Below are 131,749 nucleotides of genomic sequence, written 5' to 3'. Positions count from 1 at the left end.
TACTACCATTGTGTCCCTGACCAAGACGCTTAACCCTAAGTTGCTCCAGGGGGACTGTCCCTGTAACTTCTGATTGTAAGTCGCTCTGGATAAATGCTGTAAATGTAAATATGGATGGATCCTTTTCAGAGTGTTTTGAGTATGAACTTTAAGTCAGGCCTTAACATTTATCAAGATAGTGGTATAAAACGAGTGTGAATGAAAAGTACATCCCTTTCCTCTTTCATGCTGTTTATAATACTTTTAGAGCTTGTATACAATAAAATTCCCAAAAGGCATTAATAACCACACATCTGGGCTCAATTGACCCTACACACTCGACACCATTCCCCATTCACATCCACAGCCAAACTGGTCAAGCTGGAGAATGTTGGAGGCAGCAGAACGTTCTCCATGGCATCTCCAGACTCTGTCCCGTCTGTCACGTCTCAGTGTGAACCGTCATGCAAACTGCGCTTTACAACGCTTGATACTGTCTCACTCATCAGGTCGTGGAGAAGCTCAATCTGAGTAATGGTCCATTATGAGTAAATAGTCCTTTTGCCTGTGGCTGAACAGATCCATGCACAGAATTTGCCATGACCTGGTGGGCAGGTCTTGTGAAAGCAGGGTCCCCTCCTATGTGACTTGAGTGTATCAGCTTGAGAATTTCAGTGTGTTGCTTTATTTTTTCCAGGCGCTTGTTGCTCACATTCAGGTAGGCCGCCTGCTCCTGTTGCAGGGAGCAAATTGCATGTGTCTTGTATGTCGTTCTACTGCCCACGCATTCGGCAGCAGCTCTGTTGAGCGTGTCACTGATGAACATCTCAGGGCCAGGTTTGTACACAACTCTGCAGAGTCATGAACATGCACTGAAGCCTCTTGGGTGTGCTGAGCAGCGGTTTGCTGACACTCCTTCTCGATCTGTGCATAGTTTTTTCTGCTGTTGTAAGAGCTCTTGAAGCAAATGCGACTGACTGGCCCTCCTGCATAAGACAGCATCCAAGGCAGTCCGACTGGCATTGCATTGGATTGTAATTGGCTTAGTCACATCATAGTACCTCTGGACAGGCATATTTGTCACCAGAGACTTCAGCTCGTGAACCGCTGCCTCATGTTTGGGTAGCCAGTGCCAGGGAGTGTCCTTGACCAGCAGATGGCGCAATGGCTCGCAGATGCTTGTTAGATGTGGCATGAATTTGGCTAGATAGTTTGCAAATCCGATGAGGCGCTGCACACCTTTAGCATCTGTTGGTTTGGGTATGTCCATGATGGCCCTGACATTCTCTGGGTCGGGCTTCAGCCCAGCAGCAGAGAGACTATGACCATGAAATTGGACCTCTGCAACTCTACAACACTCCAACAACACTCTCTGTTTGCCTCCTCCGGCTCCACAACAATGAGCCCCGACTGGTGGCTGGAGGGATATTTGCATTGCGTTGGCCTGTGCGTAGATTGGCTGGCAGTTGACGAGGGAATCAGTGGGCAGAACCATAATCCCAATCTCCGCCCAGCAGACAGCCTAAAAGGGAAATACGAACAAATACAGAGCACCCCAAACCATTCTACGGCCCAAAGGATGTAACATACTGCCACATCGAATGGCATCTTGAGCCACCATTTCCTCCCCTTCTGACACCATGTTAGTCTGTGAGGGTGGATGAATGATGACAGATGGGGGTATGAGGTTCAGTTATGAAAATCCAACGGGGCCCCAAAAACATGAAATACACACACAGGTCAACATCATGCTAAGAACTGATAGACGATAACCTCGATCTACCTAGACTCGATCTACCTTAGAGGTTCACTAGAAGCAAATTGCGGAAACGGAGGAGAGAATATCCACGTTGGATTGGAGCAACAGGTCCGTAACTAAACTGAGCACATTGACAACTTAAAGAACAGAGGCAGAAGAAAGAACCTACAGATACCCCCGAGGGCGCGGAGGGAGAAAACCCGACAATGTTTTTTTAAACTAAATTGGGTCGAATTAAATTGGAGAGAGTGCACTGTGCCCTAGCACCTGTACCCTCAGCCTCTCAGAAACCTGAGCCATCCTGGTAAGATTCCACAAGATAAGCAATGTTTGATAAATGCTTTGTGGGATATGGGGAGATAGAATCAACCAGTGAAATACGGCAACTCTACAGTGCTGATCTTTCAAGATTATTCTGCAGCTGTTCTTCGCAAACGCAAGAGATTCGATGAAGTAAAGAAGCCTCTGAAGTCCATCGGTGCTACCTACATGCAAATCTGCCCAAATCTCGCTGTGTCACCTTCTATGGCTCAAGGCATATCTTTAGCTACCCTTTCACTGTGGAGCAGTTCATTGACTCACTGTAGGTGGCTCCGGGAGACAGTTTCTGAGTGCCCAAAATTGTCCTCCTTCCCCTCCCTTTTATTCTGATCTGATCTCCAGGTGAAATTGTTAAAAATCGATTACTTTAAGAGTCGAAAATGAATTTCATAATCAATTTGTTGTGTCGCGCGACGCATAGACAATTGATTATTAAAAATCCTATTCGTTAAGCACAGTCACACTCGAGAGAGTGAACACACTCAATCTCTCTCGTGCACTGATGCCTGCAGACACTATGCCTGCAAAAATGTGTGCGTCTGCGAGTGAGTGCATAGGGGTGGCCTAGCTGTTAAGAAAGCGGCCCCGTAATCACAAGGTGCCACTGAGGTGCCACTGAGCAAAGCACCGTCCCCACACACTGCTCCCCGGGTGCCTGTAATGGCTCCCCACTGCTCACCAAGGGTGATGGGTTAAAAGCATAGGACACACCTCATTGTGTGCACCATGTGCTGTGCTGCAGTGTATCACTATGACAATCACTTCACTTTCATCTTTACTTTACTTTACTTTATTTTACTTTATTTTATTTCATCTACAGTGTAGTATAAGAGAACAAGTTCTGACATTCTGTTTTTGCAGCTCAGGTGGCAAAGTCTATATATTTGGCAGATGTAAAGCATACATGTGTATGTTTTTTGTGTTAGTCCATTCTTATTTTATTTTATTATTATAAAAGCTCAAGGAGCAACATGTCTGTGCTTTTTCTAAAGATTTTAGTTCTGTTTTTAAATAAAGGCTTGGAAATAAATGCTTTCTTTAAAAATAATTTAATCCAATGGTAATCCAATTCATTGATTAATAAAAAACAAATGGACAGATTAATCGAGTATTAAAATAATCATTAGTAGCATCCCTAATCTCAACCACTAGATGACAGTAGTATGTAACCGTGTATAGTAACTGTGAAATTGACAGTGATCAAGCAGAGAGAAGAAATTAGAAGAGCATTAGAAGCTCACATTCAAAAACAATACAATTATTGTTAAATGTTACAACCTCTGTCAATTAAGGAACATTATGGCCACAATTGTTTTTAACGAGTCATGTTTTGTATGTTGAACAGTTTATGCATTTGCGATTGATTAGAAAAAGGCGTAGTGATGTTTTTATGTTATCCAGTTTATGCATAATGCATATAATATATAAGATGAATGGTAAGCTGGCTAATGCTAAGATGGCTAATGTTTGGAAATTTCCCGAATGTCTGGAGATCGCGTTCAGATATCTCGCTCAGTGTGACAGTTTTCGTCATACATGCATCTAAAAAAACGTCTCCTCATTGTTGGTGATGAGCCCCACCACTGCGAACTTGATTTGATGGTGCGCAGTATTGTTGCCGTTTTTGTCTGGTTGAGAAAGATGATTTCCAAATAGAATTCAGTGAAGACAGTCCAAAAATAGTCTTGAGAATTAAAGAAATGCATGAATCACACTGTCAGCTAATTTCTGCAAAACCAACCTTGCCTTGTGTGTTTAGTGTTAAAAAGACCTCCCTGTTAAACTTGTTGCAGTATTTTCATACTTCTGAAAATTTCTCTGTAGGGTGTTGCTCAGTATGAGATGAAATTACTATTGCAATTATGGCTTTACAGAACGCAACAACAAACCCACTGCTGTGAATTTGTCAGAAGGCTCAAATGGGGCCACATGCCAAGTACAAGTGGTGAACATTGGTAAAATAGTAAACATTGTGTTTTCACCAGTGCTCTACTATGATACTACAATCTACTTAAAACATTTGATAGAAGAGCATCACAGACTCTTTAAGCAGCTATTTCCTTCAAAGAGATTGTTGCCAAAACACCATTTCATTATACCCTACCCTCATTACATTCTAAGCATTGGTCCAATACTTCATAGCTGGTGTATGCAATATGAAGGAAAACATAATTTTTTCAAAAACCAATTAAAAAGTTTTAAAAACATTACTGACATTTTAGCTACTAAACATCAGAATCAAGAGCTATTTAACATGAATAGATGGGATCTTGGTCCAGGAAGATTGGTGTCAGTGGATGTGATAGAAGGAGGCAGAAAGGTAGCAAATTTACTACCTGCTTATACTAACTTTACGCATGTCAGATGGGTAAAATACCAGGCGTTTATGTTTCGCCCAGGTCTAGTAATATGTGGGAAGGTTGAGCTTGAAATGCTACAGTTTTATCAGATATCATCGATTATTAAAGATGATATTGTGCTTTTGGTTACTTTTCTAATTCCATTTAAGTTTTTCCTTGCTGTATTTCATTTAACATGTAATTCAGTATTGACTAGAGGATGATGGGTTCCCCTTGCTGAGTCTAGGTTCCTCTCAAGCTTTTCTTCCTATTAGAAGGAGCTTTTTCCTTGCCACTGTTGCCCCTGGCTTGCTCACCTTGGGCCTTGTTCTATTTGTTAAGCACTTTGTGACATGTACATTGTAAAAAGCGTCATCTAAATAAAGATTGATTAATTAATTAAAGTATGAAACATTTTGTTTTTGTTGTCTTCAGATGCGTTTCACATACGTACATTTGACAGGCCTGCTGTGTTGATGTGTATTGTTGTATGCCAAGAGGGGTTTTAACAGCTGTGTATGTGCGCACTCCCTTCATACAGAAATTCATTCAGGCCAACAGTCACTTTAAATTAAAAAATGTTTTCAGATCCAGATAAAACATGAACCAAATAAAGTGCACCAAGGCACAGGTTATTGCTTAATTGCAATGCTAAATGTGCATTCAATAAACCCGATTTTTATGACCAGATCTACACATTTTCAGCCGCTGGGGATGCATGTGATAGTGTATTTCTTCACTATAGTGTCCGAAGTCCTGGTAAATGGGGACGGTTGCATCAGGAAGGGCATCCAATGTAAAACCAAATCAGTTGTAGAGAGCAAGACCAGATGATCTGCTGTTGCAACCTCCAAAGGGAGCAGTCAGAGGAAGAAGACTAACCATTTTCCTAATATTTCAGTGTCAGTATATCATAAGCATTAATGTGGGGGAAAAGACGAGATGAGATCATTTCACCCATATCACTCTTGAAATGATTGTTGCAGGCAAGAGTCTATCCTTATAAACTGATTCTGTGTCTGAGCAGTCATTATGGGCCATATATGCAGTCACATCATGGCTAGCACAGGGCCATCATTCTGCTTTTCGCTGGAGACAGGTATGTGTAAATACCAATCCAGACCAGAAGTGTGTGGACCTTTAACTTGATAAATCAACAGATTAGAATAGAGGAGAGGCTAAAGAGAGTTTGTTATGGTGCATCAGTTTCACCTCAGGCTGAACACAGGCTCCATTGTCTGGCTTTCCCTGGGCTACCAGCCCTCATTGTTCTTAAGGGAACTCAATCTGAACCTGCTACACCTAACACCCAATCTTTACATTCTGCTGCATGGTGTGTGAACTGTGAGCCAAATAAGTTACGGAATAATACGCAGTCTGGTCTGTAGGATGTCATATAAAGTAAGACATCAACCTTAGACCTGCAACCGACATGTAAACAAGCAGATGACGATGACGGGTCAAAATGGAGGAGCAGTTATGGTCATCTTTGTTTAAAAACATCTTTTCTGTTCTACTCTAAAATAGCTCTTCCATGGTAGCTCTTTGAGTTTACAGTCTATAATGTTGCAGCTTTAAAGCTGTATGGAGCTCAGGTTCCATCGTCTAGGCATGTAACACACACTGTAATGACATTTAAAACTGACACTGAACACACTTACCTAAATATACACACATTCTAGATGCCCCTGGTAGCCTTATTTTTGTTTTATGATCACATTAAGATTATTATTAACCATTCTATAACATTAAAAAATAGGACATTTATTAAGTTGACAGAAAAGTGCAGTTGCCCCAAATTCGTACCAAGACACATTAAATAAGATCCATAACACTGTTTTTTTATAAAATGCTTTTTGTATAAGAGCACAAGACAAAAAAAAAACATCCTCCCCCTCAAAGAAATATCAGGCCCTAAATTCACATACTGATTTAATAACCTCAATGACTACTTTTGTTTAAAAATACATGATTGTAGAAAAGAGAACAAATGGTGGACATCACAGCGCACTCATTATATTTTTATGAATTACATAAAATGAAATCTTACAGTCTTGAGGCTTTATTTTAGTTGAACCCTCAGTCCTCATAAATGACATATTATCCAGTTTTGAGGAAAATGTTGACTTGAAAACTTTGCACTTCAAATTCACCTTAGAATGGAACAGATGTTTATATATGTCATTAACATGATTATCTAACCTACTACAGAACACAAAAATGGAGTGTAAGTTATTGTGCAAATAATCCTTAAGTTGCGAACCTTTCTTCCAGAAATAAGTTATTGACTAAGTTAACTAAAATATGAACCTCAATAAATATATGCTACATCTGACTCACCGTTTATTCTCTTTACAAATAAATAAACGTCAAATAAACTTCTCACCACTAAATATGAAGTGTACTGCATTTACTGTGAAGGTAGTTCAGTTCCTAAAGCTGCAACCCCAGTGATAGACCACAATATGATGATATGATGCTCTGGACAAAACACAACAACAAAAAAAAAGGCTCAGAACTTCTGTATTCAGTAGACAGATACCAGCCTGAAATGTATTAGCTAGAAAGGTTTAAACTGAATAAACCAGGATTAACATGATAAGCCACCAAATAACAACTCAGTGACCAAACCCAGTTGGCAGACTTCTGAGGAGAATTGACTGGTTTGTTTAGGCAATTTTCATGAGGTGAACCCCAGTCAGGAGCATCTCGGGCAAAGGAAGCATGCAGGCTTCGAGTCAGGCTTCTTGAATTTTCCAGGCAGAAGTAACTTCAGAGGTTTCACATAATATAAGGATGCTCAGTTCATTTGTGCTCAACACATAGAAACTATAAGAATTAATATTTACACCAGAATCGCTGGGGAAGAGAACTGCTTTCATTTTCACAGTGGAGAACACTTCCTTCCTTCCATTGATAGGGCTTTAGTAGATTGTTTCATTTATGTGATCACTTATGTGATGCACAAAACTAAAAAGCAGGAGCAGGAACGATGGTTGGCATGTAAAGCAACCTGGGCATCAGAACCAAAACCATCTCAGTGGGTGTCTCTCCAGCTTTTACAGAGCAGGTGAACGGTAAAATCGAAACAAAACCGAGAGAATGTACACTACCCTCAATATTCAATTTCTAGTAAACTACAGACAATCCTAGTTTCCTATGAAGAAAACCTCCTGTGAGGTCAATCAAGTTCAACTCTACAGATTTTACTCTTACATGTTTGCCTTCCATGTCAATTTAAAAAAAATGTAAAATATATTGGAGGTCTTCATAAACATGATCTTCTGGAAAAAGAGAAGGTATGGTAAACTGGCATTATCTCCTTAGTAACGTCAGCTGGGCAGTTTCAAGAAAAAGCCTATAGGTACCAACTCTGGCCTTGACATGCTGGCTTAGGAAACTTGTGTCCTTGCAGACACATGCCACACTGGTCCATACTGAACAGCACACCTTTTTTTTAAACAATAAAAAAAATATTCACCTACGTGATTAACTACATTCTCAAGTAATCAAAGGACGCCCCCTTCCCCCCACACACACACTTTGCTAAGGAGGGGGAAAAACATGACTGGAGTACCATAAAATGGTAATGCTACCCATATTCAAAATGCAGGCCCATGGAAAAAATATTACACCCCCACTTTCCCCTTCTGACCAAAGACAGAGAATTTGTCCACAGGAGCTGATCAGTAGCATGTGCCACACGGACATCCCCAACTCAGACAACATACTGGCCAGAGCTGTAGTTTGTTGTGTAGGTCTGCCGACTGTACTGGAAATGGTCACTCAGCACGTTACTCCGCCCGTACTGAAAGTCTGAGCCTTGAGGGAAAGGCACCGAACCATTAGACTGGGCTTTATCCTGTCCCATGTGGTCAAATGACACTATGTCTTCCTTAGAAACTGGCAGCAACTTCTTCTTGGCTTCCTGGTTTGCATCATATTTCGCCTGTGAAAGAGACAACAATGGAATCACAGCGAACATGGCTCATGGTTAAAAGTCAAACTACGTTACACTTTTTATCACATTGCTCACCTTGTTGTACAGAAAGACGCCCAAAATGGCAGTCAGCATTCCAAGCATGTTTGAGGAAGTTACAGGATTCCTCAGCATTAGCAGCGAGATGCTGATAACCATGATCCGTTTGGTGGCGTTGGCCACCGCGTAGCTCAGTGGACTCACTAGGTTCAGTACACTGAAAGCGATCACGTTCTGTGCAAAGTTACAGAAGCCACTGATCACTAGCAGAATGAGGGTCACAGGCCAGGTAGCTGCGCTTGCCTGTGGAAAGCAGAAAAAGGAAAGTGAAGCAGTTATGACAGACAGAGGAAAAAACACCTCATAAAACAGAGCACAGGAATATAGAATGAGTCTGAACAATAGGCATCCAGGTATGAACAGTTTTTCTGCATGGTCCTGTGAATGTTTCTTTTTCCTTATATGGGAGTAATGATTTTGCAGTAGATAAAAATCATTAACCGATCAACATATTCAGTTCCTCTTGCTTAACTGGATATTTGCTGCATCAATAACCAGTCAAATTCAATCATTGTTTTTTTCTCACCATTTCCCCATCCACCAAAAATGAGGATAGATCTATCAGCACCCAAGTTGGCAACATGAACAGAACAGCGTTGAAGCCTAGAATATTGAGAAGTCGGAGATGATGTATTCTTGTGTCACGCAACACCTGTAGAAATACAAAAAGAAGAGAAGCTGTGCACGTCAAGAAAACACGTTAAATATTGTTAATGAGATACAACTACTTTAAATCAACATCCTGATAGATTTTTGTAGAATTACAAAAAGATATTTTCAGATAGAAGGAACTAATAAAAGAGCATTGAAACAAGCTGTTGACAAAAAGCTGTAAAAAGAAACATCATGCAACAAATTTTAGTTTCTTACTTTTTTGGAGAAAATATTTTGTAGAGAAAAGCAGAGAGTGGCAGCCAACGCACTGAGCAGACCCATCATGTCAAAGGACAGCTCAGTAACTGTGGCTAAGAGCACACCACCGATGATCGGTATGAGAGACACATACACCTGCAAAACAAGCAACTGTGTAAAGTGCCATTTGTTGATTAAGGTTAAGATCATTAAAAATATTCTGGCCAGAGAGTTAATGGTCAAAACTGTCCATATGACAACACTCCAGGGATTTGGTGCAAGGATGCCTACCTTGGTGGTTTGTTTCTCCTTCATTATGATTCGTGATAACAGCACAACCCAGATTGGCATTGTGGCTTTTACTGTGAGAGGAAGAGAAAAAATAATGTATATATTCTCTTTGTTCACACATTCCATGCAGATTTGTTATGTCACCCCAGCAACTCCAATTAATTAATCTATAAATGTTACTTGCCTGGTCAGATTTGGCATTTTGACTGGCTAAGACGAATTCCAGGAGCATGAAAAGTGACACTTTGACAGACCTCTTTATCAATATCATTCTGCCTTATTACATAAACTCAGGCTCCTGATTAGAGCATTTTATACCTTTACAAGAACTGCACAGTAAACCTGACAGCATTAAACAGGTTGCCCACTCCTCAGCTATGTGCTAAGCCTGGGGCTAGTTAGCAAGGAATTACATAATGAAACAAGATAGTAGCACTGTACCTTTTTGTTTGAGTGTATGATGTTTAATTATGTTTGTGCATGTGACACATTGATAGGTCAAAATAATCCAGAATAAGAATATTCAGAAATGTTTAGAAAAGAAAGTTCTGGGTGACAGAATCTTTTCCAGTCCGATTGTGAAATGTACTGAATGTACTAATACATCCTACCAGGGGCTCTAAAGGAACTTGACTGCGCTTTTCTAAAAATCATAGGGGTGGCACAAGAGGAGGGAACGTTGATTCTGATACCTCTATGACGACAAGCACAAATCCAAACCTCAGCATTATCACTGCTGTGCTGTGTTTTCTATCATAAGGCCCTTGGTCAAATGTTAAGAGCTTTAAGAAAAGGAGGATACAGAAGACTGATGTAAAAAGTTATCTATCTATTGATATCATGTATCACACAGTTTTGGCCAAGACGTTAACACAGGGGGTTCTATTAGATCAACGCATAAAACGAATATTTAAAAACTGGGAGGGTCACTCTATAGTCAATCGTGATGCACGCGATATATCAACGATCAGTTCTCGGTTAATTTAACTCAATTAAAAGTCGTCGCGTCGGTGTCATGTCCTCTGGTCTAAATCAGGCGGCAGCTGTTTCCAATTGGCCTCGTCAGTGAAGGGCGCCTGGGCAGGTTCAGGTGGACCCGCAGATTCCTCCTGATGCTCACCTGTATGGGCGTAGGACACAGGTACTTTCCAGATACTGAAGTGGGCCGACACGGACGCAAAGTACTTCCCGAAGGCGAGCGGGAGGATGAACCATTTGTAAAATCTTGCCGGGACGTCGGTTTTCGGAACACCCCATGCCCGAAGCAGCGGCGGCAGGAAGATGACGATGGAGATGATGTGGAAAAGCGACACCGTGACCGGGTACGGAAAGCCGTTCAGAATGATTTTGTTCACCACGTTTCCCCCTGAGCTGACCGTGTACCAGCAAAGACACAGCAGCGCGATTCGGATCCCCTCCTTCACGGGCGGACGCTCCACCGCGGCCATCTTCGCACACAGGCGCCGGCAGAGGCTGCTGGGTCAGGAGACGTGGAGCGGCTACGTCTACAGATACGACGTCACAACAATAGGGGCGCGTTCAGGAGGACTGGCGCAACGCAGCGCTTTCAGCATGATAAATACCACCAAATACTTGCCCGATTTTTAGAATCCTCAGCAGCATTTCTGACGGCGGGAGGAAATGGGGACACTCATGTATTAGGCGCGCGCATTTATATATAAGAAGCTTGCCACTTTCATTGTTAAACAATAAACTCAAACGCTCAGTAATATAAAACCCTATACAGATTTTACAAGGTAAAACCTTAAGGACTGGAGACGCATTGTGAATATAATATGTGAATATAATCTGGAACTGGATGTTCTACAATTATATAAGTAGATCTACCTTAGAAATAAATTATGTGTAACCAAGCATAATTTTGTTATTGTAAACACATTCATTATTAATTTAATAATGCAAAATTTGCATAAATGTTTTGGAAGTTTGGACTAGAAAATGGAGTAGGAGTTGATTCTTTTGCCTTGACCCTTTTAGACACTTGAGGGCAGCAGAGAAGTAACATTTGCTTGAAAAAAGTACTGTTACATATGTTACAGTTATGTATTTTTTTTGTTACGCTATCATAACATAAAAACACTCATTGTGAACATTTTATAACCACATTTTAATCATAGTCCATAAAAAAATTAAGTATTTTTTTTCCTACCTCAACTCTGTTAATACAAAATTTCACATCTGTACTTTCTCTTAAATTGTTTTTCTTCTTGATAGTAATGTTATTATTATTATCACTAGTAGTACACCACCAATTGCTTTAAATCACTTCTATAGGAATAGTAACAAGTGTATTTCCAGCAAAGAAACAATTTGTTTATTACTTTTGCCTCACAGTACCAGCTACCTGCATTGGCATCAGCTACTATTTGAAATTAATTTGTTTCACAAAAAGAGATTAATGATTAGATATTTCTAAAAAATCTTTTTGCAGATTTTTCCCCTGTAAAGAAAGGCAATACTTGAACAGAACGATCACATTGGTGGAATGGAATGTAGCCAAACATACAAGCAAACACAAAAGTTGTGCAAAACTGCACATTTATAGAGAACAATTCAAATAAATAGATGCATAAGAGAGTTCAATTTTCTGTGCCACAAAAAAAATAAGATAAGAATAGGCATAGTAACCCTTCTGAAAAAACAAGTCCTGGTGTACAGAAAATGGGCTTTTCCTCATTTAGGCATAAAAATGGCAGCTCAGTCTAGGCAAACATATGGCAAAATGACCAGCTGGCCATGCTCATCCCCATGGGGGTCTAACAATATTGGTTGTGTCCAGTCATACCAGTTGTCCTTTGTGTCATAACAGCCATTGACCCCAGCCCAGTGCTCCGAGTGAATCCTGTGGAGGTCCCCTGGTGTCACTTCCCGAGTTACCCCCGGCCGGTCCATGACAGGGATGTCTGGAAGCAGAATGTGCATTTTCCTGGTCTCCCTGATATGCTGGTCCTCATTTTTCAAGTACTCAGACATGAAGAAGTGTGCTCCTGGCATCCGGGCCCCACATGATGTGAGCACATTGCTCTGGCGATCCAGGTATGACTGAATGATTTCATTCCTCGACAGCTCTTTCCAGTTGGTCTGCTGGAAAGGACTGGGCCCAGGGTTCTGCTGGAGCTCCTTCTCAGTGATCTTGGGTTCAAGGGTCAACCCAGGCAACTCATCCCTATGCTGTGGTTCCTTTTGCATGAAGGGCTTTATTTGCCCAGTCATAGGGTCAAACGTGAGTCTACGGCCTTTTAACTTTATTGGTTTTGTATGGTCCTCGGTAGCTGAGCCTACCAGGCTAACAGTGTAGTCCCTAGGCCTGTATTTCTTCCTTTTCCTATCCATCCTGCTCACTGATATGTCACTATCAGTCTTACTCCCCTCGCTCAGAGCAGTGTGTCCTGGTAGTGATTTTAAGGCTGTTAAGAGTGTAAGAGTGTCACACCTGGATCCCAATATGCCATTGGAGCACTGGGTGGAGAGATCCGCCTCAGTCAGGGTGTATAAACCTCGAACAGGGGGGCTCACAGACTGTTGACACATTAAGCTGGACCTGTCCAGCGACGACAGGAACTTAGGTGGACTGGAAATGGGTTCATTCTCTTCAGAAGATGACGACAATTCATGGCTTTTAATTCTCAGACTCTGAAAGGAAGAATGGGGACTTTTAGTATGGTGCAACCCTTTGGTTGACAGAACAAAATCTTGTTTCGGAAGCTGCTGCAACATAGTGGTCTTCAGATGAGATGAATTGTTAGGCAGTTTGGCAAGTGCAGGAGAGCTTGGGTGGGGTCTGACTGCATTAATGGGAATTTTACTAGGCCTGTCATGGTCTAGGTAGTCTGCAGAGTCCAGAGGATAGGAACTGTTGTTAAAAATGTCAGGAAAAGTGTCTAGACTTCTACCATTTGTCGGTGGAGTTTCCTGGTCATAGTATGGCATTTTGGAGACTTTGGAAGCTAAAAGCAGCCCATCCCTCAGCTCACCCTTGTGTTTTCTGTGCGTTGGCATTTCAACATTGGGAGAGTAACAGTTTTTGAAGTTGCTCCTGCTCTTCAGTTCACCAGAAGCCAGTATGACTGCAGGAGCAGTCGCGTCCGGTCTGTATTGGCCATCATTGGCTCCAAGTGGCTCGTTTTGTGCAGGTTCTATTAGCTTCTGCCAATTTTTCAGAAGCTTTTTGGCTCGTTTGGCAAGATCTTCATCCTTTGTTTTTTTCCTGACATCATTTATCAATTTCCCAAGTCTTGTTACCTGGAAACCAGCATGGACTAGACATTATTATTTTCATTGTTCTGTTTTTATTAAAACAAAACAAAAAAGCATAATATGCTTAATGGACACAAATGCCTACCTCCAAAGCTTCTTTGGTAATGGGATATTTTTCCAAGGCGGTGATCACTTCCAAGACAGCTACCATATTATGGATCTGCTGGAAGAAAATAAAAAGTATTTTGAAAGTGAACTTTGGCAGAGAGAAAGGTTGAATGTGAATGCTAACATCAACAATGCTAATGCAAGTTATAGGTGTCATGATGAAAATTGTTGTCACAAAGTCTTGTTGAAAAGTGATCACAGGTTCAAGCAGAGTGACTTAGGAAAAAAGTGACTGGATGTCAAGAGGGGATCATACTGTGTGAAGATATAAGTGTGAATAAACATTGTGGTTGTGACACTGTTTTGAAAAGTGGTCTTATATGAAAAGAATGTGGGGAAAATAGGTGGGGAAAATGTAATTTTGTGTTATGGAGGTGGTGTTAAATGTTACAGTAAGATTTAGAGATTGGTTTAAAAGTCATGTTTTTTTAACATGTGAACATGTGCTCTGAATTCTACTATATAATGTCACAATCACACTGAAGGCTTCAGTAGGTGTATAACACTATGTAAGAGGATGTGGTTTTATGAAGCAACATAACCATAACAAGAATAAACATTAATGCAACAAAGTGCATGGGCCAGATAAATGTGTGAAGTTATGTGGATTTGTGGATGTATGTTGAAAGAAGGAGTTGCGTATAGGAAAAAAAAGTTGAAATAATAATAATAAAAAGAAATAAGAGAACACCACATTGGCTTTTCAAGCCAAAGTAACAAATAACATGTGACATTCCAGTTGGCTACACTGAGACATAGAGCAAAGTTTGAATTGATTTTCAAATTGATGTGTGTTGAATCAATGAGCACCTGGGTTACACACGAAACTTCAGTTTGACCACTGAAACAGAACTGTTTCAGATTGCAGTTGCATACATGTAAACTAGATGCAAATGTCACTCCCAGTTTCACTCCTATGAATCACTGGCCATGCATATGGGCATTTTGGGTCAGAAAAAACAACAACAACAACAAAAAAAACAGCCAGTTCAGAAAGTAGCACATGGCAGATTAACATGATTTAAATAAGTGTTTCTCAATCATGCTCCTGGAGAACAACCTGCCAGAAATGATTAGGCCACTAAGAAACCCCTCCACCTAATGAAGGTCATGTGGGAGTGAAAACCTTCTCCAGATAAGTATTGACAAAGTTGACCAAGATATTTATCAGGGTCCTTAAAATTGAAATTCTAATTTTCTGTCACAAATAAACTTACTGACTAACATCCTATATTATAATCATAATTTCTGGAAGCTGGTTAGAACAACTTCTCACTTTACAAACACCCACCACAATACACAATCTTAAAAAATACCCATAATTAAATATAGTATTAATTAACTAGATAAGAAGCAAACCGCCTCATGAGTGGATAAATGCACGAGGACAACCTGGTGACACATATTCATCTGGCATTTATTAGCTCTTCAAAATGTTTTTCATTTCGAACTGTGATCCAGCTGCTCCTAGTTCTCCTTCACTCGCTACACAGAAATGAAGTTTCCACTGTGGTCTACTTCACCTCACGTTGCCACCAAAAGCTGACGTCCCCCAGCCAGCTGCCCCACGGCACCTCACCAGAACGGCACCTCACCTCACACATGTACAACTAACGAGCTCGTTCACTCTCCGCCCATACGAGCCCAGAAAGACGCTCACGTTGCTCTGGTTGTCGACGGCCTGCAGCAGCCTGTCCCGCATCTGCTGCGGCGTGGCGCCGGCCGCTGTCATCACCCGGCGGTGGCGTGGATCGGAAGCTGGCGGGGATTGGAGACGGGCTGCAGAGCCACGGGCCTTACGGCAGATGCAGTCGGGAGTTCTGCCCCATTCCTCTGGTCCTCTCGCTCGGCGGTTTTATTGTGCATCCGCGTGCGTGATCATGACTAAAATCTCCCGAGAGAACCGACACAACGGACCAGAGCCTGCCTCATGCCTACAGCGACGCGCGGACCTGCTCGATGGTGTTGTCGAAAAACGTATTCAGCATGCATGCTGGGAAATGCGTGACGTCTACACGTCACACGTAGATGGTTGGACGTCGTTACGTAAACAACCCGATGTACGTGAAGTGACGTTTGCTCGAAGCTCTTAAAGAAAAATTGTCCAATTTACGCGCAGCCAAAAAAAAAATGTTCTTGCTCAAGTGCTTGATGCTCTGAAAGGATGAGAAGTGACCCACTATGTAATCAGTGCGGAGACATTGTCTTGAATGCAAGAGGTAGTATTTGGAACTCAACACATGCAGAGTAAACCACTTAACCTTTGAGGGTTCTTGGGAGGGTCCGAGCTGACACCAACTGCTGTTTGGCAGACAGTTGTGAGCTCCATCTCCCTCCCTTGTTTTAAAAGCATGTTAGAACAACACCAATCAACAACAGATTTGATCATGGGGTCTTCTCACACCCCCACTCTCTATTCACGGGCTGGAGGCTGGAGGCTGAGAGAAAGAGCTGGCCACCCGGTTTGCTCCATTGTCATGGCTTACAAACAAGCAAAGCATTGCAGATGCTGGATGCGGGGTCACTACTGGTACCCAAGGTACAGAGGGTCACAGCTGGGAGCAGATCCTTCTCCTAAAGAGCTCCACAGTTGTGGAACAGCTTGCCGGTCAGTGTTTGGGACTCAGACTGAGTCTCAGTGTTTAAATCTGAACTGAAAACACATCTATAGAGAAAACCTCTGGCCTTCTGTTAAAGTCCCAGACACAGTGTCAATGATTAAGTCCACTTTATCACACAGCCACCCTGTTAAGAACAGACAGTGTTAAATTCTAGTTAGGCTGTCCTAGTTAGGGTACCGGGCCACTGTATCACCAATATACCACTATAACCACATATTTCAGTATCAGTCGGACAATACCACCGTCTGCTGCTTCTGTTTGAATCAAGCGCACAGACTACTGGCAGACTCCAGTGGAGAGTTCAGCAGATAAATCCTGGTTCCTGCCAACTGCTAAATTAGCATGAAATGAACCAGAGGGTTACCACAGCCACCACCACCGTTACAACTAAAGCTTCAGGGATTTTCAAATGGACAAGTAGCATCATAACGTATTGTACACCATGACACTGGACTACATTTTGGACTTCTCCACCTCTACAACTCTAGGTCTTTTTCTCTTATTGGACAATGACAACCCCTGCACTGACACCACTTGCAGGCTCACTCTACCCTGTTTTTTTTGTGTGGAGTTTTTCCTTGTGCACAGAAGGATCAAGTGTGGGGGGTATCAATTGTAGGGCCTGTCAAAGCCCATTGAGACATTCTGTATGTAATTTTGGGCTATATAAGAAATAAATGTTGCCAACACAACCAAGTTTGTGGATGACGACATTTCCGTGAATGCCCCCTCACTTCTATAGGCCTCTCTCCTCCTCGCCACACTCACAGACACACAGTCTGGACCAGATGAACATGTCCTGTATGATTAGTAATACATTATTTACTGTGACCTGTACAGATGTTGGTTGATGTTTTTCTGCCGTTTCTTATTTTGTTTCTTTAAGCAGATTACTGAAGCAGGTTGCCAGTGTTTGTTCTCTATCCTCCTTCTTCTCCTTGACTTTCTCCACAACTTATCTTTTCTCTCTCTTTCTGTCCCCCAGTCTTGTCTGTTGCGATTGTAGTAGGTTTAATTAAAAAAATTTAAATAAAAAAAAAAGAGGCCATGATGACAGCACAGATACACATACACACTTTCATGTGTCATCTGTGTTATTAACACGCCAAAAAAAAAAGAGGATGAACTGAAGAGCCTGTGTAGCCTTCAGTGGAAGCAGTGGAGAATTGCATTACTCGTATTTAGAGAGCAGACAACTAACTATCGGAGTAGCATCGGTTGTAATAAACAGCTTGATTTGCCCGATGTTGTACAAGGGGTACTGCATGACATTGTGAGGGGAGATCTTTGTCTACTAAAAGTCCAAGACAGTGGCAGTTTTTGGCCACCATGGGTATTGGCAATTGTTTTTTTTGCACGAACATACTCATGCCAACACATTTTTGCAATGTTTCTTGACTTTTTCTTTATATTTGTTGTTACGTCCCTGGACGTATGCTCCCACGTGTTCTGTGTGTCTGGCTGTGTTTTTGTGTCCTGTCTCTTTTAGGTTGACTTCGTGGGAGGAGTTGAGGCCTACCAGCTCCATCTGCCATTGGTCACCTCCACCTATATAAAGAAACTTCAGCTGGTGTTCGGGAGGTCCCCAGGGTCTGCTAGGCCCTTATGCTTTTGGGAGGTCCCCAGGGTCCACGAAGATCTGCATGCAGCTCCGTCTGGGATCTCATTCGTGTTTCTTGTTCCTTTGTGTGATAGACCCTTTGTTTTTAGCCTGTTAGCCTGTCATGTGCTGTTTTTGGTAACTTGTATGTGTTTTAGTTATCCCTGCTGTTATCCCATCCCTTCCTTTAGGCTGTTTTGATGTTGGTTAGCTGTTCTGAGTCCGCTGTCTTATTGAACCTGTTAGCACACTGTAAATAAAAGCACTGTTTGTATTGTTTGTTTGGTTGCATGTGTAACAGTGGACCTCCTCCTCTCCACACCCTTGTTGCGTTTCTGAGACCCCTAGACTTAGGAACGTGACATTGTAAAGAACATTGATTTGCCATTGTCTGATGGACTATACACTGTATTAAAAAACACTTAAATATTAGATGTAACCATATTGTATTTCATTAAGAGGGGTGAATAGAACAGTTAGTATATTTATTTGGTGTAAGAAACTGAATATGTTCTAGTGTCTCTGATCAGTGTATCAGTAATGTCAGAATTAAAAGACCTTAACACACAGACATTTCAAAAGTTGATTTATTCATACACAAACAAGCTTAAGAAGGTCACACCTAGTATAATAGATGAATCTGATGTAAGAACATGTCTGGAGAAATTGGCATAGGTCTAGCAACCCCTCTATGGTGAGACATGTGTTCAGCACTGGGCAAATGGTAAAGATATGTGATTTCTAAAAGAGTATATCTAAGATATTTACATGTGCACATCTTCCATCTTAGACCACCAAGGTTTATATGCGTTTTTTTTAAAAGATATACATTTTCCTCAAGCAATCCATTGTCTTTCAGGAAGATAAACTCTCAGGAACCAAACAACCTGAAATATCATTATACAAAATGTTAATAACTATAAAAGTTCATATTCACATCATTAAGTAAATTTTTAACTGTTGCTAAATGGTTGGAATGTTTGTTTAAAAGAACTTACAAAATCATGCAAAGCATCATGAAAATGTTCCATAAGGCAATGAATATCCTGAAGTACCTCAAGCTCAAAAGAAACTCTCGGATGTTTTCTCCTGGAAAGACAAATAATTAGACAATGCTGTGGGAAATTAATGAAAATATCATTATGATTGAAAATTCTAGTCAGAATACAATAAATTACTTATGAAACTAATACAATAAACAGTAATACACATTAATATGAGTTATTAAAAATTAAGATTGTACATTTGTCACCAAATGTTTTTCACAAAGTTTGTTTTTAGATCTTATTGTCAGTTGTTTCTGTGGTGTATTGAAGTATAAATTACAAGCATTTCATAAATTTAAAAGGCTTTTATTGACAATTACATCAAGTTTATGCAAAGGGTCAATATTTACAGTGTTGGCCCCCTTTTTCCCCACAAGTCCTCAGCCATTTGCCCTGGCATGCTGTCAATCAATTTCTTGGCCGTTTCTTGAGGATTGACCACAAGTTCTAAATTGGATTGTTCCCCGAGCCACTTAGTTATTACTTTGGCCTTATGGCACAGTGCTCAATCATGCTGAAAAAGAAATTGTTCTTCTCCAAACTGTTCTTGAATGGTTGGGAAGTTGCATCCAGTCTGCTAATCTAAATCAATCAGCATGACATAATGATCTCCAGCCTTGCGCTCATCAACACTCTCACTTGTGTTAACAAGGGGATCACTGAAATGATCTGAATGAACTGAAATGATGATTGCATTTAATTACAATTAAAGAGGAGTTCAGTGCATGAACAATGTAAGATTTCAAAGAGAGAAAATACCTGTTGTAGGCCCACGGGGCTCATCGCCAAAACCCTGAGACTCTTTCTTTTTTCTAGAAAGACACAAATGAACAAAGTATAAAGATGGTACAGCCAAGAAGAATAAACATTGCTGTTTATGTGCTGTTTAGTCGTATGCTAGTTGCAAGTACACAGGATTTGGCCTATTTACCAGTTACCATTTATCAGTTCTTTGCAAGGGAATTCAGTTGCGCTCACTACATTTTTCATTCAACACTGAATATTTTCTTGCCAGTGTACAAATAAGTTGTAAACACTATGATGGAAAGACTCTAGTCGTTTATCGATGGAACTACCTGCAATCATCCACATAAACTAAGCAAAGACTACTTTTGTTGAAGGAAGGTGAAAATAAATGAGCTACATCGACTAGAAAGAGGAATGAGAGTTCACGTCGGCAGACAAATAACTACTTACAATTTAAAATTGAGAACTGCACCGGCATTCATCAGCAAAGTCCTATTTGGAAAAAAAGAACAAAATAAGCCGAACGTGTTAAACTAGGGAGACATCCAGAGTATGCAATGCCTGTTATGGAATCAAAAAGAAAATCCTCGCAATCACAAAACGGTTTGGGTTAGAAGGTTAAAGAAGTAAGCATACGTATAACAATTAACAAATTAACCCCTAATTTACCCGAAAATTAATAAATCTCCGATCATGATGTCCACATACAGTTCCCCAAAACTAGAACAGGAAATGAAACACGGAGACAGACTCCTATGGGATCCAATCAGCTTGCGTTGCGCATGCGTACTACTTCCGTATTATAATTTCGGATGCTTGTCGAGTTCGGTTGAGGTGTAAAAGGCTTGTCAACAAAACGGGCGTGTTCGTGATCGTCACGCTCGACTCATGGTGGTTTCTACGAACCATTTACTCAAATCCTATCTTATCCAGTTCTAGTCAAATATATTTTCAATCGAAATGGAAAACATGTTCACACTTCTACCCCCTTTTCTATTCAATTAAAAAGTATGTTACACGATAAGGGTATGAAACTGAGAAAAACCGGAAGTGGGAATAATGAAAATAATAAAAATGGAATGTGATTGGATAGGAGTCATTCATCCTGTTCTGAGATTTTGGGGGATACAACTTCTTCTTTCTCCAAACACGGGTTTGGACCACATGACATTCTCCCCATCCTCCTCTAGATCATCTAGATGGTCTCTGGCAATTAGAAGAACCTGGACATGTGCTGGTTTAACCAGTGGCTAAAAATGGCAATAGGTGTAAAGTGTGCTTTGGCCATTTTGCTTCGCTGTTCAGAGAGCAGCAGCTCAGATGGTCAGATCTGGAATCTCTCCCCTTATGTAGTTATAAAGGGATAAGTTACCTCCCATTTCTCCCATTTCTGCACATGTGTGCATACCTTGGGAGAACCAAAGGAAAGCCACCCCAGTGTGAGGAGAGCATGCAAGTTTCGCACACATATACACACACAGACACAGTCAGAACATGGATTCACAACCGAGGAGATGTGAGGCTACAGTTCTAACTGTTTTTCCACTGTAAATGTAACTTTGTCAATGTAAATATTCTTATACATTGTATCATCTTCACATCTGACTGACACTAAAACTCTACAAATCATGTTTTAAAACTTCAGATTTAAAAATCAGTCTACAAGCTGTCTTGTTAGCTTTCCTTTTACCTACAACCATCTTGATCACTTCTCAGCTGCATCATTGATGTTGATATTTGCTCTGCAGTCCCCTAATCCCAAGCAAATTGAGTGTCTTGCAGAGCAACTCTTTGGCAAACCTCAACCTTCTGTTTCAATGTTCACATGTGCACTTCCTCTACAGTGGCTTTCCCAGCAGCATCAACATACACAAAACTGCTTCCTCAGTAAAGCACAGTTTTAAATGTCAAAGATTTGTGATCTGTAATGTCTATTCAAAGTTTATATTCTCCACCCACGTGTAATGTTGTGTTATGCCACAATTGGATAATGATATCCTAATTAATGAAAAGAAGTACCTGACGCCAGGTGGGCCTCTAGGAATGGCGGTGGGAACACCTTGGCTATCCCACTGCTTAATGGAACGGATCCAGATACATGACAATCTGATGGGTTACAGGTTACACAATATAATCTTTTTTTGGTCTATTGACGATGATTTCGAAGTGACTGCTTTAGTAATGTAAGGGATTAAATAAAAAAACTGCAAACGTGACACACCCCGATCAGCAAACCTCTTTGTTTAATCCTATTTGTTTATGTAAATTATGCGCCACGCTCTTTATTTTACCCGCCAATGGCGACAATGTCACAGTACCAGTGTTATAAAACATCTGGGCTCAGGTACAATTGGAACGTCTATGAAAGGCGTGTGATAACACTGACCCAGAAACGGTAACGCTCTCTGCGCAAGGGCGCACACTTGATTGTATTTTTACGTTATATCGAGGTCTTCTCTCCAGTCTCCTTACATCAGTTACGAGTAGTCCGCGACAGGTGCGCGAGAGTCAAGCAACGCTTCGCGAACAACAAAAAAAGACACGTCTCGCGGACTGCGAGTATTAATAGCCGCCGCGCGCGAGTGACGGACTTTAGGCTCGCGGAGACAGTCTGGGAGCAGCGCGGCGCGCGCGGACGTTCACGACCATTCTCCTCCGGTGCATTCTTTGTGGCGGGTCCAGTCGGCGAAAGAATGGACGTGCTGGGAATACTGAACCTGGGCGAAATTGCCCAGTATTTCGCAAAAATGGCAATGTTCCCCGTTTTTGATCTGGCCTATTACATCGTGTCCATTCTCTACCTCAAATACGAACCAGGTGAGCGCTGTTTTCCTGCCAGTTTTCAGTCTTTGATTCTGGAAAGTATTTTCACTGTGCGTTTTTTTAGTAATGATATGGATTACAATATTATTTAATTTTACACGATTGTTCAGTAGTAATATTTAGACAAAAAATGTCTCAACCAAACTTATAGCATATTAGAGAATGACAAAGTCCCAAATTATTTGGGCAAGGTGCAATTGTACATTTGCTTAATCTAGTTTGTCGCAATAAACAGAAATCATCTTTATTGGGATTAGACTGCTTTTACTGACCAGTGAACAGTGTCCTTTTGGCTGTATGAAACATGATCAAGACATGGCACATACCAGGTCTTGGCTGTAAAAATAGAATCACCATAAATAGACAAAAGTGGGTCTTACAAATGGCTTTGTCGGTGACCGATTCAGACAGTGTATCTGTAAAAGTGTAACGTGTCTGTGTGTTATAAATGTCCAAAACAGGGTCTACAGCACTAATCCTCTGTGCACCAGCCCAACACATCTTAGGGCTTTCCCTGTTCAGTCAGATATAATTAGCTGAAATGCTGAATTGTTCCGAGGTGTTAGGCACTAAAATATAATCTAAAACTAAGAAACTAAAATATAATCTAAATAATCAAATATTACTGCGGTTCACTGTTCAGCTATTGCTCTACACTGAAGAAGGAAAATGCTGATTAAGGATTTACAGGAATGTACATGTGTTCTGAATGAGTCTGAGGGGTCAGAGTGGAACCAGGGGGCATTACCAGAAGGAGAGCTGTTTAATTTTAGTCCACAGTTGCAAGGATCGGTTTTCTGTCATGCTAATGCTATTTGATCTTAAACCCCCACCTGTTCTTTGATATACATTCAGCACACAATGCCAGGGAGCTTCAAAACAGTAATGTACACGTTTCATTCTCAACTCCATTGTATTTTTTTGCAGGTTCAGTGGAGGTGGCTCGAAGGAGTCCGGTGGCCTCCTGGCTCTGTGCGATGCTCTATTGCTTTGGGAGCTACATACTAGCAGACATCATGCTTGGAGTGTGCCCTATCGACTACTTCCACAACAACAGTCACATCCTCTTGGCTACAGCTGTTTGGTAACTTATGAGCACTAACAACACAAAATCAAATTAGACACTAGAAAAGTCTAAAAATATTCTTCAGTAGTGGCTACAGTAAATTGTACATACTGCTGACAGCTTTGTGAAAAACTTGTGAATACACATATTCACTCCATTCAGCACCCATGATGCACAACTGCAGTGTAGCCTATTATTAGGGACTGTCTTTCATTCATACATTAATAATGGGCTTAAAGCCAACTTTTTCTTTTTTTGAGTCTTTTTCACATATTGCAGGTACCTCGTCTTCTTCTGCCCACTGAACTTGTTCTACAAATGTGTGGCATTCCTGCCAGTAAAGCTGGTCCTGGTGGCTATGAAGGAAGTGGTACGCACCCGCAAAATCGCTGCTGGAGTTCACCATGCACACCATGCTTATCACCATGGCTGGTTCATCATGGTCATCACTGGATACGTGAAAGGTATGATTCAGTTATGGGATGAGTCTGAGTCTGGTTGAAAAGAAAATTCTTGAAGAGAAAATTCTATTCTTCTCTTCTGTCCATTCAGGGTCAGGAGTTGCTCTAATGTCCAACTTTGAGCAGCTGTTGCGTGGAGTGTGGAGACCTGAGACCAATGAAATCCTCAACATGTCATTGTGAGTTAATCTGATGCTTATTTACAATAGAGGCTGGATTACTTAAAACTAGCAAGTTGAATAAAACTAATTATGCTTTCTCTTCTCCCATGTTAGCCCTACTAAGGCCAGTCTGTACGGAGCCGTTCTGTTTGCACTTCAGGAGGGACATTTGCTTCCAGTTTCCAAGAGCCTCCTAATCTGCCTGTTCACTCTGTTTATGGTGATCTCTAAGGTACGGCTGTCAAAGTACCATGCTGGAACAAAATCAGCACAGTTTGTTCTGTGTTGTAGAATTTGGTAAAAGGTTCAAAACATACTGCATATCTTAGTATGATATTATGAAAGTTATTAATAGAGAAATTGCCATATAGCATGTCTATTGATTAAATAGAATCTGAATGGCTTTCTTATGTATTTCAGGTATTTATGACTGCCCGGCATTCTCATGGCTCCCCATTTGCGCTGGTTGAATTGTGGGTGTGTCACGTGTTGTTTGGATCACCACTCACTGGGAATGAAGACACCCATGACCATCATGGCACTGCTCCATCTGTCCCGATCTCTCCTGTGAAAACCAAGGAGGACCTGAGTGAAGGAACCCGCAAGAGGAAGTCAAAGAAAGCCGAGTAGCAAAACAAGACTGATGCACAGCAACTACACTGATGGACAGGAGGACTGCTGATCTGAAGAAAAAGACAGATGGACAAACGTAATTGTTCAATTCATAAAAAATACAAACTCTACCCTCGTTTTATGTGAAAATAACTTTAATGATATCTTGGTCCTCTATCTGGCATCCTACCTTTTTATCTTAGATTTCAGTTTTATGTTTACCACTGGAGGCTTTAAATGGTGCAAAATGCTTCTCTGTAAATAGTTATTCAATGGGTCAAACCATGTGAAACCACCAAATACATATCCTTTTTTAAACAGTAAACATTTCCATTGACAATCTGACTTTCCAGTGTAAGCTTATAATGTAGACAAATATCTACCTATTTTTGACAATTTGACAGATACTAGTAAAATAATGGTCTGTTACAATCAGATTGTACAATGTGAAAAGAATTAAGCATCATATTAAGCCAACATTTTCTGTACATGGCTGCTTTTTACATTTTACAAAATTGGATGAAAAATATAGATTTTGTTTGGAAGTATATATTTAATTGTTTCTTCATTCTTTACCATATCATGTTATAATCTGGTTTAATTCAAAATCATTTGTCTAAAGTGTTTACTTTAGTAAGAAATTTAATTCAAATAATATAGAAAGAATGTGAATCTTTGAAACATCTATTTAATCCTATGCTACTACAGTCTCCGCAAGCAGCATATGACAAATACACATGACTCATACGACACTGAAGACAAGAGCTGTCATTCATTACTTATGTGAAAGTACAGATACGATTGGTATGGAAAGTATTCAGACCTCCTTACATTTTTCACTTTTTGTTGGAGCCATATTTAGCCATTTGCTAAAATAATTTAAGTTCCTCATTAATGTACACACAGGACCCCATATTGACAGAATATTCACTGAAATATCACATGGTCCTAAGTATTCAGACCCTTTGCTCACTATTTAGTAGAAGCACCCTTTGTTTTTTTACAGCCTTTTAATCTAATACAGCCATGACTCTTTTTGGGATGTTTTTCACACTTTGATTTTCACACATTTGATCCTCTGCCAATCCTCCTTGCAGATCCTCTCCAGTTCTGGCAGGCTGGATAGTAAAAATTGGTGGACAGAGCATCTCTCAGAGATGTTCAATTGTCAAGGCCCTGACTGGGCAAGTCAAGAACCATCACATTGTTGTTGTGAAGCCATTCCTTCATTCTTTTAGCTGTGTGCTTAGGGTTATTGTCTTGTTGGAAAGAAAACCTTCAGCCCATTCTGAGGTCCTGAGCACTCTGGAGAAGGTTTTCATCCAGCATATCCCTTAATTGCAACCAGTCGTCCCACAGCATGCATGTATTATTTTTGTTTAATTGTGTGTTATTACACCCTGCTCTTAACCCTTTGTACTGGTATGCAGGAATTGGTGTGCGCTGTCCTATCCGAGAGTGGGATAGAGAGCATGTAACAGAAGAGAGACGAAAATGATTGTGGGGCGAGGGAGAGAGGAGAGACAATGAGGTATTTTTTTTCTGCCGCAATTAATTTGCGAACTGATTAATGCATTTTCGCGTCAGAAGAAACATCTGGTACACATGTACATATGTTTTCTTTATGTTATAGTTTAAAATATTTATTCCTGCATGGAAGTGTATAATATGGTGTGAAATGGCCTGTCCGGGAAAAGTTTGCTGGCTTTTTGGTGGAGTAGCAGGAACTGCGCAGGAGATCGTGTGGCAGATGCCCGGTTGGATGGCACGGAGCTGAGCTGCTCGGGGTTGCTGGGGCCTGGTACAAGTGAGGAGCTGTACTTCTGACACGTAAGGGCACAGCAAGTACTGCAGTGACAGAAGGATTCTTTTGCTGATGGCAGAAGAGCAGCACTTCATGAGTCCAGTATTGGAGGGATTTGTGAGGGTGGTAATATCCTAGTGGGTAATGCACTCGCCTATGAGCCAGAAGACCCAGGTTCAAATCCCACGTACTACAATTGAGAAAGACACTTAACTCTGAGCACTTAACCCTAAGTTGCTCCAGGGGGACTGTCCCTGTTACTACTGATTGTAAGTCGCTCTGGATAAGTTACCATTGTACCTATGATTTTTAATGTGTTTTTCTTTTATTTGAACTGTGCTCTGATTTTCAATTATGTGTTATTTAATGCAATATCATCTCTGGTTGAAAAGTGTCATGCCACACCACCTGAAAATCAGTCACACTGCTAACGTTGCATATTCTCTGGGGCAAAACCCACTCCACATGGAGATGAGTAATATGAAGCATGGGCCAATCAAACAGCTCATATGCTGGATGAGTGGAAGTGTATAAAATTCATTAAAGAAACAGAGAATAGCTTAGAGTCTTAAAGGGCCAGCTGCAAATATTGTTAGAATCTTGAGAGTCATGCCACTGCTAATGATTGGCTGCTCTTGAAACAGCTTTTGGAGAACTCCACCGATCTCATGCTAATGTTCTAGAACATATATCAGCTGGAAGGTGAGAAGCTCGCTGCCTCCTTAGAACTGACAAACTGCTTCAATTGGTGTTTATGAAAGGTGGCTGAACTCGAATTGAGCAAGTTATCAGAGGATCATTGGTTCATGACCTTGTTGCCCCCATGCGTGAATGACGTATAAACTCAAACCCGCACCCACTTTCACTGAATTCCGCTGTGATATGAGAGAAGAAGAGGACATGATAATGGAGAGACCTGGTGCTACATGCATTGCTGCATCAACTATGGTTGCACCTGTTTAATGTAAATCTGTTTCAGGCACAGCATCAAGGCTTGAACCCAGTTCAGCACCAGCAACACCGGAAAAAAATATATTTTCTTGGAGAATCTTACCAAAGGCATGCAAGGGCTAAAGACAGAGATGACTCTCCCTCTTTCTCTTTTTGTTTCTTAACCCTCACTAGATTCTCAAACTCCACCTTGGAACACAGGCAAGACTGTAGAAAGAATGTAGAAAAACTTTATCGAGAAGGTGTCTTCTGGTACATCCCAGCTGCTACAAAAGCAGCGGGAATGTCAAAACCCAGAGAATCTCAGAAACATCCGTCAGGAAACTTAACAGGTGCCCAGTGGAGGGACTGGCTGGTGCCACAGGGATAACATATTCTGCCTAGTGTGAAACACAAAATGCTTCAAGTGTGAAAGCAGTTATGGTAGGTCTAATTGGTCCTACTTCTATGGTCTCAGTGAGAATTGAAGACATATAGTGGATCTCAAGTTCTTCATATCTGAAGCACATGCCATTGACTCCAATTTATTGTTTGGAGATATGGGGGCTCAGTGTTAAAGATTTTGATGGCTATCTCTGTCTGAAGCTTGAGTTTAATAGGGACGTAGTAGTAGCAGAGACAGTTGTTTATTATTATTACAATTATTATAAATAATTGCCGCTTTGGTGAGCTGACTGTTGATCAGTGTTGGGAAGGTTACTTTTAAAATGTATTCCATTACAGATTACAGAATACATGCCCCAAAGTTTGTAACGTATTCCATTAAGTTGCGTATTCGTATTCTGAATACTTTGTATTACTTAATATATTGTCATGCTTTTTACAACTACACGAATGAAGCAATCACAGATAATAAAAAAGCCCTGTTTTTCCCTAACCATTTCTTTATTTATAAAGCTGTGGAAGTGGAAGAGAAACATAAAATATGCCATTGAAAAGTATTTACTGTTATGGTCACCAACATATTCCATCACTTAGTTAAAATAAAAAGTTGCCTTGCATAAGAAAAATGACCGTCTTTTTGATTAGGACCGCACCTTCCTCGCGGTGGAAAGCGGCCGGCGCGATCTGGCGGGCGCGCGCGCAAATTACAGCCGTCTCCTCAAACTCTCCGAGCGGCGAGGTTAAACCGGGTGATGGCGTGTCACCTTACACACACTCAGTCCATGTACACTGTAAGAGTATAAAGATCATGGTGTAATAGTGAATTCAATCATATTTATTTAAAATTTCAGGGGTAGCATGGATTTATGGGCGCTGAAACACAGCGCAAACTTGAGGGACTGCGCACGCGCAGATCCTCTAGGTATCACACCTGTGTTATGCATGGTCCACGCAGCGTGGAATTACCAAAATTAGAGAGGAGATAGAGAGGGGATAGCCTATGAAACAGGAAAAGACCGCCGTGTAATCCATTTTTTAAAAAGTAAATGTATTCTGGCTATCACACATTTAAACGGTAACTGCAATGAAATACAGTTACTCATATTTTGTATTCTAAATACGTAACGCTGGTACATGTATTACGTTACTCCCCAACACTGCTGTTGATTCATTTAACTTCTCAAATAACTGAAGAGTAGGAAGTTTTCTCTAAGAATGAATTTGGATGGCCAAAAAACACAGAACACACAATCAGCTTTTGAGTTGTTAAAACAATGTCTCACCAAAGCATCTGTTTTGGCTTTTGCCAACCCACAACTACCCCCAGCAGAGAAGGTTTGGGTGAGGTACTATATCAGGACCAGGAGAATGGCTTTTGTCCACTCGCTTTTGTCAGTAGAAGCCTTTCACAATCCTAAAGAAATTACCCGACACATAAGCTTGAGTTTTTGCAGCTGAAGTGGGCTCTAACTGACAAGCTGCATGATTTGTTTTCCCCTGGGGATAATGGTAAGAATATTCAGTTGGTTGCATACATTTACCATTGTACCTGTGATTTTTAATGTGTTTTTCTTTTATTTGAATTGTGCTCCGATTTTCACTTCTGAATTATTTTATTTGGGTGTGTGACATGGGAAATACTGTTACACAAAGGTTGAATTAGATTATAAATCAATGCAAGGGAGGTAAATTACATACAGTCATAGCCTGAGCCTCAGACACCTTGTGCCAGATTATAACCCTAGACAAAATTAAATGTTGTTTTGTAACTTCCCATTAGACTCCTCCCTTGTAGGTTATTTAGGTGACTCTGGTATCAGGTCCTGGGAAATCTAGTCATAATAAGTCAGTTTAGTGGGAGGGTTACTTAAGGATTATAGAGTCCACTGTGATCTTAGGAACCTTAAGTGCAGCAGAATTTTTTTGTAACCTTGGCCAGATCTGTGCCTTGTCTCTTAGCTCTTCAGGCATTCCTTTGACCTCATGATTCTCATTTGCTTATTGTTTATGTTGAGCCACAGCCCTGCCTACCCCAGGACAAGAAGCCAACATGTAGGAGGCCCAGCCATTAGCCATCCAGAGACCCTTACTGGGCATGGGATTGCTAAGAGGGCCACAGCATGAACAATTGTGGCCCCGATCTAGATAAGGGCAGAGGAGAACCTCGGAGGAGGAAAGAGAACACACCGGACACACTGAAGCAGACCAGGTAATGGGGGAATGGAGTGTGTTATTCTAAAAATGCTTTTAAAACAGTTCCCTGCCCCAGCTCAGCCCGTCCCAAGAACCCTCAATGTCTAAGTGCAATTAAAATTGAGAAGTGGGCACTGGCACCAGAGGCACTACTGCTTTTATCCCATCACCCTTTGTGAGCAGCATTTTCATGACCATTTTCATGACCATAAATTGGTAGATTCTCACTGAAGGTGTGACACTCACAAAATAAGTTTTGTTGAGATTTTATTTTAGTTTCCTTTCCTTCTATTGCAACTGTATTTTATTTTATTCTGATCTTCATTGGATGTCAATGAGAGAGTACGGAAAACCACACAACATGTATTTCCCAAAATAGACACAGGGTGGCAGTAATCGCGAGCAGCGCACCACAGGGACACTCAGCGAGGCGCAGAGCAAGCTGAGCTCATTATCCAAGCTAATGGAGAATGAGCAACGGTGTTCCTGCGTCACTGATTTCTCTTTAATATTTAATATATAGACTTAACTGCAAATGAGAATTATCCTGTTGTATAAAGTGAACACTTATAGAATGTACAGTTATTACAACAATACTCTTTGATAAGAGGACAAAGATGACAGCTGTTAAAGAGAAATGTGCAGATATGATTGATGATAGATCAAAACGTGACTTAAATGGAAAATGTTTAGTTTTGGTTTCATACAAATTGTGATAAGTTAATGTTTGTAAGATAGGTGAGCATACATTTATGTGAAAACAGACATTGCAAGAATATATTGCTTTATATCATCCAATGGGGCTATAACATGTGCTCAAATGTAAAAGCAGACAGGATAACAGGAAACAATTCATGATTGCAGAAACAAAGTTAAATTGAAGTTGATAATAAAGATTATCCAAGTTAATGGAGAATGAGCAACGGTGTTCCTGTGTCACTGATTTCTCTGTAATATTTAATATATTTCCAGGAGAGGATTATAAACACACATATATATCTGCCAGCGGGGATCTAGCCGGGACCCGCTAAAAAGGCATAAAAACTATGAATGTACTTAACAAAAAGTGGAGACCTGGCCTCCACAGTCACTGGACCCGAACCCAATCGAGATGGTTTGGGGTGAGTTGGACCGCATTGAGAGAATGCCAAGAGTGTGCAAAGCAGTAATCAGAGCAAAGGTTGGCTATTTTGAAGAAACTAGGATATAAAACATGTTTTCAGTTATTTCACCTTTTATTGTTAAGTACATAACTCCACATGTGTTCATTCATAGTTTTGATGCCTTCAGTGAGAATCTACCATTGCAAATGGTCGTGAAAATAAAGTAAACACATTGACTGAGAAGGTGTGTCCAAATTTTTGACCTGTACTGTATGTATAGTGTTTACAGTGTCATATATGTCTCCAACAAATATCTAATTTATCTGTACTCCTTCACATAGTTAAACCCATAGTAAAAGTTTTAAGTGTGTGAGTTCAGTGAATGTAATCGCACCTCTGTCATCATAATTCAGTTCCTGGTTTCTGAGGCCTGGCCAGTATCTTTTGAGTTAGCAAAAGTCATAAACAGTCTTCAATTAAGCATTGTATACAGTCAGGCCTTCTTCTGGGCATTCTGAACATCATCATGATATATTTGCCCTTGGCTGGGCCTTGCTAGTCTTAACTCAGTTCTTTCCATACCTCCCAAACCTTTGATTGGCCTTCGACCCCAAGGGAGTTTTCTGCAGGTGTGCATGTGAGTGCATGATCTCATTGAAAGGGCATATAAAGTTTAGACTGAAACTGTGTGAGGGTGCTTTGTGCATGCTGCAAAGGGCCCACAAACATACAATGTGGTTAAAAAATATGCCATAATACCAGTCCTGTGAAAATGCCGGCGGACTGTTTTATTTATTTCTTATGGTTTTGGGGCATTGACGGGTTATTTCAGTGTGAGTAGAAAACAACTATGTGTGTTAAAAGGTTAATGTGAATGTACAGCATAAGATCAGTTACGGCTGCGACCATGGTTAAGGACGCACATGTGTTAATATTACAATAATACTGAGTACGCTCATGGAACTGAGTGCCAAAGTTATGAGGCAGAGATGTTTAGTTTGTGAGTGTGAGTTCTTACAAGCATAAATGTAACAAGACTTAACTGCAAATGAGAATTATCCTGTTGTATAAAGTGAACACTTATAGAATGTACAGTTATTACAACATACTTATGCGAAACAGTGCTAAACCACATACTATATTGCTTTATAGTAGAAAAGTCTGGGTGCTGAACTGACAACACCAACTGAGAACATTTAGTGCATCATAAAAGAAAATATACAACAAGGAAGAACTAAGGCTTTTGAGACCAGCATGAACAAACACACTGTCACTGTCATGCCGATAAGACAGAGTAGGAGATTGAGTGCGCGTAGAAATGAAAAACCCCGGTGCAGTGGAGCGCAATGAGGCGTGTGAATGGCCGCCGCTTAAAGCTGTGAACCGGCAGCGCCGCAACATCCATGGATGTTGACGTTCGCGAAACTAGACATAACAACGAAGGATAACAGAAACAAGCAGGAGAAAATACGCAGGAAGATTGGAGAAGATGGGGACGATGTAAGTACTGTGAGTTGATGTCTGATACAAGGCGTAACCTCATAAAGCATTACATGAGAGCTACAGTAGAACTGTACTGTTTCCTTGCTTGCACCTAGAATGTGTGTGCACAATTAACTTCATTAATGCACTTATGGTCTTATGCACTGAAAAAAATAATTTTGAGGTATAGTAAAATTAACTTGATTTACTGTCATAATTTTTACATTGCAATATTACAATTCATTGCAAATTAAAATTTCTAAATAAAATTTTAAAGCAATACACAATTAATTAATGTATAAAATGAACTGACTAGGAATAGTAAATTGTATTATATATTTTCTCATATGATTTAACTGTTTTAAAGTCATTGCACATAAAGCTAAAAATACTGAGTAATTTTAATCTAAAATCTTAGCACCTTCACCTCCGCGTGACTAACCGGAAAGAAGAAAATCCGCGATCTCACCTGGCTAAATCACATGCCCGCGTTTTTTGAATAGACATAGACGGTTGGGATTTTCACACGTGGATGCAAAGTTAGTGTGTAAGGTAAATTATTGCCCTTTTTTGTTATTTATGACAATGCATAGGTCCATGACCATTTTAAAAGTTCGATTGACTTTTGTTGTATAACTGTAGTAATGTTACCTCTAGGTTACATTAACCTAGGCCTGCGTTTTCCACTGCAGTCTATGAAGCAAACTCATACAGAAGTCAGTTTAAAACCAAAGAAATTTGTGCTAGTGAATTTGTTTAAGGGCGCTTTCACCCATTCGGACCAAAAGCCCTTAGTTCGGTTCGTTTTCGTTGGTGTGAAAGCATCAATCGCACTCGGGTACGCACTAAATCAAGTGGACCGAGACCTCCAGAAAGAGGTGGTCTCGGTTCACTTGACTCCGTATCAAATGCCGAACTCTGGTGCGGTCCGCCTGGTGAGAACGCGAACCGAACCAAAACAGGACCAAACGCTATGAATCTCATTATCTGACGGCATTAAATCATTTGTAGACTTTAATTTATTTCGTTAGAACACGTAAAACATGATTCGTCGAGAAGGTGCAGTGTGTCACACACGTCTGGTCGGATTTAAGTGATTACAAGTGATTTAACGTGATAAACAATCACTGGGAGGATGACGGACCCGCTTTAATATTCGTCATGTAATTTTCTCCTCAGTCACAGAAATATACAGCAGTCAACGACACAGGATCTACTTCCTGTATTTACTTTTGTTGTTCCCGCGGCAGACACGTCTGACCAATAAGCAGAGAGACAGTTCTCGCGTGATTTAAAGTGACGCATTTTGGTTCGCTGTTACAAACTCACCAGCTGATTCAGACCAAAGTGCGATCAGCTTACGCTTACCACGACTTTCAAAACATTACAGAAAATACATGAAAAAAAAGAACAACCATAAAGTGATAAAAGAAAAAATGGCAAAAACATTCTCCTATCGAAGGCTTGCGGTTGTCAGTGGTAGTCCAGCTGCTGAAGACTTCAAGGAGAGATGGCCAGCCTTATTTTGTGAAGCTGAGGTATGTAAATTTATTCCCTTTATTAAGCCCTCTTGTTTGGCCAGAAACAATAATTTAAAAGTATTATTTAAATATTGATCTCTTGTCATTTCAGATAAAAGAAGAATTTAGGAGATTAACTACAATTTCCCTGGAACAGAGCTTCATGAACAGGCTTGACACCTACACACCAAAAATGATTACCCTAATGAAGCTCAAGGGAGGTGTCGTGGGCACCAAGCTGAGGCCGTACATGGACATACTGAGTCAGTTGTGTTTATGTTAAATTTAGCTTGTTCACTTTTTTCAGGAATGTGGTCTGTCTCTCACACACTACACACATATGCACATTTAGTATCAATCCTCACTCAATAGTCAGTTTTAATCACTTTTATTTATATAGTACTTTACACAGCACAGATAAGGACTGTTATTGTAGAGGTCAATTGTTGGGTCTTATCCAGACTTGATCAGCCTATCAGAAACCTTGGGGTAAACCTAAAGATAAGAAACCAAAACAGTTAAAGGCAACTATAAATGTTGGCACCAATCACCTTTAGATGTAGCAAAGTACATGGGATATTTCATTTTGTGTTTTCCATTACAGTCTGTTAAATTATTGCAGCATAAATGTTACTTCTATCTGTTTGAAAACTAAAGTCGTAGATTTAAACCTAGTGATCTGAATACCCAGACATTTAATTGCTACATACTGTGTAATATAGTGTAGTGTAAATATATTTAGCAGTTTAAACAGCAAAGAATGGTAACAAACAGCTTAACACGCTACAAAAGCAACCACCAGACAGACTCCATCTTTCCATACTTTTCTCTTGTGGTCTTCACACAAATCACTGCTCGTATGCCATCATATTATTTCTTGGTAGTTTGTTTTCTATGGATATTGGTTATGTATTGAAAATAATAATGTTTACAGAACCAAAACATTGAGATGAGGCGTGAAGCCCTTATCCGGAGCCTCATACTGTACCTTGGCGAGAAGGAAGAGGAACTGTTTGAAGATTGCCAGGTAAAGTGTTTTTTGTTCAATGTCATGTTAAAATGTTAAAATTGTATTACCATAACATACACCAGGGGTGGGGAACCTATGCTCCTGGAGGGTCTGTGTCCCGCTGAGGTTAAAATCCAACCATAATCAAATACACCTGATCCAGGTAATCAAAGTCTACTAGAAAATTCAAAGCATGTTTGTTGGAGCTGGTTGGGGCTAACCTCTGCAAGACACTGACCCTCCAGGACCAGGGTTCCCCACCCCTGATGTAAAGGTTAACCTTAAAGCAGGGGTGTCCAAATTCTGTTCTGGAGGGCCACTGTCATGCAGAGTTTAGCTCCAACTGGCCTCAATGTACCACAGTTAAGTAGTATATTTATGGATAAGGGTACATTATTTGGCTGTAGTGGCTCTTATGTCATGTTCAACTAATGTTTAACTTAACCTGGCTCGCTGTAAAATAGGCTTGACTCAGTTAAGCGTAATCTATACTGTATTACTTCAGTTTACATTTTTCAGTTAAATCCAAGTCATTTATTTTGTCTAAATTGTGCAGGAGGACAACCACAGTGACACAACGCTACACACCCTCAAGATTCCGGTTGTCCATGGAGCTGATGGAAAGGATCCAGTGGACGTATCCATTATTCTTGAAGGAAATGAGATCTTGCCGGGATGCCACAATGCTGCTAAAGCTTGTGCACTGCTTATGGGACTCATTTATGCCCTCAACCTCGCATACCCCAGAGCATTGTGTTACACTTTCGAGGTGTTTCAGAAACTTTTTCTAGAATTGGATGAAATTAAGCTGCCTCCAAAAGTACAAGCTTTAAAGTCGAAGTTGCTTTCTTAAAAGCTTTTGCCATTGCAAGTACTGCACATTTTTGGATGCCAGTATACTCCCCAACTAACTTTTAAATCTTCCAGGTTGTATTGGACCATTTTGACAGACAAAATGTTTTTCTGGTCACTTGTGTAGTTAATTAGAAGTTTTGCTTTTGAATTTAGTTTCACCATTGTGAACAGTGGTGGGAAGACACTTGCCTATTAGAACTGTTCTCAGCTTTGTGCCAACTAAGGCATCTGGTCTTTTTTTTTTTTTTTTTTCTTTGACATGTTTGTAGCACTAGTCTAGAGTGCCATGTTTAATTGTTGAAACTGCTTTGTTTTAGACTATTTTAAGTATAACTGAATTTGTAAAAGCACATCTTTAACTGTTTCTAAAAATGTTTTTATGCATTTTATGCATTGTTTTATATTTTATGCATTTAATGTTGTAATGCACAAGTCCAGAGTGCTGTCCAAACTGCACTATTCGAGAGGATTGTTACTTTTATTGAAATGGTAAAAAATCTTATATCCATGCATTACATCCATGATTGTTTAAAACTCATCCCATGTTTTTTTATTCCTCTTGGGGTTCAAACACTTTTTGATCTTGAGAAATGTAGTTGTTTTCAGGACTCCCATTCCTAGGAAAACACTTGTCATGAGAAAAAACTGAGGTTTTGCTTTATGTAACTTTAAAAACCATACATTTGTGTGACTGAGTCATTGTTTAATGTTGGAACAAAATAAATGTTAATTGTCTATGTCGTGTGTGGGCTTATTTAAATGCAGACAAAATGAATATATTTAGAAATATTTAATTAAATATATTTAATACATTTATTGAAATATTGAATAAAACTTACCTTATAACAGTAAATAAGATGTACTATTTTAAGGACAGCTGTGGGTTTATATTTAGGACAATTGGAGGATGTTTAAACCAGAAATAGTTCCTGTTAATGAAACAAATGAAATGGTAAATAACAGATTTAGAGGATTGTGCAGATTTAAGCAGTGAAGAGCTTGATGAGTTAAAACAGTTTGAGCATAACCTAGCAGCTCTTTTTATACAGATGCAAACCATCCTTCATATTTCAGAAAGTTTTGTACAAGAAGTCATAAAACAGCTCTTACAGATATGTAAACATTCCCAACTGTTGTTGCATAATTCAATCAAGAACATTCTTAAACAACACACAGATGTAGATGATTTAATCGTGAGACATTTAGTCAGGGCTGTCTCAGAGGACAATGTCATAACAAGTTTTTATGGCAAGGATGGCTTTTTATCAACTACTAAAGGGAGAGCAGCATATGTGAACAAAAACTTTGAAGTAGTTACAGAAAATGTTGAACATCTGTTACGTCTTAACATCTCTTACAGAAGATGTTGAACAGGGCAGACATTCTTCCACAATAAGATAAGATAAGATAAACCTTTATTAGTCCCACAACTGGGAAATTGCACTTGTCACGGCAGAAAGTGGACAGAAGCAAAACCTGCCACATTGTCACAAACATTGAAAAACCAACTTTCAATATAAACAAAGCACTTGCACACATACTGCACACACAATGTCCAGTTCGTGCTGTTATTTTTGTTGACCATGCAAACACACATTTCAAATCTGTTAAGTGCTACCACATACAATATCCCTGTTCAAGACCAAGTTGTTGTCCTACACTGTGTTTTGTTTTGAAAATGTAATGTTTAGATGTTACGTGCAGAGATAGCTAAACCTTAAGGTCGGTCAGCTGGTTATTATTAAAAAACAAAGGTGCAGTTATGACTGTTCTCTTTAGCACTTAAGTATTTTATACTTAATATGTCATTACATACTTATTATGTCATAATAAATAAACATCCCATTGGTCTGTAAATGCATATGTTCTGTTTCCTATTGTAAATGTTTATGTTGGATAAAAACAAAAGTTTAACTATGTCTTATTCTCATCAGGGATACAAAAGTTACTGCACTTGTTTTATTGGAACTACTACCAAACAGTTTGATGCACTGTTTGTTTTCTGTACTGTTTTCTTTAGACTTGTGTTCTATTAATATTGCTGCAGTTGTAATACTGTTTTTTCTTTTGGTTGACAATATTTTATCATCTTAAGGAATTTCCTCATTATGTTAAATAATGTTAAATAAATTTGCCAGAGGATGCGACCACTCTGATCTTTGCCATGTTGGGCCAGGAACTCTGTGCTCTGTTGGCAAGGCTCCCCGTGGACTGTGCTGCCGGGACTGCCTCACGTGGAATCCGCCTCTCCAGCTCCAGTTGCGGACATGCCTACCCTTTGCCTGGACGTTCCCCAGCAGAACAGAAGCGCAGCACCAGCGCCCCCGCCTGCTGCAGAGAATGTCCACCACCCTCCACACCACACACCCACCACCCTCTCCAGCAATGTGTCCAGCCCCCTATGGAAAGTGCCCAGTGTGCCCAGACCCTTATGACTTGAGTGGGGGTGCGGTACGGGTTGGGGGCTCCTCCTGATGCATCATTTTGTTTGACCTCATGTGTATGCATGTGTCACTTACCTAGAAAAGACATATAGCACCAGAATGAACTATTGGAAGATGTCTGTGTGATGCTTTGATGTACACTGCACAGTGTTTTGAGAAACACAATAACAACAACTTTGAAATGATCCTAATCCAGTTGTGCATGTTGTATATACTGGAAAAAACTAGTCCAATTCAGACCAGATTTAAAGGCTTTGCTACTGGCAAAAGACACAGAACAGAAGCAACAGAGTGGCTGATCGGTCAGGGAAGTTTTGGAGCCATAATGGGGACCTGCTGGTACAGTGGTGGGGCAGTGATGGAGTAACAGCTAAGGAAGCAGACCCATAACCAGCATCACTGATCGTCCTCACACACTGCTCCTTGGGCATAATATTATGGCTGAAATGTGGATTAGTACATTAGTAGTAGTTCCTTCTACCGATTGCTCTTTTCCTGAATGCCTGTGATTTCCAGCACCATTTTTGTATCCTCCCCAGGTATGTACCAGTAAGTCTGTGTTTGGGAAGTCATCAGAAAAATTATAACTAAGTGATGCAGGTGATGCAGAATTTTTTAGCTTTTCTACAAAATAACAGAGAACATCCCCCCCTTGTGGAACAGCAGCTGCAACTGCTCAAGTCTTGCTTGATCAACTCTGCACTCTGTGTGCTCTTTCAGCAGCTCCTCACAATGATCCAGAGTAGGAGTCAGATATAATATTCATTATGGTGTATTGATTATTAAATGATAACAAGATTTAATAATAAATTAATTTAGCTGCAGACTATTCGGACACCTGGTCTGATGCATTATTTTGTTTGAACTAATGTGTATGTATGTGCCACTTACCTGGGAAAGACATGTCTGTATGATGCTATGATATACACTGCACACAGTGTTTTGAGAAACACAATAACATGTTTGAAATATTAGCCTCCAATGTCCCCATTTTTGCAGTTGTGCATGTTGGATATACTGGAAAAACTAGTCCAATTCAGACCAGATTTAAAAGCTCTGCTGACATTTCTCAGGAAAGGCCATACTTATGCGAAACAGTGCTAAACCACATACTATATTGCTTTATAGTAGAAAGGTCTGGGTGCTGAACTGACTACACGAACTGAGAACATTTAGTGCATCATAAAAGAAAATATACAACAAGGAAGAACTAAGGCTTTTGAGACCAGCATGAACAAACACACTGTCACTGTCATGCCGATAAGACAGAGTAGGAGATCGAGTGCGCGTAGTAATGAAAAACCCCGGTGCAGTGGAGCGCAATGAGGCGTGTGAATGGCCGCCGCTTAAAGCTGTGAACCGGCAGCGCCGCAACAACCATGGATGTTGACGTTTGCGAGACTAGACATAACAACGAAGGATAACAGAAACAAGGAGGAGAAAATACGCAGGAAGAAGAAAAAAGAACAATCTTAATTGGAGAAGATGGGCGACGATGATTAAGTCTTTTGCAGGTAAAAGCAAAATAATGACTGGACACTGGACTATACTTTGGACTTCTCCACCTCTACAACTGTAGGCCTTTTTCTCTTATTGGACAATCACAAACTTTGCACTGACACCACTTGCAGGCTCAAGATACCCTGGAAGGGGTATTGTCATGATCCGGACCGGCAGGGGTTGACTCCGGATCGGAGTTTCATGTTCGTCTCGTGTAATGTTCCCTGATCGTGTTCACCTGCTGTCTATTTATATAATTGTATAAAGCTATCCGGTTCGTGTCTGTTCGCCGTCGGGTCATTGTGCGTGTTAATGTTCCCTTGTCTTGTGAAGTCTGTATTAAAGGTTTTTAATCAGTTCCCCAAGCGTGACAGACTCTTGGCGGCCTACGAAAGCTACCGTGGGGTCGAGAGGATCTGTCACGCGGTCCATGTTCCCCCTTTCGATTCCGGAGGCAGGGGAGTACCAACGAATCCGTGCGACCGGACCTCGATGGCCTACGAAAGCTACCGTGGGGTCGAGGAGACCGGTCGCGCAGTTCAGGTGCTCCCGGCGTTAACCGAGACGAGGGAGGCGGCGAACTTTCCAGCGGGGCATACCGGAGACTGACCGGAGTGACGGTGCCTGCGGACGGCGGACAGGATGCTGGTCCCCCACGGACGAGCCGTGCTTTGGCCCGGGCCTGACGCCGCCGGTGCAGGACAACTAGGGTTGCAAAGGGGCGGAAAATTTCCAGTAAATTTCCGAAAAGTTTCCGGTAAATTTCCATGGTAAGTTAAGCTTGGGAATTTTGGAAATTAATGGGAATTAAGGAGAACTAACTGGGAATAGATTATTTCCAAGCATAAATATAAACAGAAATCATAAGAAAACCTCCATGCAAAATGTTTTCAACAGATATTTCAACAGATTTATTTGTAAGTACAGTAGAATAGAACACGTTTCAATAACTTGTTTCATGGATGAATAAAAACAGAAATGTTGAGTTCAATATTACCATCCCCTAACCCCGCTCATTCAAAAATGCCCCCTGTTCAAAAATCTCCACAAAGTCCCATTCAAAAGGTTAAATGAAAAATGCCACTTATCCTCCAAAACGTCCCATTAAACATGCAAATCTTCCTTCAAGCAATCCTCTTTTCTCATTTTTGCTCAGTCAATAGACTCTTCCTGGACCTCATCATCATCCAACAACATGTCCACTTCCTCAGCATCCAACTCTGAGTCTTCCTCTTCAGTGTCACTTTCCAGCCTTGTTGAGGATGGCTCTGTGTCAGGCTCAAAGAGCCGTAGGTTTGCCCGAATGCCGACCAGCTTTTCCACTCTCACATTTGTGAGCCTGTTGCGAACCTTTGTGTGGGTGTTCCCAAACAGTGACCAGTTGATGATGGTGGTGGGATTTGGAGGAGGATGGAGGCTACAGGTGCAAGGGCCTCAGATTCACATAGTCCCTTCCACCAGGTGGCTGCAGATATGTGCTGGCATGACTGCCATATTCCATCCCCTTTCCAAAGGCCTTGCTTTGTTCGATACTTTGCCAAACTGCCTAGAACGTTGCCTTTATCGAGACCCAGGTGATCAGACATGGCAGTAATGACTGCATAGGCACCATTGATCTCTTCCCCAGAAAGTATGCCCTTGTCATATTTGGGGTCCAGCATGTATGCTGCTGCATGCACTGGCTTCATGCAGAACTCCCTCCGCTGTTCCAATGACTTGACCACAGCCGTTTCCTCTGCTTTCAGTAGTAGGAAAGTGGGCAGAATTGTCTGGATTTCTTCTTTGAGTTCTGCAAAAAGGCACTGGACATCTGACAAGATGGCACCATCCCCCTCTATCTTCGCTATTGCTGCTGCAATAGGTTTGAGGATTTTCTGACTGCTAGAGCCTGTCCACAGGCTCAAATGTGTGCCTTCAATGCTCTTTGTCCTTCAGGCTCAAAAGTGTGGTCCATGTGTACATGTGATGGAGGCATGCACAGTGCCAGTAGGTGGTCTCAATAGCCATGCAGCAAGCATGTGCTCTGTACATGTGATTAAGGAATGGCATGGATATTCAAGTGTATTTGAATTGCATTTGTTTGTTTTTGTCAATATTATGCTAAAATATACTTTGCTCAACTCTATTTAAGTTCCCTAAGAAGAGCCAACCTTCAATTTTTAAAATTCCCAGTTTATTCCCATAAATTCCCATTTATTCCCATTAATTCCCGTTAATTCCCATGGAAAGTTTCCATCTTTGAAAATTCTGGGAATTTTGCAACCCTAAGGACAACCGCCACTCGTCCTTATGGACTTCTCCCCCCCTGTCATGGACCGTTTTGTGGGCACTCCCAGGTGGTAGTGCTTTTAAGGGGGGAGTACTGTCATGATCCGGACCGGCAGGGGTTGACTCCGGATCCGGAGTCCGGACCGGAGTTTCATGTTCGTCTCGTGTAATGTTCCCTGATCATGTTCACCTGCTGTCTATTTATATAATTGTATAAAGCTATCCTGTTCGTGTCTGTTCGCCGTCGGGTCATTGTGTGTGTTAATGTTCCCTTGTCTTGTGAAGTCTGTATTAAACCCCTGTCCTGTGATCGTGCGAATGCGTCCTCCTTCACCGCCATGTCCAGCCCACCCGTGACAGGTATCTGTATCTCTGTATGCAGTTAGTGGTATATTGGTGCTACAGTGGCCCGGTACCCTAACTAGGACAGCCTAACTAAGGTGAATATAACACTCTCTGTGCTTAACAGGGGGACTGTGTGATAAAGTGGACTTAATAATGGACACTGTGTCTGGGACTTTAACAGGATGCCAGAGAAAACAGATAGTTTTTCAGTTTTAAAAACTGAGACTGAATCTGAGTCCCAAACACTGACCAGCAAGCCGTTTCCAACTGCAGAGCTCTATAGGAGAAGGATCTGCTCCCAAGTGTGACCTTATGTACTTTGGGTACCAGTAGTGACCCCCCACCCGTTGATCGAAGTAGGCGTGGCGGGTCGTAAATAACCCAAAATTTCACTCAGGTACTGCGGGGCGAGACCATTTAGAGCCGGAGTTTACTCATGCACCTACTAGAGCATCCAGACAGTAGTGCGTTGCAGTAATCTAACATTGATGTGATAAAGGCATGGACAAACTTTTCTGCATCGTGCATTGAGATGATATTTCTTATTTTTGCAATATTTCTAAGGTGAAAGAATGCTATACTAGTGATATTATCTACATGCAAATCGAATGAGAGACCTACATCAATGAGGACACCTAGATGTACTTCAGTACTTGGTGAAATAGAAAGGCTATCCAGAGATATGATGTAGTCAGCCAGCTTATGGCTGCTTGAGTCCCAAGTACGAGAGCTTCTGTCTTATCACTGTTTGGTGTGTTTGGCATGATCTTGTTTTACTTCCAAGGACTTCCTGAATTACCACTGAATTAAGAATCACCTAAATTCAACAAAAACGTAAGTTATGGCTCCCTCTTTTACCTCCTGTGCAGTGTGGGAAACGTACAGTTTGTCGAACTCCGTCAGTAGTGAGGGTCTCCCCTGTGTAAAGTGTAGAAGAGTAGCTGAAATGATGGAGAAAATAGCTGAGCTAGAAGAACGCTATGGACATTTATATTTAATTAGGGAATCAGAAGTTTTAATCGACTCATTTCTAGTCCCGGACGCGCACCAGCCTAGTCAGCCGATAAGTGTGTCTACCCCGGTACCAGTTGAGCCCTCCGGACAGCAGGGCAGTTGGGTGACAGCTCGGCGTAAATCACGCAAGCGAGCTACCGGGCGCCACTCACCGTTTCAGAACCGTTTCTCAGCGAGGCATCTGCTGAGTCCCACAAACAGCCGGCTCTAGTCATTGGCGACTCCAAAGTTAGAAACATGAGGATAGTGGCACCAGCAAATAAAATCGTGTGTTTTCCTGGAGCCAGAGCAAATTTAAAAATGCTGGCAAAAAATAACCGTAGATATAAACGAATTTGTAGCATCAAAAGAGTCTAGTCCTCCTGGATACAGCTATGTACCAACCTCGCTTAACTGGAAGAGGAGGTATCGTTGCAGTAATTTATTATGATAAACTCAAAATTACACAAACACGGACATGGATTTAACTCTTGAGATTCTATATACCAACATAACCCATGTAGTCTCACAAAATAAAAATCATAAGTTCATTCCATTGATTATTATTTATAGACTGAGTCCTTAAATATCTTAGTGAATTTACCAACTTTGTTTTCAAATTGGATATCGGTCTATAATTTGAAAGCTGACTGCGATCAAGATCAGGCTTTTTATCAGGGATCTAATGACTGACCTTGAATTAACTTGGTATATGGTGCTAAGCAATGAGTTAATAATATTGGGTGCTACTTGTTTTAGGAAGCTTGTAGGAAGCGGATCCAATGTGCAAGTACATTGATTAGTTTAATTAATTCATGCTCTTTAAGAAGGTTGAAGCGTTCTAATAATTATTTTCCATAGTAATATCGACAGGGCTGTTTGTTGTGCTTTTAATCTTATCTCTATTTGTAACAATTTTATTATTAAAGCAATCCATAAAATTGTCGCTACTTTGATTATATTGAGTGGTAGTATCCATTTCTGTCTTATTCCTGGTTATCTTGGCTATAGTGTTAAACAGGAATCTGGGATTATTTTTGTTCTTGTCTATTAACAAGGAGAGATCGAGCCACGCTAAGAGCCTTCCTATAGTTAAGGAGGCTCTCCTTCCATACTCGGAATATGTTCAATTTACTTCAATGCCATTTACGTTCTTATTCCCAGTCTTCTTAAGCGAGTGTGTGTGATCATTATACCAAGGTATTACATTTTTATCTCTTACTATCTTCCTGTTGAGGGGAGCGACATTATCTAACATTATCTACAGTGTTAATTCTAGACATTTGGTCGCTTGGTTGAGTTCAGCAGGGTTTGTCGGTGAGTTGATCAGTGTTGATAAATCTGGTAGGGTATTGATAAACCTTTGCGCTGTACTTCATGTGATTGTCTGTTTGTCTCTATAACAAGGGGAGTTGAGTTTATTGTGTCTAAAACATTTTTTAAAAGTGATGAGGAAATGATCTGAGATTATTTCAAATTGCGGAAGAGTGACTATGTCTTCAATATTTAAACCGAAGGTCATTACAAGATCGAGTGTTTGACCACCTTCATGAGTAGGTCCTATTATATTTCGTTTAACTCCAACTGAGTCTAGTATAGACAGGAATGCTGTTCTTAGCGAGTCTTCTAATTTATCACAGTGGATGTTAAAGTCGCCGACAATTAGGGCTTTATCCACAGATACAACCAGGTTGGAAACAAAGATGGTAAATTCAGTATCCATCCATCCGTGTAACTCCTGGTCAGTCACGTGATTTCCAAATCACATAAACCAATTTTTATTCACATTATATGTTAAAACTGTAAGAATGGGAAATTCCAGGTCCACAGCATTTTATACTTTATATTTAATAAAGACCCCCAGCTTGTATCTCCATCAAACGGTGGCATTCCCTAAGGAAGCAAAAGGTGTCACCAAAAAGGCCTGAGGTGCCATGACGGGAAATTTGGGGGTGAATGACCACTTGGACTAGGCAGAAACTCAAAAGACAATCTGATTGGTCTGTGGCAACCTTTTTGGGAGACAAATGTGGATATAAAAGAGTTTCTCTTGAAGGCTGTGATCTTTTCTTTTGCTCCTCCATTGGGGGCTCGCCTTGTGCTCAGACATGGAGATTCTCCCCCAGATCCTGGGTCTTTCTCTCTCCCCAGCCTTCTCCCTCTTCCTCTACCTCTTTCTCTTTTCTTTTAATTAGTTTTTTTCTGTAACATTGGTACCATTTTACATACAATATTTACATGGAACTGCAATAGTAATGTACCTGTGTTAATAAATTAGAAACTGTTCATTCGTGTAACTTCTATTGTGTCATGCCTCAGTATGTAAAGGTAACATCAGAGTTTAAATACATTGCTAATAATTAATGGGGTCAGATAAACAAGGTCAATGCAATTCTCTGATTTCTACCCGTCTTCCCTTCATTGCTGGATTTTCCACTGTTCCCATGTCTGTTTTTTTAACAACATTTTAATTGTTAATGCATCTGCTTTTTGTTTACTTTCTGTGTGAGGTCTGAGCTGTGACAGGGATGTGAAATCCTGGCCATGGTAAGTGAAGGAGTTTTACAGCTGATTCAAGTAATGCATCTTTGTGTTCGGATGTACATCATTTTCTAATGGAAATAACACACTTGGGGTGTGTCCAGCTGCGTTTTTTGCTATGGACAACATGGGTGGTTCCCTGGGGCAGCATTGTGGTGGAGGCGGCATCTGCTATTTTTTTTTTTGCACGCGTGTTCATGCTGCCCAGGCATCATGGCCACTGCTTTCTATTCCCCATTTGCGGGAAGTAAGGGCCCCCTCATTTTGTGAGGTACCCCTGCTGCTTTGGGGAGTGACAGGAGATTCTCTGACTGGCTAGAGCAGAATCTAATAACTAACTCACAAAGTAAAACACGACACTGAAGTTATCTCCTCATTCAAATGGTCAGTTCCACCTTATATACTCCTCAGCAGGCTGCAATACTAGTTATTTTACATGTATATAAGGTGAAAAAGAAGCTAACTTCAGAATCTTTGTGAACCCATATATTCGGGAAGTGAGCTTGAGGTCCTTGCTGTGCCTGCTTACTGCTGCTGCTGCACATTTCAATCAACATATTGGAATGTCAAAGCTCATTATGTCACAATTCATTTATCATGGCTTGTGTGAAATCCCCCCCCACACACACACACAAAAACAAAAAACAAACCAAATCTGCACACTAAAGTGTCTGTTCATTTACATATCCTCAGATTGGAGGATTGGTGTTGATACTGGAATGCAAAATTAACACAGATGGGTTAGCACAAATACCTATATATAGGTATTTGTGCACAAAAAGCATATATATGTTTACCTGATTAAATTCAGTATGGTTTCGACAACAGGTTTTACAATAAAATATGTTCAAATATAATATTTTATATGTGATATGGTTGTGGGTGCCAGAGGGGGTGTTCACTACAATTCTATTTTGGATTTAATGCCTTTCACAAATGATTAATGTAAGTAACAACGTTCTGTGGAAGAGTCACACCTACATTTCATCCCACAGCCGTAAAAACCTGGAACGTTTCCTGTTTGTTTTTCCATTCAGGTCATTGGAGCTTCCCTTTCCACAGAGTGGGGGCTGGTAGGGCTGAAATACTCCAAGACGCCAGAGCTAGTCAAGGTGCACCATGCTAAGCCTCATGAGTTTAGGAACTCCAACAGCTGTGAATTCTATTACTGGCAAAAAAATGTAAAAATACACAAGACAGATCATCACGCAAACAGGCAAAGTACTCATAGATCTGTTTCTGTTAACTTTTGTATCTGACCTTAAGATTTATAGAAAATATAATGGAAATAAAAATAAAATTATACAATTATAAAAAAATGTGTAAAAGAATGTGTCACACAGAGCTGTAGATCTTGCTGTAGTAGCTGTAGGTGTTCTCCCCACCACAGGCAGCACTTGCCTATCAATGAGACATGTGTAGAATGTTGAACGAAGTTGAGGATGCTGCATTTGTTTGTGCTGCATTGACTTGAAACATCTACAATTTACAGCAGCATGTGTGAAGTCTGCTGCTTCTCTTAATGATGTCGATTCATGTGTATTTATGAAGGTCCAGTGGTGTAAAATTGCTACATAAAACAAGACATTTAGAAAGTAGTTTCAAGCCTCATTATTCTTCATAATCAAATCAGTGCCACTGGAACTGACCCAGTGACACTAGTATGATCATTAACAACAGTTCATAAACAGAGGGAAAGGCAAACACACACACACACACACACACACAGTCAAAGTTAGCCCCTCCCCAAACAAGAGTTAGAGTCATTAGTATCAGGACCCCCTGTTCAGTCCCTTCTGCTGTCTGAGAGAGTGTTCATCATGCTGTGGACATTTGCTTATTTCATCCTGTGCTGCTACAATGTTTCGGCACAAAGAGGTGAGTTCAATTTTCTCACCCTTTCTTTGGATAGACTTAAAATGGGAATCATATAATTATTCCAAAATTTCCTGGTAGGGCTAATTGATAAATTTATGTCTGTGAAGATTCTCAGTCATCCAGGTGAATTTGTCTGAAAGTTGAGTCATGGCAACTGGACTTTCTTTCTTTAAGGTAGAGACGTTTCATTCTGCATCCACAGAATGAAACGTCTCTACCTTAAAGAAAGTCGAGTTGCCACGACTCAACTTTCAGACATGATAAATTTATGCTTAAACGTTTTTTCTATGAGGTCATTTTTTTATTATTATTATTTAGATAATAACTAAGCAAACTTATATAAATCTATCATTAATAAATTTGATACAGTGAACATTATTTTTAGTATTGCAATTTACAATTTAGCTCAGTTTCTGGAAACCGCAGATGGGTCCTGGAAGTGTGTGTCTGCACCAGCTTCGCTGTGTATTACTCTGGAATTCACATTGAAAACATATGGCTAATGGATAGACCACACTACCCTTTGCGTCGGGGGCTTACCCAGCAGTGCATATATCCAATCCAATCCAGTTTTATTTGTTGAGTGTTTTATACAACCACATTTGAATTAAAGAATTAGTAAAGGATGCAGCAGCCCTCACAAAGAAAAAACTATGCATAAAATAAAAACATTTATAATTAATACATAATAATATATGAACAAGCAACAAAGGCAAATAAAACATAATCTACATAAATGAAATCAAATAAATATAGAACATACATACGTAAATATAATGTGTAGTGTGCTCTCTATTGGGGAACTTAATATTTATGATCATTCTTCTTACACATAGCACTTATATTTCTCATTGCAAATTATTTACAGTGTTCTGTCATTCTTCAAGTAAGTTCCACTGGCACTTTAAGTTTATCAACACTAAGTTGATCAACTTATATATAAATAATAAACTAGCCTTTGCAATAATTCTAAATTCCCGATTAAGAACTATAAAAATTATTTTCACATTATGCATGTGGCACAAGTATTAACAACCCTGGAAGTAATAGTAAACACAATGTAATTAAAATATTTTGCCCCCAAAATTAGCAATGCCCATTTCTACTGTGCTACTACTGTAACAAACTTGCTTTGATCCCAACTTTATTTTAGTCCCATGTACTGGGAAAAGGAAGGTTAAAAGAAAGCCAAAGGGTCACTGCTGGTAGCATACAAGTTAAATCTTGAGGTTGTCAAGCCTCCTAAACCACATCAACAGTTTTTTTCCTGTCAGCTATCTGTTTTTTGGGGAAGGTAATGATGTTTTTTTCACAGATGGGGAAATCATCAATCAGATCAAGGGAACAAACAAAGTGCTGGCAGAAATGAAAGAGCTTTTGAAACAGCAGGTGAAACCAGAGTTCACATTTGTCATTTCATGTGGCCAGGAATGTGTCTAATTTCAGGCTGTACTCCTTTTCAGATAGAAGAAATAATTTTCCTTAAGAACACAGTGATGGAATGTGAGGCTTGTGGTGAGTGTCACAAACTGAAATTGATGTTATATGGATGTGAAATGTTTTAAAGATCGATAGATACAAAGCATGTTGTTTCATCAAAACAGAATAAATGAGATTTCTATTTAGATTCTCTTTTTAGAGAGTCACAATGTTGTAAATTCCTTTGAAAATTTGTAATTTTGATCAGAGGTGGACAATGTGCCAGAAACCTTAATCAAACATTAAAAGACATTACATTCAGTCCAATTATCCATTGAGTGCTAGAGTATGTATTTGCTTTTTAAAAACAATTTGAACTAATTGTTGTATTGTTGACAGAACATAATGAAACATTACTGAAGCACCTTACATAACTAATGGGCTTACTTGTATTAGATGGAAGAACATGATACAAACCTGTAGAAACACAATTTAATAGACAAAAGACCACCACTTTAGAATTTACTTCCCACACACCCAGCCATCCAGTCAATAGATCTGTGTCCCGCACATCGGGTCTTTCGTTCTTATACATTTATCTTATCATTTGTCATGTCATAAAAACACCAAGAAGACCCAAGAGACTCAGGTCTTGTTTGTGTGTGGCATGTCTCAATAATGTGTTTGATTGTCTGTGTTATCTAATTTTTTTTGCAGCTGCGGTTAGTTACAGTGCATCAGGGGCTTGTATAAATGATTCACGCTCACTCCCAAGATTCGTGTGGAATTCTCTCAGGCAGAGATTACATTTCTATAACTTCAGTTTACAAATAAGTGTTCAAAATATAACATGCAAATAGTGCTTACAATGTTGTATAAGACTCCAACAAATATCTTATTTATCTGTGCTCCTTCACGCACGCACACACACACACACACAGAGTTAAAGACCCATAGTATAAACCTAAGTTTGAGTGTGCAAGTTCAGTAAATGTAATCTGTCATCATATTTCATTGCCTAGCTGCTGAGGCCTGGCCAGTAAACAGTTCTTACAATTAAGCATTGAGGCCTGGCCAGTAAATAGTTCTTAAAATTAAGCATTATGCACCCAGATTGTGACAGTTGGGCATACCAACCCTCCCCATAATTTATTAGGCCTTGGCTAGGCCTTATCTCATTTATTCCCATACGTCCCAAGCCTTGGTTGGCCTTCAACCTCTAGGGAGTTTTCTGCAGATGTGCATGACAGCGTATGATCTCATTGAAAGAGCATATTTACATTTACGGCATTTGGCAGACGCCCTTATCCAGAGCGACTTACAATGTGCTTTCAAGTTACCATCGATGAAGAGATCAATTCTGGTTCACTAGGACCCCCAACTATGAATACAATCTTTTTATTCACTCTGTTGTAGATTCTGTACACAAGTTCGACAATAAGAAGTTACAAGTTAATCTAAATATTCTTTAAAGAGGAAGGTCTTGAGCGGTCAATCATTCCACCACCGAGGGGCCAAGATGGAGAAGAGTCTAGATGAATGTCTTCCTTTTACCTTTAGTGATGGAGGGACCAGGCGAGCAGTACTGGAGGCTCGGAGAATACGAGGTGCAGTGCGAGGTGTAATAAGGGCAGTGAGGTAGGATGAGGCTACTCCATGTTTGGCTTTGTAGGCCAGCATCAGTATTTTGAATCTGATGCGTAGCAGAGGGGTGGTGTGGGAGAATTTGGGAAGGTTGAAGATCAGTCGTGCTGCTGCATTTTGTATAAGTTGTAGAGGTCGAATGGTACATAGCAAGATTGTACAGCCTTACTGAATGGATGCAATGTTTAGCCGCCCAAAAAAAACTAGGCATCTTGATATTAACTACTTGACATTCTTGACTTTCCCACAGAAATTCCACACACAAAATGGTGGTAGCACAAACATATAATGCTGCTTATACTGAGGAATCTATCAATGTCAATGCAAAATCTGAAAGAAAGCTTAACTGAATTGCAGTCTACATTAGAATATGATTAGTATCATATTCAAAATATCCGTTATTTATAAAGGACAATTAAAAGACACCAATGTGCTGTACCAGAGCAGTAAATATGTTACAAATCTAAAATAAAGAATATGATACATACATTAAAAAAAATTCAATTCAATAGACAAGAAAAATAAACAATAGAAAAGCAATGGAAAAATGGGTTTGAAGTCTGGAATTAAAATTTGGGTTGACCGTGATTACAAGACAGGTCTATAATTTTGGTGCCAAATTTCAAAGGCAGAATCCTTTTGGACTTTGGCATCACCAACAATTGCTGTTCAAAAGAAAAAAGCATGCATGTTGGTATATACAGGACCAGCAGCTCAGTGTGGTAGCATTTGCAAGGAGAACAACAATGGACCCAGAAAAGACCCTTGGAGAACTCCAGATTTTAGGTGAGCAATATAAGAGGAGACAGACCTATTGCCAACTTAATCAGTGTAATGCATTCCCAAAGATTTCCACCCACTCACTCAGCCTTGACAAAAATCTGATGTCGTCAGTGTTTTCAAAGGCAGAGTTTTTCAACCAGACTATAACATTTCCTGACAGTCACTACAATTCAGAAACGTTTGAACTTGCCAAAAGGCTAATTTATCTAAAGTTAGCTGTCATCTTTGTTGAGGTTAGTATTTTTATTAGAGGCTTAACCATGGTGAAATAAAGCGCCGAAAGTGGCCATGAGACCATTTAAAGATGAGACCATCTTAAAGATGAAAGGGTGAAGGGTCCAGCACAAATTTACAATGAGGGTGGCAGAGAGCATTACAAAGGGGAGTTACTATACAGACTCGTAGCGAGTTAAATCAAGACAGCTTCATGAAACAATGTACTGATTGGTAGACACTATATGAGGAAAACGTTCCTTTTTTCAAAGATACCAAGCTTGATTTCAAAATTTTGCAGTCTTTCTTTCTTGAGAGGGAACTGAATTTATTGAATAAATTTCTTAAAATGTCACGGGCGAAACGGATTTCAGCACAGCGGAATGAGGATGTTAGCAATTTGGGTGATGCCAATTACAGGAGAGTGCAAAGGAGTGGGTGAGTTTTGCTAGTTTACTTTATGAATGTGGATCAGCTGAAAGCTGCAACATCTGCTGGCTTTAGCACTCGAGTAAAAAATATAAACATGCAAAAAATTAACAGAACAGGATCAGGCTGACTTGGAGAGTGAAGTGTCATGTTGAATCTAGAGGGTATAGAACTCAATGACTGAGCACTGACCTCAGGGCAGCATTGATTAAATGCACCATGAAGTGAATAAATATATAATGCACAGGACAATCTCTGTATACCAACTACCAAGGTTAAGAAAACGAGCAAAATCAGCCATCTTTAAATTATTAGTTCAATTTTTTAATTATTAGTTCTCATGCTGTTATTTTATTTTCTTCCTCATAAAAACAAAAGCATAACTAACCTGTCCCTCGCAATAATATGCACCCACTTACCTTTTAGTAGAGGCTTAAGAATGGTCAAAAGCGCATACAGTGTCCATGAGACTATTTAAAGTATCTTAAAGATGAAAGTGACACTGTGTCAAAAATGGTCCAGCACAAATTTACAATCAGGGTGGCAGAGAGCATCACAAAGACAGCTGCATGAAACAATGTCCTTGATTTATACATTATATGAGAAAAAAGTCCCTTTTAGCCTGTGAGCCAGCTTATTCTAAGGCTTGATCTAAAAATCTCATATGATTTTGCAATCTTTCTTTCTTCCATTTATGTTTAAATGCCTATTCAATTAAGTCATAGATTCTCTGAAATATTAAGTATATAAGATATACAAGTAAACATATTTTGTTATCATCCAGCCCTGATACTGATAGGTAACGTATTAATACATACAATTCCCTGTTCTGCTATTTAAAACAAATAAAACTTGCACCTATAGTACAGGGACATGCCTTCTTTTATAGAATGTCCTTTTTTTTATTTACTGACTGATGAAAGGGTAGTCCACACTAAAAACAAACCCCTTAACCATACACATTCTGAATATTATGTCTTCCTGTAGGTATGAGGAATCCAGAGCCCCGCCCCTCCTGTAACCCAAACCCATGCCACCCTGGTGTTGCCTGCACTGAAACAGCAGAGGCAATCAAATGTGGACCATGTCCTGATGGCATGGAAGGTGATGGATCCCAATGTGAAGACATTGATGAGGTAACAATGGCAGTGGCTTTTGTGTGTAAGATAATAATAACTGACTGCACTGCTTCTTTCTTCACTAGGTATTATTCACTTCACCCTTTAAGGATGTAATATTGTGGCAGATCATCATGTCATGATGTTAATAAGTGCTAATATGGCAATAATAATATGCAAAAATGTCCATAACCACTTATTCCTAAGGAGGGCTGATGCTGCTGAAGCCAATCCCAGGACACCAGTGCAATGTAGACATGCATAGCAGATTTATTTTGGTAATTTTTCTGTCCATAATCTGCATTTCATGCAGTAATTTCACTGTGTCAATTTGTATAGTGCACATTGATGCCATGTCACATGGGTGTCCGCTGCATTAACACATCACCCGGGTTCCGCTGCGGTCCTTGCCCCCCAGGTTACAGTGGGCCTCAGGTTCAAGGCGCAGGCCTCTCCTTCGCCACAGCCAACAAACAGGTAATCTTGCAATGGACACTGTAGACATTTTATAGCTTGCACAGATTTGGTATAAATTTCATTAACCTTCATTCTCCAATTCTTAAATGCAGGTTTGCACTGATATTAATGAGTGTGAAGTCTCAAATGGTGACTGTGTGGAAAACGCAAACTGCATAAACACCCCTGTAAGCATTTGACAAGAGTTACATATATTTTAACTTTCTAGAGTTTTTGTTATGCATTCCCTCAAGCTCCGCCAAAGAGGCAAAAAATTATGTATATAATAATATATATATATATATATGTATATGTATATGTATATATGTATATATATGTATATATATATATATATATATATATATATATATATATATATATATATATATATATATATATATATATATTTATATATATATATATATATATATATATATATATATATATATATATATATATATATATTAGAAGTGGGCATAGATTAATTTTCTTAATCTAGATTAATCTCACTGTAATATTGGAATTAATCTAGATTAATCTTAAAAATAAATTTTCCCTGAAGCAAACCCGGCGGCTTCATAGCTGCATTCATGTTTCCACGACACGTGATGTGGTAATTTCTAGAGCTGTGCGATTCATGACTCACCCGGGTTAATTGCCCGGATCCTTTAAATGACTCATGAGTCACGAATCTGAGGTCCCCATTGAACCGAATCCTTCGAGTCCTACACCATATCTAAATTGTAAACTCTAATATATTGTCTTACATGAGTCCGGTTGTAGAGGAAGTTAACCGCCAGGAGCGCTAACCCGCTCTCACACCCGGATCAGTTTAGTGAGTGACTCAGAGGGAGCCGAATCCTAAAAAGGATCCGAGTATTACAGCTCTACTAATTTCAAAGTTCGAAGACTCGTTCTCGCCCCCTACAGTGCAGGTATACATCCGCGCTAGGTATACAAAATAAAAAATAAAGGTCTTTAGGAAATAAGAAACTAAAAGACACAAGAAAGAATAAATATACTTATAAATCTAGTGTAACCATTTAACTCCGGCACAATAGCTTGCGTAGTATAGACCCGGCTCCCAACCCAACTTTGTGAATAGATTAACGGCGATATTTTTTTTTTATCGCCGATAAGAGTCTCACGTTAACGCAGCACGTTTTTAATCGCCCGATAAGAGTCTCACGTTAACGGTGTGTGTGTGTGTGTGTGTGTGTGTATATAAGTGGTGACTTATATACACACACACACACACACACACAGGGAACTGGATATATGGAATGAACGTCTGATTATATGAAATGAAATCTGACGTTGGTGCCATTTTGTGTTTTTTTGAGGATGCTAGTTCGCTAAACAGCCACGCTGTTTTTTTGTGCCTCATCATGAGGGAGACTGCACGAAACCTAGTGGCAGCAATTTTAAGCAACAACGACATAATAAACACACTGGCTAATTATTGCAGTAACACTGCTAATAATTCTACCAACATTCAGCATAGGACTACTGATGAAGAGATTTATTCAATGTGTCACCGTGGAAGACCTAATGCAGCGACAGCTGCTGCTTATCAGTCAAGCACCGCACTGACCGAAACAAGCACATCCACATCAGGCGAGCTTCCCACCACCATTCCTACATACAGCCTCCGTCCATCAATACAACACGGCAAAGGGAAACTGAGGTAAGTAAACAGGGAGGAATTACAGGGCAAACTAATGAGCAACACCCAGAAAGGGATGTCAAACAAGTGTCAGCAGTACAAATTAACTGTGCAATATATATTATATATGTGATATTTTATACTCGCCATTGCCCTTGAGAGTATCTCTCCGGTGCCATTTTGATGCACGACCGTAAAATCTCTACCAGCAGCATTCCATGAGCCACATCGCGTTCATAATAAACTCAACTCACCATAGAGCAGAATCAGCGACAGGGACGCTTTTATACAAATTATAGTGCGTGTGCTTAATTTACTGGGCATCAAAATGGCACCAGAGAGATACTTGCACGGGCAGTTATAGGCAAAGGTTCTGCTAACATTAAAAAGTGCAGATTAATGTATAAAATAGAATAGAATAAACTTTCTGTGTGCAGCCTGAATCTAAACATTCCATGACGGGCTGGGATCGGGCAGCGCTGTTTTATCGGATTTTCAATTATAAAAAAAGCCACATATAGTGGGGGCAAAAAAAGTATTTAGTCACCAATTGTGCAAGTTCTCCCACTTAAAAAGATGATAGAGACCTGTCATTTTCATCATAGGTATACCTCAACTATGAGAGACAAAATGAGAAAAAAACATCTTATGATTTTTAAAGAATGTATTTGCAAATTATGGTGGAAAATTAGTATTTGGTCACTAAAAAAAAGCAAGATTTCTGACTCTCACAGACCTATAACTTCTTCTGTAAAAGGCTCCTCTCTCCTACACTCATTACCTGTATTAATGGCACATGTTTGAACTCATTATCAGTATAAAAGACCCCTGTCCACAACCTCAAACAGTCACACTCCAAACTCCACTATGGCCAAGACCAAAGAGCTGTGTAAGGACACCAGAAACAAAAATGTAGACCTGCACAAAACTGGGAAGACGGAATCTGCAATAGGTAAGCAGTTTGGTGTGAAGAAATCAACAGTGGGAGAAATTATTAGAAAATGGAAGACATACAAGACCACTGTTAATCTCCCTCGATCTGGGGCTCCATGCAAGATCTCACCCCGTGCAGTCAAAATGATTACAAGAACGATGATCAAGACTCCTAGAACCACACGGGGGGACCTAGTGAATGACCTGCAGAGAGCTGGGACCAAAGTAACAAAGTAACTAACACACTACGCCGCCAGGGACTCAAATCCTGCAGTGCCAGATGTGTTCCCCTGCTTAAGCCAGTACATGTCCGGGCCCGTCTGAAGTTTGCTAGAGATCTGGATGATCCAGAAGAGGATTGGGAGAATGTCATATGGTTTGATGAAACCAAAATAGAGCTTTTTGGTAAAAACTCTACTTGTCGTGTTTGGAGGAGAAAGAATGCTGAGTTGCATCCAAAGAACACCATACCTACTGTGAAGTATGGGGGTGGAAGCATCATGCTTTGGGGGTATTTTTCTGCAAAGGGACCCGGACGACTGATCCATGTAAAGGAAAGAATGAATGGGGCCATGTATCGTGAGATTTTGAGTGAAAACCGCCTTCCATCATCAAGGGCATTGAAGATGAAGCGTGGCTGGGTTTTTCAGCATGACAATGATCTCAAACACACCGCCTGGGCAAGAAGGAGTAGCTTTGTAAGAAACATTTCAAGGTTGTGGAGTGGCCTAGCCAGTCTCCAGATCTCAACCCCATAGAAAATCTTTGAAGGGAGTTGAAAGTACGTGTTACCCAGCGACAGCCACGAAACATCACTGCTCTAGAGGAGATCTGCATATAAGAGTGGGCCAAAATACCCGCAACAGTGTGTGAAAACCTGGTGAAGACTTACAGAAAACATTTGACCTCCATCATTGCTAACAAAGGGTATATAACAAAGTATTGAGATGAACTTTTGTTAGTGATCAAATACTAATTTTCCACCATAATTTGCAAATACATTCTTTAAAAATCAGAGGATGTGATTTTCTGGATTTCTTTTTTCTCATTTTGTCTCTCATAGTTCAGGTATACCTATGATGAAAATTACAGGCCTCTCTCATCTTTTTAAGTGGGAGGACTTGCACAATTGATGGCTGACTAAATACTTTTTTGCCCCACTGTATATTGCACATTTAATTTGTACTGCTGACACTTGTTCGACATCTCTTTCCGGGTGTTGCTCGTTAGTTTACCCCTGTAATTCCTCCCTCTTTACTTACCTCCATTTCCCTTTTCCATGTCATATTGATGGGCGAAGGTTGCACGTAGGAATGGCAGTGATTCCTGATGTGGAAGGCCTGTTTCTGTCAGTGTGGATGCTTGACGAATAAGCAGCAGCTGTCACTGCATTTGGTCTTCCACAGTGAAACATTGAATAAATCTCTTCATCAGTAATCCTATGCTGAATGTTTGTAGAATTATTAGCAGTGTTACTGCAAGCATTAGCCAGTGTACAAGTGCTCATGCCACCATAGCCCCATGAACCTCCTGCTTGAAGGGCAGATGAAAGGAACAAGGTATTAACAGTAACAGTGAAGAGTTAATGTAAAACTTTGCCAATGTCCAGACAAAGAAATCTTGTGCATGTAAGGGCTGAAAACCAGCACACGAATCTCATCCTGACTGATTATGCCCAATAGCTGTGCCTGTGCTAGACTTCAGATGTCCTGTGTTGTTTCCAGAGCTTTGTTGTATTAATGACCAGTGCCATGTTAAGGTTTGGTCTTTGTGCTGCAGGGTTCATTCAGGTGTACCTGTAAACCAGGTTATAGTGGAGACCAGCAGCGTGGCTGTAAGGCAGATACAGGGTGTGGCAAAGGCCAGATCAGCCCTTGCCACAGCAGTGCCGAGTGCATCGTTCACAGAGATGGAAAGATTGAGTGTGTAGTAAGTCTGACACTTTTGCAATACAGAAAAATCTTTGTAGCATGCCCCAGAAAAGCAAAAACAGTATTGCTTCCATCTCTTCCACCTTTGCTTTTGTTTTTTCCTCAGTGTGGAGTCGGGTGGGCTGGCAATGGCTATCTCTGTGGGCCAGATGTTGATATTGATGGATTCCCTGATGAAAAACTTGACTGCGCAGAAAGAAACTGTGAAAAGGTGAGCTTTTATTTAATTGGCATTTAATGAATGGAAAAAAGACAAGAGTACTAAGACCATTGATCTTTTCCAGGATAATTGTCTGACTGTGCCCAACTCTGGTCAAGAGGATGCAGATAAGGATGGTATAGGAGATGCATGTGATGATGATGCTGATGGTGATGGAATATTGAACGTAGAGGTTTGTGCATATTAAAGGAACTATTGTTGAAGCAGCCATAAGTGCATTACTTGCTAAATCCTGAGGACCCCTTATCATATACTAATGAACAAGACCCATACTTAGTGTGAAGTGTTTCACATTGTGCATAGTGCTGCGCCTATACGGTCATTTATTCTTAAATAAATCAAGGTTTACCACCAGTAACATGAAGCCAGATAGAGGTTTACAAGAGAATGTTAGATAACCCTTGGCCCCTTCATTCCTAAAGGACAATTGTGTGTTGGTGCCCAATATCAACCAAAGGAATGTGGATCAAGATGATTTTGGTGATGCCTGTGACAACTGTCGACTGGTCAAAAACAATGACCAGAAAGACACAGATAGTGATGGAAAAGGAGATGAGTGTGATGATGACATCGATGGTGATGGTAGGTGTGATGCTCATAAGAAATAAATTCTCCTCTTGCTTGTGAGGGCCCAGTGTTTTGCAACCACACTTTCAGGGATCAAGAATGAAAAGGACAACTGCAAGAAAGTGCCCAACACTGACCAAAAGGACAGGGACCGAGATGGTGTAGGCGATGCGTGTGACAGCTGTCCCTATGTACCCAACCCTGACCAGGTCTTACTGCCTTTCCAGTTTGTCTTTTCAATGAGAGACCATCCACTGGTCCAATAAACATTTAATATGGCTTCCTCTCTTTCTTTTGGCAGTTGGATATAGATAATGATTTGATCGGAGACCCATGTGACACCAACAAGGACAGGTGTGGTGCAGTTACAGTTATTGGTCTTTCATAATATTTTCAGTTGTTCAATCAAGTCTGTTGCACTTTGTTGCAGGTTATGTTGTAAGGGCACAAAATTGGCACTTTACAAATGAATTTTAATGGGAAGTTCTCATTAAAAAGTAAAAAAAATACAGTTGATATAGTGATGGTGGCATGCCACAGGGTATAAATATTGTAATAAATATAAATTATGTTATAGTTTTCTTTACCTTTAAACAAGTGCAAATCTTGAATCTTAAAGTGTGTCTAGCTATGTCTATTTCTCCACTGTATCCAAGTGATGGTGATGGACACCAAGACTCAAACGACAACTGTCCAGCTGTCATCAACAGCTCCCAGCTGGATACGGACAGGGACGGCCTTGGGGATGAGTGTGATGATGATGATGATGATGATGGTATCCCTGACCTGCTGCCACCAGGCCCTGATAACTGCCGCCTGATTCCCAACCCACTACAGGAGGACTCAGATGGTGAGAATGCTGCTTGTCTCCCCATCCCCATCCAGATAAGTGCTGGTATATCAGGCATTCAGGTACTCAGTAGGAAGAGATAATGAAGCACAACAAGAATAAGTATTAATGTTCTGGAAAAAAAAAACAGTTGGATATAGATAATGTCTTGAAAAAAATGGATAATGGATAATTTCATTGTCCAGATAACTGTACAGAAAAGAAGTCTGGAACTGCTCAGCAGCAATTCATGCATGGTGCTTGAAGCCATTTAGCCATTAATCACACATTGCAGCTTGGTGTGTAGCTTGCAGCTATAATCATGCACTGAACCAGTGTTAAATCTGTTCTGCCACTACAGGAGACGGAATTGGCAATGTCTGTGAGAATGACTTTGACAACGATACCTTGGTTGACAGCATCGATGTGTGTCCTGAGAATGCAGAAGTCACACTTACTGATTTCCGAGCCTATCAAACAGTAGTATTGGATCCTGAGGGAGATGCACAGATAGATCCTAACTGGGTAGTTCTGAATCAGGTCAGTTCTGATCAAATTACGACCTTAAGACATTCTCTATTTCAGCTCTGTTAAATGCAATGTTTATGCTGTACCTTTTGATAGGGAAGAGAGATTGTGCAAACTATGAACAGTGATCCTGGTCTGGCAGTTGGTAAGTTTTTTTTAAGGAACCAATGGATTTTCTGATGAAAGGAATTTTCTTACAATTCTCAGCTACTAAATAGAGCCAACAGAAAGTATTCATGCTCCTTCACATTCTGTGTTCTGGTACACACCTAGTCTTGGGGCAGTGGTGGAAGGAGCGGCCCCGTAATCAGAAGGTTGTAGCCAAGGTGCTATTGAGGTGCCATTTGCAAAGCACCGTCCCCGGGTGCCTGTCATGACTGCCCACTGCTCACCAAGGGTGATGGGTTAAAAGAAGAGGACACATTTTGTTGTGTGCATCTGGTGCTGTGCTGTGTCTCACAATGACAATCCATTCACTTTCATAATCATCTCATTTTATGTGACAGGCTACACTGCATTTAATGGGGTGGATTTTGAAGGAACATTTCATGTGAACACAGTGACAGATGACGACTATGCAGGGTTTATCTTTGGATACCAAGATAGCTCCAGTTTCTATGTGGTCATGTGGAAACAGGTGGAGCAAATCTATTGGCAAGCCAATCCCTTTCGTGCAGTTGCTGAGCCGGGGATACAACTTAAGGTATTTAACTTAAATTTTTCATCAAATGTCAGTATTTCCAGTATTACAATCACTGCAAGGTACAGTGGGTTGCAAAAGTATTCGCCCCCCTTGAACTTTTCCAACTTTTTTGTCACATTACAGCCACAAACATGAATCTATATTATTGGAATTCGATGTTAAAGACCAATACAAAGTGGTGTACACTTGAGAAGTGGAACGAAAATTATGCATGATTCCAAATTTTTTTTTACAAATAATTAACTGAAAAGTGGGGTGTGCGTAATTATTCAGCCCCCTTTGGTCTGAGTGCAGTCAGTTGCCTATAGACATTGCCTGATGAGTGCTAATGACTAAATAGAGTGCACCTGTGTGTAATCTAATGTCAGTACAAATACAGCTGCTCTGTGATGGCCTCAGAGGTTGTTAAACAGAATATTGGGAGCAACAACACCATGGTCCAAAGAACACACCAGACAGATCAGGGATAAAGTTATTGAGAAATTTAAAACAGGCTTAGTCTACAAAAAGATTTCCCTAGCCTTGAACATCTCACGGAGCACTGTTCAAGCGATCATTCAGAAATGTAAGGAGTATGGCACAACTGTAAACATACCAAGACATGATTGGACAGCTGATCAGAAATGCAGCCCCTGAGGCCCCTGGTGACACTGAAAGAGCTGCAGAGATCTACAGCTCAGGTGGGGGAATCTGTCCTTAGGACAACTATTAGTCGTGCACTGCACAAAGTTGGGCTTTATGGAAGAAGAAGGCATTGTTAAAAGAAAACCATAATAAGTCCCATTTGTAGTTTGCCACAAGCCATGTGGGGGGACAGTAAAACTGTGGAAGAAGGTGCTCTGTTCAGATGAGACCAAAATGGAACGTTTTGGCCAAAATGCAAAACGCTATGTGTGGCAGAAAACTAACACCGCACATCACTCTGAACACACCATTCCCACTGTCAAGTATGGTGGTGGCAGCATCATGCTCTGGGGTGCTTCTCTTCAGCAGGGACAGGGAAGCTGGTCAGAGTTGATAGGAAGATGGATGGAGCAATGATCCTAAACATAAAGCCAGGGCAACAATGGAATGGTTTAAAACAAAACATATCCATGTGTTGAATGGCCCAGTCAAAGTCCAGATCTAAATCCAATCAAGAATATGTGGCAGGATCTGAAAACTGCTGTTCACAAATGCTGTCCATCTAATCTGACTGAGCTGGAGCTGTTTTGCAAAGAAGAATGGGCAAGAATTTCAGTCTCTAGATGTGCAAAGCTGGTAGAGACATACCCTAAAAGACTGGCAGCTGTAATTGCAGCAAAAGGTGGTTCTACAAAGTATTGACTCATAGAGCTGAATAAATATGCACACCCCACTTTTCAGTTATTTATTTGTTAAAAATGTTTGGAATCATGTATGATTTTTGTTTCACTTCTCAAGTGTACACCACTTTATTGGTCTTTCTCGTGTAATTCCAATAAAATAGATTCATGTTTGTGGCTGTAATGTGACAAAATGTAGAAAAGCTCAAGGGAGACGAATGCTTTTGCAACCCACAGTATGTGATTAATATTTAAATACCGAACATTAAAAGAACAGTAACAAGGAACAGCTCTCATTCTTCCTTGATCTGTCTAAATCTAAACATGCATGTCACTTCCACTTGACAATAAACCTTCAATATGTGGAAATGCAGAAGCAAACATATCAAACCCACCTAGTGAGATTATTATTCACCTGCACCCCACATACACTCTAGATTTTGTTGTCAGATTTGTCAATATGGTTGATATGGTACAAAGTTCCTTCAATGTACAAAATAAATCTTAAACAAAACAAAGGTCTATCTTAGATTGCTAAATTTATCTGGTGGATTATGGAACTTAGCTGCTCAACAGCAGATTGTTATTTTTTTTACACTAGCAATTCTTAATTACACAGTGGACACCTCAGTGCTTTCCCCACTTTTAATATGACCTATAACCTGCACTGTTCAATTCATAAAATGCTGTGATGGTAGCATAAGTGTGTATTTACACTTATGTGAACTTAGTTCGGCTGTATGGCCCTATTTTAATAGACCATCACAAGCCCAAAGTTGAATCTGAAGAAGGCACCAGAAAGTTTCTCACATCCAACTAGGCAACCATAAAAGCAGCCAGTGGTGCTCATTACTTACTACTGCCGTTTTTGCGGGACCCTTGGATTATCCCATCCGACAGTTTGGTATGTGAAGACAACTCTCTCTGCATGAGATGCTGACCACTTCCCGTTTGAGACTCAGCTGTCCTGATTACTCTCTGCTACTTACGTTCCCCAGCAAGAGAATTCATTGCAAGTCCCTGACCGAACCTGCCTAGTGAGATTATTATTCAATAAATGTCTGTTCAGTACATTTGAGTTCCTGAATGGCAGGGCATCTTGTAACACCATTCACACTCCCACATCCTCACGCTGATTGGTCCCTAACTTATCCGCCTAGTAACATTATTGAATAGCACCCCAATTTATCAATTTCCTCAATAAACCTCCAATGTACTCAGTTTGCATTTAAAGTATTTAAAAGGGTTTTTGATTATAATGAAAGCATGTGTGACAATATTGTAAGTATTATAAGGGTTGCTTCTTTTGAACTGACATTAAATATTCCACAAGCATCATGACAGTCAATGCAATCGAGATTCACTGCCCATTCAACCAACGTAAAGCAAGATACTATTACCATTTCTCACCATAGACTGCCCTTTGTACATCATCAGCACATTAACGTATCTCTGCTCTTTAGGCAGTAAAGTCCAAAACAGGGCCTGGGGAGAACCTACGTAACTCTCTGTGGCATACAGGCGATACCCCAGAACAGGTGAAGCTCTTGTGGAAGGACTCCCGAAACGTGGGCTGGAAGGACAAGACCTCATATCGCTGGTTCTTGCAGCACAGGCCCCAGGATGGGTACATCAGGTAGGACATAAACCTAAACACAGATCTGGCCCAGTTAGGAAGGTGCCCTGAGTTGTTTTTACATGTTTTCGGTCATTTATGAAGAATTCTAATAGTACCTAATTGTTGTTGTGTCTTATTTTAAAGAGTATAATTGTTTAGCCCAAAGACTGTAATGGTTAAATGTTTCTGTTGCTTTGTGAAGTGACATGAAATTCAACAAAAATTAAACACAAAATAGACACCTGTGACCCTGTTCCATCTGAGTACTGAGCTGTGTTTGAGTACTCAGTGTACTCCCATTTTGCATTTTTGCTTTTGTCCAGAGTTCGTTTTTATGAGGGTCCACAAATGGTTGCCGACACTGGCATCATCATAGATGCTACCATGAGGGGTGGCAGGCTTGGGGTCTTCTGCTTTTCACAGGAAAACATAATCTGGGCCAATTTACGATACCGATGCAATGGTAAATATGCAAACCTGTTTGTTTTCATAAATTATTAAATATATATATATATCCTCAGTCACAGGGCTTTTCTAAGCCTTCATCTAATCCCAAGAGTCATTTATATATGGATGCATGGATGCAACTCAACTATTAAAGGCAATTGTAAAAATTGACTGAATGTGAGATTAAGAAGTCCTAGAAATACCGATGTGCTGATTTCTGTCTCTTCCACTGCAGATACACTTCCAGAGGACTTTGACACATATATGGCACAGCAGGTTCAGTTATCTGCATAAATGTGTTTACAACCGTGAATAACAACCCATCTGGACCACCTGTCTTGTTATTTTATAAATGTGTGTTCTGATTTTAATAAAAATGCATTTCCCCCAAATACATTCATTTTAATTTAATCCCACAGTTTACATGTCACATGGTCAGAGTTTGTGTGACTGGCACTCTTCTGCACTGACCTTATTTCTACATTGCTCACTTTAGACACTTCATGTTCCCAGCTGCTTTGGAGCCACATGCTATTTGAATGGAAAAATAGCCCTGAATGCTTGAATAGGATGCATTGTGTGATATGGAATCTTCTTCTTATTGAGATATAAATGGGAAATAAAATATCTCAAAGGGAAAGGCTAAATTTGTTTGAAAACTCTGCTGAGTTTTCTTAATTCCTGCTCTGGCAGGATATGCATTAAACTGAATGAGGATTATAGACTGCCTGATCCTGTTTTGGAATTGAAACAGTTTGCATTGGAAAAAGTTTCATTGCTGGTGCTAAAGTCACAAACATGCACAGGTATTTAAAATATATTTTTAAAAACACATACATAATTACAGATTACTAAAAAAAAAAAAATATATATATATATATACACACACACACACACACACACACAAACACACACACATAAACAGATGTATAAACAAGGACAATCTGATATATCACTGAAACATCATGCAGATCAACATTAAGAAAACATCTGTGGACTTGGCCTATACAGATACTATTTACAGAGAAAAGGTCCCTTCCATAGTCATAGAAATTCACAGAAAGATGGACCACAGGCTGCACTACAGAAAGAGAGGAAAATCACTAGTGATCACTTTGACAATGGATTTCAGAGGCAAAGTATGGTTTACTGTTCCATGTTTGATAAAGGTCTGAACATATAAAAATGAACACAGAGAATTTGAGTGCATTCTTTAATTTCATAAGATTTTAATGTACATAAATCTTTTTACGCTGATTCCCCAGCATCATATGAAGCATAATAAAAGGTTGGAAAGGATAACCTTTGTTGACTCTAAATTAAAGGCAGAAAGCACATATTTCAATTGCATTTTAGTCTGTAAAATTCTCACCTGACTGGGTTTTGCTAAGACCCACTTCCCATTACTGCTCTAACACATCAATCCCATGACAACTTTTCCGCAGTTCAAAATGTGATTTATTTCTAGGTTTCCCAATTCCACATCCTAATGAGCCAAAAGTATAACAATAAACTAGTGGTGCCTTGTTAAAAAAAAAACCACCACCCCACTTCTGCTAAATCATCACCTTTCAACAGAGAGGAAGTAGAGGCTAAAAGCTAATTCCACCTTTCATTTATGATGGTACAGAACGCTACAGCCCTTTTTGTTTTGCATTGTCTTGCTTCCAGAAAGTATATATAATACAATATAATGTTTCATTTTTAAAATACATATTACATTTTGTGTTGTAATACACATTCGGGGGCACTCATTAAAAACCACACTCATTAAGAGGGAATGTTACTTTGAGTTATTTTTGAGTTGATATATAGGTCAAACAGTCACTATACATACAAGGAAGAACAGTCCAAGTTTAACAAAAGCAGTGAGAGTAAAGTGCAAAATCTCTCACTGAAGAACAGCAAAAAAACAAGACAAAACCCCTTATGGAAACAGATGGATATACTGGTATTGAAAACTAACTGGCTGAAAAAGAGGGTGTGCCCAGCTGAGGTTTGGATGCATGATATGAATTTGAACTTAGCACAGATACAAACCACAGTGACAGACCATAGAAAAATACAACAGCATAAACTACCAGTGCACATGTACAGGTAAAAGCAAACACTAAATGAAAAGGGCCAGCGAATCATTTTCAACCAAAAAGAGGTGAAAGTTAACATACTTTGGTCCAGCATTTGGATTCCAAAGGCTTATGTCTTTTGGTGGTTTCATACAACATCTACACAGTGTCACAGAAATACATTCTCATTTTAGCCATGAACTAACTGCTCTCAAAAATGCTAGCTGTGGGTGAGCTGGAGGTTAACTCAGTCATGCCAGCATACAAAAAAAAGTAGAATAAAGTGAATGTGCATGCACTTGTTCCCATGATAGAGAGTCAAAATCTATAGTGCCAAGGATTTCCCTTTTTCTGTTTTCATGCAGTCTTATTTGAGCAATGATCTGTATATACACTGTCAAAGAAAAAAAAAGGGAAAAGACATTGTCAAATCTACAAAAGATTTTTTTTTTCACATTTCCTGGATGGCACAGATTGACAATGAAATAAACGTCTATATGACAATGCATGTAAGACATTTTTCCATCACCAGGATGCAAAAGCACATCTTGCCTTGCACACTGAAAACGAGTTTTGATATTTGCTGCAATTCCCAGATATATGGACAAATCTTTCCCTTTATCTCTGAATGCCTTGAAGAACCTTGGCTCCATGATTATATTCCATGTCAGTTTTGCATAGGAATCACAAATATGTCAAAAACCAGGTACAACATAAACCTTAATGAAAAAAAAGAATATGGAGTCTCTGACCTGGTTACACCATGAAGCATGATTCATGCAAAAACTAAACACAGCAAATGTACAGTTATCAACAAATGAAACCAACAGTTATGACTATGAGCTGCTATGGGTTATTCTATTTTAGGTGAATCCCCCCTTGCCTTCTTACACTGGTAAAAAAATAAATAAATACAATTAGACAAAAGGAGAGCTTATGCATCAACAAGTACTGTTAATTGATGAGAGCTGTAAGGGGCACATTGGGAGATGAGAACAGCATTATGATATAATCATATAAGGCAGTCAGGACCTGACACAGTGATGAGTTTGGACCAGGCTGTTCTGTAAATAGCAGCTCTTTCTACTGCTCTGCCTGTAAAACCACACACCTGGTTTGTAGACCACAATCCAGACCCAACACATCTGCCTCTCTAGGACAGCTCACAGTGAGCAACACGCACAACAAAATACCAGGAACACAGAACAGCCACTACAACATATGCCCAACCAAGCACCAAGGTCCTCAATCACTAAGTTCCCATCATCCATAGGCCGGGAGTTGGCAGTCATGCTATTTCCATTTATGGTTGCAACAAATCTGCAAATACATGTTTAATGATACAGAGCCATGTCTGGGCACTAACCCTCACCACTCTTAAAGCACTTGGTACCTTCAGATAATCCATATGGGAAGAGTCACACTCCTTACAATTGTTTAAATAAACAAACAAACAAATTAATAAATAAAGAGCAAGTAAAAAGAATAAAAACAAAAAAAGTGCACCATTGGGTCTGAGTGACAAATGCTGATGGCAAACAGCAATTTGGCAACTAACACCTACAACACAATCATACAAATACTCTGTGGAAATAATAAAAAAATACACACAAATAAAGACAGTGTACATTCAACAGAAATTTCAACATAAAGCTGTGAACTGAAATGATAAAGACTAGTTCAGTCTATCAGCAGCACACACTGCTACATGATCGCAAACCTGACTTATGGCATTTATACTAATCCTTACATTTCTTTCCAATGGAAAAAAGCCAGAAGCTCCTGAACAATACACAACAAAATTAGCCATGTGGGCCATGGTAAAACTATAATAAAACACCACTGATTCTGACGGACTTGCAGTAATCTCCACCTCATTGAGTCACTGCAGCCAGGTGACACCAACCCCACCCCCTGATCCAGGCAGTTTGGCAGCATGCGATCACAGAGAACATTTTGGGTGAGGGGGCTGGAGTAGGGTCTTGGACAATGGACATGCAGCTAAACCATGATAAACTGTCCCACCTCCACTTCCTCCCTCTGGGTGAATGTGTTTTTTTCTCATTTTCCACCAAATAAGGTTGTGCTACAGCCGGTCCATCCTAAATGTGTCCTCGGTGGCAGGGTCTGTGAGGACCATGTCTGGGTCATTGAGCATGTGCAGTCCATCCAGGGTGAGAGGATCAATCTTCAGCTCATCCAATGGGAATTGAGAGTCTGTCTCAAAGCTGACATCTCCCACACCTGCCAAGGAAGCCACATCACCAACACTGGCCAAGGAGCTAGCCAGCTCTTTGGAGAGGCTAGGTGGTGACTCTCCTGTGACTAAGACACAAAGCGGGAAAAAAAGAGAAAAAAGAAAAACTATAAGGCTGTAAATCTATGGAGGGTAACAAGTGCCAAAAAAACCCAGATAAATCAATAATTAATAAAATGTTTCATTAATTATTTAAAATGGGAAATGCAAGCAACATAAATAAATTCAATAAGACACAAACGATAAAAACTGTAAATAAAAACATTACAAATTCATTTATTAAATATGTCAAAGTAAGCGGGTGGGACTAACGTTGATCGAGCTTGTGTCTTTTCCAACATGGCACTACCATTCAGAAGTAATTCATAATGCCCTGAATGTGCTAAAATGTAATAAATTGTGAAATATTTATATATGATATATAATTATTTATGTTTTTATATATTTTTTAAATATTGTACTAATTAATAATGTTTTTATTTCCCATTTTAAATCATTTATGGCATATCTATTGTTTAATTATTGATGCATTGCCAATTTTATGTCATGTCTGTCTTAGAGCATCTTTCTGAATCTGACTAAAATAAAAACAATGATTTAAAAAGAATAAATAATATATTACAATCATACTAAATAATGCCCAATGGTCAGGCCGAGCTGGTCACCCCAGACCTCTCTTTTCCCAGTAATTTACATGTTACATAACCAAAGAAGGAGGAGGAGGTTTTTCCATTTTGCTCAAAAACTCACAATTTAGTTTGTGCCTGGCCCGGGAATTGTACGTTGCCAGATTACAATCACTTGATTTGCCCTAGGGTAGACTCAGTTGTTTTTTGGCATTCAAGAGGATATTTTGGATAATTTTTATCTAGCCCCTCACATTAGACCAATTCATCATGGGAGACCATACAGAAGCAGAAGGCTCAAAGTAATTGGAAAAGCAAGAACCTCTTCACCACACCAAGGAAATGATCCATTGGAAAACTACTTAAAAATGGTTTGCTCAGTAAATAAGATTTTCGGATATCTTGACAGCCAAATATGGGCTAAGAAGCAAGTGAAAGCAAGTGCTGGTCATATAATGATGATTGTTTTAGGGATAAATAAAATAAAAATTGTAATTGCATATGAGGTTGGAATGCTTCAGCATGTTCTTTGTCATGATAAGTGACATATAGTGTTGTGCCAGTTAAAACTCGTTTAAAGTGTTAAAAATAAAAACTTTATCAATTTCAGTAATATGTTTTCTAGTTCATTCAATTGTTAATTCTTTTTTTAAATAAACAGACTGCTAGCCTTTCTATTTTGAGTCTATACTTTATTTGTAAAACTGACTGGAATGCTCAAACCAGCTTCAGTAGACATGTTTGTTCTGCTAGCACCAGCAATGGACTTTCCATACCATCTGCAAATCTAATTATGTGTAGAATCTATTCTTGCTGCAATAGATCTGTTTTTATGTGCAGAACGGATCAGGGAACGGTACTGACACGCGTCCATGGAAGCTAACCAAAAAAAGCATTCACAAAGAATAAAAACATGTTCACTGATCATGTAAGAGTTTGGTACAGTTTGGTACTTGACTTGGGACTAAAGTGGCTGTGTATTCAATAGATCAACAACAATGACAACATTTTTTTATCCAAAATCCTAAGCAGTATGTCTTGGACTTGGCTATGCAGTTGACACCCTTCACACTTTGACCTGAACTGATTTTGAACTGATCTCCTTGAAAGGCAAAGTGAGTGTGCAATAGGTTTAAGCAGGGCTGATGTTGATTTGTTTAGGGAGATACCTGTTAAAATTATGTTGGGAATATTTCCATGGCTACTATAGCCAAGCTGCTGAGCATCCAGGGCACTGTGGCTCCCAGTAAGGCCCATCATGGCTGCCTGGGTGTAGTTGAGGGTGGAGCACTGACTAAAGAGGCTGTTGGAGCTGATTGGGTTCTCAATCATGTTGAACTGCTCCAGCTATAAAGAGAAAAAGCTTATTAAGAATACTATAAATCTCATGCTGTAACATAAATATTCAAGTTGGTAAGTGGTAGGAGAGGATATTTGCACATTGATGATCACTGTATAATCCATTCTGATCAAAATATTTTATTATATGACACACCTAGTACAAATTAGTATGAAAAGTATGGCAGTTGTGCAGTCCAGTGAATATTGCATTCTATAAAACATGAAGGTTATCCAACCTGATGTGACAAAGCATTGGTTTGCCTAGATGCCAGTTGATGCTCATAGAATGAGTCTCCAGAAATACTTCCCACCAGTGGTATGTGCTGGAATGAAAGTCAAACAGATGATGTCAGAGAGGCAAGTAATACATACAGTAAGAAATACATTTCCACACTTTCCAAATGAACCGCAGATTGCCTTCTTTTATGACATTTGACATAAGTTAAGTTAGGTTTTATTTGTCACATACATGATGTACACATCCAACATGCAGTCTGCACCAGTCAAACCACCAAGTAATGATTGTCACATATATGATGTACTCATACAACATACAGTCTGCACCAGTCAAACCACCAAGAAATGATATCACATCCACATTTATCTAGTGAATTATTTCTTTAATGGAATCAAGATTTTTCTGATTTTCACTTTATTGACAGGTTGTTTAGAGGGGTGACAATTCAGGTTTCAGGGGTGACAAGTCAAAGTCAATTAAAAATGACAGTTTGGGATACATCCAAATGAAGGTTCAATCCATCAATATTCACAACCCCTGAGTTGACCTTAAATCAAAATTCATGAAAATGTGTACCTCAACAAAAGCTAATTTAATTTAATCATCAATGTGCCACTTTCCCCATTGTAGTCTCATGGACTTTTCTAAATTGTGTCATATTAGATATTATAAGTGCTAATTAATTTTCACAATCGAATATGACAATACCATTTATTTGTTTGATGTTAAACACATTTACATTTACATTTACAGCATTTATCAGACGCCCTTATCCAGAGCGACTTACAATCAGTATTTACAGGGACAGTCTCCCTGGAGCAACTTAGGGTTAAGTGTCTTGCTCAGGGACACAATGGTAGTAAGTGGGATTTGAACCCGGTTCTTCTGGTTCACAGGCGAGTGTCTTACCCACTAGGCTACTACCACATTTCATTGTATGTACATAAATATTTACTTTAACATTTAACAGACACAGGGCTGTATTGAAAGCAGTTACAGGTTCATTATTAGACCAGCATTTTTCTATTTATTTGTATTTTAGATGAACCAATGGAATAATCACATGATTAAATAATGAATAGAGCTGCCTGTTCACACTCACTTATTTGAGCAAAGATTAAAACAACTATGGACTTGAGATAGTAAAGTGACTGAAGCTAACTGTGCATTAAATCCAGGAAAAAACAGCCATAACCTCCCATCTGAAAAAAATACATTTTCTCCTAAACAGTTGGTGTACTTCTGATGTAACAGAAAATACATTTATGTGGATTAATACTTTACAATAACGCATAATACAATTATGTATTACTAAAACAAAGTGGAAGAGGCAATTAATAATCCCTGTGTATAATTGGAAGAGTGAACAGACTAGACAAAACAATATTACTAAATGGATGACGTGGGTAATATGAAAGCACAGCAACTACACAACAAAGTCAAAAACGTGAAATAATTTCTAATGAAATTTTTTTTGTTATTTTTGTGGGTCTTACTTGAGGTGAACCTCCAGGTGAGAAGCCTTGATTGGACACTGGAGAGGTTGGAGACTGGTTTGCTGGAGAGCCAGTCTGATTGCGATACTGTGGAAGAGAGGAGGCCTGGCATACAGAACAACAGTACAGTTACACCGAGACAGAGTGAGCCTGTAGCACATACAGTGTTTATATGATAGGAGCAAAGTCTCAAATATGAAGCACTCTAATCTCACTCCACTGCAAGGGCCAGAGGATGTTTACTGTACCTACAGCTATATTCCATTTATAGCATTTTATTATGTCGAACTCAAATTCCACAGATGCTTGCCCCAGTTTCTATAAATAAAACTGAAAGCCTCCAAACCATTACTGCTGCGTTACATATACATTTGCATGTTCTTGAGGTTGAAGGAAGTTTTCAACCATTTTTTTAACCAAATAATTTATAATTATATACAGGTTTTGAAAGATGATAAATAAAAAGTATATGAAATAAAAAAGTGTGTTCTCTGTATGCTTTTCGCAGAATCTCATTTTACACTAATCCTTTGTTCAAACCAATCATTGGTTTGGACCAGAATTAGCAGTCAAAGCAAGTCCATCTGTCCCGTCAACCCACAACAGGATGTATCATGTCTGGGGTCTGACACCAGGCAGAGTTTGAGCACCGGTTTATCTGAAATAAGATGGAATGTAGAAAGCCCTAGGCTAATTTGCCAACATGTACAAATAAGTGTCAAAACACATTTAGTAACAATATAATGACAAGGGTTCCAGTCATAGCAATCACCAAGACACTTTGTTTCAGATTTTACAAAATTATTTCCACAATTGTGAGGTGGAATTATTAAGGTGCTGGTTCAATGTTGTAATGGTTAGCACTCTGCACTCTGTATCTAGCGATCAGAGTTCAAATCTTGGGGGGACCTGAACTTTTGGGTGGTGCTAACCTAGTGGGTAAAACACTCGCCTATGAACCAGAAGACCAGAAAGTCACAGGTTCAAAAGTTTAACCCTGAATGTCTGTCCCTGGAACTGGGACTACACAGGGACTGTCCCTGATAAATGCTGCAAATGTAAACGTTATAACACGTTTGCTGACAGTGCCTTTTTTGCATATAGATACTTTTCTTATAAATCGCCATTAATGAGGAGAGAAGATGGGTCTCACCGTGTTGATCTGGGTGCCAGTGGTCTGGGTGGTGGATGAGGGTGTTGTTACCGTGAGGGGTGGCAGCTGCACAAGACGAATACTTTGGGGGAGAGTCTGCTGTTGCTGCTGCTTCTGCAGATCATTCAACAATGAGAACAAGGGAAACTGAGCCAACTGCTGCTCCAGAGACAGAGCATCCATCGTCAGGGCCTGCAGATACACACACAAATGTGCACACACAAACATGAATTTTGTGTTATAAATGTAATATAAACATTATGTATCGAAAACATTTAAATCAATTGGAATAATAGAATCAGTTCCTAAAAGCAGCCTCCTTTGTAAAAACTTTTATTATAAAGGATATAATGTGATACGTTTGGTGGGGAATATATAATTAATTATAATTTATGTAACAGCATCTATGCAATAAAACCTAACCATGCACCTTAGTATTTTAAACACATACTTCATTTAACTTCATATAAGATTTGTCATCTTGATGGAGTTACCAGATACAAGAGAATTCTATGAGTCCTTCATATAATAAAAAAAAACCCTGAAAGAGCTTTGGCAGTCAACTTGCTCTCATGAGCAAGCACAAAGGTTTCTATTTATAGCAGTAGGCTTTGGATATTGTCTAAAAGATTGAGCAAGTAGTCTATATACAATATACTAACAATTATGGCATGGGGGAAACTTTCAATGGCTTTAAATTAATAAAGATTTCATTATGTTAATAAAGCAGTACAAATAAGAACAATTTACGTATTAATTCTAATTGCTTAGATAAATGGAACTAAAATGAGTGACATGGAAAAAGTTGCTAATCAGATCAGTCTTTCAGGTCTTCTTAATGTTTTGCCAATGATTAGAACCTCCTGCAAATCAAGGTGGAATCTCTGTTATTTATACCTGACATGTAGGGTCTATTGTTTTCTTTGCAAATAAAGAATGCCATTTGCTAATGAAGAGTCGTCATCAATTATTATTATTATTATTATTATTATTATTATTATTATAAGTTCACCTGGTGTGCATGTCTTTGGACCCAGGAAGGAAAGAAGGATTATGGATCTCCTCATTCTGTCAAGGTGAGTAACTCCAGCAACCTTACAAAGAAACCTTGGGCCACTTGGGGATGTCATATTATTATGATGATAGGGAAATACATTGACTGGTAAATTGAAACTCTTGTTTTTACATTTTACATTTAGCTCTCGGCTGGTGCTGATCCAATCTGCTTATGAAGTGAAAGTGAAGTGATTTCACGGTGCACACAACAAAATGTATCCTCTGCTTTTAACCCTTAGTGAGCAGAGGGAGTGCACTTGACAAACTACTGAAAAAAAACAACTGAGTTGACATACATGACATACATATTAAGTGGTCACTGAGTTGATTTTCTGCAAATTCAGAAATGCACAAGGGTTCCCTGGCTTCAGCTTCTGAGTTATCAGTAATACCAACTAACATATCCAGCAAGACCGTTTATACCCAAATGACAGAGAACAAACTTTTTTGCCACTTTTTTTTACCTCCATTTTGTACCTGGAGTCAGATAACACAGGTCTTTGCCAAGCAGAATGTTTGCACAGGATGTAACCTTTTCACAGTTACCCATTATTTTAGGGCCAGTTGGACATCATTAAGCTGACAAGCGGTTTTATTTAATTATTATTTTAAGAATGACTGAAATATTTTAAAGATGTGAGATATACAAAGACAGAACAGATTTACCTGAGTGATTGGTATCTGAGTGGACAGGGTGGAGGAGATTTGTTGTGCGGATCCCTGTGCCGACTGCTGCTGCTGGGGATCAGTGCTGAGGGTAAGGGGAAGAACAGAGGCCTGCTGGTGTGGTGCTGATGCAGTCATGGAAGGTTGGGATGTGGGAATCACTGTGAAAAGATGGATAAAGCCAATCTCACATCCTCACCGAAGTACACACAGCAAGTCAACCATGTTTTGAATGCGTATGGATTTTAAATATGTGTACGTATTTAGAGTTTCAGTAAAAAAAAAACAGAGTTAGCAGAAATCCTGAATAAGATGGACAGATGAGCAAATAATGAACATTGAATAGAAAAGTTCTAAGGATAAACTGTTCATTGATAAACGTCTTATCTACTAGTTGCCGTTCAAAACTTGCTTTCCTGTATATACTGTACATATATATATATATATATATATATATATATACACACACACACACACACACACACACATATACATATATGTGTGTGTGTACAAATAAAAAAAAGAGACAAACATGTTATTTATTTAATGGTATCTGCTGATGAGGTGCTATTACCATGGCTGGCAGCACTCATGCCTAGGTGTGTGAGGGTGGAGGACAGGTTGCCTGTGCTGCCAGAAGAGTTGAGGGTGGGGAAAGATACTGCGTCATCAGGGTCCAGAGGGGTGGGGAGGGGAGGTGGAAACTGGATGTTGGTGAGGTCAGGCAGTGATCCGCCTGTGTTGTGAGTCACCGGGGCTAAAGACGTATTGACTTCCTGGTCTGGGGATGGAAATATGCTGGGGAGAGAAGGTAGATAGAAGAAAGAGTTGACAGGAACCCTTGACATGACAAACTAGTCCACGTCACTTTATTTAAGTGCATAATCAATAAAACACTTACTTAATTCCAGGAACTTCGCAAGACTTGTGTGACTCCACATTCTAGAAAAGAAGCACAATCTCACAAATCTCTGTCATGCCCAGTGAGAGAAATTGTCTGTGTGCATGCCATTTTTGTCATCCTATACCTTCTTCAGGCCGTCTTTGTCCATCTTTGCTTCTTGTTCCCCTATGCCTGGAGCAGACAGCAGAAGCACTGACAGAGGACACAATGAGCCAATCAGCAGAGAGGCACTTAAGCACAACAATGTTCACTGCCACAGGAAAATGTCCAGCATCTCTCAATGATTAATGCAAGAATATTCATATGCATGCATAAAGGGCACCTCGTTTGGGCTGCAACTCCTGTGACCCTCCTGTAAATGACTCCTGTGGGGTGGGATTCATAGTGCTCTGGTGTAATGCTGAGTCAGAATTAGTCCTGTGGCCAAAATGAGACTCCGTTGAGGATAGGGATATATGGTTAGATATACGGTATGAGTACGGTACAAGCCTCATTCTTTTACCTTCTCCAGCTGGTGTCCGGTGGGGGTGAGAGATAAACTGAACTATATGGGCAGCTGTCAATGTAACCACAGAGTTAAGGCTCTTACCCCACAACTAACCTATACAACACTTTATATACATGGTGTCTAAAGCAGTCATAAAAAACAAAGTCCATGTTTAAATACTTAAATATCCCAAATAACAAGACTCTGGTGGAATACAGAAAATGTTAAAACAATTATTATTACAAAATATCAGAAACATTGGAAGGATATCTGTCGACCATGTTTGTCCACTGACAGAGGGCGGCGGTGAGGCGACGTGATGCGGCTGCGGTCACGGTACACCCGGTCCACAAGCCCGTGGTGGCGTGTTGTTCGGCTGGTGTCCAGGACGGAGGTCTGGAAAGGAGTCTGCAAGGAATGAGCACATTTCACAGCCTTACAACCCCACCCCACCCATTTGATCTATACATGAGCTGGCTCTAGTACAGGCATCAGGAACCTCCAAGGAAAGCAGAGCTGGAATACAAACTGCTTGAAATCAACCAAAGGCAATGTCAGTGTCAGGTCTAAATAAAATATGGGCAAGCTCGCAAGCAATGGGCATTGCTCTACTCATAAACCTGCACATGTTTAACAAATGAAAAGCAATGAAGTAGAATGCAATGACATTCTCGGTTTACACTGGACCTGGATCATATATCTTGCTGCTTTCCTGCTCTATGTGCCTTGCTTTAGGCTTATTAGGGTCCTTTATCCAGGCTTTACCATGGACTAAATTAAGGGAAATATTATAATGACATGTTACAAAAACAAATACACAGTGAAAATCAAATCTTCACCCAGCTCTGGGTAGCATGAGAGACAAACAAAAAATCTGGGACATGAAAGTGTCTAAACGCTCACCTGAAAGGGCAGGTCATTGTTGCTATTTCCAATCTGATTGACATTGGGCAGTGAACCTCCATAGCACTGAGCCCGATTCTGCCCTAGTGTCAAATACTGGGTCTTCTGCAACTGCAACTGTGCAAAGTAAAACCTCATGAATGATTTCATGACTGAAACAAGGCATAAAATGAACGAGTGAGTGATTGAGAGGATGAGTGAATGAACGAATGATCGACTGGTAACAATAAGTGTAGATATGATGGCACAGATTTGTGTATTTAAGAAAAGATGTCTACCTTATGCACTCAAATATTACACAAACATAATAATTTACAAAGTGCATGTGCTCCCATTACTGAATTGCAATGAATGTCCAACAAATACCAGCCAAAAGGGGTAAAATCACATAAAATCACATCACAAAAACAACAGGATAAAAGTCCATTTTACAAAGTAAACTTTTTGCTAAACTTCTTTTTTGAAAACAATTGATTATGAGTTATTATAAGTTACAGCTAGGCAAAAAAAAAAAAAAAAATACAGCATTATTTTCTCCCTGTTACTTATATGGGATTTTAAGGTACTCAATATGTTATAGATTATTAATTGTTCCCCTTTGTTGTGCATTTTTATTCAGTTTATAACGTGAGTAAAATGATGTCTTACACACATACGTGACACATTATGTATGTTTACATACGATCACGTTACAGAACGTCTCGAGCTTAAAAAAACTGCCGCACAGGATACGCGTCGAGTATTTTTAATTGGTCATGGCTGTCAGTTACGCATGTTTAAGCTCCTCTCCAGCAGTGCGGGGACAACTGGTCTTCCTCTAGCCTGTCTGTTTACATGCATGCAGCATAGCCGGCAGCTGAGTTAGCTGGCAAGATTAGCTAACTAGCTTGCTTCAAAAGCCACTGAGCAGATGAGCTTCAAATATATGAAAACTAGGCTAGTTAGCCAGACAGCAGATGAGGTGCTTCATCTGGCGTACGTTTCTTAATAAAATAATATATGCTCCCGCAAAGTGAACGTGGCACCCGTTCGTTTATTTTATCATTATTATTCCTTATTCGACTTCAGAAACTCGCTCGATGTCACATGCTGCGCGACTCGTGTGTTCCATAGACCGCTAGCGCGGGAACGCGGCTTTTTATTCTCAGCTTTTATTATAAGAAGCGCGCCACACGCGCCCAGTCCTGCCGCTCCGTACACGTACCCGCGCAGCTCTGGTTATGCTCAGATCTTTCATAACTTCTTCGAACGCGGCTGTCTCCTCCGCCTGTTTCTGGTTGTGGAGAGCGATTTTCTCGCTAAATTTTCGTGGATTGTTTGAGGTCGCCATCTTCCGTTCTTCTACCAAACACAACGTTGCGTAACGCGCGAGGCGAGCTGCGCTGAGTTGCGTCGTGACGCTCAGGATAGTGGGCTTTGGAGTCCAGTACTGGCACAAGCGGTGGGCATACTGGGTACGGGAGCTGTTAGGTAAAGCTGCACATAGCGCTTTTGTAAATTGGATATTCAATATTACGGCAAGGTGGCAACTTGACTATCAGTATGAATTACAGACAGCGCAAGGCATCTGTCTTCACATAATAATTGAGTGTCGTTACAGCAACATAAAGACCAACATACTGAATTCAGTCTAAATTGCAATAATTCTCAAATTTCTTTACACATGCAGACAAAAGAAAAACATTTCAAATTATGATCCTAATGGGAAATGGCTTCTGTCAATAGAACAACACACAGATTGGGGTCATAATTGTTTTCACCAGGGTAATCATGGAGATTTAATCATTTAGACGATTCTGTGAACAAAATTACATGTCGTGTACAAAACATTTCCTTTTCAGCTCGGTGGCATCCTAGTGGTTAAGGTAGCAGACATGTAATTAGAAGGTTGCTGGTTCAAATACCGAACCACCAAGAAGCAAAGTACCACTCACACACTGCTCCCTGCATGTCTGTCATGGCTGCCCACTATTTAATTAGTTAAATGCAGAGGACACATTGTGTGCACCGTGTGCTGTGCTGCAGTGTGTCACAATGACAATCACTTCTCCAAACAAAACCCTCTATGTTGCAAGGATCTTTTTTTTAAAAAAAGTTTTCCAGTCCCACTTAATTGATTTTGGTTGTTATATGGATTTCTACATTTGTGAGCACAGAAAGATCGATGAAGGCTTAATATACACAAAACTAAAACTAAAATTGATGGCTTAAATGAGAATGTACAATAAATCAGAACATGCAACATGTATTCTTTTAATTTGAAACTACAATGTTTGCATTTGAGTTGATTTAGAAATCAACAACAAGAAAAGTATATTCAGGGCATACTGAAGTTTCCAAAACGGTCCTAACACCACAAAAGACATAAAAAAAAGACAAGTAGCAACATACCAGTTCACCAGCGCATCATATTTGGAAAACATATGTTCAATACCATAGATACAGAATAAAGGATTTGTAGTTTAAACTCCTTTATTCAAAAGTAACACCAAAACTGTGCAAGAATGTCTACAAGCTTTGGGTTTGCAAGTTTGCAAACATATCCGAATGGGAACATGTAAACAAGTTAGTTGGTGAGTTTATTCTTGTACACCATTTAGGTCACAGATGAAAACCAGATAACAAAATGTCAACAATTGTGTAAATAAACGGGATAAATACATTTGACCAAAATCAAAAGAATTGCTAAAGACAAATGAAAAAAAAAATTTAAACTGCTGGAAGAGATAAATTCTGTTCAAGCAAAAATGGGTATTGTCAGAAGCATGGCTTCTCAGAATTTTCCACCTAAATGAAACTATGTCTAAGATGTGCTTGTGATTTAAACATACATTCTTTAAACATGCCAATATACAGCACCTTATAAATTCAAGAAAGATAACCTTCCATCTGTTTTATTTACAGTCACATTAGTAATGGCTAAAAATATTAAGAATATTTCCTGAGAACACCCAAGCAGAAAACCTAAGCAGAAATTTGTTATGAAAGTGCCACAATTGTTTCCCATAAACTCACCAAGACTGAATCATGCAAATTGAATACACATGCAATCCAACCAGCAATATATGTGGAAGGACATTAATCTTTTACACAACCTTGAAAGTGCTGTGGTTTTTTTTTTTCAATGTGCAGTTACCTTTCCTTGAGATTTCAACATTCATCAGTAGAACCAACAGGCTCTCATTCACTTCCACGCAATACGCACAAGGCTCAGGACAAGGCAGAATCATAATATTTATAGACTATAAGGTGTCTCTATATGTACATGTATACTTAATTTATAAATTAATAATTACACTTGTGACACATTCTTAACTGATATTAACTGAAATGCACTTTCATGCCATGGGGCAGTTGTGGCCTAGTAGTTAAGGAAGCGGCCACGTAATCAGAAAGTTGCTGGTTCGAATCCAGATCCGCCAAGGTGCCACTGAGCAAAGCCCAGTCCCCACACACTGCTCCTAATAATTGTTTTTATTTTAGTGTACTGTTTGATTGATGGAACAAAACAATTGCACATATTGATTAGAGTTGTTCACCTTCATTTGATCCCAGCCAATAACAATTTTGAAGTACTAATAACAACACTGTGCACTCCAGCTTCACTAGCACTATCTCTATTCTTTTGAAGACAAACAAGCCTTATGTTATATTATTATCGGTCAGCAATTTACTGTTAGTTTGTCCAGATCTCTTTAATACCAAATAAAGAAAAATAAATAAGGAACCCTGCTGAGAGAGCTAGGGCTAAGTTAAAATGGCTGCAATCTCTTCAAATTCCCACCAGAAATCCACAGTGCACTTCTGTGATCAGACTGCACCTGTTCAGCAGCATGAACAGGTCAGAAGTGTAAAAGAAGAGCACATCCTTTAGTGGATAAATTGCTGTATTTAGTCAGTGCTGAGTTGTAGTTTGAGGAAGAATGATTGGAATGCACGCTATCCCTGCGAAAGACTCAGGAAAATGCAGGTCTCTCTCCCACTCATCCGCCTCAGTGTTGTAGACCTGAACAATGCTGGTTACATTGTTCAGATGCCAATTGTAGCCCCCAATTACATAGATCTTTTGTCCCAGCAAGCAGCACCCAGCTTCAGACTGGCCAACTCGCATGGGACTCACAGTCGTCCACTGGTCTGAGTCTGGGACATAATACTCCACAGCTAAGACATCAAAGCAGCGGTCCACATGGTCCATCCGACCGCCTAGGGCATATACACGGTCATTAACATCAATCATGGCATGAAGCACCCTAGGTTCGTTCATGGGAGACTTGAAATCCCACTGGTCAGACGTGGGATCGTAACAATGAAGCGTCTTCTTATCCTCCACAGAGACTCCATATCCACCAGACACATACAGCTTGTCCCTGCATGTAGTACCAGCATGGCCCCAAATCCTGCGCTTCAGCGCGTCCACATATATCCACTCATTCTTCCTGGGACAGTAGCACTCCACAGATGACAGACTGCCTGACCTGTTACGCCCTCCAGTGGCGTAAAGCTGTCCACGCAGCACGTTGAGCTGGAACTGTATCCGGCATTCCTGCATGGGCTGGATGCGCAGCCACTGGTTCAGATGTGGGTCATAACGGAAGCAAGTGTCCACAGCGCCCTCACCACTCCGGTACTGCAGGTGCTGCCCACCGATGACATAAACAAAGTTGTCCAGCATGGCGACACAAGCGTGACTACAGCCCGTTTCCATTTCTGACACCTCTTTAAACTGCCGGGCACTAACGTCGGGGAGATAATAAACCTTGCTGCTCACAGTGCGGTCATTGTCTGTGTAAGGTGTCCCCCCAAAAGTAATAAGTGACACCACATCGGAACGAATGACTGTGCGGGGTGACTGCATCTCATGTTGCCGGAAGGGCAGTATTTGATAGTTAAAGGCCTCCAGAAGGTACTGTCTGCACAGCATGTCTTCCACCATGATGTTCACAGTCTGAACACTGTCCACCAACTCAGAAGAGCGCATCAGTGGGAAGCGGACGTGGCAGAGAACCTCACTGGCCTGAGAAAGCCGGCATTCATCATGCTGCAACCAGCGAATTGCAGCAAGGAACAGGTCAATTTCACTGCAGTTTTTCAGCTTGTTGCTCTTCAGAAAAAAAATCAGCCGCTCCAGTGGGATATGAAGAAAGTCATCCTCCTCTGCGATTTGCAGGAAGTGTCTGAAAGTGAAGGAATCCACTGACTCTTTGAGAGAAGACAGGCTAAAAGTCGTGGCCATCTGACCAATGTTCAGGCAAGTCTCAACACTCATGGCTGACTTGAGGAACTCTTCACAAAGTTCAACAACCGGCACCATTTGAAGGAAGACAGCTGCCCCCAGCACATCTTGAATGCAGTCCAAATCTAGAGTAACCTCAGAGCTGTATGCAAAGTCAATAATGTGCTTCAGTCCCCGAGCTGACAAGCCCTTTAGCTCAATTGTTTCCTGCTTGGACTCCTTCATTCCTCCAGTGAACATGGCCCTGGAAGACAGAAATGACATTTGCATGTTCATTTGGTGAGGTGAGGTTGTGGAAAGCAACCCTTTCCAAGCTTTCCACCTTACCACAGCCATGAGAATGTGGGATTTACAGAAGAAGCTAATCAGTCCACCTTCATTTACTACAATGTGCTACACTACATACTTTATATAGATATATGTGGGAACTCAAAATTGTTTAAATTGTTCCTGCTAATACCAATTCTCCTTCCGTCATTAACATAGATGTTCTGGTTTTGGTTTCTCAGTTTTGGGCAAATATGTAAAATTGTAAGCAATGGAGACATCATGGAAGACCTACATATAAATGCTTTTAAGTTCACAATAAAACAGAACTCTGCAGTTACACATCATTTTAGTATCAAAAAAAATTCCCAATATTGATTCTCATGCAAATCATGCATTCTAAATGTTCTAAATTCAGTGAAATAATGTAGTGTCAAACTATAATACATGAGTTACGGTATTATCTATTGGTTTAGTGTCACCTGAAGTAGTCACTGCAGGATGCCAGAACAGCCTTATGAACCTGGAAATGCTCTTCGTTGATGGCCAATACTACGTCCAGCAGTTGACCTTGGGCCCGCAAGGCAGACAGTCCTTGCAACAGGGTGACGCTGTGTGTCGGAGCTGAGAATGTGCAACGCAAGGCGCTATTCTTGTTAGCCATACTGCAGGAGAGGAATCACATGGGAAGTAATTCTGATGTCTTGATATAGCAATATTAGAGTAACCAGAGAAGGACGCTTATGTTAGAGTAACCAGAGAAGTAACCAGAGAAGAGTAACCAGAGAGTAACCAGAGAAGGAGGCTTATGTTTTTCTGATTATGATTAAATTGTTTTCTATTAAAGTCAATATGACTTAATTAAGCAAATAAATTGTCTAGGCTATAATGATTCTGGTAATATCTGTAATCACAATCATAATATTCTTTACAACTTGTTACCTAGGTATACGCCCAGCCCATTCCGGTCCCATTTCACGTCTAAAACTTAAATCTCAAAACTAGAACACTTTCACAGAAAAAGTACGACCAGTAACATGGTGCCTGGGGACTGAAAATGACATTTGATATTGCTCCAATCCCATAAAACATTTAATGTAACCTGATGCAATGAATAAATAATTAAATGAACCAAGAGAATCATGTGACATTGGGCCATTTACAACCAGTACAACCTGTAGTTAAAATAAATAAAGTACTGAAATAGGGTGGTAGTAGCCTAGTGGGTAAAAACAAATTTGCCTATGAACCAGAAGACCCAGGTTCAAATCCCACCTACTACCTGAGAAGGATACTTAACCCTACATTGCTCCAGAGGGGTTGTACCTGTAACTACTGATTGCAAGTAGCTCTGGATAAGGGCGTCTGATAAATGCCGTCAATGTAAAGAGTTTCATGAGGACATATACTGTACAACAATTCAGAAACTAATTTAGCAACCAAAGTATTCAGCATGTGATGAATTATAGTTCCAAATCTACAAGAATCTGGCATAGACGAAAATCTCCAACAAAAATTAAGAAACATGTATAAACCACACAAAATACAACAGAGCAGACATAATCAGGCCTAATGAAATGGTAACTGCACTTTTCAGACTTTCAGTGGTATACATGGAAATCCATATTTCGTATTATTAACTTTTAACCCTACATTTATTAATAACATTATTCCATATTCTCACCTGCTCTGAGACACACTCCGACAGAAATCCCCACCATCCAACTCTGCCATCTTCCATCAAAGTGGGTATTGCCCAAGGCATTTTGAGTAAACCAGCCTAATCATTAACATCTGTTGTTCATGTAATTATACAAGTGTAATAGTGTTTAATTTAAAAACAAAGCAGATGTTAATTTAGCTGCGCAAAAAAAAACAATATTCAGAATCAAAACGAATAAGATATAAAGCCCAATGTAACTGTGCTACGTCCAAACATATATTTGGGGAAAGTATTCAAAATAAATAATCTGAACCATTACACCTTCGCGTCCATGCCCGAGACCAGGAGCCATAACTATCCTCAAACAGCAGAGGATTTCATCTGTATTTCCAGAAACGCATTTTCGCTCTAAATGGTTTCCTATGTTGTTTCGGAAAAGCACTTTCGCACTGACAGGTCGTATATCGAGTCTCCGTAAACTGAAGGTACATGGAGCTATACACAGGAACCGTGTTGTTGTGACAGCCATTCAGATTCTCATATAAATTACTGAACTGATATCAAAAACTTTTACCTTAGTTTTCCATGATTTTGACACTTTTGACAAAATTGGAACAGTGCTATCCAGATGGCAAAATGACTTTATACCGGATCCGACAATAGGCAGAACTTTGTGGGTTGGGATGCTAAGCCACAGTAATGGTTTCACGTGGTACCTGCAGTCAAAATGGGCATGAAAGGAGGTTATACTATACTATATCTAATTTCACAGCGTATAATATTTATATAATGTTTTGCTTATTGTATAAGTATTAAAGACAGAGCGGACATTATACAGAATAATGTGAGCAACATATAGGTTTTGGAATGTGACACACAGTGACGCACGTTTTGACGTCATTTTAACGCGACTAGTAGGATAGTGAGCACGAGGATGTTTTATCGTGTCGAGTTGACTTCAATAAGTTTAATTATTTCTAATTTGTAACGGAGTATCGTAGTGTATCTGTTGTCAGGACTTTAAGTAATTGAAAATGGCGGTGTTCACTTCTCTAGGATTGTCCGAGTGGTTAGTTCGGCAGTGTTCACAGATGGGCATCAACAAGGCAACGCCTGTCCAGGAAAACTGCATACCTGCGATTTTAGAAGGTAAAGACCAACCGATAATTCAATGCCTATGTTGGCATCGCACCATGTCGGATTTAAAGACATTAATCTGACTGGTTGTTCTTTTAGGTCGGGACTGTATGGGCTGTGCTAAAACAGGGAGTGGGAAAACCGCAGCTTTTGTGCTTCCAGTGCTTCAGAAACTGTCCGAGGATCCCTACGGAATTTTTTGTCTGGTGCTTACCCCTACCAGGTGAGAGACGCTGTTTTTCTTCCGATAAAACAGAATACTCTCTCTATATAAAACCTTCAGTCCTTTTGTTGTGATGACCGCATGATACACTCCTTAAATTAGACCGCGGTGAAGCTAGCCGCGCTTTAAAAAGCCGCAAATGTTTTAGGAGGTTTACGGTTTCCTTTGAAAACACCATTATTTTTAAGGTACTACAGAAATTCAAATGTGATTCTTAATTTATTGTGATGTTTTAATTTGCCTGTGTACATATGGCAGCAAGTCAAATAAAGAGGGTTTATTTCAAGTGAGTGAGTTTCTTAAAATTACATAAAGACAGAACCAAACCACTACATGTCCACTCACAAACTCTCAGACCTTGTTCATACCTAATATGGAGATCTCTTATGATGTCAATTTTGACACAGCAACACAACCTTAAATTATATAGTTACTTTATTGTTTACTTAATTTTTTAAAATAGTTTTATATTTTTATATAGTTCCAGAACAAAACTACACTCGTAAGCTCTCATACTTTGTGCAAAGTTTTACTGTTTATGAATAAATTAATTTGAAATACACACTGTCATGTCAATATTAACACTGCTGAAATAGTTTCAGAACCAAAACACTACAGGTACACTCATAAGCTCTCATTTTTTCATCAATCTTAATGGATCATACTGGATTTTTTTACCGTGTTAATCCTTTCTAATTCTATTGTCAAATTTGACCCTACCCTTTTTCAAAACAGTTTTCTTCAAACTGTTTTAACTCCATTGCTATAGCTGTTGTAACCAAACATAAACCATATATTCCTACCTATAATTTTTATGCAATCACAAAGAAATCTTCAATTAGCAATCAGTCTGCAAGCCTTAAAATGTGCCAAGTCTATGTTGTTATTTACAAGCATTCATAGAGGATGTTTGATAAGATTGAGAGTAGGGCTGCACTATTTGCAAACCATTGTTTGGAGGCTGACTTGAACACAGGGATGCATAGCTTTGCTAGCTTAGCTAAGGTTAAGATTTGTAAACTGAGGTGAATTTCTTTAGGAAACCTTCAAAGTTAACTAAACAGCTAAGAACAGTCTAAATTTTAGTTAATGCCTACATTTAGCCAAAACGTTGTTTGGAGGATGACTTTAACACAGGAATGCATAGCTTCGTTAGCTTAGCCTAGTTTAGCTAAGGTTAAGACTTATAAAACGGGATTTTATAATGGCCAAATATATTCAAAACAATTGTCCAGCCTTACCTATGAAATGTAATCCCCCGGGATCTGGTTTGGAGCGTACAGCAGTTTGTACAGCCCCAAGCAGCACAAGAGTGAGGCATTTTTATGCACTTCTCTCCATAGACATGTATATGCTTCACGCCAGTTTGCAGTTTAATTTCACCTGTGGGGGAAAAAAACAGCTGACTGGATGTGATTTGGAAAGACACACACCTGTCTATATAAGGTCACATAGTTGACAGTTCTGGTCAAAGCACAAACCAAGCATGAAGTCTGTAGACCTGCAAGACAGGATTGTCTCAAGCACAAATTTGGGGAAGGTAACAGAATTTCTGCTGCTTTGAAGGTCCCAATGAACACAGTGGCCTCCATCATTTGTATGTGGAAGTACAAAACCACCAGAACTCTTCATAGGGCTGGCTGACTACTGAAACTGAGTAATCATGTAAGAAGGGTGGTGACCAAGAACATGGTCTGTCAGCGGTCTTCTGTGGACAGAGGAGAACCTTCTAGATGGACAACCATCTCTGCAGCTCTTGTATGATGAGACAAACAATGAACTTTTTGGTGTGAATGCCAGGCGTCATGTTTGGAGGTAACGGGTCATTGCTCATCAACAGGCCATTACCATCCCTACAGAGAATAATGGTGGTGGCAGCATCTAGTGACTAGTGAGAAAGGTGAAAAAATACATAACATTTTGGTTGAACCGGGGTGTAGAAAAACTTTGACCATGATAAATTAATAAATAAATGTTAGGCACTCATTCTGGATTGAAGAGATGCCCTCTTGTTCACAGTATTTAACTCAATAGACCTATGCATTAATTGATAAAATAGCACAAAGGATGGAATGGGGGTTGTTAGTTTTAGATGGGGGTGTGATATTGACTATTTCAGGCTTGGGCTTCCCCATGTCAATTCCATGTGTGCTCCGAAAGCCACCGTGCGTGGAACCGATGGAGCAAATGGTATGGGCATTGACACTAGGGTTGCAAAATTCCCAGAATTTTCAAAGATGGAAACTTTCCATGGGAATTAACGGGAATTAATGGGAATAAATGGGAATTTATGGGAATAAACTGGGAATTTTAAAAATTGAAGGTTGGCTCTTCTTAGGGAACTTAAATAGAGTTGAGCAAAGTATATTTTAGCATAATATTGACAAAAACAAACAAATGCAATTCAAATACACTTGAATATCCATGCCATTCCTTAATCACATGTACAGAGCACATGCTTGCTGCATGGCTATTGAGACCACCTACTGGCACTGTGCATGCCTCCATCACATGTACACATGGACCACACTTTTGAGCCTGAAGGACAAAGAGCATTGAAGGCACACATTTGAGCCTGTGGACAGGCTCTAGCAGTCAGAAAATCCTCAAACCTATTGCAGCAGCAATAGCGAAGATAGAGGGGGATGGTGCCATCTTGTCAGATGTCCAGTGCCTTTTTGCAGAACTCAAAGAAGAAATCCAGACAATTCTGCCCACTTTCCTACTACTGAAAGCAGAGGAAACGGCTGTGGTCAAGTCATTGGAACAGCGGAGGGAGTTCTGCATGAAGCCAGTGCATGCAGCAGCATACATGCTGGACCCCAAATATGACAAGGGCATACTTTCTGGGGAAGAGATCAATGGTGCCTATGCAGTCATTACTGCCATGTCTGATCACCTGGGTCTCGATAAAGGCAACGTTCTAGGCAGTTTGGCAAAGTATCGAACAAAGCAAGGCCTTTGGAAAGGGGATGGAATATGGCAGTCATGCCAGCACATATCTGCAGCCACCTGGTGGAAGGGACTATGTGAATCTGAGGCCCTTGCACCTGTAGCCTCCATCCTCCTCCAAATCCCACCACCATCATCAACTGGTCACTGTTTGGGAACACCCACACAAAGGTTCGCAACAGGCTCACAAATGTGAGAGTGGAAAAGCTGGTCGGCATTCGGGCAAACCTACGGCTCTTTGAGCCTGACACAGAGCCATCCTCAACAAGGCTGGAAAGTGACACTGAAGAGGAAGACTCAGAGTTGGATGCTGAGGAAGTGGACATGTTGTTGGATGATGATGAGGTCCAGGAAGAGTCTATTGACTGAGCAAAAATGAGAAAAGAGGATTGCTTGAAGGAAGATTTGCATGTTTAATGGGACGTTTTGGAGGATAAGTGGCATTTTTCATTTAACCTTTTGAATGGGACTTTGTGGAGATTTTTGAACAGGGGGCATTTTTGAATGAGCGGGGTTAGGGGATGGTAATATTGAACTCAACATTTCTGTTTTTATTCATCCATGAAACAAGTTATTGAAACGTGTTCTATTCTACTGTACTTACAAATAAATCTGTTGAAATATCTGTTGAAAACATTTTGCATGGAGGTTTTCTTATGATTTCTGTTTATATTTATGCTTGGAAATAATCTATTCCCAGTTAGTTCTCCTTAATTCCCATTAATTTCCAAAATTCCCAAGCTTAACTTACCATGGAAATTTACCGGAAACTTTTCGGAAATTTACTGGAAATTTTCCGCCCCTTTGCAACCCTAATTGACACGCATGCTTAGTAAACCCAGAAGTATGGAGTGACTGGTGGATTACTGACAGATTGAAGGCTTGTTATATTTTATTTATTGGTTCTGCAGTATTTTTAAGACCTTTAAACTCTAGATTTAAGTATAGGCATTTAAGTAGGCGTGGTTTCAGGCAGGTGATGCAACTTTGTCATTTTTATAAGGAGCAAATTCCTCTGGCCGGTATACTCAAAATCCCTCCCATTAGCCCATACAATATAATTAGTTGAAATTTCTGAAAATTTTATTTGGACTTATGTTTGGCTTCTTTTGCTTTTGCAGGGAATTGGCATATCAAATTGCAGAACAGTTTCGGGTTCTGGGCAAGCCCTTAGGTTTGCGTGACTGTATCATTGTTGGAGGAATGGGTAAGTAAATTTTTTTTTAATTTACATTTTATATTTACATGTTATAGGTTATGTTAATATCATATTAAATTGTCCATGTCACCCTGACCAGATATGGTAACCCAGGCGCTGGAGTTATCGAAGAAACCACATGTTGTTGTTGCAACTCCAGGAAGATTAGCAGATCACATTCGAAGTTGTAAAACCTTCAACCTACAAAAGATACAGTTTTTGGTGCGTGTTTTCTCACATGAGCTTGTGCTGCAACTCCGTTAGAATTCAATCACAATTAGTTGGTACAAAGAGTACGTAATTGTAAATGACAGTATAATAGTCACATCTCATTCGTTATGTTGGTAAAAAAAGAACAAAGCAGTAGCATATTGGCAGTCTACATACAGAAATGCACAGGGAAGTTTCTAATTGATCAGTAACTTTTCTCAAGGAGACATAGTTCTGTAAAAAGAATATATTTGAAATGTAATTACCCCCCCCCCCCCTTCTGTCAGATATTGGATGAGGCTGACCGTTTACTCGAGCAGGGTTGCTCGGACTTCACTAAAGATCTGGAGGTGATTTTGGGAGTGGTTCCTTCTAAAAGACAGACATTGCTCTTCAGTGCTACACTCACAGATACGTTGCAAGAGCTGCAGACAATTGCCATGAACAAGCCTTTCTTCTGGGAAAGTAAATCTGAGTAAGTGGAAGTTTACATTTATGGTATTTATCAGATATCTTTATATAGTTACCCTGGACACATTAAGGGTTAAGTGTCTTTCTGAGGGATACATTAAGTAGTAAGTGGGGTTTGAGTTTGTGATTATTTTTTTTATTCATTATTTGAATAAACATTAAGTGAACTAAGCTTTCAGTTCAAAATCAAATCTCAAATAAAAATAAAATAAAATTTACCCCAGACGAAAGGCTAACAAAAAATAAATAGCAATTGCAGAGTGCAATAATAAAGTGCAAACAAATGAAGAAAAAAAGGAAGATTATGCTTAAAATGCACATACTACCAGAAACAGGAACATGTTATAGGCCTACAGATTTCTTGCGATAAAAACCAGACTGTCAACATTTTTTGGCTTAAGAGATGACTGAAGGCAGGTCTGTATTCTATATTTTTTTATATTTAATATGAAAAATTAACATCCATTTTCCTGCTATATCTTAAAATAAGTAAAGATGTGGCAGATCCACATAGAGAGGCATTTTGTATAGATTTGTTAAGAACTATAGACAATGACTTGCAATATATATCGGTGTCAGAACAGAAGCTGCGTCTTTCCAATGGGGTGGGTGTGGGAAGACTGATGTCCTGGTCTGTAACATGAATAATGTTATTTGTCAAACACAAAATATTGTAACATACATGAAATTTTCTGCAATGATTTTTTGGCTTCGTTCGTTATTATGGCAGTACGCGACTTAGTCAGTCATCTTTGCATGTACGTCAGACAAGCGTGAATGAGCATGGAGCCCCAAATATATATGGCGGCAGTATTGACTCATGCTGAGAGGCTGAATGCAACAACTAGACTAAATCAATGTTGCGATTGTTAGTTTAAAAATTCACAAATATATTTCAGCAACAAATTTAACTAGATTCACAAATATAATTAATGACTTACAAATGCATGTAACGCCATTCACAAATGAATTTCTCAATGCACAAATGTCAGTGCAGTTACATTTATTCACAAATAGGGTGGTAGTAGCCTAGTGGGTATCACACTGGCCTATGAACCAAAAGACCCAGGTTCAAATCCCTCTTTCTACCATTGTGTCCCTGAGCAAGACACTTAACCCTAAGTTGCTCCAGGGAGACTGTCCCTGTAACTACTGATTGGATGAGGGCGTCTGATAAATGCTGTAAATGTAAATTGCTAAACCTGCATTTACAAAAAAAAAAAAGTATTTATTTATGAATACCCTTACATTTTGTACATTTTTGAAACTTCCCTAACTAAACTCGATTCACAAATGGAGGTGTTTTTTTTTTTTTTTTTTTTTCCTTCTCAAATGTAGCCAATCATATGTCTTCAAAGATTACAACTAATCACATCAACTGCTTGTGGGTTTGAGTTGATGTTGACAACATTGCACTACTTTCATGTATTGTCGTGGTCTCATAAAATGAAATAACACATCCTCTAGTGCTTTGTTGTGGTAACTGTGGTGTGTTTCTGCCTAATTTAAGTGATTAATTTAAATAATCAAGTGGTGTTCATTGGTCAACACAGACAGCCTGGTGTCTGTACATACTCTGGATAAAAGAATACAATCTTAAATTGGTTAACAGCAAGATCCTTACAGCCCAATGACAGGTGAGGATCAACTGGTAGCCTGCAAATGTTTGTGTTTCCTGCTAATGTTGATTAGTCAACATAATGTTGATTAGTCAACATTAGTCAACTGCAGCTGATTAGTCCAAGTCAGACACAAAGCGCTGGATAATAATGAGCAAGACACTTAACCCTAAGTTGTCAACATTAAATCAAACTCTCAAACTTTGGAGACATTTGATTGGCTACCTTTTGAAAGGTAGGTTTGTAAATGCAGGCTTAAACGTTTGTGAACAAATGTAACTTCACTTATTTCATTTCCTCAAAAAAAAAAAAGTCAAGAAATGAATTTGTGAATGGTGTTACATTGATTTGTGAGTCATAAATTAAATCTGTGAATCTTGGTGTGATATTTATTCGTAAATTTTGAAACTATACTATCTTAATACCTACTGCACCCATAATTGTCTCACTCTGTCACAATTTTGAGGTTGCCGCTCATACAGTCTATGCTTTCGTTCGCCCCCTGGTGGTTGGCTGACTATTGGTTGGACTAGTGCTTGATTTGATATGTAGCATAGCCATAAAATTCTGAATTTTAAAAAGACACATGGGTTATTAAAATATTACTTGTATTATATTGTTACACCAAATCATTAGTCTCAAAAATCAGTTGAATGATCACTGTGGAGATTATGCTTGAAGATATTTTAATAGTTTCAGAATAAGTTTCTTTGTTTTTCAGGGTACGCACAGTGGATGAACTAGACCAGAGATATATTCTTACACCAGAGAAAGTGAAAGACTCTTACCTGGTCCATCTCATACAAAAATTTGAGGATGAAAATAGTGACTGGTCCATCATCATATTTACCAACACTTGCAAGTATGTACATTTGGTTTCTTATCCTCCTCACTATGGAACAAAGTATACTTGTTATATTTAAATATCCTGTTTTGGGCAAGTTTGTAAAAGTTGTATTTCATGCCCACTCTTCTTTTATTAGTGCCACAACTTGTAGCTCTTTAATAATCATTCACTGACTAATGGTGTTCAACACACTTCCTTTGCCCTATCACTCTCTTTGCCCTATGTATCACTTCATATTTACACCCCAGTTAGTCAGGAAATTATGGATTATATCTTAAAAGTTTTTACACACTGCAGGTAACTCCAGAAAGTACAATTTAAATGGGAAATATGCTGTTGGAAATCTATTAGTCAAATTTCAATAACAGCAAATGTGTGAGAAAGCTACTAACTTACTTTACTGATATTGGTTGTATCTAAATAAAATGGATTCTAATATAAAATGGATTCTAATCATTTTGGAGGACAGAGTATCTTATGTTGTGTGTGTTGCTTGACAGGAACTGCCAGATACTCACTATGATGCTGCGTGAGTTTAAATTTCCTGCAATTTCACTGCATTCAATGATGAAACAGGTAACTAGATTATACCTTGTATATTAAAAGAATTGTATCAGGTTTTCTGTTATTGACACCTCTGCTACCCTCCAGAAACAGCGGTTTGCAAACCTTGCAAAATTCAAGTCTAATGTCTTCAAAATCCTGATTGCCACAGATGTAGCTTCCAGGTAAGAATACCAGTAACATCCACCACAACCCTACCTTTAATTCCAAAGAGATTTGTTCGTTAGTTTTATAAATATGAATAATGTAATTGTTGTTACGTCCAGGGGTCTGGATATTCCAACTGTGCAGGTTGTGATCAACCACAATACACCAGGTCTGCCAAAAATCTACATTCACAGGGTGGGCCGAACGGCTCGGGCAGGACGAAATGGTGTTTCAATCACACTGGTAACTCAGTATGACATCCATTTGATCAATGGAATTGAGGAACAGATTCGTAAGTCCAAATAAATTATACTGTATCACAGTAGCTGGTAAATAATTGATGCCATAAGTTGTTTTGATGTCTGTTCACTTATCATTCATAACAATATGATCACCTGCCTAAGATTTAAAGACAAAATGTTAATTTCCTACCTTATATATTCCACACTGATTGATAGCATTGTTACAAAGTTATCTATGTTTTTCACTTCCATTTGCCATGCTGTGGCTGGGTGGTGCATAACCAATCATTCAGTCTCATGTTTTATTTGTCTATAAATTGACTTTATATGATATGATGCTGTACGTACCAGAAGCATGTTCGGACAACTCATGTAACCTTCTCTGTGTTAAGAAACAAAGCTGAAGGAATTTCCATTGGAAGAGAAAGATGTGTTGAAGATCCTCACACAAGTCAATGTGACCCGACGCCAGTGTGAAATAGTAAAGAACTACATTTAATCTGTTTTTAAATCAATATCGTGTAAACAAATATATAATTTAATTATATTTATTTTCCAGAAGCTAGAATCAACTGACTTTGATGAGAAGAAGCAGATCAACAAAAGAAAGCAGATGATTTTGGAAGGGAAAGTAAGTAGTCTCTTAATGTTATGACATTTGAAAATGCACCTCAGAATAAAGTTCTGTTTTTCCCTTGTTTTACCAGGATCCAGATATGGAGAAAAATGAAAAAGAAACTAAAAAGATTACCAAAAGGAAACTAAAAGAAATGAAAACAGGCCATGGAAAAAAAGGCCAAAAATAACCCTATAATTAAAACAACCTTGTGATATTTAAATATGAAAGTATTTGTTTACACTGTTTTGCAATGCTTTACATTCTTCACTTAGATATTTGCATTTAGCTAATAATTCAAACCTACACAATGACAATTACTTTTTGTTTTGGTCAACAAATCATGTATTGCATCAAGCTTTATTAAAAATAACAAAATCCTTAAGCTGTGATTGACTAGCATTTTCACCAGTTGGATTTACTTATCCTCAGTGCCACAAGAGTAAAACAGTTCAGCTCAGGTAATCAGAGATGTGAAAAGATCGCTTCAAGGTATAAATGGCAGGTAGCTGCAGAAAAAACATTACACACATACAAGAGTTTCAAGTAATAGTTCAAGTCTCCTAATTCATGGAAATGTATGAACATCCAAAAACATGATGTCTAAAGATTTTGTAAATAATAGTAAATTCCAGACAACAGCTCCAGCTCACAGCTCCAACAGCTTGTGCTTGCTACAGCCTCACATATACTAAAATTGGATCGATACAGAGAAGATAAGCATGGCCCCTGAATGAGATTTGGAAGGCACAATGGAGGATGCTGCCCATTGTTTTCTGTGGATGGAGGAGGAGGAGGTGGGCTCTTTCCCGTGAGAAAAAACTGCAGGCGCCGTAAATGTAAGGAAAACCAGTGTGGAGAATTCTTTTACTGATTAATATATTTATGTTGATATAATAACAATAATCAGTTATAAAGATATTACTTGAAGAATCATAATACAAATTGCTCATATAAGTTGACACAAATGAATGGAAAAAAGGACACAAATACTTGATTTCAAGAAGTTTGAAGCTTTAGTATTTTTAGACATTTCTGTGGTGTATTGAAGTATAATTACAAACATTTTATAAGTTTCAAATGCTTTAATATAGACAATTACATCAAGTTTATACAAAGAGTCAATATTTGCAGTGTTGGTCCTTTTTTTCCCCCAAGACCTCTGCAGTTCACCCTGACAGGCTGTCAATCAACTTCTGGGCCAAATCCTGACTGATGGCAAACCATTCTTTCATAATCAGTGCTTGGAGTTTATCAGAATTTGTGGGTTTTATTTTTCCATCTTCCTCTTGAGGATTGACCACAAATTCTCAATTGGATTTAGGTCCGTGGATTTCAATGTTTTGTTCCTCGAGCCACTAAGTTGTCACTTTGGCCTTATGGCACAGTGCTCCATCATGCTGGAAAAGGCATTGTTCTTCACCAAGCTGTTCTTGGATGGTTTGAAGACGTTGCTGTTGTAAAAAACTCTCTACACACAAAAGCACTGTATTCAAACCACTTCAACTTGATGTTACCTGGCTGAAAGAGGCATGGCACAATAGAGGTTAAAAGGATGAACAGTTTCTAATTTATTATTATTGCAGTTACATGTAAATATTGTATGTAAAAAAGGTACCAATGTTACAGAGAAAACCAAAATGAAAGACAGGAGGAAAAGATAGAAAAAAGCGCTCACCTTTTCTTCTAACAATTTTTCCAGATGCCCCAAACAAAGAAAAGTTGCTTAATCACAGAAAGAAAAGAGAAAGAAGCTTCTTTGCTGCCCTTCTTGACACCAGGCCATCCTCCAAAAGTCTTCGCCTCACTGTGCATGCAGATGCACACACACCTACCTGCTTCCATTCCTGAGCAAGCTCTGCACTGGTGGCACCCAGATCCCGCAGCTGAATCATCTGTAGGAGACGTTCCTGGCGACAGGCTGAGAGGATCACTGAAATTATCTCAGCAGGTCCTTTTATGGCACACAAAAACAAAGCAGTGTTGGGTGCATGCGAAGAAGAGGCTTGGAGGAGGTGGCTGCAGGAGAGAGGCCTGTCTGTGGTTTAAAGAGAAGCCACCTTGTGCCTTTCCATCCTTCTAGAAAATGTATTAAGGTAAATAATAAAATGAGGGTGAAAGTTAAAGCATATTGTATTTGGACACTTTACTTATAGCCCTCAGTGTGAACCATTGTCTAAGAATTCATTCCAAATGTGTTTCAGACAAACATCTCTGTAAATGCAGGCTTAAGAGGCCATCAGCATCTCTGACCTTGCCTGCATTTGATTCTTACTGGTGTTTACTGCAGCAGTTACTATGCAAATAGAAAAAAGGCAGGGAAAATAATCACAGATCCCTCACACCATAGACACAGACTTTTAGACCTGCTGGCAGATGATATAGAAGCTTGCCGACTACTTTATATATAAAATATATATTTTTTTGTCCAGTGAATACGCATGTGCATGTGTAAGTGTTCGATTTGTCTGAAATACTTTTTGAATAAGAGGGTTTTCAATTGCTTCTTAAAGGTGGCAGTAGTCTCGGTTAGTCGAATGGAGCAGGGCAAGTTGTTCCACCAGCCAGGGACAACAAAGGAGTACAGAGTTGATTGGAATCGGAGACCCTGTGAAGAGGGATTTTTCAGTCTCATTTCATTTGCAGATCTGAGAGGGCATGCAGGAATGTAGCTAGCTAGTATTGTATTGATATAGGAGGGTGCAGTTCTATTTACAGCCCTGTAGGCGAGCATCAAGGACTTCAACTCAATGCGAGCGGCTACCGGGAGCCAGTGGAGAGAGGTGAGAAGAGGCGTGACATGGGTGTATTTTGGCTGATTGAAGATGAGATGGGCTGCCATATTTTGGATCATCTGGAGTGGTTTTGTGGTGACTGCAGAGGCTCCAGCCAGGAGAGAGTTACAATAGTCGAGTTTCGTAGCCTGTTGTGAGAGAAAAGGCCTAATCTTGCAAATGTTGTAGAGTGTGAACCTGCAGGATCTGGAGATTTCAGCAACGTGATGCTTCAGACTTTGTCGTCAATCCAAACTCCAAGGCTTTTTGCTGACGCTGTGGGTGTTAACAGTAGCGAGCAGACTAGTGCCAGCAGATACAGGAACAGTTTATTTCCTCTCGCTGTCATCCTCCTAAACAGCTGAACTGTCACATTGCAGCTGCACTTTATGTACACTTGTGATATTATTTCTGTAATCTATGTTTTCTGTATAAAATATCTTATACTGTATTGTTATTGTTTTATGCTGTTGTGCATGAAAGACACCATAGACAGGAATCTAATTCTGCTCACATACTTGGCTAATAAATGTGATTCTGATTTTGAAATGCCAACATACTTGATTTTTGACTGTGTACCTGTCTCTCCTGTCCTGGCTGGAGGGACTTCACCAAAGTAGATGAAGGCAGCCTGAGAATACACGAGAGTTTAAAACTTAACAGACTGTTTGAGAACAACTGTATAATTGAAGACCATAGTAGTAAACACTGATGCAAACATGGATCTGTGTGACCATCTGTCTACTGTAAAACACATTTACTGAATGCTGTACAGATACTGGCCTCAACTGCAAATAATGTAACTGTACATTTATTTTAAACATGGTTGCATAACATAATATATGCATTTAATTTAAAAGAGCTTGCATATAGCCCATTAAATAAAAACAGCTGCTTATTTACAGCTGCATGTCTTTACAGTATATTGATTTGTAATATTTTAAAACACGTTATTTATAATAATGCATTTATTTTAGATTTTTGCAGGCCTGTTATGTGAGCTTCTATACAGTACGGCACGCAATGCCTTGTGGGAAATGAAGTCTCGACATCGCGGTCCACCTCGCGAAAACGAGAAATAAAACTGTTTAAACAGTATGAGCGCAAGCTGGTTCACTCAAATACAACACTGCACGATAAATTTCAGTGAGCAAAAGTATTTTAAACCATTTTAAAACGGGGCCTCCGACGTTACTCTGGGACCGCGCTGCAGTTACACGTCTGTCATAGATATGCGCTACCGAAATTTTGCCATTAATGCACGAGTATTACCAAATCCACGGGAATGTTGTGCTTCGCGCCGTCTTCCGAGACGTTGTCGGGTGGGATGGAACAACTCCGTCTGGCTGACATGAAATCGGAACATATTCGGCGCAGCAATTGGCTCACTAAATCGCATTTAAGGGAATCGGAACAAGCGACGCACAGCGATTGGCCAGACAAATATCCCGCCTCAGGAGAACTCGGAACAAACGCGCCACAGCGATTGGTCAGCAGTGGGCATATTACAAGATGTTGAAACCCAGTCAGTTACAGTTGTTTTAATGATTTCTGATTTTGTCTTGCCAATGAAATAAAATAGAAAGACAAGTAGTAGTAGCCTCCTACCAAACTATAAAGGGATAAAGGATTTAAAAAACATTCCTGTTATTTGAACCATTGTAGATATCTATGACATTCTGCAACTAGTTAAGTGAGTGACTATGTGCAGCAGACTATCTGAATATACTGGGACATTCCATGTTGATATGCACGCTCGCCCTGAAATGTCAAGTCCTGAGATAGAGCTACGTTCACCTGAGAATTGAATTCATCCAAGTAACTGTCCTGTTACACAGAAGTAAGTAAGTAAGTAAGTAAATTATCTTTTCAGTTGTCAGAATATGGTACCACACAGAATATGGTTCTGACACAGAAACCCAATGATTGGTATTATCAGATGAAAGGGAAGGGGACAGTTCATTGATGCCATGTGGCTTGGACCTGCACCTATCATGCCAGTCTGGTCATGCTTTTGGAAGTACATGTATGCTGAGCAACCTTCAACCTTTTTAAACTCATGTGATGTCAGTGGAGGTTGGTTAATCCTGCTTATTCAATGGTCATGCCAAAAATATTAAGCACATACTCAGAAACACGCTCTGTTTACCTATGCCTTATGTTTCTTAATCAAATGAAATGTGTGGTTCTAGACACAGACTTGCTGCAGGCTATAAGTGTAATGTCTCATTAATTCAGAATTGTGACAACATTACATGACAGTAGGTGCATAGAGGAAAATCTGCCAAAAATCTAATTAGCCAAGAACTACCAAAGTAATAAGGTGCATTCAGAAAAAGTATTCCTAATGCATCACTTTTCCAAATTTTTCCAAAATTGATTAAATTTAAGTTTTGTTTTTTTTTTCAGACAAATCCCTCAGAATTCTACACAGCAAAACCCCTTATTGACAAAGTGGAAAAAAGTTTACTTGAAGTTTTACCAAAAGTAAAAAAAAAAAAAACTGTGAAATCACATGAGCCTTCGCTCAATACTTAGTCGATGCATCTTTTGGCAGCAATTAAAGCCTCAAGTCTTTTTGAATATGATGCCACAATCTTGACACACCTATCCTTGGCTGATTTCGTCCATTCCTCTTAGTAGCATTTCTCAAAATTCATCAATCAATCAATCAGGTGCTTTTTACAATGTACATTGTCACAAAGCACATAACAAACAGCAAGCCAGAGGCAACAGTAGCAAGGAAAAAAACTCCCTTTATTAGGAAAAAATCCTTGAGAGGAACAAAGACTCAGCAAGGGGAACCCATCCTCCTCTGGTCAGCACTAAATTTAAATTAATACATCCAAAATACATCAATACTGATATTGTGTCTGTGTGATTAGGGTCGTTGACCTGCTGAAAGATCTGAGTCTGAGTTCAAGAGTGCTCTGGAGTAGGTTTTCATCCAGGAGGACTGTTCATTGCTGCAGTCGTCTTTCCCTCTATCCCAGTTCCTGGAGCTGAAAAACATCCCCACAGCATGATGCTGCCACCACCATGTTTCACTGTAGGGATGGTATTGGCCTGGTGATGAGCGGAGCCTGGTTATTTCCAAATGTGACGCCTGGCATTCACACAAAGAAGTTCAATCTTTGTTTTCAGGAGTGGCTTCCGTCTGGCCACTCTACCATACAAGCCTGATTGGTGGATTGCTGCATAGATAGTCCTTCTAGAGCTCACAGAGGACCTTTGTAGCTCTGACAGAGTGACCATCAGGTTCTTGGTCACCTCTGTGACTATGGCCTTTCTCCCCAAATCACTCAATTTCGGTGGCCAGCCAGCTCTAGAAAGTCCTGGCGGTTTTGAACTTCCACTTATGGATAATGGAGAACACTGAGCTCATTGGGATCTTGAAAGCAGCAGACATTAGTCTCTTGAGACAATCCTGTCTGGGAGGTCTGCAGACAAATCTTTTGACTTCATGCTTGTGTTGTGCTCTGACATGAACTGTCAACTGTAGGACCTAATATAGACAGCATTTCCAAATGAAGTCCAATCAACTTTTTTTTCCACAGGTGGACTCCAATTAACCTGCAGAAACATCTCAAGGATGATCAGGAGAGGCACCTGAGCTCAATTTTGAGCGTCATACTTGTGTACATATGATTTCAAATTTTGTCAAATACACAGTCATACACGGCACGATATGCAGTGAAATACTCGTGTGACTGCTGTTGACCTCAATATTACAACTATAATAAATTAATGTTTTTAAACATAAATTATGTGTAACATTTACATTCATGGCATTTATCAGACGCCCTTATCCAGAGCGACTTACAATCAGTAGTTACAGGGACAGTCCTCCTGGAGTAACTCAGGGACACAATGGTAGTAAGTGGGATTTGAACCTGGGTCTTCTGGGTCATAGGCGAGTGAGTTACCCTGTAACAAGTAAGGAAATATTTTTCCATGTTACTATCAATGAAGCAATCAATTCTGATTTACTAGGACCCCCAACTATGAATACTTCAATGCTTATACAGAAGTATTTGTCGTAAAAAATTTGTAGTGGCATGTTTGAAAAGTGCAGGAGTGTATTAGTGTTCTGTCTTATGTAGAGTTGTGGTTGAGAGCTTGTATAGCCTGTGGGAAAAAGCTCCTCTTCATTCTCTCTGTGTTGGCCTTCAGCGAGCAGAAGTGCTTCCCTGAGAGAACAGTCCACTGTTGGGGTGGCCGAGGTCCTTCACTATCTTCCTGGCCCTGGTCCAGCACCACTTGCTGTAAATCGAATGAAGGTCAGAAAACTTGGTTCAGATGATGCATTCAGCACCCTTTGTTTGGCTCACCTGTCCTGCATGGTACCTGTACACAATTGTGGATGAGGTGACAATTTTTGATGTTCCAGGAGGCCCTTGGATAATAGAAATAGTGAAATAGTGAAGTGATTCAGTGACCAGTGAGCAGCCATGACTGGCACACTGGGAGCAGTGTGTGGGGATGGTGCTTTGTTCAGTGGCACCTCACCTTGGTGGATCGGGATTCGAACCGGATGCTGAAGAACAGTCTTCACAGCATACACCTGCCTCACACATGAACAGTTTTAGACATGACCTAGCCAACAGTTCAAATGACAGAACACACCTGCCTAAATGAAATGATTGTCATTGTGATACACTGCAGCACAGCACATGGTGCACACAACAAAAGGTGTCCTCTGCTTTGAACCCATCACCCTTAGTGAGAAGTAGGCAGCCATGACAGGTGCTCGGGGAGCAGTGTGTGGGGACAGTGCTTTGCTCAGTGGCATCTCAGTGGCACCTTTAGCGGATCCGGATTCGAACCAACAACCTTCTGATTACAGGGCCGCTAGGCCACCCCTGCCACCGAATGGCAGACCATTTGTGACCTTTCTCATTACACTGTTAGTCTAATCTACCTATCTATTCTAAGTGATCACTATCAAATAACTTTGAGGAAGAAATTGGATTACATTATAGCTTGCCTACTTTCTTTTAACTAACCTTCTTCTTTTTATTCTATTTTATTTCTTCAGTCAAAACAGAGTGGTTCAGGGTGCATATCAGTGTTTTGTCAATTGCTCATTTTGTGAAGTGAAAAAAATTGGTTTTGTGAAGTACACAATTATGGAAGTTATTACTTGATTCATTGTACCCCACAGAAGACAATTCACAAATACATGTTGTGAGTCACAAACATTTATTTTTATATTTGGTATTTGTAAAATCATATTCAGTGTTTTGAATATAATTTCCTGGGATAATTTTCATCGGGCCACATTTGTCACTCTGTTCCTGTGTGAAAGTGACATGGTGCACACAATGAAATGTGTCCTCTGCGTTTTGACACTATCGATCACGCTATTCTCCTTGCCAGGTTAGAGAATGTTATCGGGATTAAGGGAACAGCCCTTGAATGGTTCAGATCATATTTGACCAACTGATATCAGTTTGTGGACATCAATGGTGTTTCGTCTTCACATAGTAAAGTAGAGTTTGGTGTTCCACAAGGTTCTGTCCTAGGTCCGTTACTTTTTTCTCTATACATGTTACCTTTAGGCAACGTCATCCGCAAACGCGGTATTAGCTTTCATTGCTACGCTGACGACACACAGCTATATCTGTCAGCAATGTCAGATCAGAGGCAGCAGCTGAACAAAATAGAGAATTGTCTGAAGGACATTAGACAGTGGATGCTCACCAACTTTCTCCTGCTAAACCCTGACAAGACAGAAGCGCTCGTAATCGGGCCTCAAGCAGCCAGGCATAAACTGGCTGACTACACAATAACCCTGGATAGCCTTTCTATCTCACCGAGTATTGAAGTGAAGGATCTAGGTGTCATCATTGATGCAGGTCTCTCATTCAGTTCGCACGTAGATAATGTCACTAGAATAGCATTCTTTCACCTTAGAAATATTGCGAAAATAAGAAATATCATTTCAATGCATGATGCAGAAAAGCTGGTCCATGCATTTATTACATCAAGGTTAGAACTCTGGCTGCAGCATTCTGTACTAGCTGGAGTTTACTCATGCACCTACTAGAGCATCCAGACAATAATGCATTGCAGTGCAGAACCAGGAAATTTGACCACATCACCCCAGTCTTACAATCACTGCACTGGTTACCCATCAAATTTAGGATTGACTACAAAATCCTACTTTTAACCTATAAAGCTCTAAATGGTTTCGCCCCACAGTACCTGAGTGAACTTTTGGTTCCTTACGAACTGCCACGCCCCCTTCGATCAATGGGTGCGGGGTCACTACTGGTACCAAAGGTGCAGAAGGTCACAGCTGGGAGCAGATCCTTCTCCTATAGAGCTCTGCAGTTGTGGAACAGCTTGCCTGTCAGTGTCTGGGATTCAGACACAGTCTCAGTGTTTAAATCCAATCTCAAAACCTATCTGTTTTCTCTGGCTTTTTGCTAAAGTCCGAGACCCTCATTTCACTTGATTTTGACGCAGTGTCAATTATAAAGTCCAGTTTATCACAGAGTCCCCCTGTTAGACACAGACAAAGTTAAATTCACCAGTTAGGCTGTCCTAGTTAGGGTACCGGGCCACTGTAGCACCAATATACCATTATAACCACAGATTTCAGTATCGGTATCTGCTTCTGTTTGTTTTTCTCCGAGACACAGAATCAAGCACCCAGACTACTGGCAGACCCCAGTGAAGAGACAAGCAGATACATCCTGGTTCCTGACAACTGCTTTACAAGGACAAAACATAAAACAAACCAGAGGGTCACCACAGCCACCACCACCGTTACAACTACAGCTTCAGGGATCTTAAAATGGACCAGTAACATCATTACGGACACGTAATCTAGACCATGACACTGAATACATCCTGGACTTCTCCAACCCTACAACTGTAGGACTCATTATATCATATCCAACCCTGCACTGACACCATTTGCAGGCTCACTCTACCCTGGAAGGGGGTCCCTCTCTGTATCACTCCACTGGGTAACCAGTGCAGTGATTGGTAGCAGCCTAGTGGGTAACACACTCGCCTATGAACCAGAAGACCCGGGTTCAAATCCCACTTACTACCATTGTGTCCCTGAGCAAGACACCTAAGTTGCTCCAGGGAGACTGTCCCTGTAAATACTGATTGTAAGTCGCTTTGGATAAGGGCGTCTGATAAATGCTGTAAATGTAAATGTAAATGATGTAAGACTGGGGTGAATTGGTCAAATTTCCTGGTTCTAGTTAGAACTCTGGCTGCAGCATTCTGTACTAGCTGGAGTTTACTCATGCACCTACTAGAGCATCCAGACAGTAATGCATTGCAGTAATCTAACCTTGATGTAATAAATGCATGGACCAACTTTTCTGCATCATGCATTGAAATGATATTTCTTAATTTCGCAATATTTCTAAGGTGAAAGAAAGCTATCCTAGTGACATTATCTACGTGCGAATTGAATGAGAGACCTGCATCAATGATGACACCTAGATCCTTCACTTCAATACTCGGTGAGATAGAAAGGCTATCCAGGGTTATTGTGTAGTCAGCCAGTTTATGCCTGGCTGCTTGAGGCCCAAGTACAAGCGCTTCTGTCTTGTCAGGGTTTAACAGGAGAAAGTTGGTGAGCATCCACTGTCTAATGTCCTTCAGACAATTCTCTATATTGTTCAGCTCTGATCTGGCATTGCTGACAGATATAGCTGTGTGTCGTCAGCGTAGCAATGAAAGTTAATACCGTGTTTGCGGATGATGTCGCCTAAAGGTAACATGTATAGAGAAAAAAGTAACGAACCTAGGACAGAACCTTGTGGAACACCAAACTCTACTTTACTATGTGAAGACGAAACACCATTGATGTCCACAAACTGATATCGGTTGGTCAAATATGATCTGAACCATTCAAGGGCTGTTCCCTTAATCCCAATAATATTCTCTAACCTGACAAGGAGAATAGCGCGATCGATAGTGTCAAACGCTGCACTCAGATCAAGCAGGACAAGCAGCGAGATGCGTCCCTGATCAGAGGCCAACAGCAGGTCATTAACCACGTTAATCAGCGCTGTCTCAGTGCTATGATGAGGTCTAAATCCTGATTGATATACTTCATGGATATTGTTACAGTCTAGGTATGTGCTCAGCTGCTGGGCTACGACTTTTTCTACGATTTTTGATATGAATGGAAGGTTGGATATCGTTCTATAATTTGAAAGCTGATTACAATCAAGATCAGGCTTTTTAATCAGGGGTCTAATGACTGCTACCTTGAACAAACTTAGTACGTGGCCGGTGCTAAGCGACAAGTTAACTATTTTGAGGATAGAATTTATAATATCGGGTGCTACTTGTTTAAGGAACCTTGTTGGAATTGGATCCAAAGTGCAAGTACATTGATTTGACGACGAGATTAGTTTAATTAGTTAATGCTCTTTAATAATGTTGAAAGAATGGTTGGTCAGCGGTGGTCAGCGATTAGAAGATTATTTTCCATAGAATTATCGGTGGAGCTATTTGTTGTGCTTTTAATCTTATCTCTATTTGTGACTATTTTAGTATTAAAGAAATTCATAAAATCATCGCTACTATGATGATATTGAGTGGTAGTATCCGTTTCTGTCTTATTCCTGGTTAGTTTGGCTATAGTGTTAAACAGGAATCCGGGATTACGTTCTAATTTCTGGGTGGTCTTCTTAAGCGAGCGCGTGTGATCATTATACCAAGGAATTAAGTTTTTATCTCTAACTATCTTCCTTTTGAGGGGAGCGACTTTATCTAACGTACCACGCAGTGTTAATTCTAGACATTTGGTCGCTTGGTTCAAGTCCAGCGGGGTCTGACGGTGAATTTATTAGCGTTGATAAATCTGGTAAGGTATTGATAAACCTCTGCGCTGTACTTTTTTAGACAAATTTTTAGACAACTGGGTGGCGCCCGCCCAGTTGGGGTGGATGCCATCTCGCCCAAAAAGACCAGGCTTCCCCCGAAATGTTGGCCAGTTATTAATAAAGCCCACTTTATTTTTTGGGCACCACTCCGACAAACAGCGATTTATATCGAGGAGCCTGCTACCGAAACTGCAGTAGTGGGCAAGCTTACAGCACCTGGTATTCCCAGGCAGTCTCCCATCCAAGTACTAACCAGGCCCAAGCCTTCTTAGCTTCCGAGATCAGATGAGATCGGGCATTCTTTGGCTGGTATGGCCGTAAGCAAATGCGCACATCCAATGCGCACATTGATTTGACAACGAGTTTAGTTTAATTAATTCATGCTCTTTAAGAAGGTTGAAGCATTCTAATCGGTGGTCAGCTATTCGAAGATTATTTTCCAAAGTAATATCAACAGAGCTGTTTTTGTGGTTTTAATCTTATCTCTATTCGTAACTATTTTAGTATTAAAGAAGTTCATAAAATGTCGGTACTATGGTGATATTGAGTTTTAGTATTCATTTCTGTTTTATTCCTGGTTATCTTGGCTATAGTGTTAAATAGAAATCTGGGATTATTTTTGTTCTTGTCTATTAATGAGGAGAGATAAATTGATCGAGCTGCTCTAAGAGCCTTTAGTTAAGTTCTTCTTCCACGCTATTCGAAATACGTTCAATTTACCTCAACGTCATTTACGTTCTAATTTCCAGGCGGTCTTCTTAAGCGAGCGTGTGTGATCAATATACCAAGGTATTACATTTCTATCTCTTAATATCTTCCTTTTGAGGGGAGCGACATTATCTATTGTACTACGCAGCGTTAATTCTAGGCATTTGGTCACTTGGTCGAGTTCAGCAGGCTCTCTCTAAGAATCCCGAAGTAAGGTCCAGGTGGTATATAAATAATAATCAATGGAATGAACTTATGATTTTAATTTTGCGTGACTACATGGGTTATTTTGGTATAAAGAATCTCAAAGGAGTTAAATCCATGTCCGGGTTTATATGTAATCATTATAAATTACTGCAACGCCACCTCCTCTTCCAGTTAACAGGGGGAACAGACACCGTGTCAGCATAATAATAGTAATAATAGTTTTATTATTAATCTTAATAGTTCTTGTAAGATTTATAATGATTCTTGTAAGATTAATATAGCGAGGTAAAGACACGGTGTCAATAGTGTACACGCTGGGTGGCAGCTCTACGCAAATGGCAGATGCTCGGTTTAGCCAGTCTGTCTGCCGCCTGGTCTCAGCTAGACTATGAGCTAGATGTTTAGATAACTGAGTGGCACCCGCCCAGTTGGGGTGGATGCCAGCTCACCCCAAAAAGACCAGGCTTCCCTCAAAATGTTGGCCAGTTATTAATAAAGCCCACTTAAAAAAAAAAAAGACGCTAGCCTTCTTTACGAACGCCTGACTGATTCTGCCTTTTGACAATGACCTTTGCCTGTCCTCGACCTTGAGTTTCCCTGCCCCTTTTGCTACAACTATACGTATATGATACCCCACCTTCCTGCCACCCAAGACACCCTCCCATCCAATCCACACTCCCGGACCCTCCTCAAGCCAGCCATCTTCCTGTTCTCCTCTGCCCCAGTCCACCCCAGCCTCATCCCCTCGCCTCCTTCACCACTGCTCCCCACGGAGCTAGAGCTCCCTCTCCGCCGCTACACTCCCGTTCTCACTCACCTTCTGCCTCCCTCCCACAGGCTAAGCGCCTCCGGTCATCCTCCCCAGCTCTTCCAGTGTCCACTCCCCGTACAGCGACTTGTCCCCCCCGCTCCAAGCGTGTCTGCAAGTGTGTCCCCAAACTCGCATGTTGACACATACAGATGTTAAAAATTATCACAAAGGTGGTAAATGCCCAGCATTTAAAATAAAATGTCTTGGATAAGGGATGGCAAAACAACAACATTTATTTCTTATATAGGGCATAATCATATCCAGTATGTCTTATTCTGCACACAAGGAAAAACTAAACTAAACTCTAAACTAAAAAAACTAGAGTGAGCCTGCAATTGGTTATCTCATCAGCAGTTCATTGCTAGGGACTGCAACAAACCATGTCAAAAGTACAAGTACTACTGAAACATGTCTATGGACCCGACCATACATAATGCATTTACACAAAAGGTGGGGGACAGGTCAGGAAGATAGGACAAAAAAAAGTCATAAACAAAAGCAGGGTTCACATTATGATACAGGAGGCAAAAGACAACCCAGCCCACAGATCAAATGCTGAGTACATTGTGGGACATTGTGGGACCCGTAATAAAACCCACCTTAACAGCATAAGCACATAGACTCTACACAACATAAGGAAAATAGCAACCGACCTAAGACGGAACCTTGTGGAAGACCAAACTCCACTTTACTATGTGAAGACAAATCTCCATTAATATAATTTGATCAATGAGAGGGCTATTCCTTTAATCCCAACAACATTCTTTAATCTGTCAAGGTGAATAACATGATCAGTAGTGTCAAACGCTGCACTTAGATCAAGCAGGACCAGCAGCGAGATGTGGCCTTGATCAAACAGCAGGTGATTATCAACTTTAACCATCTCACTACCAGAGGTGGAAAGTAATGAATTTGTCATGATCCGGACCGGCAGGGGTTGACTCCGGATCCGGACCGGAGTTTCATGTTCGTCTCGTGTAATGTTCCCTGATTGTGTTCACCTGCTGTCTATTTATATAATTGTATAAAGCTATCCTGTCTTGTCTTGTGAAGTCTGTATTAAACCCCTGTCCTGTGATCGTGCGAATGCGTCCTCCTTCACCTCCATGTCCAGCCCACCTGTGACAGAATGACCCGACCACGTGGACGCAGCTGATCTACGCCCCGCTGAGATCCAGGGAGCCGTGGATGGTCGGGAGGACGTCTGCTCCACAGATCCATGTCCAAGGTTCCATGTATGGACGTTCCCCGACGCCGCCGTCTCGTCCGGATTCCAGCGACGCACCTCCGGTAATCGCCAGTTCCCCGCCATGATCCATGTCAGGTTTTTAATCAGTTCCCCTAAGCGTGGCAGACTCTCGGCGGCCTACGAAAGCTACCGTGGGGTCGAGAGGATCTGTCACGCGGTACATGTTCCCCCTGGCGATTCCGGAGGCGGGGGAGTACCGACGAATCCGTGCGACCGGACCTCGATGGCCTACGAAAGCTACCGTGGGGTCGAGGAGACCGGTCGCGCAGTTCAGGTGCTCCCGGCGTTAACTGAGACAGGGGAGGCGGCGAACTTTCCAGCGGGGCATGCCGGAGACTGACCGGAGTGATGGTGCCTGCGGACTGCGGACAGGATGCCGGTCCCCCACGGACGAGCCATGCTTTGGTCCGGGCCTGACGCCGCCGGTCCAGGACAACCGCCACTCGTCCTTATGGACTTCTCCCCCCTTTCATGGACCGTTTTGTGGGCACTCCCAGGTGGTAGTGCTTTTAGGGGGGAGTACTGTCATGATCCGGACCGGCAGGGGTTGACTCCGGATCCGGAGTCCGGACCGGAGTTTCATGTTCGTCTCGTGTAATGTTCGTGTTCATCTGCTGTCTATTTATATAATTGTATAAAGCTATCCTGTTCGTGTCTGTTCACCGTCGGGTCATTGTGCGTGTTAATGTTCCCTTGTCTTGTGAAGTCTGTATTAAACCCCTGTCCTGTGATCGTGCGAATGCGTCCTCCTTCACCGCCATGTCCAGCCCACCTGTGACAGTAAGAGCGGGCCATTTCCTGACGTAGCGGACATAGGGTCCATGCAGGAGACACTGGACCAGCTGATCACGTCCCTGCAGCTGCAGCAAGCCACGATCCAGGACCAACGCGATATGCAGCTGCAGCAGCAGCGCGCGCTTATTCAGGTTAGCTCCACACTCGCTGATCTGTCGGCGCAGATCCACGCAGATCAAACTGGTGGACCCGGTCATTCAGTATCCGCGGCCGTGGCTCCCCCGCCACTCCCACTTACGCCTGCACTGGCGGGCCTCGCACCGCCACCACTTTACGATGGTAACCCCAAGAAATGTCGCAGTTTTATAACCCAGTGCCGTCTGATACTTCGGCTCCAAGCCGCACACCTTCCCGATGACGAGACGGCGGTCGCGTATATTATTACCCGGTTGACGGGACGCGCGCTGGAATGGGTAACGCCGCTGGTAGAACGACGTGACCCGGTCTGCCTCTCTGTCCCCGCCTTCCTGGACCGCCTCCAGACTGTGTTCCAGGGCGAAACCGGGCGGCGCGCTTCGTTGCTGCGGCTCATGTCGCTGCGCCAGGGAAATCGGAGCGTAAGTGATTACGCGATTGAATTCCGAACCCTGGCGAGCGACAGTGAGTGGACGGACGCCGCGCTCCCCGTCGCGTTCTACCAAGGCCTCCGCGAGGCGGTGAAAGACGAGATGGTGAATCGCGATTGGGGAACCACGCTTGACCGCATAATCACGCTGGCCACGTCCATCGATCGACGTCTCGCCGAGCGCGGCCGAGAACGGCGTAACCACGCCCCTTTCCCTAGTGCCCCCACAGCACGCTGGCCGGACGCTCCGACGACTCCGCCCCCCCTGGACGTCGACGAACCCATGCAGCTTGGCCGAGCTCGACTCCCCTGCTCACCCGTTCAGGGTTCCCTGGTGAGCACCAAAGCCTCCCCCTGCTCCACCACCCGCTGCTTGTTTCCCATCACCATCTGCTGGAGGACACCCAAACCTGGCCGTTATGAGGGACAAGCTCTGGTGGATTCTGGGGCAGCCATGAATCTAATCGATATCGACCTGGCCACCCAACTCCAGCTCCCGGTCACCCGGTGTAACCCACCACGTGCAGTCAGGGGGCTGGATGGAAGCCCGTTGGGCTCGGGTCGGGTCCTGTTCCAAACCAAACCCCTACTAATCTGCCTCGGGCCCAACCATATCGAAACCATGACCTTTTATCTGACCACGACTCCCCATGACCCCATCGTGCTGTGTTACCCCTGGCTGACCGCCCACGAACCCCACATTGACTGGACCACAGGCACCATTAAACAGTGGGGACGCCAATGCGTCCGCCACAACCCTCGACATGCCACAGCAGCGAATCATTCTTGTCCCCAGAATGTCGCTATGGGACGACTCGGCCACACCCCTCAACCCAAGCCATGTCCCCAAAAACGTGGACCCTTCCGAGTGCCTCGCCGCATCGGCCCAGTCTCCTACCTCCGCCAGGCTCACCCATCCCCTCTGCAACCTCCCCAGTCTCCGCCTCCGTCTCCGCAGCGTCGCAACGGCTCTCCGACCCACACCCTGATCTACCGGGCCCGTCAGGTGCCGGGCCTAAGAGGGGGGGCTCTGTCATGGCCAACGCGCCTCCAGCCTGCTAGAGGGCGCCTCACCAGCCTGGGAGACGACGACCCGGAAGAGGAAATGGAAGCGGGCGGTGGCAAGTATAAAAGTGAGGTAACCCCAAGGAGACACACCCGCTCTTTGAATGAGTTGTATGAGTTTACTCGCCAGAGACGCTAGCTCTCTCACCCCGACCTAAGATAATTGTACCTTCCTGAAATACAACCTTCGCCTGCCCACGACTTCGAGAATTGCCTGATCCCCTGGAAACCACGAAAGGAACCCCGACCGGAAATTCCTGGCTACCACCTCTACCTGCCCCTGACCTTGAACCTACCTGGCCCATCGGTTAAGACGGGATTCCATGCTCCCCTACCGTCCTGCCGCCCAAGACCTACTCCCGTCCAGTCCAAGATCCCGGACCATCCTGAAACCCGCCGTCTTCCGGTTCTCCTCTGCTTCGGTCCTTCCCAAAGATCCCGAACTGACTCCCCGCTGCATTGCAGCGCGTCCATTGCTTCCTCATTACTCGCCGGCCAGGCGCCCCCGGTCCTCCTGCCCCGCTCGCCCAGCGTCCTCTACCGGTACGACGGCTTATCCCCACGCCCAAAGTATGTCTGCAAGTACGTCATCGAATTCCCCCTGTGACAGAATTACATTTACTCATGTTACTGTAATTTAGCAGTTTTGGTGAGTAATTTGTAATTTTTTACGATGTTTTTTAAATAGGTAATTGTACTTCTTACCACATATTTCTCAGACCACTGACAGTAGCGCCTCACTATGAAACAAGCGTGGGGTCCTAGAGCTGGTCAATTATAATCACAATTAGTTTGACACAAGCACTGGGGCAGTGGTGGCCTACCGGTTAAGGAAGCCGCCCCCGTAAACAGAAGGTTGCCGGATCGAATCCTGATCCGCCAAGGCGCCACTGAGGTGCCACTGAGCAAAGCACTGTCCCCACACACTGCTCCCAGGGCGCCTGTCATGGCTGCCCACTGCTCACTCAGGGTGATGGGTTAAAAGCAGAGAACACATTTCGTTGTGTGCACCTAGTGCTGTGCTGTGTATCACAATGACAATAATTTCACTTTCACTTTCACTGACAAATTGAATGTTGCCGAGATAATTAACATCAGTTTTTCAATGCTGTCTGTGGCCTAATCTTCTACAGCCTGCAGCCTGAAAGCATGTGGTAGTAAGTAAAATAGCCTATATGGTGCATATTCACATATTCACAGTACATCAGGATTAAATGACAATTTTCTCCAAAATTCTTCACAACACCCAATAATGACAATATGAAAAGTTTACCTTGAGGTTTTGGCAAAGTTATTAATAAAAAACAGAGAAATCACATGTACAGCCTTTGCTCAATACTTTGTCCAGCAATTACAGCCTCAAGTACACCTATCCTTGGCCAGTTATGCCCATTCCTCTTTGCAGCACCTCTCAAGCTCCATCACGTTGAATGGGAAGCATTGGTGCACATCCATTTTACAATCTATCCAGAGAGTCAAGTCTGGGCTCTGGCTGGGCCACTCAAAGACATTCATAGAGTTGTCCTGAAGCCACTATTTTGTTATCTTGGCTGTGTGCTTAGGGTTGTTGTTCTGCTGAAAGATAAACAATCACTCCAGTCTGAATTCAAGAGTGCTCTGGTGCAGGTTTTCTTCCAGAATGTCTCTGTACATTGTTTCAGTCATCTTTCCCTTGATCCTGACTAGTCTCGCAGGCAGTGGTTGACCTAGCAGGGATAGAATCAGATGGTTGCCGGTTTGAATCCACCAAGTTGCTCCCCAGGTGCCTTTCATGGCTGCTCACCAAGGGTGATTAGTTAAAACACATTTCATTGTGTGCACTGTGTGTTGTGATGTATTTCACAATGACAATCACACAAAAATGTACTGTTATCATACAGATTATGTCAAAAACATTCACACAGTTAAGTGAATGAAAATACAAACAACCCGTAAACGTATGGAGTATTCTTACAAACAACTTACAGAGCCTAGGTGTTTCAGACAAAATAACCTGTGAGCTTTGGATCCTCTGTAGAGGATAACAGACATTCCATTTAGATCTATGAGTATAAACATGTTTTTCCACTGTTATAGCACTGCTGAGGTTTAGAGAGAAAAACTGTTTCATATAAATGTAAATTCTGCTGTTATCATACAGATTATGTCACAAACACTCACACAGTTAAATGTGTGGAGGCCTACACAATGCCTATGGAGTATTCTCACAAACAGCATGTGTAGGAGGAGACGAGGAACCTCGGTGTGGTGGGACATAAGGAGGCAGGTAAGTTCCCTCCGACTTAATATGCGAACGCGAACCAGCGTAAGCCGCAACACCACACGGATGATGTCGTTCGTGTTAGAGTACAATTTAGGATAGGACAGGACGGGAGGAAGGAGTTCAGGAGAGAGGGTCTGATAAGGTCAGGAACTGTCTTACTCTTAGTTGACGTCAATCAATGACTGGTAGTGGACATCTTGCCAATTTATAGGAGTCATGTTACCTTGTTTCTGTGTTGCTCCCAGTCACATGGATGGAATCATGTGACAGTGACACCCCCCCCCCCCCCCCCCCCCTTTCAACCAGGGCTGACCCCCGATGGCCCCGGAGTGGAAGCGGTACGCTGCCGGTACTCAGCCACCAAGGAAGGGTCCAGGATGAAACGACTCGGGATCCAGGACCACTCCTCCAGTCTGTAGCTGGTCCAGTGCACCAAATACTGGACCCTTCGATCCCTGTGCCGAGAGTCGATGATGCGTTTGACCGTGTAAGCTGGTCCCCCCGTCAACGATACGTAGTGGCGGGGGACCAGAGTGGCGGGGTAACACAGTAGGTCTGAGTCAAGTTGAGATTTCTTGTATTTTCTCTCTGCTGCTTGAAGTACTCTTCGATTGCTGCGCAATGTTTCAGAGAGCCAGGGCGCAGGGGGAGAAGTCTTTTTGGGTTTTGTTGATAGAGGACAGAGTTGATCCATGGAAAAGGATAGTGAGGTGAGGAGGGAGTTAGTAGCTGTCTCTAGTGGTAAGGAGAAGAATGAGTCAGAGGTTGGGAGATGTGAAAGAATGCAGGAAGATACAGATGAAGGTGAGACAGTGTGAAGGTTGTGTCGAATGAAGGATGGATGGGGGACAGTTGTGGATCCTGTAGGTACAGTGAGTGTGAAGGTCAGGAAGTGGTGGTCAGAGATGTGAAGGGGAGTGGAAGAAAGGTCAGAAGTTGGAGAAGGACGACTGAAGACCAGGTCCAGGACATTCCCTCCTTTGTGTGTGGGAGAGATGTTGCTGTTGGTCAAGGAAAAAGAGTGGAGAAGGGGAGAAGGCAGGATGATTGGAGCTGGGCTGATGGAAGGTTGAAGTCACCAAGGAGAGTTAGGGGGGGTTTGTAATGAGAAAATGCTGAGGAGAGTGTCCAATTCTTGGCCCCCGAGAGGGCGTCGAGGGCGGTGTTAGTAAGGGGCAATGGTGTCCAGCTCTTTATGAAGATTTTGTTGAGGCCACAATAGTCCACGCAGGGTCTCAGACCACCAACCTTATTGGAAACAAAGAAGAACGGCCGCGGCCGGTGAGGTCGATGGGTGGATGGTGCCGTTCTGAAGCGCCTCGACACAAACTGCTCCATGGCCAATTGCTCTGCTTTAGAGAGAGTAGAGATGACCTCTAGGTTTCTGATGCGTTCCCCACTCCAACACCACGCCTGATAACCAGGAGAGATGAGGTTGGTGGAGAGACTACCAGGGGAACCCGAGGAGGAGTGGTGAGGTGATGATTGTGGTAATAAAAAACTGGATATTTTCGACATGGGAGTCGATCTGGAGTGGGAGAGGAACCGTACGGTGAGTGATGGGTCCCGAGGAAATGGACCAACGTCCATGGAGGTGATGGGGATGTGATGTGCTCTAACGAATGAGTGATCTATGAAGTATTCAGCCGCCCTGGAATCCACAAAGGCGGTGGTGGAGACAATGTGCTGATTCCATTCCAGGATGTCTGGGAGGGGGAGTCATGAGGTCAGCGTCGGAACATGAGGAAGAAGTGGCCCAGCTGATAGTGCCATTCTGATCAGCTGGGCGCCCCGTTTCCCAGACGAATAGGGCATTACCACACCACATATTTCAGTATCGGTTGTACAGTGTCACCATCTGCCGCTGCTTCTGTTTGTTTTCTCCTAGACATGGAATCAGGCGCCCAGACTACTGGCAGACCCCAGTGAAGAGACCAGCAAATAAATCCTGGTTCCTGACAACTGTAAACAAGGACATAGCATGAAACGAACCAGAGGGTCACCACAGCCACCACCACTGCAGGCTCACTCTACCCTGGAAGGGGGTCCCTCTCGGTATCACTCCTTCCCAAGGTTTCTTCCTTTCTTTTTTTTTCCTCTCTCTCCTAGAGTTCTTTTTTTTGTGTGGAGTTTTTCCTTGTGTGCAGAAGGGTCAAGTGTGGGGGGTGCCAACTGTAGGGCTTGTCAAAGCCCATTGAGACATACTGTATGTGATTGGGCTATATAAGAAATAAATGTTGTTGTTGTAAGAGAAAAGGAGGGGGACTGGCAGTGTTTGTGAATGACAGATGGTGTAACCCTGGGCACATCACTGTGAAAGTGCAACTCTGTAGCAGAGACATTGAGCATTAGCATGCGTCCATACTACCTTCCTCCACACCTTGGCCACACCTTTGTTCTATTATGTGTGTGAATGCCTGCCTCATGTCTTTACCACACTCCTTTAAATCATATGCATCATAGAAAGCTTATGTCTTAAGAAATTTCCTGTATGTTTTTTGATAAAGTTTGTAATTATTATACCCCCGTCTGAACCGCCAAGGTGCCACTGAGGTCCCCTTGAGAAAGATACTGTGCCCACACACTGCTCCCCGTCTGCCATTAATGGGTAATGAGTTCAATTCAGTGGGCATATTTTGTTGTGTGCAATGTGCCCTGTGCAGTATCACAATTACAATCACTTCAATTTGAGAGATGCAAAATATGTTTCCCATGCTTCAAAAGATAAAAATTACTTATCTTCACCATTTGTGATTATAGATATTTAAGTATCATTATTGTACAAAATGACAAAAATACAAAAATGAATTTTAACATGTGTCTTTAAGAGTACTCAAGATGAAACTCAAGATTCTATACACGAGAATCAAACACAATAGACAATTGTTTTTTCAATGAGAAAACAAAAAGGTTATTGAAAAGAATGTTATTAGGACATGTATGCACATTTCATTAGTAATTGGCGTGTTTTATTGGTACTGCAACATGTGTGTTGTGATCTGCCCATACTCTTGTCTCACACATTAAAGCCCAAAGTAAATATTGCTTAATTTTTAGGTATGCAAATGATCCGCATGTGTGTGTGTGTGTCACACACAAACGTTTCTAAGAAATGTGTGTGATTTATAGGAAAAAAGCTTTGGCATTGTTGCCTCTCAGTGCCTCTCATAGGAATGAGAAAGTTGTGTCAGCCTGATCCCAGTTCAGACAATAGCCTTCAGGCTACTCACTCTGTGACTTCAGGTTCTGACAGGCTGATGGTCAGCCATTGTTTTGCAACAGAATTGAAAAAAAAAAAAAAACTTTCTCTATTTCTCCCTCCTGACATGCATGCCTCTAGATAGATCTGTCCTATTTCCAAAACAAACAAGAAATCTTTATTATGCACTATAGTTCCATGCCACTAAGGGGCAGCCTCTCATCACTTAGGGCGACCCAGAAAATTATCAGCACCCACCCTAACAGTAACTGCTCTACAGGCACATTAGGACTGAATTATTTATCACATTTCACAAAGGAAGAGGCCATTATTGATGTGTTGAGAAGAGAGGGGGCGGGGCTCTCCTGCTCAGGTGGGTGCATTTGTTATGGATTGTGTGCAGAGCCGAAAGTAGCATGACGTCCCTGCTCTCTGGAATGGCTTCCCTCTATTGCTGACTGCTGGTTCCCCATTCCTACAAATATCATCTGGATTTGTTCTGTACACACACTTCCCTAATGTAGCTTCATGTCAGACTCTCTACTCCATCATCCTTTAAAAAAACAATACAATTGCACCCATTTACTGCAGTAATCACTCGCGGTGGTAAAGTAACACAATGGCTAAAAGAAATTTAGTGACAAATGGTGACAAAGTCCAGGGTGCTGTGTTTGGAAATGATTCCCATTAAGCATGGAACATCTAGTGTTCTCACATAAACACTGCCTTCGGAAAGTCTGTTGATGTAGGTGTACTGTACACTACCCCAGAGGGAGAATTGAGGAACTCTGCGAAGGAAATGCCAGGTCTGATGGGGTTAAAAAGAGTGCTGGTGCAGAAGGGAGGGGGCTATATGTGTCAGGCTGTTTGTGTGTGAAAACCAGGTCTCTATATGTGAGTTTGTGTTAGCATTAAATTCATTTTCACTGTGTCCTGGCTGGTTTTTGGACTTTTGATGCCTGGTTTCTTCCCAGTTAATGTCCATTCATGCAGATTCATGATTTACATAATCACAAATCAGATTTACAAATGTTTATTAAAAAAAATTAATGTGAACTGGTTCATTTTTTAAAATACAAAGGAAGTATCTGCATTTTCCACTGTCCTGCTTTTTTTCCCTTTTGACTCCTCTCTGGCATCTCATTTTGCCTGTAAAATAAACATGAATAAAGTATCACTATTTCTTTTTCAATGTGAACTAGGTCAACCTTGCTTGGTTATAACAGTCCTATCATGTTCACTGTGACACTGAAATTAGCCTATCAATAGTGTGTACTGAGTGTTTTTATTTGTTAGTGTGAGTGTGTCACTATTCGTATTAAAAGGTCTAGCTGCATGATTCTGGGTATAGTGGCCGCTTTGAGAATCTGGAGACTGTATGTTGGTTGTTGCATGTAGGGTTCATGGGGGAGAGCTTCCAGATGTGCAGATCTTGAGTGGGCAATCTGCCTACTGGGACCCAAACACAGGAACTTCCCCTGACAGCAGATTAATCAAATTGGAGGGAATCTCACAGCAAAATGCTATGAAAGTGTGGAAAAATAAAAGACAGAAGTCCAAAGCACATGGTGTGAAATATCTGTTAGATTTTTCTCCTCCTGCTATTCCCAAGTTCCTACACTGAAAAGCAGTTGAATTCCTGAGGTAAATATTACTCTTGGCTACAGTTCAGTTTCCTAAAAGTTTTTCTTAGTACAATCAGAATATTAAAACTTGCTGAAAATGATCTTTAAGATCACAGTTTCTAATAATTACAAACATGACTTAAATATTATCCAGGGGAAAGTTCTGTTTCCGAAATAGCCAGTTATATATTTTGACATGGAAATTAACTCTGTAAAATAATGATTGATCAAAGCCCACAGTCATAATAATTTTACCTCAAAATGTGTCAGGCCAAACCACTAAGCAATGACTAATTCTAACACTGCCTATGTTCATTGAACAGCCTGCCACACAAACACTGCTTATGAAGTCAGACTAATTAAAGTAGAGACTTTAATGAAAGGCTATAGGTTCAGTTTCAGAACCAGATGCTTTTCCTTTCCACCACTGGGCATTATCTGATGCAGTGATCAGTTAATACCCAGGCACTGCAGTGCATTACTCAGCACTGTTAAGGGAACAAAGCACACACATACACTTATACTCTTATTCACACAAGAATATTCTCTACTCACAAAAATTGTTTTGGGCTGATAGACACACTCATTTTGTGTTAGTGAGACAACCTTTCTTTATGTGGCATCAAGTTCAACATTCTGTGGGTATAAAAAGCTGGTATTGTCAGTAAGTCATTCAAAGTTCATAATTCAAACAGCCATGAACACACAAAATCACTTAACGGACGAGCAGTGTCACCTGGCCATGGCGCGCCTTCGGGTTGGTGGCAGGCAGTGAACTTGGTGTGTCTCAAAGTGTCATCAGCAGACTTGCATCAAAACACAGAACTACTGGCAGAGTTCATGACAGAGCCAGGAGTGAAGCCCCACAAGTGACAGGCAGTAATGAACAGTACCTAAGGACCTATGCACTCAGACATTGTTATGCAACTGCCACACAGCTGCAGGCCCATTTACGAGATACAAGAGGTACTAGGGTTTTCAGACAAACCATTTGCAACCGACTCATTTAACCTTACATTTAAGGCATTTGGCAGACACCCTTATTCAGAGTGACTTACAACGTGCTTTCATGTTACAATCAATGAAGTGATCAATTCTGGTTCACAGGATTGACGGCACCTGGGGACTCACCTGTGCCGAATCAGGGTGGTGTTTTAACATTTTTGTGGACTTGACATTCTTTAGTGGACCCTGCAACTGTTTGTTTGATGTGTTTTGAGTTCTGGCAATCGCCACATGCCTGTGGGCTAGTTTCTTTTGATCCTGGTTATTTTCCATTTTTCTGGCAATAGAGCAGTGTTTTTTTTGTGTTTATTATAAAATTGTTTTCAGTATGTGCAGAGGATGTGACCTCCACTGTCGAGTGCAGAGGATGCGACCTCCATGATCTTTGCCCGGAACTCTGCGCTCTGTTGGCGAGGCTCCCCTTGTACTGGGAAGACACAGACAGTGACGTGAGTTGGGCAGTCGGTGCCGGGATGGCTCCGCCTATCGCGCCCGTCCACACACGTCGCAAGGTCCATGGGGACTCACGTCACTTCCAGTGGTGGAAGGACCACACGAGAGAGCCGGACAGCGAGGAGGAAGACAGCGACGCGAGAGAAGCTGGTGGAAGAGGGATGGGAAGTCTCCAGCCAGCAACTGCGCTGCCAGGACTGCCTCGCAGGGAATCCGTCTCTCGAGCTCCGGTCGTGGACACGCCTTCCCTCTGCTTGGACATTCCCCAGCTGAACGACAGCGCAGCACCAGTGCTCCCGTCTGCTGTAGAGGATGTCCCTCCATGCCACACACCCACCACCATCTCCAGCAACGCACCCAGCCCCGTATGGGACATACCCATGGTCCCTGGAACTTTCTGTGGAGCAGCAGGTACATGGCAGTCTTTTTTTAACATCCTGTGGCATGTACTTTGCTGCTCTTCCCTCCCTCTCAGACGGCGACAAGATCACCACCATCCTCACGCGTCAGACTGGGTCAGTATGGGGCTGGGGAGCAGACCTTTGGCAGCGGGGTGAGACAGATGGAATGGGTATTCGGGACTTCCTGGAGAGGCTGAGGGTGGAATTTGATTGGCCAGAGCCTGAGCCAGGGATCAAACCCTGCCCCACCACCACACCCAGCGCCAGTCAAGATCCTGTGCAAGAAAACCCATCATTGGTGGGCAGTGAGAGGGTCACGCCTCCTGTGATTCTGGCTGTGATCCCTGAGGAGGTCCCGGAGAGCCAGAACACCCTACCTGCAATGTTCAGGGAGAGAAGCTGGTTGCTCTGCCAACAGGGACATGCAGTGAGGAGGGCTGCCCAGAAGGTACCAGCCTGGGGTGCCGTATGCGGTTGCCAGAGGGTCCGGGACAGCCTCGCTGGGGCAGGGAACGACGCAAGACGCGTCAGAGGGTATACGTGCGGAGACAGGGCCCGCACGTACCCGGAAGGGTCGACCCTATTTTCTGTGTGTAGGTTGGAGGGACTGAGGCCACTGCAGGGCAGGAGCCCTGTGTTTGAATGCAATCTTTATTTTCACTCTGTTGTAGTTTCTATACATGATTAAGACAATAAGAAGGTTACAAGTTAATCTAAATTTAAGTTAATTTAAGTTAAATTCAAGTTAATCTTGAGCTGGCGTTTGAAAGTGCTCAGTGACTTTTCTGACCTCAAGTTAAGTTCATTCCAGCAGAAGCAGCTGTTCATGCCCTGACCTCATCTTCTGGCAGAGGACCCCAAACAAGCAAGTGGCCGTGATTTGATGAGATTTATAAATTTCACGGATCACGGATGAAAAACAAATATGACAGTTTCGGACTCAGTCAGGGTGCAAGGACCTTAAACATTTGAGGCTTGCGAGGAAAAATCAAACAAATGAGCGGTTGTTTGAACTGCACGGTTTTAGTCTATGAGCGCAGCACACACAAACTAAATTGACATATTGCACTTAAATTTCAAAATGGTGTTTTTATATTTATAACATTTGAATACAGTTCAGAAACATACATCACACGACCTGACAGCCAAGAGAGCTGACAATTGACCATCACTTAATTTACCATCCCCTCACGATTCAAAGTGTGGCACTGATTTCATATGACAGTTCAACCATCAAGTTAATAATATTAAGTCACTTACATTTTAAATTAAATTATGACTGTTTTGGTAAGGGGTGCACTGATTCAACTTTTTTTGGAAAATGAGTATGAGTACGAGTACTTGCATTTCAATACTCACCATACCGAGTACTTAATAAAAACATGATTTAAATTTACAGGTAACAGCTTTTGTCATATAATTTAACAAAAGAAAAAAACAACAACAAGGGACTAGTTTAGAATTAAGAGCATTTATTTTAAATGAAACGCATGTTGTATGCAACATATTACAGAATAAATTGTGATAATGCTACTCTCGTCTATCCACTGGGAGGTTAGGCTAATTAGCGACATGGGGCTAAATATCCATGGTGAAACTAAATACAGAGGAGGCTTGCAGTAGTAGTAGTGTAAGCAGCTCCGTGTCAGTCATGTAGCGGCGGCTTGAGACATCATATCTGGGCTCCAGAACATGGAGGAGACGCAGGAGAGTGGCTGGTCACTCAATGCAATGTACTCGATAATTGTGTTATTTTCACAGCACATGGATTGTCTCTGGACATTTTCTCTCATCATGCTGCAGCATGGGTTGTGTTGGTTTAGAAGCATGGGTAAACTCTTTGTACTCGTTGTCATGTTGGGATTTTAGGTGCTTGATTAAATTACTTATGTTAAATGCGCTACCTTTTTAGCCTCCTCTGGACAATTTTACTGAGTACTATTTGCAGTCCGCCTTTGTTTTGTCATCTTCATTCACTTGACATGTCTCGCCTTGACCTTCTCCCCGCTCTGAGCTGGGGGTGGGACCTGGGGGCAGGGCCTGGGGGCAGGCATTCTGCGCCTGTGCTTAACCCCTTACAATCTCCTCAAACATAGACATTTCTCAGACCGTGGTATTGGTCCCCGGTATTGAGGGACTTTTAACGAGTACAAGTACTTTAGAAAATGTGGTATTGAGACAGATAGCAGATACCGGCACAAGATCCTGATGTGGTGAAGAATCTGCTGGAATGTTAGTTCAGTTTTGGTGGGATTGAGTCTGAGGTGATGGGCTGCCTTCCAAGTTGTGATGTCAATAAGACATGCAGAGATTTTGAAAGCAGCATGTAGATCTGAGGGAGGAAAAGAGAAGATGAGTTGTTTGTTGTTGGCATAGCAGTGGTAGGATAATGTGAGGAAATTACCTCACCAAGTGATCGTGTGCAGAGGGAGAAAAGGAGAGGACCTAGTACTGAACCTTGAGGGACACTAGTGGAGAGTCTACATGAGGCAGAAGTGGCTCATCAAGGTAGGAAGTAAACCACTGCCACGCTGAGCCCCAAATTCCAAACCTCTTCAGGATAGACAAGAGAGTCTTGTGGTTAACTGTGTCAAATGCTGCAGAGAGGTTGAGGAGAATGAGAACAGATGACAGTTTTGCCAATCTGGCCACACGTAGCTTCTCAGAAACAGCAAGAAGGGCAGTCTCGGTAGAATGAGTTGTTCTGAAGCCAGACTGGTTAGGATCCAGGAGGTTGTTCTGTGACAGATGGAGTGATAGCTGATTGTAGACACAGCGCTCAAGGATTTTAGAAAGAAATGAGAGTAGAGAAACTGGTCGGTAATTGTTTCTTTAGGATTGGAAGAACCCTGGCTGTTTTAAAGGCAGATGGTACATGGCCGGATGTGATTGAGCTGTTTATAATGCTGTTTATAATGCCCCAAAACCTTTGTCTTTGTCTTTATGTAGGTTTTGTCTTTTGCAGGTAAGATGATTCACAGGAAGTGAACAATTTATTATTTGACTCAGGTAAGTAACATTTTATCATTGATCTATTTAATAAATACAACAGTTCATAGTCTAAATCAATTATCCTGGCCACATACATCAGGGCATAAGGGTTGTATTTGGTCTGCCAAAAACTTTATGTAGGTGGTGTGTCAAAGAAAATCCCACATGAATGCAAAAACCCAGTTTCCCCAACAGATTTTTGACAGGAGCATCACACTCTCCAACTGCTTGTCTTCCTATAATCTTGTATCTTGCACACACATGATGAAATTTGAAATATGCAGCCTAACGTGTTTTTTCCCCAAGAGACCGAAAAAAATTGGAGCACCATCTACCGTAAAACATGCAGCTGATAGCACCTTTTGTTTTCCAGCAGCAGCAACATTTTTACAATTTTAAATGCTGAGAAGAAGGCCCCACACTATGCCTCAGCTTGTCTTTATATTATCTCACTTTTTAAAAATTAATAATATGATTTTGGTGGAGTGCTTCACTTCAGTGTGCTTAGAAACATTAACTGAGTGTATTGTTATTTGTTTGTTCATTGAAATGATCATAAGTATAAAACATTGAAGACATTAAAGAAAACACAATGATTGGATAAATGCACTGAAAAAGTAAATACTGGCTAAACTTTGAATAACTTTTCACACCTAATATATAAGCCGTCACACTTAACCATTAATATTAGGTGTGAAAGATTACATTTTAAAAGGTTTTGCCAGACTTTACTTTTTTCAGTGTGGTTTTAGAACAGGAGAAGTTCAGTTACAAACCTGACCATGTCACATTTACTATAATAGGAGCTGCTGTTTGTATAAATTTTGAAAATAGATGCATGTGTGACAAGAGGGCAGGGCTAGAAGTCTTAGTAGGTGTCCTGGTTACAAAATACTTGTTGTGTATCAGATTTTAATACTCTATTAGCCATTACACTGCTTTCTGTCATATGATTCCATCCACGTGACCGGGAGCAACACAGAAATGAAGAAACGTGACTCCCATAAATGGGCAAGATGTCACATGATTCCATCATGTGACTGGGATTAACACAGAAACGTTCTCCGTTGTTGTCCCTGGCTGGTGGAACAACCTGCCCTCCTCCATATGACTAGCCGAGACTACCACCACTTTTAAGAATCAGGTGAAAACCCTCCTATTCAAAAAGTTAACATTTACATTTACATTTACATTTACAGCATTTGGCAGACGCCCTTATCCAGAGCGACTTACAACGTGCTTTCAAGTTACCATCGATGAAGAGATCAATTCCGGTTCACTAGGACCCCAACTATGAATACATCTATTTAGTTCACTCTGTTGTAGATTCTGTACACAAAGTTCGACAACAAGAAAATTACAATTTAATCTAAGTATTCTTTAAAGAGGAAGGTCTTGAGCTGTCGTTTGAAGGTGCTCAGTGACTGAGCTGTTCTGACCTCGAGGGGAAGTTCATTCCACCACCGAGGGGCCAAAAGTCTGGATGAATGTTTTCCTTTTACCTTCAGAGATGGAGGGACCAGGCGAGCAGTACTGGAGGCTCGGAGTAAACGAGGTGCAGTGCGGGGTGTAATAAGAGCTGTGAGGTAGGATGGTGCTGCTCCATGTTTGGCTTTGTAGGCCAGCATCAGTATTTTGAACCTGATGCGTGCAGCTACTGGGAGCCAGTGAAGGGAACGTAGCAGAGGGGTGGTATGGGAGAATTTGGGGAGGTTGAAGATCAGTCGTGCTGCTGCATTTTGTATGAGTTGAAGAGGTCGGATGGTACATAGTGGTAGACCAGCTAGAAGGGAGTTACAGTAGTCCAGTCGTGAGATTACTAAGGACTGAACCAGTAGTTGGGTGGCCTGGGTTGACAGATAAGGGCGAATTCGTCTGATATTGTAGAGAAGGAATCTACATGAGCGGGAAAGATTGCTGATGTGAGTTGAGAAGGAGAGTTGGTTGTCTATTGTTACCCCAAGGTTGCGGGCTGTTGCAGAAGGAGAGAGCTGCGAGTTGTCTAGGTAAATAGCAAGATCCTGATGTGGTGAAGAATCTGCTGGAATGAATATTAGTTCAGTTTTGGTGGGATTGAGTTGGAGGTGATGGGCTGCCATCCAAGACGAGATGTCGGTTAGACATGCAGAGATTTTGGAAGCAGCATGAAGATCAGAGGGAGGAAAGGAGAAGAGGAGTTGTGTGTCGTCAGCATAGCAGTGGTAGGATAATCCATGTGAGGAAATGACCTCACCAAGTGATCTCGTGTAGAGGGAGAAAAGGAGAGGACCTAGCACCGAGCCTTGAGGGACACCAGTGGAGAGTCTACGTGAGGTAGAGGTGGATCCTTTCCAAGTCACTTGGTAAGATCGCTCATCAAGGTAGGAAGCAAACCACTGCCATGCTGAGCCCTGAATTCCAAGCCTCTTCAGGATTGCCAAGAGAGTCTTGTGATTAACAGTGTCAAATGCAGCAGATAGGTCAAGGAGAATAAGAATTGATGACAGTTTTGCCAATCTGGCTGCATGTAGCTGCTCGGTAACCGCCAAAAGGGCAGTCTCGGTGGAATGAGCTGTTCTGAAGCCAGACTGGTTAGGATCCAGGAGGTTGTTCTGTGATAAATGGAGTGATAGTTGGTTGTAGACACAGCGCTCAAGGATTTTGGATAGAAATGAGAGGAGGGAAACTGGTCTGTAATTGTTAATGTCTGTAGGATCAGCAGTGGGTTTCTTTAGGATTGGAAGAACCCTGGCTGTTTTGAAGGCGGATGGTACGTGGCCAGATGAGATTGAGATGTTTATGATATAAGAAACGAAAGGGATGAGGTCAGGGGAGATAGTTTGAAACATTGCAGAAGGTATTGGATCTAGTGGACAGGTGGTTGGGTTGCCTGTGGATATAATCTGAATGATTTCATCAGATGTGATCTTAGAAAATTGATTTAGAGTAGTTGTCGAATTTTCAGAAGGAAGAGTAGGATTAGTGGTGGAGAATGTCTCACAGATTTTTTCAATCTTCCCTGTGAAGAAGTTGGCAAAATCATCAGCTGTTAAGGAAGTTGGGGCAGGGGGAGTCGGGGGGTTGAGTAGGGATAAGAAGATGTTGTGGAGTTTTTGAGGGTTGTGGGCAGAGGCTTCTAGTTTTGCTTTGTAGAAAGCAGTTTTAGCAGTAGTGAGGTTAGTAGAAAATTTGCGCAGAAGATTCTGGTAATCCAGTAGGTCTGAGTCAAGTTGAGATTTCTTGTATTTTCTCTCCGCTGCTCGAAGAACTCTTCGATTGCTACGCAATGTATCGGAGAGCCAGGGCGCAGGGGGAGAAGTCCTTTTGGGTTTAGTTGATATAGGACAGAGTTGATCAATGGAAAGGGAAAGTGAGGAGAGGAGAGAGTTAGTAGCGGTCTCTAGTGGTAAGGAGAGGAATGAGTCAGAGGTTGGGAGATGTGAAAGAATGCAGGAAGATACAGATGAAGGTGAGACAGTGTGAAGGTTTTGTCTAATGAAGGATGGACGGGGGACAGTTGTGGATCCTGTAGGTACAGTGAGTGTAAAGGTCAGGAAGTGGTGGTCAGAGATGTGAAGGGGAGTGGAAGAAAGGTCAGAAGTTGGAGAAGGACGACTGAAGACCAGGTCCAAGACATTCCCTCCTTTGTGTGTGGGAGAAATGTTGCTGTTGGTTAAGGAGAAAGAGTGGAGAAGGGGAAGAAGGCAGGATGATTGTAGCTGGGCTGATGGAAGGTTGAAGTCACCAAGGAGAGTTAGGGGGGTTTCTAAAGAGAAAGTGCTGAGGAGAGTGTCCAATTCATCTATAAAGGGCCCAAGTGGCCCTGGAGGGCGATATAAGACTATGAGAATGATGTTCACAGGAGAAGAGACCGAGACTGCATGGAATTCGAAAGAAGAGATGCTAAGATGTGTCAGAGGCATTGGTGTGAAAGACCAATTTCTAGATATTAAAAGGCCAGTACCCCCTCCTCTCCCAGTTTTTCTAGGAGTGTGGGAGAACGTGTAGGCAGAAGAGAGGGCAGCAGGTGTAGCAGTGTTCTGTTGGGATATCCAGGTCTCTGTTAGTGCCAGGAAGTTTAGGGAGTGGAGAGTAGTGAGACCAGAGATAAAGTCAGCTTTTTTAACAGCGGATTGACAGTTCCACCTACCACCCTTGTTTGAGAAGTAGATGACAGGTTGGGGTAGATGAGGTTGTTTGTAACAGAGCCTCTGCAGCGTGAGTATGTTTTTCTGGGTCTGTAGGAGACAGTTACTGGGATAGTTTTCAGACACATGGTTACTGTGAAGAAAAAGGCTAAATGGAGGTTTAAGGAGAGATGCCAGGTTTGAATTTGACAGCTGCTGCTTTTCCGCTACAGTGACCTTCCTTATAAATCCCTAAGTCCAGCCCCCTAATTTGCACCTCAGGGAACCCGAAACTACCAGTGATTGACCAGCTGAGTATGATAATGATGCCAATCACTTGGTGCTGCTTAAAACACAATCTACCTTTCAAATACACACAACACAATTGATGCTGCTACACAGTCCTACAGCTGAGCTTACAAATAGACAGTAAACAAAATCTAGATCCTACCTTTCCAGAAGAGACTAATACAACGATGGACAAGAAGCACTCTTACACATGCACATGAGTACACATTGCACAAAACAATACAAAATATATATATATAATTTTTTCTTCGTCTAGAACTTAACAATCTCCGAGCATGCTCTTTGCTGACAAGTTAGGCCTTATCAGGGCTCTTAGTTTTGTAAACTTAAAATTCTATAGAAACCGAACAAGAATTGCTGGTGTCTTCCTCTTGTAAGTCGCTTTGGATAAAAGCGTCTGCTAAATAAATTAAAGTAAAGTAAAAGAAACGAGGTAACGTGACTCCTATAAATTAGCTAGAGAGCATCTGCCGTCATCACGACTCGGCTCCGTGCCCATCGAAACCTCGTAAGACCGTTCCTGCCCTTCTTCAATCCTGTATCCTGAACTCTTCCCTTTCGTCTTGTCCCATCCTTAATGTGCCCTAAACGCCGGTATCTCGGAGGGAACTTCCCTGCCTCCTTGCATTCCATCGCACAAGGTTCCTCGTCTCCTCCAACATGCGCTCTTGTTCTGATTCCGGTAGCTGTGACACAAGATGGCCACTGCCAGCTGCTCAGTTATTGATTGGCTTTTGTAAGTTCGACTTGGCTCTCAATAACATCGTCTCAAGTAAGATCTCTCCTATTTTGTCTTATTTCCTATTGCCTTTGCCTTATTATCCTGTCTCTTTCCCAATCCTGCCCTAACGCGAATGTCAACATCAGTGGATCACGGCAGTTATTAACGCTTATTAAACCGGAGGAAACTTACCTGCCTCCTTGCGTCCAATTGCTCTGGGGTTCCTTGTTTCTTCCAACATGTGCTCGTTCTGGTCCTGCACTTGTACCGTGACACTTTCAATTGCATTGCAAACAATAAACTTACAATTAACTGTTAAGATGTATATGGACAACTTTTTACATGCTTCTGCAATAAACATGTAAGGAGGTCTGTGTTCACACAGACATGTTTCAGACACCTTTATTAACCCAGTTCGTAAAAAAAAGATACTGGGAAAATTTATCCCAGTTTTATTTAAAATGTTACAGATTCTTACCAACATTCAACCATACTTCAATCCCCCCATCTACACATACACCATTCTTAGAATTGGTATCAAGTTGGAGATTTCAGTATTGTAAAGCATAGAACACATATGAACATTTTGTTTGTTCTGTCTTGAAATGGCAAACCTCTAATGCTCAAACCTCTAATAGAAACGGTTGTATCTGTGAGTCCACAGAAGACAGTTGAAAGATTTTGTTCTCTGCCCATGATGACTGGATCACCATACTCTATTATGTTACAAGAAAACCAAAGAGATGTTAAGCCCTCCAGAGACCATCCACTTCTAATTCCTGTCGGTCACAGTGAAGGTGCACCATCACAGCATGGTGCACAAAGCTTTATAATGGATACTTCATAATTATGTTGTAAATAAAATGATAAAGAACTTAAGCCACGGATCCTGTCCAAACCAACCAACACCATCCAAGGCTTTGCAGTGCACTTGGTGATATATAGATGCAGCTGCTTGGGCACATAAACCCATTCCATGAAGCTATGAATGCACTGTTCTTGAAGGCCACACAAAGATTGCTGTTGTTTTCAATAGTTTCCACTTTGTTGAAATACAGTTGACTGAATAGAAAAAAAAGAGAGCTAGTCAGTTTTTTACAAAAGTTTTTTAAAGCAGCTTACCTGCCTGTGACCATGTAAGTGATATGAACAGTTTAATGATGTGGAGGAGTGTCGACTTTGACAATATGGTGTATGTAAAATCTTAAATGCTTGCTAAATGTCCAACCATTGCGACACTAGAGACACCCTTCCATTTACAGTGTAAAAATTCAATAGTGCCTCAAATCATGATCTCGACTGTGGTCACCCCTGTAGTATGAAAGCAGCCTATAAAGTCAAGGTTATTCTGCAGAGGCTAAGTTTCTTTTATTTTCCATTGGAATAAATGAGCTGGTACTAATCCAGCTCCACCCTCTGCATTTAGTGAATGGGGAGAATTAAATGACTTTACAAAAGGTCACAAATTAAATCCTTTTTTCCTTCATCCTCCATAACAAACCATTTTTCTCTGGATGGAAAGTGTTTTGCTACAATGACCTCTCATTTAAAGCCAGCACTGCAGAAATAAATAGGTGCCAGAGAAAAAGAACTTTATGCACCGTAATTCTCCAGCAAAGAAAGCACCCTCACAACATCTGGCAGCAATTGGAGAAGAGAATCTGATACAGAAAAACTAAGTTTACAGATACAGAAGTGTATCATGTAATATTCTTTCTGGAAAATGATTATTGCTTGATCTTTTATAGTGTGTGTATGTTTTATACTGCTGAATATTTGAAATGTGGCAGACTTTGTTGTTTGCGCATTTTTGGCAGTTTGTAAATGTAAATGTCTATTTGACTGTGTGCCATTGTGGTCACAATTTCAGAAAGA

At 40.9% G+C, this 131,749-nt stretch overlaps 8 protein-coding genes, 2 long non-coding RNA genes and 2 other non-coding genes across 18 annotated transcripts; 5 read left to right on the top strand and 7 right to left on the bottom strand.

Moving 5' to 3' along the window:
- Positions 1–6,317: 6,317 nt before the first annotated feature.
- Positions 6,318–11,095, bottom strand: slc35e1 (solute carrier family 35 member E1). The gene is made up of 6 exons (XM_029001062.1): positions 10,701–11,095; positions 9,581–9,651; positions 9,308–9,445; positions 8,964–9,089; positions 8,435–8,680; positions 6,318–8,347 (listed from the first exon to the last, which is right to left on the bottom strand). The coding sequence occupies exons 1-6, from the start codon at positions 11,026–11,028 to the stop codon at positions 8,117–8,119; spliced, it is 1,140 nt and encodes a 379-aa protein (XP_028856895.1). The 5' UTR covers positions 11,029–11,095; the 3' UTR covers positions 6,318–8,116.
- Positions 11,096–11,690: 595 nt separating this feature from the next.
- On the bottom strand, positions 11,691–15,972 carry LOC114802114 (mediator of RNA polymerase II transcription subunit 26-like). Of its 3 annotated transcripts, none has more exons than XM_029000781.1 (3): positions 15,627–15,972; positions 13,944–14,018; positions 11,691–13,234 (listed from the first exon to the last, which is right to left on the bottom strand). In XM_029000781.1, the coding sequence occupies exons 1-3, from the start codon at positions 15,696–15,698 to the stop codon at positions 12,299–12,301; spliced, it is 1,083 nt and encodes a 360-aa protein (XP_028856614.1). In that variant the 5' UTR covers positions 15,699–15,972; the 3' UTR covers positions 11,691–12,298. The 3 variants fall into 3 exon arrangements, with proteins under 3 accessions (XP_028856614.1, XP_028856613.1, XP_028856612.1); XM_029000780.1 differs by having other exon boundaries at positions 12,115–13,843; XM_029000779.1 differs by lacking the exon at positions 15,627–15,972 and having other exon boundaries at positions 12,115–13,843; positions 13,944–15,601.
- A 2,786-nt stretch (positions 15,973–18,758) lies between these two features.
- smim7 (small integral membrane protein 7) lies at positions 18,759–20,746 on the bottom strand. The gene is made up of 5 exons (XM_029001316.1): positions 20,650–20,746; positions 20,431–20,472; positions 19,993–20,045; positions 19,186–19,276; positions 18,759–19,074 (listed from the first exon to the last, which is right to left on the bottom strand). The coding sequence occupies exons 1-5, from the start codon at positions 20,673–20,675 to the stop codon at positions 19,059–19,061; spliced, it is 228 nt and encodes a 75-aa protein (XP_028857149.1). The 5' UTR covers positions 20,676–20,746; the 3' UTR covers positions 18,759–19,058.
- A 1,592-nt stretch (positions 20,747–22,338) lies between these two features.
- Positions 22,339–25,653, top strand: tmem38a (transmembrane protein 38A). Its single transcript, XM_029000621.1, has 6 exons — positions 22,339–22,797; positions 23,731–23,887; positions 24,149–24,333; positions 24,422–24,509; positions 24,606–24,723; positions 24,912–25,653. Exons 1-6 carry the CDS (start codon positions 22,674–22,676, stop codon positions 25,119–25,121), a joined length of 882 nt encoding a protein of 293 aa, XP_028856454.1. The 5' UTR covers positions 22,339–22,673; the 3' UTR covers positions 25,122–25,653.
- A 6,062-nt stretch (positions 25,654–31,715) lies between these two features.
- LOC114802442 (uncharacterized) lies at positions 31,716–36,618 on the top strand. Of its 2 annotated transcripts, XR_003751726.1 has the most exons (4): positions 31,716–34,558; positions 34,653–34,803; positions 35,475–35,567; positions 36,106–36,618. It is a non-coding gene; the product is annotated as an uncharacterized LOC114802442 (long non-coding RNA). The 2 variants fall into 2 exon arrangements; XR_003751725.1 differs by having other exon boundaries at positions 31,716–34,803.
- Positions 36,619–48,276: 11,658 nt separating this feature from the next.
- comp (cartilage oligomeric matrix protein) lies at positions 48,277–65,573 on the top strand. The gene is made up of 19 exons (XM_028999882.1): positions 48,277–48,373; positions 49,689–49,762; positions 49,837–49,888; positions 53,849–53,997; positions 54,319–54,456; positions 54,549–54,623; positions 58,814–58,963; positions 59,072–59,176; positions 59,250–59,357; positions 59,608–59,767; positions 59,843–59,961; positions 60,054–60,106; positions 60,409–60,602; positions 60,943–61,121; positions 61,206–61,254; positions 61,616–61,812; positions 64,580–64,752; positions 65,058–65,197; positions 65,417–65,573. The coding sequence occupies exons 1-19, from the start codon at positions 48,316–48,318 to the stop codon at positions 65,473–65,475; spliced, it is 2,232 nt and encodes a 743-aa protein (XP_028855715.1). The 5' UTR covers positions 48,277–48,315; the 3' UTR covers positions 65,476–65,573.
- Positions 65,574–66,307: 734 nt separating this feature from the next.
- On the bottom strand, positions 66,308–79,796 carry crtc1b (CREB regulated transcription coactivator 1b). 3 transcript variants are annotated; one of them, XM_028999884.1, is made up of 14 exons: positions 79,579–79,794; positions 78,375–78,491; positions 77,742–77,867; positions 77,487–77,548; positions 77,307–77,401; positions 77,109–77,176; positions 76,982–77,022; positions 76,655–76,878; positions 76,081–76,241; positions 74,359–74,550; positions 73,206–73,310; positions 71,708–71,794; positions 71,300–71,477; positions 66,308–69,572 (listed from the first exon to the last, which is right to left on the bottom strand). In XM_028999884.1, the coding sequence occupies exons 1-14, from the start codon at positions 79,702–79,704 to the stop codon at positions 69,334–69,336; spliced, it is 1,821 nt and encodes a 606-aa protein (XP_028855717.1). In that variant the 5' UTR covers positions 79,705–79,794; the 3' UTR covers positions 66,308–69,333. The 3 variants fall into 3 exon arrangements, with proteins under 3 accessions (XP_028855717.1, XP_028855716.1, XP_028855718.1); XM_028999883.1 differs by having other exon boundaries at positions 77,742–77,879; positions 79,579–79,792; XM_028999885.1 differs by lacking the exon at positions 78,375–78,491 and having other exon boundaries at positions 77,742–77,879; positions 79,579–79,796.
- Positions 79,797–80,613: 817 nt separating this feature from the next.
- On the bottom strand, positions 80,614–85,904 carry klhl26 (kelch-like family member 26). Of its 2 annotated transcripts, none has more exons than XM_029000833.1 (3): positions 85,559–85,904; positions 84,357–84,539; positions 80,614–83,851 (listed from the first exon to the last, which is right to left on the bottom strand). In XM_029000833.1, the coding sequence occupies exons 1-3, from the start codon at positions 85,606–85,608 to the stop codon at positions 82,270–82,272; spliced, it is 1,815 nt and encodes a 604-aa protein (XP_028856666.1). In that variant the 5' UTR covers positions 85,609–85,904; the 3' UTR covers positions 80,614–82,269. The 2 variants fall into 2 exon arrangements, with proteins under 2 accessions (XP_028856666.1, XP_028856667.1); XM_029000834.1 differs by having other exon boundaries at positions 84,357–84,498.
- A 550-nt stretch (positions 85,905–86,454) lies between these two features.
- On the top strand, positions 86,455–96,148 carry ddx49 (DEAD (Asp-Glu-Ala-Asp) box polypeptide 49). Its single transcript, XM_029000617.1, has 12 exons — positions 86,455–86,686; positions 86,774–86,897; positions 90,971–91,056; positions 91,148–91,269; positions 91,545–91,732; positions 94,069–94,209; positions 94,695–94,770; positions 94,846–94,922; positions 95,025–95,197; positions 95,540–95,628; positions 95,707–95,778; positions 95,855–96,148. The coding sequence occupies exons 1-12, from the start codon at positions 86,572–86,574 to the stop codon at positions 95,951–95,953; spliced, it is 1,362 nt and encodes a 453-aa protein (XP_028856450.1). The 5' UTR covers positions 86,455–86,571; the 3' UTR covers positions 95,954–96,148.
- Positions 96,149–96,430: 282 nt separating this feature from the next.
- On the top strand, positions 96,431–96,539 carry LOC114802771 (U6 spliceosomal RNA). Its single transcript, XR_003751785.1, has one exon. It is a non-coding gene; the product is annotated as a U6 spliceosomal RNA (small nuclear RNA).
- A 5,835-nt stretch (positions 96,540–102,374) lies between these two features.
- On the bottom strand, positions 102,375–110,119 carry LOC114802379 (uncharacterized). Its single transcript, XR_003751719.1, has 4 exons — positions 109,134–110,119; positions 103,047–103,101; positions 102,869–102,933; positions 102,375–102,800 (listed from the first exon to the last, which is right to left on the bottom strand). It is a non-coding gene; the product is annotated as an uncharacterized LOC114802379 (long non-coding RNA).
- LOC114802744 (5S ribosomal RNA) lies at positions 107,606–107,724 on the bottom strand. Its single transcript, XR_003751774.1, has one exon. It is a non-coding gene; the product is annotated as a 5S ribosomal RNA (ribosomal RNA).
- Positions 110,120–131,749: the final 21,630 nt, after the last annotated feature.

The sequence above is a fragment of the Denticeps clupeoides genome, chromosome 13 (assembly GCF_900700375.1).
Source record: "Denticeps clupeoides chromosome 13, fDenClu1.1, whole genome shotgun sequence".
Taxonomy (NCBI): domain Eukaryota; kingdom Metazoa; phylum Chordata; class Actinopteri; order Clupeiformes; family Denticipitidae; genus Denticeps; species Denticeps clupeoides.
The sequence above is the reverse complement of the archived record's forward strand: the minus strand, read 5'-3'. Positions and strand labels throughout refer to the sequence as shown.

Coding starts and splice junctions, on each gene's coding strand:
- slc35e1 (XM_029001062.1), bottom strand. CDS start 11,028: ATGGCCGCGGTGGAGCGTCCGCCCGTGAAGGAGGGGATCCGAATCGCG. Junction 9,090..9,307: donor AAAATATTTTCTCCAAAAAA/GTAAGAAACTAA, acceptor GTATTTCTACAG/GTGTTGCGTGACACAAGAAT. Junction 8,681..8,963: donor TTTTGGTGGATGGGGAAATG/GTGAGAAAAAAA, acceptor TGCTTTCCACAG/GCAAGCGCAGCTACCTGGCC.
- LOC114802114 (XM_029000779.1), bottom strand. CDS start 14,123: ATGACACCTATAACTTGCATTAGCATTGTTGATGTTAGCATTCACATT. Junction 13,844..13,943: donor TTACCAAAGAAGCTTTGGAG/GTAGGCATTTGT, acceptor GCTGGTTTCCAG/GTAACAAGACTTGGGAAATT.
- smim7 (XM_029001316.1), bottom strand. CDS start 20,675: ATGATCGGAGATTTATTAATTTTCGG. Junction 20,473..20,649: donor GGAGATTTATTAATTTTCGG/GTAAATTAGGGG, acceptor TTTTCCAAATAG/GACTTTGCTGATGAATGCCG. Junction 20,046..20,430: donor GCAGTTCTCAATTTTAAATT/GTAAGTAGTTAT, acceptor GTGTCTTTCTAG/AAAAAAGAAAGAGTCTCAGG.
- tmem38a (XM_029000621.1), top strand. CDS start 22,674: ATGGACGTGCTGGGAATACTGAACCTGGGCGAAATTGCCCAGTATTTC. Junction 23,888..24,148: donor CTCTTGGCTACAGCTGTTTG/GTAACTTATGAG, acceptor CACATATTGCAG/GTACCTCGTCTTCTTCTGCC. Junction 24,334..24,421: donor CATCACTGGATACGTGAAAG/GTATGATTCAGT, acceptor CTGTCCATTCAG/GGTCAGGAGTTGCTCTAATG.
- comp (XM_028999882.1), top strand. CDS start 48,316: ATGCTGTGGACATTTGCTTATTTCATCCTGTGCTGCTACAATGTTTCG. Junction 58,964..59,071: donor ATGGAAAGATTGAGTGTGTA/GTAAGTCTGACA, acceptor TTTTTTCCTCAG/TGTGGAGTCGGGTGGGCTGG. Junction 59,177..59,249: donor CAGAAAGAAACTGTGAAAAG/GTGAGCTTTTAT, acceptor GATCTTTTCCAG/GATAATTGTCTGACTGTGCC.
- crtc1b (XM_028999883.1), bottom strand. CDS start 79,704: ATGGCGACCTCAAACAATCCACGAAAATTTAGCGAGAAAATCGCTCTC. Junction 77,177..77,306: donor GGAGTTGCAGCCCAAACGAG/GTGCCCTTTATG, acceptor GTCCTCTGTCAG/TGCTTCTGCTGTCTGCTCCA. Junction 69,573..71,299: donor TCCCAACATAATTTTAACAG/GTATCTCCCTAA, acceptor TTTGTGTCTTAG/TCACAGGAGAGTCACCACCT.
- klhl26 (XM_029000833.1), bottom strand. CDS start 85,608: ATGGCAGAGTTGGATGGTGGGGATTTCTGTCGGAGTGTGTCTCAGAGC. Junction 84,540..85,558: donor CGGAGTGTGTCTCAGAGCAG/GTGAGAATATGG, acceptor CCTCTCCTGCAG/TATGGCTAACAAGAATAGCG. Junction 83,852..84,356: donor TCCTGCAGTGACTACTTCAG/GTGACACTAAAC, acceptor TCTGTCTTCCAG/GGCCATGTTCACTGGAGGAA.
- ddx49 (XM_029000617.1), top strand. CDS start 86,572: ATGGCGGTGTTCACTTCTCTAGGATTGTCCGAGTGGTTAGTTCGGCAG. Junction 86,687..86,773: donor CATACCTGCGATTTTAGAAG/GTAAAGACCAAC, acceptor TTGTTCTTTTAG/GTCGGGACTGTATGGGCTGT. Junction 91,057..91,147: donor TATCATTGTTGGAGGAATGG/GTAAGTAAATTT, acceptor CACCCTGACCAG/ATATGGTAACCCAGGCGCTG.